The sequence below is a fragment of the Chinchilla lanigera genome, unplaced genomic scaffold (assembly GCF_000276665.1).
Source record: "Chinchilla lanigera isolate Chin_1 unplaced genomic scaffold, ChiLan1.0 scaffold00005, whole genome shotgun sequence".
Classification (NCBI taxonomy): Eukaryota; Metazoa; Chordata; class Mammalia; order Rodentia; family Chinchillidae; genus Chinchilla; species Chinchilla lanigera.
Genome location: NW_004955406.1, coordinates 23,876,800 through 24,020,978, shown reverse-complemented (window position 1 = coordinate 24,020,978; position 144,179 = coordinate 23,876,800). Strand labels below are relative to the sequence as shown.

The window sequence follows — 144,179 nt, the reverse complement described above, 5'->3', positions numbered from 1 at the left end:
ATTAGCTCCTCAAGCCTGCCCACTTCTAGTGGGCCCCCTCTATCTTCAAAGCCATTAACAGTGCTTCAGGTCCTTCTCATGCCTGAAATCTCTGGCTTCCTCTGCCAGCAACTGAAGGAAGCTCTCTGCTTCTCAAGGATCTTATGGAACTACACTGGGCCCACCTAGACAATCTCCCTTTTTCAAGGTAAACTGTGTCTCTGTAACATAAGCATGGGAACAATGTTTCATCAAACTCACAGGTTAAGGTGTTTAATAATAAATGTAATAATGCTAGCTAATATCCATTAAGTACTTCTCTGTGATTACATTAGTTTCTATTGCTGCATAAATAATTACTCTAACCTAGTGGCTTCAAGCAACACTCATTTATTAGCACACAGTGCTATAGTTCAAAAGTCCAGGCAGAGCTGACTGGGTTCTCTGTCCAGGGACTCCCAAGGCTGAAGTCAAGTTGTTCCATTTGAGAAAGCCTGCCTGTGGGGCAGACACTGTCCCAAGGGTTTTACATTTTATAATTCATCAATCTGTACTACAACCTTATAAACCTACCTATAAGGTAGGCTTTATTATCTTTTTCATCTTATAGATGAAGCATGGAGAAATTAAGTTATTTGTAAAGGCCTCCCAGCTAATAATTTAGGTAACCTGATTTCAGAGCCTTACCTCTCATCCACTATTCTACATTGCTATTCAGTTAGCTACTTCTGAGAGTTAATGAATCCATGACTAATTGTATTTCGTGTGGGACTGGGAGACAATGTCTAGGATAAGTAATTCCTCAATTCAGAGGGAATTTTTGGGTAGAGGTTCCTATGCTGATTAATCTTCCAGGTGGGCCCACAGAAACTCAAAAACATAGACCTTAATGAACTGTGTATATGTGAGTCTTCTGTGACAAAATTCCCTCCCTTTCCAGACTTCAGTTGTTAGTGAGCAACAGCACTAACACACGGAACTGTGCGCATTTGAGGCCAATGTGAAAATGGCGCAACTCTTTTGACAGTGAAGCAACGTTACAGAGAGTCCCTGCCCTCAATCACTCTCCTCCAGGGCCAGCACAGCAGTGCCCCGGGACAAATTATTGGCAACCATGTGGGATACACCATTATGCTAATTTGACTTTAGAAAAACACATGTGAAAAATCAAATGATGTAAAAATTAGCATGTAATAAAGCAAGATAGAAGATTGCCCCAAACCAGAAGTCATTCCTCATATCTGAAATTTACTTTACTTGTGACTGGCTCTTTAGGTGTATCTGGTTATCCTCTCATTACTCCACTAGGGTGAGATAGAAATAGCCCTGAATTTGAAGTCAGAACTGACATGATTTTGTCAGTGTCCTGGCTTTGTTTCTTATAAAACCTTAAACAAATCAATTGATTTCCTGAGTCTTACTCTTTCTACCTATAAAACAGAATAATATCCACTTTCCTGAATTTTAGAAATAATTAAATAAGAGACCAAAGGAACTATATTCCCTTTATGAATTGTAAAATGCACTGTGAAATTTTTTATTTTTTTATTTTTAAAGAGAATAAAATAATTTTTAAAAAACATTAGAGATGATACAGAATTTCACTAAACAAGATGATAGGAATTCAACAATGGTTGTTATTGCATATTGCTGTCTTCAAATTAGTAGTTCATATTATCAGATATAAGCATGCAAAATTGGTAACAAAAAAAACTTAAAAAGAAACAAATTTAAGCATTAACTCTTCCTTTCAATAAACCAGTAGAAATCAGTAGTACAATTACCACAGCTATCCTTGTATACACATACATGTTTTCCCTTCCTTTCTTTCTTTCTTTCCTCCTTTCCCTCATTCCAGTTTGCACTGTGACTTTTGCATGCTGTTATTGTACTAGGCAATGGGTAGCTGCAAGAAGAAATCCAGCATATAAACAGGTTTCTTCTCCCAGCGTGAAGTTCTACAATGGGATTGGCTGACGAAGAGAAATCAAAGGGCTGTATATCATTCCTTAGGTCTCTACTGAACAAGCATCTTGCAAAATAAAATCAACTGAAGAAATAAAAAGTAGTATCAATGCCATCTTTAGAGGGAGAAATAGAGGCAAAGAAAACTAGTCTGCACAAAATTTAATTTGAATATTCCTACTCTCAATCCAGTGTATGCAGCCAAACTAAAACATACCCACACTATGCATAAACGCCAGGCAAGAGCTGGTTAACCACTTAAGAGGAGGAATTAGCTGCAGTAAGTCCCAAGACTTAGCTGCATCTAATTAGGTGGAATGTTAGCAGCATCATATTCATTGCTCCTTGAAATGTTGAGGCCAAATATTTCAATGAGCATACTTCACACATTTAACTCTTTTACCTAATATTTTATACAACCAAATATTTGTGGCTATAGTTTAAATCAGTTTTTTTAAAAAGCTAAATTGCCGGGCATGGTGGTGCATGCCTGTAATCCCAGCACTAGGGAGGCTGAGACAGGAGGACCGCTGCGAGTTTGAGACCAGCCTGGGCTACAAAGTAAGCTCAAGGCCAGCCTGAACTGCACAGCAAGTCCTTGTCTCAAAAAAACAAAAACAATTCCCTTGAAAAAAAAAAAATTTAAAAAAGCTAAATCAGAGAAATTTTGAAAGGTGGGGGAGATGACTACCAACAGAAAAGACTCTGATTTGAATAACATGAAGCTATTTCTTTCAGCCTATCATTACCTTAGGAGAGAATCCACCTCCCTCACTCTGTGCCCCACCCCCTGCAACACAGATAAGGAATTTTACCCTTCAAGTGAGCAGAATAGTACATCCATATTATTTTTCATTAGAGGAGAAGGTACTTCTCTGTATATAAAAGTGCTAGAATAGCAATAAAAGATGGTTTAAAACCTGAGTTGGACCATTTACTAGCTGAGTAACCTTGGACAAGGTCTCTAACTTCTTTGTGTCTGTTACTCTCTGTACACAAAACTATGTGCAACAGAGACTGAAGTACACGCCCAGAGAATATTCAGCACGGGAGTAGAAAATGCATGACTCCTGCTACAGCTTCCTGATTGGTCTCCTGACCCGACAGACGTCCACCCAAAATCGTCCTCCCTCCTGCCGCCAGTCATACTTCTAAAAAACAGATCTCATTCTCTGCCTCTTCTGCCAAAACCCTACAAGTATTTGCCATTGCCTATTGCAAATGAATTAGAATCTTAGCATGGACCATAATGCCCTTCACAGCAACCCTCTTGTGGAAGCTCATACTACCTTCCCAGGGACTGGTCTTCCATTGTGTTCTGGAAGGAATGCCTACTGCATCAGCAAAAATCTTTGAGTTGTACATCAGTGTGTCTCTGAACAAGGCTCCTTGTTTTAATCCAGAAAGACTTGTACAGGAACTCAAAATACTCAAATCGGGGTTCACCAGATAGGAAAAGGGTAGAAGGCATGTATTAAATCATACAATGCACATTTGTGAACAGTTGCAAGATTTCCCAAGTCAGTACCTATAAATTCTCTTGTAAGCATTTATTGTCAATTAAGGAACATATCTTTTCATGCATAACTATTTTACTCCTATTTTCAAGTTCAGGCCTTTTCAGAGTTCACCTCAATAAGGTACCCAGTAGACAGGACTGCTTGTAGTTACAGTAGTCCCCACTTGTCCACAGGGAATATTGTTAGGTTTTTTGGCGCAAGTAAAAACAGAACAAAGTTTTTAAAAATGCCTTTATTGTGGGCACAGAGAAGACCACAAGAAAGAGGGGAGATGTGGAGCTTCGGAGGGCCTGACCTTCTGAGGTCCTGGTGGGAGAACAATTGCTATATAGGACCAGGCTAGCGGTGGGATTCAGAGGGCAGTCGGCATGATGAAGCAGATAGTGCTGGGCAGGGGGCGGGAAAAGGAAACAGGATGTTGTAAGAAGGAAGTAGGAAGTTGTAATTCAATGGGGAGGAGGAAGGCAGGGCTTGCCACATGGCCTCCAGTGGCCCGTGCCATATTGGCCCACCACCATGATTACTTAGCAGAATTTCTATTTAGGAAGAAACCCATCAAATATGTTCTAAAGTCTCCCCTGCCACCCCGGTAAATGTCTGAAACTGCATATGTGTGTAGTACCAAACCCTATATATATGTTATTTTTCTCTATACATATATAACTGTGATGAAGTTTAATTTATAAATTAGGCACAGTGAAAAATTAACAAACCTAATTCACCATAGATCTTAGCAATGTCAATATACAAATTTTTTTCTTTCCTCCTTAAGTCAAGAAGACTTCCATCTTTTCACCTAAAGGAAGCACTATGCTGTATCTGAATTGCCAGCATCACTATTCTAGCCCTTTGGGGCCACTATTAAGTAAAATATCAGTTATTTGACCACAAACCCTGTGATCTTACAACAATCCATCTAATAACTAAGTATGCTACTAAGAGACTCACAGACAGGTAGAGTATACATGGATGCACGGTGATTACGTCCTGGTAGGACAGAGGGGGTTGGTGTGAGATTTTTATCATGCCACTCAGAACAGCACACAATTGTTTGTTTTCTGGAATTTTCCATTTAGTACCTCCAGGCCACAGCTGAACGTGGATAACTGAAACCACAGAAAGCGAAACTTCGTATTTGGAGATACTAAAGTATTTTATTTAGAAAAGGCTGCCTTTTCCCTGATTCAACAAATAAAAGGAAACATTCTCATTGAAAATGTACTTTTTAAACAATGTACAGATTGTTGATGAGACCAAAGAGGACTAAGCTGCTACTGAGCTTCTTCTTTGTTAATAATGAAAAATTGGGTCCAAGACATTTAGCGTCGTGTCAAGTAGGGCTTAGCGTGGAAATTGAACAGCCCATTCTGAGAATTAACCTTGATGCTTGATGTATAAAAACTATTCACTGAAACTGATATGTGTATCATTTAACAGAAATTTCACTAGGCAAAAAGAATCACAGCCGGTTGTAAGTTGTTCTAAGTTGCAAACTGCCAGAAAACTCAGAGGATGCCAATTCATTTTTCAGAATATTGACCAGCATAAAACTTGTCAGAACTGTATTTAATACAGCAGTGAGACCACACTAACACTCCACTAACACTCATGAATTTCCTTGAGCTTCTCAGCCTTGGCACACCGAGTGCTACAGGAGGGAGAAGGACCTCTCAGTCCACCTGAAGAATTTATCAAGCAGTTTTATCACAAACCTCAGAAGGGACACCTTGCTCCCTCTCCCATGTGGCGTAGAGCCTCTTCACACCTGCTGGACAAAATAATGTGCCTATAAATAACATATTTCAAGGAAAACTTAGAAACCAACTCCAAAGCAACCGTATGTAGCATCCATCTACCACAATTACTACACCCCCAAATGACTCACAAGCTCAAGCACAGAAAGATAGCAAAAGTAAAATTAAAATGGCAAAATGGGTCAGAATAATGATCTGTCTCTCTCTCCTCTCTCTCTCTCTCTCTCTCTCTCTCTGTGTGTGTGTGTGTGTCTCTCTGTCTCATTCTTATAATCATCTTGCTGGGGAATTTCATTTTTAATTAATACTTTCAGAGTTTTTAAGTCAGAGGGAAAAAATAATACACTTCACTAAATAATCAGCTATATTCACATTTCATTCATTTATTCATTATAAGTTCCACAAAGTAGGAATTTTAGCTGCTTTGCTCACTGCCATATTCACAGCTCCTAAAGCACAACCTGACACAAGACAAGGGCTCTATAAATACTTGTTGACTAGTTCATTTATCAGACACATTGAGTGCTTACCATGGACTAGGCTGTGTGATAGGGTCTGTCATATAGAGTGCTTCACTGAGGATAATTTTCTCACTCCCCAATTTCATATATCTGAGTGCATTCTTGAAATATCTAATAGACCTCTAAAATTTGATATGATCACTTTACTGAATATCTAGCACTGTTTTGTTTTGTTTGTTTTGTTTTGTTTTGTTTTCCTGTAGCTGCTGCCCTTGCACCAAATTATTCTTCCTCTTGCTAGGAGGAAAAGAACTGTCCCAAAACTTCAGATCACTTGATACAAATAAATTCCAATTTATTTAAGAATTGACCTAAGACTTTACTATTATATACACTCCGACACAATTCTAACTGATATATCATTCAAAAGAAGAATAGAAGAGAAAAAGAAGGAAACAAAGAGTGTTATCAAATGTAAGAAGAAAACCGGGGAAACATATGAAGTGAGAAGTTCAACTTGGGATCACCATCAAGTAGACAAGCAGGATGGGAACATCAGAGAGGGTTTTACTTGGTGATTAGATGGTCAGTTCCAAAAGGAGCAAAAAGAAGAAAACTAGATCAACACGCACACTTTATTATATTTAAAGAGGTGTATTAGGCTTTACTGACTATGAAACCTATACATATTCATAAAACATCTTTGTTTAACATAATTTAAATACTCAGGGAATTGTGAGCTAAACAATTCCAATTGTCCTGGAAAAGAAGACCAGCGGGCTTTACCTCAACAAAGAATGGGCAAAATTAGTTGTCATGACTGCTCTCAGCAGTGTTCTCCTAACCACAGTCAGACTACTACATTCTCAACAAAGATGAGCGATTTCTATAAAGAGGAGAAGGAACAGAGGAGGAGGGAGCAAGGGCAGAAGAAGGCCAGATGGAACAATCCAGGGCCATTAATCTCAAAATAGACATGAGCATAAAGAGCAGCGAGCATACATATAAGAGAATCAGGGAGGACTTCTTAGCAAAAGTTATTCAGAAACTGAGAGCTCTGCACAGCAGAATGAGCCAGAAGAGAATTTGAGGGAGCCTTCCAGAGCTACATCAGGAAGAACCACAGGGAAGGGTGGCTTCATTATCTGAAATGTCCCTCTGGAGATTCCATCAGTATGCTCATCATTAGCAGGTAACTCGTTATTTTGAATTGTGTCACTCTGATTTGATTGGTAGTTTGAAACCCTAGCCATCATACAACAGTCACAAACTACATTTTGCCAGTAGGTATCTAGTCCCAGGTAATATCTCAGTTCCCAGAGCAAAGGCCGTTACAATTGTAACCTTTAGTATCATTTACTGAGACCTATCAGTGAACACAGAAAGGAAAAACCTCTGAAATCATCCGAATCACTTCTTTGAGTATGGACAAAGAAAAAACTCTGAAATCATCCGAATCACATTCTTTGAGCCCCGTATACATCACCAGCTGAGACGACAACGGGCTTTTGTGACAGAGTTGAATCATTTAATCCCTATTTATCATCGTCAATCACTGTGTGTCACTTAATGCCATGGGAAGCATCTGAAGCGGCCCAGATTTAAGAATAAAAGTCTTTGCTTGTGTTTGTCTAATACAGACCTGAAAAATCATGAAAGCAAGGAAAAGATCCTTTTGCCTTAACTCTTCCGGTTCAAAATTGTTAGAGATTAATGCACTGTGAAGGCAATCTTTTGTACTTTGAGTTCTCAGCCAGTTACTCCCTGGTAATAGCTCAAGGAGGTGGAGGTGGGAAAGAATGGGATCAAGATAAAAACGAAAGCACCCGGTAACTTAATACAGAAAACTTGAAAGGGCCTTGCTGAAATGACGATTACTAAAGTATGCACAGCAGCTAGCTCGTCCACCTAAATCTTTACACCTGCGAAATAAGCCTGAGGGATGAAATCAATTGCTTGGGCTTAAATTGCAGAGAGAAATTTTAAGCTTTTAAATTTGGAATATTGTGTTTCACAGGCTGTATCCAGTTACTAAAGGTTTTCTCATTTGTTTGTTTGGTTGGTTGGTTGGTTGATTGGGTTTTTTGGTTTTGGGGGAGGGATTGTTTTTGTTTTTGAGATAGGGTCTCATTATGTAGTCCAGGCTGGCCTCACACTCACTATGTGGGCCACGCTGGCCTCAAACCCACAGCAGTCCTCCTGCCTCACCCTCCTGAGTGCTAGAATTACAGGCATGCACCACCACACTGGTCCAGTTACTGAAGTTTTTATGAGCCTTGCACAGTGTTTGTCCTCAAATATTTGTTAAATGAGTTAAGCAGTGAATGGGAAAGAAAAGGAAAATAATTTAAATGCAAGAATATGCAAGCTACTATTGAGAACTAGACATTAAATACAATTTAAGTTACTATTGCTATTCAAGTAACTCACAGTAGATGCCTGCTAGAAAATGAACTATCATCTCAGTGAAACTGTTCAGAAACCAAGTGACTGGAAACCAGGTTGTGACACAATTTTCTTTTTTCTTTCACATGCTCATGCTCTAGGCCTCCACTCCTCTCTTTTTCTGTTGCCCAAATCCCACATTTTCCCACTCTCTAGCCTCAAAAGTATTTTCCAGCATTCCAGAGAGGTAAAACAATCTTCATTTCCCTTGTGCTGGCAAGACTCACACCTGAAATCAACCGCCCATTCACTGCCTAAGGGCCTCAAGAGCAAGCTACTGAGCTTCAACGGGGCGAGCACCAGGCTTGGCTAGTGCCCAAAACAATCAAGAATATACACCAGCTGCTGCCCCAGGCTCTTTGAGTCTTTGGGGGGATATGGATGAACAGACATCATTACAGTGCAAATGCAGACACATATTTGGAGCTCTGAGACACAAGGTCTAGCATTAGAACTTACAATCTAGTTGAGAAGAAAAGAAATCTCAAGGAATGAATGTTTAATGGTCCATGAGAAACACTCGATGTAAGTCGTTAGAGGAATACCAGTAAAAGGTGAAGCCAGAGATAGAATTTAAAGATAAGAAAATGTTAGCCAGATGCAAAGGTAAGGGGAAGGGTCAAGCGAAAGGTGAAGGTATACCTCTGGGCCTCCACATCTCAAAACACACATGTAAGACTAGGAGGTAATGGGTTAATATTCTAGTGATATCTGTCTGGATAAAAGCTTTATTTTAGCAGGGCGTGGTGGTGCACACTTGTAATCCCAGCACTCAGGAGGCTGAGGCAGAAGGGTCACTGCAAGTTCGAGACCAGCCTGGGCTACAAAGTGAGCTCAAGGCCAGCCTGAACTGCATAGCAAGACCCTGCCTCAAAAATACAAAAAAAAAAAAAAAAACCAAAAAAAAAAACCTTTATTTTACATAAAACAAAGCAAGCTGACAACCTTTCTAAGCATGAAAACATCCTTCCCTTCTTCTACTTCTACCCTTCAGGGCACGACTTGGCAATTCATCATGTTGTATCTTAAAATGTTACACTCCTGCTGAGCTTTTTCGGTTTTCCAACTGTTTTCACGTATGTGGTTTGTCAGTGCTTGAGCTATCTGTACCATTCCAGGTGTCCCTTCTCACTCGGACTGTAAGGAGTTTCTTAAGAACAAGGTTATCTGAGCATGATGGTTCCTGGCACAGCACTTTGCCAGAGAAAATGCTTGCTATTTGTTGTTTAATCCTATCACATTTACAATGCAACCCCACCAACACACAAGCGGTGCTTAAGTGATAGGCCAGATTAGGTAAACCAAAAAAAAAAAAAAAAAATTACCACCCTAAATGGTGTACTAATTAAGGTTCTTAATTATTCTTAAGGAAAAATGGAGACAACTAAATATTTCTTGGTGTCACTTCCAGTGGATCCATGTAGAGATCCACTGTGATGAGAACACCTAGGCTGTTCTGACTTATAAACACCATGAATTTGGACTATTTTGATGCGAATGGTGAGGTCATAGTGACACTAAAGCCATGTTTACTTCAAGAATAACTCAAGGTGGGGGTTGAATGTTTATTCTTTTTGAGGGGATGCTGCAGACATACCTCTAGAGTGAAGGAATATTTTCTTCAATTACTATCTGAAAAAAGAAGCATATTTGGAGCAGGAGGCAGTAAATTTCCAAAAGACTGCTGCCCAGAAATTGCAAACAAAATTTCTAGTCACAATAAAAGGATTCATGTAGCTGACTCCCTCAGATAACATTTGTGAGACAAAAATAATTAAGAGTGAACTTGGAGAAAGATTATTTTCCTAGCGGCAGTATCAGAGGGCTTTGCACATTTATTCAGTTCAATGATTTACAAAGCGGTGGATGCACATAATTCAGAACAAGTTCTAGCTTTCTGTAGAAGATGGCCAGTGGCAAAACCACTCATTCCATGCTCTTGGGTGTCCTTTCACTAAGAGGAAAATTCCAGTAAAAGTAAAAGCAATGCAACCCCACCAACACACAAGCGGTGCTTAAGTGATAGGCCTCAAAGGCACCTTCATGTTTGGGGATGAGTTAGCAACATCAGCTTGCTGCAAGTGACAGCTGGCACTCGTATAAGGATGTCAGTTATGTATTTTGCCATCTAGGGCTTAGCAAACTTAGTTACAAAGGCAGGCTTGGGCTCCCCTCCCGATTAACTATTCCTAATAGCCTATTTCTCAGAGGTTTGTAAAAAATTTTTATTAGCTTGACTAGCATTTATAAAGCACCTACTATGTTCCAAGCACTGAGCTGAAGCAGAAGTAATTAGCCTTGTCCTCTAGGAACAAACATTCTAGTGATAGAGAAAAACATCTAGAACAAATAATTTCAATAAACTGCAATAGGTGTGGTAATAGAAGCAGAAGAGCATAGCGGGTCAAGGGAAGCAAACAAATATAATATTAATAGTCCTGGTGAATGCTAAGCTCCTGGAAGGAACTAACCATCTGCAGTGTTAACACTGGAGTAACTGATGTTACTGCAATAATCTTTCAATTGTTTCCTTGAAGAAAATATTTTAAAACCACTTGGTTTGCTATTAGAAACTTTACTTTGTGACCGATTAATTCCTTGATCATAAGACCTGAAAAGATTTTTCAAAATGTAAAAAATGAAGAGTAACACAAACGTGTGTATACAATTTTAAGTGTAAGGCAACTCCAGTTTGACTCAGAAGAATCAAGCTCATGCAAAATAGTCCAAAGAGGCGGAAACGACCTCTGTCGCTTTTGGTCAGATAAGCAAGTGAAGACCAAGTTAATTCCAAAAGCAACCCACAACGCAGCTGGAGTTCTCCATCCTGGTAAGGCCCCCAGATTTACCCTCTTACCTTCCTTCCAGGCCATAGTTACCTAAACAATCTCAGCGAGTGCCTCCCACCAGGAAGTCCACATTCACCAAAATGCTCTAATGTTGGATCACACCGCTTTAATACACGGCATCTTTCATATGCCAAGAGCTCCCATTTATACAATGAATGGGTGGATCCAATTCATACTTTATTCATCTTCTCAGGCTTTTCTCTGTCAGTTGCTGTTTCTATGTCTCCTCCTCCTCCCACAAATCCCTTCCCCTGTTGCAGTATTTCCATCTAAAAGTAATAGTGGAGGGGCGATGAGGTAGTAGAAATAACAAGGATTTGGCAATTAGACATCCCTGATTCAAACTCTGCCAGTACAGTATTAGCTGATCAAGTCACCTAACGTACACGCCTCCCAGTTTCTCAATCTGTAAAATGCAAATGATGTCCTTTAATATATAGCATTACTACATATTAGTAATTACTACGAAGGAAAGCTGAGTGTATCTAAAGTAAAGTACCTGAAGTTTCCGGTATGCTTTCATATCAGAAGGCAGTAAATGCAAATTTCATTCATTTTCTTAGGGCCCAATTTAAGTCTCTGCTTTTCTGAGAAGGCTTTCAGATTACTCATTTAGGACTCATCTTTACTGTGGTACGACAGCATTTCCCCAGACTCTGAATGATCCACTTGAACAAAATCTGCAGTTAAGAAACTTTAGACACTGTGAAGAAAACAGGATTAAGCAACTGAGGGCATATTAAGCCTGAACTGTCTTAACTTCAGTAAATTGACACTAGAACCCAACTCACTCAGTAAAAACGATATCAATGATATCTGAGCCTCGTAAGTCAGAAATTACGCTTACTGTAGTATTATTTTCCATTTACCACTCCCTACTCCTTAGGAAACTTCTAAACAGTTCCCTGGTCTGTAATTTATAAAGCTTCTTATAAATTCATTTGGCTGTGAAGCAGGTAATCCACATCCTGCCAGGAAGGGTGTTCTACCTACAAGCAAGTGTTTGATGCCTGTCCGATTTTATCACTCTCACTGCAGACACATCAAATTCCAACATGCGCTCCAGCACAAGGAAGCACGAAGAGGATGGAGCGGGCCGAAATGTTAAATGGGTTCTAATACGACACTGTGCATGGGCATTTTTCAGTCTCACTGGATACTCCAGAGGACATGGCTTTTATGGGTCCACAACAACCTCATTCTCCAAGGCTTCTTAGCCTTGAGCCATCTGGGGCTGCGCTTCCACAGTCTCAAACCTGACTCAGGCTCCCAAGACAAAATCTCTCGTCCTGTTCCGCTCTCCCCTTAAGTCTCATACATCTTCTATAGCATCCTACACTTGCTTCCTTTACCTCCAGTTCCAGTACCCTGTGCTACTTCTTAAAAAACACATTTATGTTTCCTCACATTTATGCACTAGACTTCATTCCACTCTAAGCCTTTCATATGCATTAACTCATTTAAAATTCCAACAAAAGTAGGCGGTAGCTGCTGTGTTAATCCCCATTTTACAGTTGAGGGTACTGAAGCTCAGAAAGGCTTTCAGAGGTAGAGTTAGGATTCAAATGCTGGCAGTGGGTTTCCAGTAGCCTACACTTCCTAAATTTCCTGGATTCCTGAAACGTCCTATCACACATAGCGCATGTTTGGGTTTTGTAAAAAGAATGCTTTCAGGTGAAATAAGCCTTTGTGAAATCAGGCCTCATTTGGTTTTTGTTCTTTTCTTCTTGCCACTGTCTCATGTCAGGTAAATGTGGCGGCTCAAAGCCCTTCCCTCAGGTGGCACCACCATCAGGTGGATTCAGACAAAAGTGTCCCTGTGACCCCAAGCCTCCACCCGTCTCATCTCATCTTCGGTCCTCTCTCAGAGGCCAGTACAGATACAACGTAGAGAATAAGAAAAAGACATTCTGGATCAGAATATAAACTATTTTGTATAGTATTCTGCTTTCTGATAGAAAACAACAAAGACCAATTTTTAAAAAGACATGTACCATTGCACACCGTAAGTTTTACTGCTTTTTTCCCCCCTTTAGTACTAGGGACCAAAATAGGACCTTTGTATTGAGCTACATGCCAAGCCCTTTTTAAAAATTTTGAGGCCAGATTGCTAAGTTGCCCAGGCTGGACTCAAACTTGCAGTTATGCCTCAGCCTTCCAGAGTGCTGGGATCACAGGCATGCACCACCATGCCTGGCCCCTTACTGCCCATAATAAGCTCTGATGGAGCCAGCATTCACCAATATTTTATATTATTACTATCAGATGGTTAATACTATCAAGGTTGAAATTTCTGTAGTATTTTCTATACTTTTTTTCTTCTAATGAACATGAAAACTAACTCCTACTGCCAAGATGTGTCCTTCACTTTTGACATGATTCATGACTCAATGAAAATGCCATTTTTGATTCATTCAATCATTCAACAAACATTTTTTGAGTTCTGGGATATCACAGTGAGCATGACAGATGGTCTTTTTCTCATGGTACTTAACTGTCATTGCTGGACATAGACAATGAACAAATAAGCATATAACTGCAAATAATGACAAATATTGTAAAGACAATCTCACATGTTCCAGAGACAGGAAGTAGTGAATGCAAATCTTCAGAGTCCTTCAAGACCCATGAATACCTGTCCTTTATAACCTTTAGGCACAAATCTTGTCAACCTTAATCTTTGTGGACTAAAGAATGCAAATCACATCTGATAGTGAGCTTCTATCCATCTTTATCAACCTAGTTGTCAATTTCTCAGGACCATTTTATCTCGGTTCTTTCTGGAGTTCTCCTATTAGACAAGCTACAGTCATCCAGTAATACCTGTTGATGATTAACACCAGCAGACCATGGAAAACAGATTTTGCAAGTCAGTCATCCATAAAACTCCTACCCAGTAAGGCTGCAGGAGATTTAAAAAATTCTTGGAAGCTGGGCCATTCATTCCTACATAACACCCATCTCACCTTGTCCCTAGGGACTTTATAGCTGTGTTGAATAATAACTGTTCTCTATCTGTTGAAGCCATTCTCCAACAACTCAAGATGGTAGTTTACACTGATTTATGTTGCAATATTTTACTTAGGCTGATATATACAGCACAAGATAAGTCATTCAGCAAAAGTTCTAAATATTAACCTGATAAAGAGATCATTTACAAAAGGGGTAAGCTTTGTTGGACATTCCTGATGAGAAACACCTTGAGCTTGACACCATAATGTCAGAAATACAGAAGGGAAGGGAAAAAAGTTTTTTAAAAAAGAATTATGATACCCCTTATGATGAATATAATCATTATGTACTAATAAACATGCAAACATGTACTAATAAAAATAAATTTTTTTAAAAAAGTAAATTTAGAAATACTCCATGCTCCATTGAAGTGATACCTGTATCTTCACAGTGAGTATGGATATACTTTCTTTCCATTCAGTTCACTAAAGAATAAAGACCCAGTCAGACCTACAAAAGCTGAAATAATTTATCATCAACAAAACTATAAGAAATAATTAGGGAAATTCTTTAGGCAGAAGAAAAACAGTATCAACTGAATATTTAGATCTCTCCAGGAAAGAAGAGTACCCAAAATGGTAAATGTGCGGATTTAGGGAGAAATCTCACCACGGTTTCCTTCCCCCTCTCACCACTCAGCCCCTATCCTACTCAGAAATATAACAGAGATTAAACTTAACTCCAGATGTACCATTGATAGATCTATCACGGATGATAAATTATATTTCTTGAAACAGGCACTTAGCGCATATTCATTGAGACTGTACTACGTACCAGACACTGGAACAAAGTAATCAAAACAGAAAGGTCTCCTTGGCAAACCTGTTGAGCTCATATTTGAGCCCTTGATCCTTGCATTTACAGGTCTGAGAACACAGCACTGTAGTCACGCTGCAGTTGGCTGGACTTGCTCTATTTGTATATTGTAATAATTTCCTTTATAGTACAAAGCCTGAAATGTGACTACTTCTATTGTATTTGTGATTCTGTAATTCAGTATTATAATCCAATTAATAAAAGGCCCCAGTTAGTTACAGAGTCCATGACTATAGTGAACTTCAAACAAAACAACTTCACTATGTCTTGTTACCTCAAGTTTCTAAACAGCCTCCTAGAACTGTGGAAAGAAGAAAGTGGAAAGGGATTTTGACCTCATTTGAAGCTATTAAGACAGAAATAATATTCTGAGTTTTTGTTTTGTTGCAATCTATGCTTTGATGAAAGGATGTGAAGGAGTTCATATGTACAATAATACAGTAAAAATGAAAATGAGAAAGCAAAAACCATATTTGAAATATCAGGCAAATATACTAGCCTGAAATGTTAATTTAGTTACTATAATCCTTAGTAAACATGTCTTGGAGCTTCCTTGTAGCCATAGCAAAAAAGGGAAACACAATTTTCAAAAAAGTGCTTGTTTTAGAAAAATTATTAATACACAAATAAACACTCCTTGCCTCCCTCTTTCTTCCCCCTATATATCTTTAATATGACTTCTCCAGACAGGCTTTTGATAGACACTAGAGTGAAGTAGGGTGGGGATCAAGAATGTTTACTGTGAAGAACCTCAGATATACTCTATCATTAGCTGAAGGAGGAATTACATATTTTGATACCAAACAACTATTATGAATGTTTTCCTCACTCAGGAAGTAGATTATCCTTTTGAAAGCATGTGTAAATTATTATTCCATTATTTTACACAGGCTAAATGCTTTATTTACCTTTGCCAAGGAGCAAATAAGCAAGTGCTATTCTGCAAAACTACCACAAATGATGGAGAGACACAGTGGGGAAAGGGTGAAGTCATCATGGACAAATTAGCAAAGGCCGTTCTTATGCCTGGTGTTAGTTTTAGGAGAAAGGAAAAAAATGATATTCTAATCTAATTCCTAGGGATGGCTGTAATCAGCAGATGACTGAGATAACAAAACTCAAGTTAGTAAATTTCCTCTCTGTTCAAGAATCTATTCAGGGGCTGGGGATTTAGCTCAGTGGCAAAGCGCCTGCCTGGCAAGCGCAAGGTCATGAGTTCGGTTCCCGGTACCGGAGAAAAACCAAAAAAAAAAAGAATCTATTCAATGGCAATGACAACAAAAAAGATACTGGCAGGGGCTGGGGATTTAGCTCAGCGGCAAAAGCGCTTGCCTGGCAAGCGCAAGGTCGTGAGTTTGGTTCGGTACCAGAGAAAAACCAAAAAAAAAAAAAAAAAAAAAAACGATACTGGCAAATTTTTTACTTGTGGGTTTGTTTAAACGACGTAAAGATTTTCATTGTTTCACGTCTTATGGAAACTGTTCCTTATAAATAGTCATATCACTTCCCTGCCTTCATAATTGCTACATAGCAAGTAGTTAAATCAAATTAATTTTTGATGATTGAAGATTTGCATTATTTTAAATCCTAATTTCAACCAGTAATTCATATCAGACACTTGAATATCAATGTAAACAATACATGATCAAAGTTTATACTGAGTCACAAGACACACTAAAGATACGTCATTATTTTTGAATATCTTACACATTTAGGCTCTTTTATTATCACAAATTTTTCTCCTAAGATAGATGGCAAATGAACTGTGGTCAATAAAATTATGGCTGCTCAAGATTTTTTTCAGTGACCTCAGCTTTGAGGACCTCAACGCATAGCATTCGACAACTCTACAGCCGATTATGACTCACATCGTATAATTTTTGAAATTCACCATGTTGCTTCTGAAATAAACATACTTCTAAACTCAACTATGTTATTCCAAGTACAGATCAAAACACCCCTTTTGGTGATAAATCTATACACTTTATAGCCTTTCCTGCTATTCTTTCTTAAGCAACATTTTTCTTGACTGGCAGGACTGTTAACTAGATTTTCAAACCAAGCATTATTTACATCCTCCTATGCATGTCAGTGAAATTATTTTGCGCTATCCTCTTTCTTCATTGGTTCCTAATAACTCTTTCTGACAGTTTAAACAGAAATGTCATCAAGTCCAGCCAGATTGGAGCACTGCTGAGTCACTACTGCTAAGTGTTCTGCCTAGACCTTCCTTGGTAAAATTTTAAAAACTAGAAATATAGACAAGAATTTTTTGGGTTGCCCCCCCCCCCACGTACTGGGAATCGAACTCACAACTTTGCGCTTGCCAAGCAGGCGCTGTGCCACTAAGCTAAATCCCCAGCCCCTTAAGGCAAGAATTTTAATATATCTAAGACAAAACAAAATATGCAAAACTTCACAGCATATATATAAGAACAGAATTCTAAAAGGTGCATACATGGTTATAGTACTGGTTAGTTTTCCCATCACCAAGACAAAATGATACACAGCATGAATGTCCAGTATAGAAAGGATTAGAATCCATGAAAAGGTACCAACTGGATACTTAGGAGATGAAAAACTGTACTGAATGTATGGAGAGCAGAAGCTAACAATGTGAGGACAGAGAATCAGAACTAGAATGCAGGGCTGGCGTTGGCCACAAATTATTGAGAGATATCTTAAAAACAGCAAGAGAACATAAAAAAAAACAACAAGAGAACAAAAAAAAAACATAAAAAATTTAACACATAGATAAGTGATGTGTGTAGAACACCAAGGCACCATCAGAGCCAACCCTAACCCTTTCCATGACACATCAGAGTCAAAGCCCCAGAAGTCGAATGCAAGAACAGAATCTTAAAAGCTATTAGAGAAAAGTAATGAATTACTGAGAAATTAGAATCACAGCACGCTTCTCAACACAAACCTTAAAATCCAGGAGAGCTTGGAATGAAGTGTTTCAAGCACTAAAAGAAAGCAATTTCCAACCCAGACTGGTATATCCTGCACAACTAATTTTCAAAACTAATGGAGAAATAAAGTATTTCCACCTAAGAAAAAATTTATGACCAACAAACCAAGACTCCAAAAAATTCTGAGTAATACCCTATAAACAGACAGTAAAGTTAACAATGCCAAAAGGTCCAATAGAAAGAATATGCCAGGAAGGGTGAAAAGCTGAGTATAAGGGTAAGAAAGGGAATCAGCAATAGGAAAATAATGCAAGGACAGGAATAAGTCAACACCTTTAATCTCAGTGTGAATGGTCTCAGTTCCCCAATTAAAAGACACAGATTGGCAGAATGGATCAAGAAACAAAATTCAACAGTACGCTGTATACAAGAATAATCCCCAAAGAAAGTCAAAGACTAAAATCAAAAGATGGAAAACAATACTCCATACAATGGGAACCTGAAAACCACCAAGAGCAGCAATTATATTTTCAAAGTTAACTTCAAGCCAAAAGTGATAAGAAGAGGCAAAGACATCAGTACCTATAGTATTAGTTCAAAGAAGAACTCAACAGGAAAAAATAACAATTATTAACATATGTCCACCAAACACCAGCATACTCAGCTTCAGAAAACAAACACTACTGAACATAAAAGGTCAAATAAACATAGACACAATTATAGTAGAGGACCTCAATACATCATTATCACAAACAGGCAGATCAACTGGACAAAAAAAATCAACAAAGAAATAATGGAGTTAAACCAACCTTCAAACAAATTAACCTAATAGTTCTCTCCAGAGTGTTCCACCCAACAACAACAGAATATGCACTCTTCACAGCAGCACATGGGAGTCACTCCAAAATAGACCACATATTAGCCAATAAGCGTGTGTAAGTAAAGGCGAAAGAATCAAAATTATACCATGAATATCATCAGATTATAACACAATGAAACTAACAACCAGTGACAAAAAAAAACACAGAAATTAAACAATACACTATTGAATAATCGATGGGTCACAGAAGAAACTAAGGAAGAAATAAGACAATTTTTAGAACTAAACAATAATGCCAGTACAACACACCAGAACTTATGGAACACAATGAAAGCCGTCATAAGAGGGACATTTACAACCATGAGTTCCCACATCAAAAAAAAAACAGGGGTGGGGACCAAATAAATAGCCTCAAAGTCCTAAAAAAAAAAAAAAAGAACAATCCAAACCCAAAACTGTTACAAGGAACGAAATTATAAATTCCACAGCAGAAAGCAATGAAATGGAGACAAAAATAAATATAAAGAATGAATCGGGGAACTGGTTCTTTGAAAGAGTAATCCAAATATCAAACCCTTAGCTGGTCTAAATAAAAAATAGAAAGAAAAAACCCACATTAATACAATTAGAAATGAAAATGGTGAGATCACAGTGGACAATGAAGAAATCCAAAAGATTGTTAGTAACTACTTTGAGAACCCGTACACCAATACATTGGACAATTCAGAAGAACTGAGTGGATGCCTAAATACATATGAATTACAAAACCTGAAACAGGGTGTAAGAGCCCTGAATAATTCAATAAGAGATAATAAAGTTGAAGCAATAATTTTTTTAAAAAACTATTAAGAAAAAAGCCTGATGGGTTCACTGCTGAATTTCACAAAAATATCAGGGAAATTCTAACACGAATACACCTCCAGCTTTTTAACAGGCCAGAAAGGGAAGGCCTGTACCCAAAGTCATTCCTGGAAACTACTATTAAATCCCGCTAGACGTCACAGTCACGAACCAGTGTGAGGAGATATGGAGGGTAAAGAAGCTATGTCCATCACCAATTGCACTAAGGTTTGAACACTGAATAAATGTCAGCAAGTGGGATTTTAAAGTTAGGCATCAGTCAGCTTGGATGAGATGATAAAAACAAACAAAACCGTAGATAGGGTTGCATGAATAAAAGTAAAATGTAGATGGAATCAAATGACTAGACCACGACGAAACTTGGTTTAAAGCAGGCAGAAAAGAAAACAAGCAAACTGGTGCAAGAAGCTTTCCCGGTGCTGTCTGTGGGGGCACACACCTGTGATACCTCCTATTCAAGTAGGCAGGGGCAGAAGGTTGCAAGTTTGAGGCCAACCTGAGCAATTTAGTGACATTATTTCTCAAAATAAAAAGAGCTGGAGAGTAGCTTCTAGCATATGGGAACCCCTGATTCAATCCCCAGCCCTGGAAAAAAAACAAAACAAAACAAAACAAAAACAAACAAAAACTTGCTTGCCACACTCAACCTCAAATTATTCACAGCTGCCTCACTCTAGACTTAGCTACAATCACCTATCACTCTGTGCTTCAGGTTGTATCTCCCTAAGTCTATTGTCACTTCTATCTGGGAAGGAAACAATTTCAGTTTCTTCTGTATACTCCCTGCGGTAGTCAACTTGTAACACCCAGCTGAACTGAATCAGCGTGGTCCTGGGTGGGGAAAGCCCTCCTGAATAAACCGTTGCCAACAGCGTACAAAGGAGAACAGGAGGAGACCGCATGCTGTTGATTCCGGAGACGCTTGTCACGGTGGTTTTCCTGACATGAACTCAGCCATTCTCATCATCAGAGGAGCTCAGGTCTTCGCTGTTCCTGAGGAGCATTGCTTCCTGGCTCCAGTGCTTCCTGGATCCCACAGCCTGCTGGCCCTGATCCTTCATCCTGCTGGCACAGACTTTCTGCCTTCCACCGCTGACCTTTGGGCCCTCCCAGTGAAGGTCCTTGATACAGACTTGCAGGAGACATTGTTGTGGACCCTAGGTGGCCAACTGGACTTGTGGAAGGCACTGCCATAGGCTCTAGGTCTCCAGCTGAACTTGTACAGGACATTGCCCTGGGATCCAGGCCCTCAGCTGGATTCTTTGGGTCTCTAGTGTGTGGACCTATCTCCTGCACTCTCTTGCATTTGCCTCTTTGGGGGAATATTATAAAATAACCCTATAAATTATGTGTCTTATATTCAAACTTTTCCCTTGTAAACCCTGACTACAACACTCCCTTTGAATGGAAGCACAAACAATAAGAAGGAATGCTTAGTCACTTTCCTAGTCCCTGGGGCAAAATACTTGATGCTGCAATTTAAAGGAGGGGAGGTTTATTTTGATTCACAGTTCAGAAGTTTCAGCCCAGGTTCAGCAGGTTTAAACACAAAAACAGGGGCTGGCTGGGGATTTAGCTCAGCAGCAAAGCGCCTGCCTGGCAAGTGCAAGGTCGTGAGTTTGGTTCCCGGTACCGGAAAAAAAAACAAAACAAACAAACAAAAAAATGGCTACAAAAACAGGGGCTGGGGATTTAGCTCAGCGGCACAGCACCTGCCTGGCAAGCACGAGGTTGTGAGTTCGATTCCTGGTACCGGAAGAAAAACAGAAAACAAACTAAATAAATAAATAAACACAAAAATGGCATGGCAGAGGGGCGTGGGCACAAGAAAGCTGCTCATGGCAGGATGCGCAAGAAGCAGAGACAGAAAGAGGGAACCAGGAAGAGAAATAAACCCTGCCAGGTCCCATGCCCTGCAACTCACCTCTTCTGACCAGATTCCACTTCCTAACAGCACATTCAGCTCGAGCCCCCCATGATCCAACTACCTTTTATAAAGCCCACCTCTGAGCCCATGGGGCTTTGGGGGACATTCTCAATCTAAACTATAACAGGGAGGGGAAAGGAGACCAGAAGGAAATAAGAAAGAGGGAGGAAACGAGAAGAGAGAAATAAAAGCCGTCTGCGAAAAGAAAGGTTGAACTGTGTAGTGCAGTATCCTGTGCAACTGTCTGCACACTGCTCCTGACTGTTTTGCTGAACTTGATGTCTATCATTTTGTAACTAAGTGTTTGTCAGAGGATTCAGCATAAGGAATCACCTGCCACACTTGACATGAATCATCAACAGTAAAGCGGGGAACCCATTTATAGCCTGCATTTGTCATCGTGACTAATCAAACATGGAAAACAAATGTGATCCTTTCCAGGATAGCTACTGTAGATAGGGACAAGGCAGCATCAACAACTGCCCGCCACTTTTTTTTATTAAGAGCTCTGTCTTTGAATCCAAATCCAGATGTTTTCTGCTGATAATACCTAAAACAAACCGGCGGAAGAACTTAAGAATGTGCAGTATTCAAGCCCCTGAGATCGTACAACACTGTGATGGGAGAAGGAATTGTTACGCCTGCCCAAATATGCTTCCTTCTAGAAGTAACTCCTTCTGCTTCTCGGCATTTTTTAAAATTACACCACTTTCCAGGCTCTTATTGTGTACTGTGTTGGATTATAACTCTTTGAGTTCTTTTCTTTTTATTACCGCCACTTGTAATTATTAAGGCAATGACTGCCACATTCAATTTTGAACATTACATGAGACCAAGCTGAGTGCTTTTTACTGTTTACAGTAAATATTTTTTGCATACATTTTTAAAATTGTCACTGTCTTTCAGTCTAAATGATTCTCTTCTGTATTTCTTCACTAGGACTTGAAGCACAAAACTCAATAACCATCTACAGATTTTGTTAAACAAATACCAGGTAGTATGATATGATAACACAAACACTGAAAGTAAGCTCAGGAGATAAGGGTCTAATTGTGGTGGGCTTTTTTTTTTTCTAATGTAAAAGTGAACTTTGGTAAGTCATATGACTTTTCTATGCCCTGATTTCTTCCTCTATTAAAAAAAAAGGGGGGCGGTGAAATGTCTACCTGGCAAAAAAGCAAGGGAAGGAAATAGAGGCACCATGTGTAGGATGCCTCTAGATATATGCTTAACAATGGTTAGCTGCACACACATGAATCACCTCACGTGATTCCCATAACTCTGTCCCAGTTTCACAGCTTTCCGTAAGAGGAAAGTGAGATTCATGGGAAATAACTGGCAGGAAAATAATGCAGCTAGTAACTGGCAAAGTGAAGGCAGGTTTAAAACGCCCAACTTCAAAGCACGTCAGGTCAAAGCAGTCAACTGTTAGTGAGAGCCACCCAATTGGCACGGGGATGGTTTTGAAGACACAGTGATGAATGCAACAGAAAGCTTACTGTCTAGGAGAGGATGAAAACACAAATAAACATTTATACTGAAGTGTATGTATAGGATGCTTCCTCCTGACCCTGCTGCTTTAATGAGACTGTGAAAGATAAAGTACGTAAAAACATACCACAGAGTCAAGGGGTGTATTTTAAATTAGTCGAACCTACTACTGTAGTAATTACACTAGGAAATATGCTATAAAAAATAGAAGAAGACTCTTGGTCCCTGTCCTCAAGGAACTAGAATATTATTGAAAATGTGAGTGCTCAAATCAATGAATATCACTCACCTAGAAAATTCATTCACATGGAAAAATATACTCCACTAAAATAAAGGGCAAAGTTGATATTATTAATTTTGCTTTGGAAACTGCTTGGCAACTATTACAATGAAACCAAAACAGTGTCTTTGCCTACAATGAACCCAGTGTAGTTCCACATCAGAGGCTGAGGCTTCCTAAATGTTATGTCAACTAATTACAATTAATCTCCCTCCAGGCTCCCATAGATTTATGCAGGGAAATATTCTACCACCCATATTCTGGGGTTTGGTTTTTGTTTTTTTTTTTCGTTTATTTGTTCATTTGTTTGTATTTTTTTAAATACTAGGAATTGAAACCCGGGCTGCTCTACCTTTGAGCTACATACCTAGTCCTTTATTTTGAGATACAGTCTTGCTACGTTGTCGGGCTGGCTTCCAAATTGCCATCCTTCTGACTCAGCTTCTCAAGAACCTGTGATTGTATTCAGCTTTGACTACTTATTTATCTATAATTAAATCTACATTTCTTGGTTAAGGACTATTTTCAAAATTTAATCATGATTCTTCTTAACTGAAATAGTAATAACTACTTTTATGCATAAAATCTTCCTTCTTTTTCATATACCCAAGGATCAGGAATTCAGTACTACACATGAAATTAAGACATCAAAATACATAAAGGAAATTTCAAGAGAAATTCAAACAAAAAATTATCGTATGACTAACTAATAATTGCAAATCAAATGAATTGCAGAAAGATATATTATCGTTCCTTCAATATTTCACTATCATGTTATTACAGAGTTTTCTTGATTCTCTTATCTTACTGTTAATGTTTAAAGCATCTATGTATAACCCATAGTTTAAATTCAGCGACTTGGGCTGAGGATTTAGCTCAGGCGCAAGGTTGTGAGTTCAAATCCTGGTACCAGGAAAAAATAAAAAATAAAATAAATTCAGTAACTTATTTTTATCATGTATTTGTCATGTTAAAAGTAATATAAAGTTTCAGAATGTTTCCTCCTATGCCATGCTGTTGGGAATGAATTCTTGTTTTCCAGTATGAAATAAGAACTGATTGTTTCTTTGTGCAGTAAATATTTGGAGGGGAAAATCTCAAAAATCAATCGCTGAAAACACACATATCACAACTTCATAAAAAAATGATTGAAACTTCTATAAGTTGTCTCTGGCTTATGGCAGTTTGAGTTACAATATTTTGAATGAGATCTTTTCCTGAGACAGCAATGTGCAGAACATACTCTGTCAGGACGCTGGGCAATGGCAAGCTGCAGCTTCCAGTCGGTCACATGATCACGCGGGTAACCGATGGATTTGCTAGGACGTGCTGTGCTGCTAAGCTATGATGTGCAATAGGTTAGTTGCATTAAAGGCACTTTTTTTTTTTTTTACTTACAGTACTTTCAACATAGATGATTTTATTGGATATAACCCCATCATAAGTTGAGGAACATCTGTACACCCCTCTCTTCTGAACAGAGAATTCTACTTGCTAGCTCTTACAGTTTGGATCTGAAGCACTCCACCCCTCCCTAACAAAGCTCATCTGTTGAAGACTTGGTGCCCTGTGCAGCAATGTTTAGAGACCCGGCCTTTAGAAGGTGATTGGATCATGAAGGCTCTAACTTCATCAGTGGGTTAATCCATTGAGGGTTCCTAATTCGATGATATTTTTAGGAAGTGATGGAAACATGGCAGGTGGGACCTAGCTGAAGGGAGTAGATCAGGGAGTCTGTCCTTGGGTGACTATATCTGGACCCCAGACTCCTCTCCTCTCCTTCCTTCTCCCACCCCACCCCTCATTCCACTCCTGTCCCTCCTCCCACCTCTTTACCCTGGCTGCCACAGGTGAGCACCTTTCCTCTCCCACATCCTTCTTCTAGGATGTTTCTGCCTCACCACAGGCCTAACAGCAATGGACTGAAACTTCTGAAACTGAGCCAGAATAACCATTTCCTTCTTTGAGTCGATTCTCTCAGGTGTTTTGTTACAGCAACGGAAAACTAACACACTACTAGTATTTACTAATTCATGATTGTCTGTAAAACAAATATTCCCCATAGGCCTGGCCTTGAAATCACTTAGATATCAATAAAACTTCACTAAGCAAAGAAGAATTTTTCTATGAGGTCAGTACCCTCATAGTTTGGTGGTTGTTTAGGAAAAATAATTGCTTATTGGAAGGACCACAAAAGAATGCAAAAAGGATTTTCAGAGACCAATTTAATAAAGCCCAGGTGTTAGAGAATACTCTCTACCCTTCCACAAGACAGCTACTAGCATGTGGGCCTTAGATGCTACTAGGTAGGGTCAGGTGCTATCCTTCCTCCCACTCGCCCATTTTACCCCAAACTTTTTAGGGATGAAAAGTCTTACGGGAGTCAAAAAGCCTGAGACCCAGATTCTGTCCAGTGAGAGTCATGGGATTGACGCAAAGTGATGACATCAGTGTGAAGACAGAAAAACCTTGTGACTGAGGGTGAGGGCACGCATTAAGCCAGGGTCAGCCAGCGAACAGTGCTAGCATGGGCACAGTACGCTCCTGACGCCAGACTTGTCTCATGCCAGCCTATGTGACGGCCTCGAAGAAGAGGCCTGTATGCATAAACTGAAAGCCCTGTCCTAGTAAAGTGCTTATGGAGAGCTCCGTCACTTAGGAACTCTTCTGTCTGAGCATGACATCGATCTTTTTCTTACACAGACACGTAGGAAAAGTCAGAAGCGTTCAAGAGAACCCAAGAGGCAAAGGAAGCCTCATGACCTTCAGGTGAGACAGTTCGCTGGAAAACATGCACTAACTCTCTGCTCCGAAGGTGCTAGGTAGGACACATCAGAGAATACTAATTCATGGCCACAGTGTGCATCAAAGGAAAACACACAGATTCTTAGAGCAGATGAAACACTGATTGAATAATGTAGGTTGGAACCACTATAGTTTTTATAATACACTTATTGGGGTCAATGCCTGGACTGCCTATTATTTAGGCCTATTTAGCTGTCATCACACAACTATATAACATTCACATAAATATAAACCTGAAAAAGTCCATCATCATGAACAGTTTTAGTCTGGAGGTCATCAGCATGATCAGATGCTTTAAATTTTGCATTCCGGAAGGCCTGTACACTTGGGAAACACAAATGTATTTAATGTGCCATGAGGTTAACAGTAATCAGCATCACAGCTATATAGAAGTGTTTACATATATTTATTAGTTTTTTAAGGCAATATTTAGATTTTTAGCAGATTTGCATGGTTTAACTGTACTGACAAGAATGGAAGGACATCTTTTTTGTTTTTGTTTTGTTTTGTTTTTATTTTATTTTATTTTATTCTGGTACCGGGAATTGAACTCACGACCTTGCGCTTGCAGGGCAGGCACTGTGCCGCTGAGCTAAATCCCCAGCCCCTGGTAGGACATCTTTAGAGTTGTTATAAGTTTAGGAAACAGTGTTTCCTAATTTAGATTATCTAAAATACGCGTATACCTCATTTATACAATAACAAAATGTGTGTTTAATCAAAGCCAATAAATGTAAACCAAGTTTTAAATAACAAGAGCAAACTTTAAACTATGCCAAATATTTTGGTCATTTCATATGTCTACATTCTAGATATAATGTATATTATGTAAAAAAGTTTCATTACTTACTGTGTATGTATTCCACTTTAAAGTTTAGTTTTATAGCATATTTGTCTTCAGGTGGATATGCATCTCCAATTTCAGATATACATGAGGTGCGTTATTGTATTTTTAATACTCTTTCACTTCTTCCTTCCTCTGCTATTTTCCACTTAACATGACAATTGCTTCCAGGCTCTTTGTGTGGAGCGATCAAGTTTCTACTGATAGCTTTATAATATCTGTAACTGCTCCAAGCTTGCAGCAGGACCTATGTAAACAATGATTAGACCTGATAATATCAGTCACCTAAATGTCCCACACAACTTTGAATTATTTTGACAAGGTATTTTTCCCTTTTCTAAGAGTCTCCGTCACATCATTTCTACTTTGTCTTCCAGAAGAATACCTTACTGATTCATTTGAAGATCACTTACCATAATCTCCTATAAACCAAAAAAATGAGTCACATTTCCTATTCTCATGGGGTTTTTACCAAGGAGGACAGATGAATTGTGATGCGTGGAGGACGACAAGTATCAGTGGAGTGGCTTGCACAAAGGCTTTCAGTACTCCTGAGAAGAAAAAACTCACATCTGGTTGGGATGGGGGATTGAACTGAGAAAGACCAAAGACACAGATAGCTTCTGAGGTGATTCTTAAAGAATGTCCAACATTTCAAAAGGCAGCCAAGGAAGGGTAACATGTCAGAGAGTGAAACAGCACGTGGACACTCACGGTGATTCACCTAATAAGTGAGGGCACATGACAGTCAGACAAGTATCTGACTAAGAACATGCAGCTAGCTAGCAACAATAAGAACCCTGAGAGAGGCCAGAAACACAAGGGAGCTGACATACAGCCATCTGCCCAAAGCCGAACAGCTCCTTCCAATCACATGGGACAGATTGATGCTGCGGGGCTGCACATTCAGAGGCCATCAAAGCTAACTCTCAGGCATCGTATTCCCTTCCAACCCAACCACTCTCAGAAACCTAACGGCCTGTCTTTCATCACCCCATCTCCCTCCAGCCTTGCTCCCCTATTCCTATGCCCTCCCCTCCGTCCTCCTCTACCCTCCTTTACTGGTTTATCTGGAGCTCCCAGTTCATCTTCACATTTTCTGAACTGAAATCTTGTCATCCTGTTACCTTAACTGACATCGTGTTATTTCAAGGACTCAAGCAAAGCCTGCCTTTTACTTTATAGCTCATGAACTTCATTTCCAGTACTATTTTCAAAGTCTTCCTTTGCCCTTCCTTCCTCAAAATATTCAGTGCATTAGGAGCTCACACCATCAGACTATAATTCACTCATTTCCCCATCTGTGCAGACCGCATATGTCAACTTCCTGATCACTTCTCGCTCACCGGTGACATTTTACCGCTCCTTCAGCTCAGTCCTTCCCTGTCCTCTGTGTCCAGAAAGCCACTCACACGCAAACTCTTAATTCCATTCATTAATTTCCTCCCCTCTCTCTCCTTCCTGCCTCCTTGGAAAACCTCCAAACCTGATTAAATTTAATTCTGGTCACAGACCTATAACTGAATTTAGCCATTGAAAACTACTGAATACTGCTAGCTAGTTCTGCCTGATACTGACTAACTACCCTAGTCACCCTTCTCCAAGGTGTTTGCTTCCAGCTGTGTTAGATAATTCTCTCATTCTTGGTCCTCTCCTCAACCACTCCTGTGTCATCTCCGCCCTTGATCTCACTTCATTTTTCCTGAGCAACAAGAGGCCATTTAATTGGCTCATCATCCCACCACCAAACCTATGTACCTATTGTTTTCTGTGTCTGTGCTTTCCACCTTCTCACCTACACCTACTGAAGTAGTTATGTCCTGTCTTCTAAAAAGCCCAGGGCTCCACTTGGCTCTGGGAATTTGTGTCCTCACATTACCTTGCAATTATGCCCTCCTACATCACCTGTTTCTCCCACGCTTCAGAATTGGTCTTATCCGATGATCTAGCTTCTTTGATCATAAAAATCACCCACATTGACCCAAGTCGCCCTTTGTCATTACCCTTTATTTCCTTCTCTTTACAGAAAATGCCTCAAAAGAATAACGATGCCTCCTGTCTCTACTTCCTTACCCCCAGTCACATCTTGACCACTCCAATCAAGCTTCTGACTTCTCACTGTTCTCATCAAGGTCACTGATGACCTCCATATTGCCCAATAGAATGAATACATCTGTCCCTTCACCATACTGAGCATCTTAGCAATATTTAGTGTTACTGATTGTTCCCTACTTTCTGAAACACTTTTCTTTTACCGTGGGAATATCACCGTGCTCTCCCGACTTCCTTCAAACCTCACTGGCCTTTCTTTTCACTCTTAGGCTCCTCTGTTTTGGCCCAACCTCTGAAGATTAAAGTGGTCCTGAGTCTTTTTTTCACTACCTGCATTTATTTCCCAGGCATCTCACCTGAGTCTCTGATTCCAATCACTTCCACAGCAAAATACAGATCTCTGACTTAGCCCTGAAGTCTTTAAAGTGCCAAATAAGGAGGATTCTAGGCAGAAATTAAACTGCATGAAGCCACATATACTTCCCAGCCAAAGGGGACAGGTTCCTGAGGTCATACCCCCAGGTTCACTCACACACTCACTCACCTGCTTAGGGGTCTTTTTACAACACAGGGGATCATATTGACTTATGTAGACTCATCTGCTTTGTTCAACCTTCACAATCCACTTGAAAAAACTTGAAATCTCTTTGTTCCTCTCCCAAGTCTACTTCCGGTCACGAAATGAGTGACCTCCTCTCACAACCACCCCTCATTTGCACAGACCTCCTGGTTCTTTGTCCAGGATTTTTTACACTACGTCAGATCCTTACTTAATATTGTATCTTGTTGTGCTATCTTATGTATATCCTTTTCATGGGATAATATTTCTCCCTTACCTCCACCCTACCCACCCTAAAAATACCTGACCATTTACAGGTGACCCCATAAAACACTACATAGTAGGCAATGCATTGTGACACTGACACGTTAGTTTTTCAAAATAAGCAAAATGAAAAGATTAATAATAATGACACCTTATACTTGTGCATATAAAAACACCAAAAATGCTATTCAATTTGTCAAGTTTTCCCTTGCAACAATCTACTACTATGTCATATTCCAAAACAAAAATCACTATCCATATGACAGAAAACTTATAAATTCAAAAAATTGAAAGAGGATTTACATTTGCAAATCTTGACTTTGAAATCTTATGTAGTTTTTCTAATGATACTAATGTTTATTAGCACCCTAGTTTTAATCCTGAGCATGAAATTTAAATTTTATATCTATATATATATATATATATACACCTTCCTGGCAGAACTTTGCATAATTTTCTTTTGCAACACTTTCCAAATGTTAGTAATGCACTTCCTTCTCTAGCCACTTTAAAATAGATTGTATTCTCAGTTCTCAAGAAGAACTCTGTAACATCAAAACTAAAATAAAATCGGAAGAAAAGTCCCATTTTAAAGGATGCTCCACTAGCAATTAATGCACTTGGGCAATAATGACATTTATGACAAGGCCTACATTTTTGTTTGGGTTATGAATTATTTATTTCTGACCTTTAATAAGAACTAGACATTGCCTCATTACTGTCTCATACATGAAGTATGCCTTGCAATAAATTGTAATGAAAATTTTCTTCCATTAGGGTGCTATGTGTGTTAAAAATTAGGAGTGATATTACATGATGTGTTCAGGTCAAGTCTAGCACTATAAATCTTTGGCCAGTAGATGTCAATTCATCTTTATCAGAAATTCTAAGACTTTATAAGAAAAAAATACTAGAACAGTTAGATTCCTGAGTCTTACTACCCATCATTAAGTTAGACATGTATAGCTGTGATCCAACTTTAGGTGCCTTAGAAGCTCAGGGAAGGTAGAAATCTGCTATTCAATAGCATAGCCTTTTGTTACTTGACTTGCAAATAAGGTATATTCTTGAGCCAATAAATCGTTCAGGAATAACAAAGGCAGGAATGATGTTGGAAGCCAGGCAGACTTTTGTTTCCACCTCAGTTCCAACATGAATGTAGTCAAATTGATTAATCCCTTAGCTTCAGTTTCTCCTAAAAATCAGGGTATTAATAGGCAACCCTGACAGATTTGCAGTCTGGATTTAATCAGGTAAATGTACACATAATGCTCAGTTTTCTAATAAACGTTGGTTCCCTTTCCTTGAACAAATTTACATTGGAATCAGTGATCTCTTCTACCTTATCACAACTACTTATTCACTTGTGTATTCATTAGACTATTCCCCCATATGTTGTCTCCTTAGAGGTGAAAAGATTTCCAAGACTTTGGAGCTAAATAAGCAGGCAATCTATCCAATGACCCATAGAACTCACATCTTACCAATGATTTTAAGGTAAAAATTTCTTTAAAAACACATTAAAGCTTCTATATTGAAAAGTAATGCAGGTGGGCTTAGTTAGATTTTTAAAATTACATTTAGATTTATAACATTTCTTGAATTTACTAAAGAGTATGCCCGGGGTAAAAGGAAGGAAGTGGTTAGCTCCGCTGAAAACAGCAGTGATGATGAGAATGCAGACGAGAATAGATCACATCAGAGAAAACACATATTCTACAGCAGAATTCCTCTGCCTTCACTGGTAACCACATGCTCAATGACCTACGAGTAAAAACAATGGCATTTTCAACTCAGTGGGAAGTGCCCTGGGAACTGTCACGTGCCCAACTGGAAGTGCCCAACTGCCCTGGGAAGTGTCTAACATGATGCTGATATTGACCTAAGTGTGAAAGAATCAGGATAGAAATCAATAAAATGAGATGCAGACTTGAATAATGCACAAAAATGAACTGTAGGAGGTTCAAATGTTTCACTGTACAAAACTATTGCAAAATAATTGAGGTGAGTATTCTTATAATTTTGTAGCTGGCCTGACACCAAAGAAAACAATGTCACTTTTAATGACATAGCTATCTTTGGCTGTATATAATTTTTTATTGTATGCATATTGAAAAATTTCAAAATTAAAAATAAATGATAAACTGAAAAAATATTCATAACATCTATGACAATGAGTCATTAAAATATAGGGCTTTTGCAAGTGGGGAGAGGGAAGAGTGGGGAGGGAGCATAGAGGGGTGGAGGGGGAGAAAGTATTAAGCTGAGTTATGCACAGGTACAAATCCCCCACAACACATGTAACCATTATGTACAGCAAATGTGTATAAGTAAAAACAAAAATATAAAGCATTCATAAATAAGTTAAGATATGATTACAATAAAAGAAAAATAGACAAAGAAAATAAACTAAAAATTCACAGACAAGAAAATAAAAAGCCAAAACATACTTTCTAAACGTTAAACTTCTTTTCTACTCAACTAAGTACAAATTAAAGCAATTAAGTAACACTGTAAATATCAGATTTGCTAAGATGGTTTTTCTAAACATCAATTCACAAAACATACAAGGCTAAGTGTATAGGTGAAAATAATATTTGTGGGAGATGGAGTTTGGCAAATTTAATAGGCTAAAAACATACATATTTTAGACCTAACAAACAATATAATCTGATAAATCACCACGATTATGTGCAAAATTTTAGCTGTAAAAAATTTAAATGTAATATTTGTGACAGTAATAAATATATAATAAAAAACAGAAAACAAATTCCAAAAATAGGGAATTACTAATTAACTTATGTTGTATCCATGTAATAGTCATATGCAACCATCAAAACAATGTTATGTGGTAATATTTAATAGCATAGAAGTTAGGTTAATAATTGATTGTCAAATGAAAACAAGTTATAAAACAGTATGCGTAGCATTTTCCTATAAAAGAAGGAAAGAGATTTTTTTTTTTTTTTTTTTTTTTTTTTTTTTTTTTGGTTACTGGGAATTGAACTCAGGACCTTGCTCTTGCCAGGCAGGCTGTGTGCCACTGAGTTACATTCCCAGCCCCAGGAAAGAGAAAAGGAAGAAAAAAGTAAAGAAAGAAAGAAAGATGCGAAGGAGAGAAGGAGGGATGGAGGAAGATAGATAGGTCACCAGTATATTAATTAACAGTAGTTTATTTGGGTAGTAGAAATTTGAGTAATTTTTTCAATATTTAATTTTACTTTTTAAATTATCTGTATTGTTAACAATATATATGCATAACTACAGTAAATTTGAAGGTACTTTTTAAAAGAAAATTGTCCAAGCCAGGCGTGGTGGTGCACACCTATAATCTCAGCACTCAGGAGGCTGAGGCAGGAGAATCGTTGTGAGTTTGAGGCCAGCCTGGGCTGCATAAGTGAGTTCAAGGCCAGCCTACACTGCACAGGGAGACCCTGTCTCAAAAAGACCAAAAAAAATTGTTCAAATATGTCAGTCAATTTAAAAATCACTGCAAGAAAGAATAACTGGAGGTAAAATGATAGAACATGCCAAATGCAATGCACACCATCTTCCAAAGTATACACGCTGTTACTATACACTTAATAAATTTTATTAAAACATATTTTAAATCCTAAATTTGGAATGAGAACATATTACATGTTATTGAAGCATAAAATAGGAAGACAGATTCATATTTTTTAGAAATTTTGGATTTATTTCAGGTCCAAGAATAATATCCTAGGGGCTAAGAAAACTAATTCCAGATTTCATTACTAAGGACAAAGGAAGGAAGAGGACTGGAAAGAAAAAGAACTAGATGTGGAGAACTGCCTCCTGGGTGCCGGGTAATTTATTTATATTTACTCTTCATTAAAACTTGTGGAGGTACAGTAATTGTGGTACATGGTTCCATTTATGTCTCCAATTGCTTACTTCACTCCACATTCATTGCAACCTGACTTAACTACACGCCCACATGCCTCCTAGCTGAGAAATGGGACTTTCACTCCTTTTGCTTTGGTCTAAAGAATGCAGTTGAAGTGGTGCTGTACCAATCTTAGCCTTGGTCTCACAAGGCCTTGTAAACTTGTGCGCTTCCTCTCTTGGAACCTAGCTAACATCCATATGAACAAGCCCACACTACTCTGGGAGAACTTGAGAGGCCATTGAAAGCACCACAGCAGAAGTCATCCTGGACCAGACCAGCCGCCAACCAACATACTGACGTTAGATACATAAAAGATTCCAACCAAGATAAGCAAATCTTCCCATAGTCCTTTGGGGAAAAATATGGTTGTCTTTTTGAACCTTAGAGTTTTGTGATAGTTTGTTACACAGCCAAAGTCATATAACACAGTAATCTCTTTTTTTAAATACATGTAGAATCTGAGGCTCATAGAAGTATTTTACCGGAAACCATCTATTTTGTAAGTGTCAGAAAACAAGAAAATCTACTTCCTTTCAAAGCACAGCCTAATACTCTGCCCTACATATAATATCCAAAGTTATAATAATCATCTCCTTGTGCTCTCCCTAGATGCCACATATGACGGGCTAGAATTAAGCCTACTCAATCTAAAATGAACCTAGATGGAAATTTAAAATAATTGTGAAATCTATAAACAGAAAAACAGAGCCAAGGTTTGTTTGAGTTAAAGAAGGCAAAATTCATGGAGGATATACAGAGAGGGGGAGATTATTTTCTCTTGCTCCTGTTTCATCAGTTCCCACAGACATTCATGGAAAGATACATCAAACTTCGCATGCCTGTTACTGGATTTGGGTGATACTTCTCAGCCTCAATGTCATTTCAACCTTTGTAGACTCTCCTTGAGTTCCAAATAGCACCTCCCATGTCCACCTCTGCATCCGATCACAAATGTCTGCAACAGGATGTGTTCTTGAATTCCTTTCCAGGTAAAACACCATCCAACTAAAGTTGTCTCTTGAAATATGTCTCTTCTCTGAAAAATGACATAACAGGAATCCTCCACAAACACAGAAACATTTTCTTATCTAGCCTTTTCCTGGAGATCAATGGCTAAAATTGAAAGTATTTCATAAGATTTTAGTGTCGAAGAAGAAATGTCCAACAGTTAGATTTGTTTTCAACATAATGAAGACCCAGGCCCAGAAAGCTGGTATGTAAAATAAGGGAATTCTCATAATGTAACAACTTGAATAAAACAAGCTAATGAAACAAAAATACCAGAAGTTTAGTGGTTTAAAACAGTGGCTGGGGATATAGCTCAGTGGCATAAGCACCTACCTGGCAAGTGCAAGGTCCTGAGTTCAATCCCTGGTACCAAAAAAAGAAGATACTATTATGTGTCATTACTGCATCAACCCAGTGAAACTGTTTCTAATTGACTGAACGTGGTATTCCAGGGATCTGGGTTCCTTCTATCTAGGGCTCCACCATCCTATGAAACCTCAGTGCTCGGGTTTTTTTTAATGAATGTAGAGAAGAAGATTTTTAAAAATCAAAAAGATGTTGTTTTTAACTACTTCATCAAACAAGTTCTGTGTGCCAAAAAGTATACGTAGCTAGGCATTTTACCCAACCTAGGAATGGAGAAATGGGAAATGTAGTCATCAATTAGAAAGCCACTGCCCAGCAATTATTTCTATGGAAGGAGAGTATAATTCTTTGATAAACAACCACCATTACACTACCACTGGAAAATAAAGCACATGGGCTTTAAATTATGTTTTAACTCCAATGATCATGACCTTCCACTTTCATAATGGCTGAAAAAAATACTGAATATCTACTTGCATTTAACTGTAAACTCTTCATATTTCAAGTCAAAGTCATTGACCATAAGTTCCCCCTCTATACCCTAAGGGCTTTGAGAAAAGAATCAACTCCTTTGAGTTTTGTATGCGGAACCTCCCATGCACAGTAACTGCCTGTGAATATTTGCTGAGGAAATGAACTGGGCATTGTGTTCTCCAAGATCCCTTATGCAACATGAATCTGAACTCATCCTTGAACTCAGTGTCAGGCATGCTGCTTCTCAGGATAAATTTCTTCCATGCCTGTCTGCTCCTCCCACATGAATCTATGTACAGCTCTGCAAGCATGTAACACTGCAGCCCTTCATTCACTTCCTGTCTTCTCTGCCTGGATTGCTCCGTACCCACATTCTCCTGCCACAAGTGTGGGCTTGAACACGACCATCTCACCTCCATGCAGTTTTCCCAGCATACTTGTACCAAAAACAAAAGAAAAATGCCAGTGTTTTGAAAACATTGATTTGATACGATTACCTCTTTCACTCTCTCCCATATAGCAATCCAACTTATTTCAACAAACCAAATAATCCTCAGCACCTTATTTAAGGTGGAGAGCATCTGGTCCCACTCACATTAGGATACCTACATCTTCAAATTTAGTAATATATTTTCTATTGCATTGTATCATGTGGAATCTCAGCTAGATAATGACCCTTGTTTGTCTATGGGATAATCACTTAAGTAGTATTTTTATTTGTGGTGAAATATTTATAAGTCTGAAAAGCTTACTGGAATTCAAACTGAAATCTTTAATTTTTCAAATATTTAAAATGTGACAGGAAATAAGAAACTAACATTAATTCAGCACCTATACTGTATTAGTACTTTACAGACTTTACTCATCAAAATCTTACATGAACCCAGTGAGAGATAAACATTATCACCATGTAGAGATGAGAAATCTAAAGCTTAGAAAGGGTAAAACATTGTTAAAGCTAGGATTCAAATGCAGTTGCATCTGACTGTGTGATAGACTTACAGTCCCACAAGATGTTCATGTCCCAATAAGGTGACTTGTGAATGTTCTCTTATATGGCAAAAGCAATTTTGTAGATGTGATCAAAGATTTTGAGATGAGGAGGTTGCCCTGGATTATTTGGGTGGTACTTAAATGTAATCACACAATTTAGTTGGCGAGAGGCAGAGAGAATCTGACTCTAATAGAGAAGGTAGTGTGATCATGAAACCAGAGACTGGAGTGATGTGACCAGGAGCCAAGATGTGGCTAGATGTTTCTAGATGCGGAAGAGGCAGGAAACAGATTCCGTCTTGTATACTGTGGAAGGAACGAGCCCTACCTAAGCTCTGAATTAGGCCTCTTAAGATTCATTTTTTACTGCTAGCTCCAGAAGTGTAAGAAAACTAATTTGCACTAAGTTTATGGAATCTGTGGTGGCAGCAACAGGAAATTTACAGGCTCCAAACTTGAAGGAAAAGTTTAATTAAATCAATTCACAGTGACAAACAAGACAAGTACTTAAACGCCTCCCCGTCAGAAAAAGCAACAGCTGGAGCCATGTCAGACCACATAGGGAGATCCCAAATACAAACAGCCTCCAAGAACACTTGAGCCATAATCAAGACTATTTCAAAGGAATATCTGGAAACCTTTAGCCAAATGTTCCAGCAGATTGTCCCAGCTGGGAGGAAGGACCTGTGGGAGGGCCAGCCCCACAGGTAGCCAAGCCTTAAGCCTTGCAAAATTAAACCCAAAGTTAACCAACCCACAAGGTTGAGGTGGCCAACACAAACGTCAGGAGAACAAGTTGTACTTCCAGTAGCAAGAACACTTTTAAACAAGAGTCATGTTAGGTTTGCAAACCTTGGAGGAAAGCCTTGCATATGACCTACAGTAGCCCAAGACTGGAATTTACCAATGGATGAGTATCTCAGAAATAAGTTTGCAAACTATGGGTCTAGCCCAGATGGAAAGATGAGCTACTGGCTTTGATGCAGGATAAACTCCAGTCCTGATACCAGCAATAGCCTCCTCCAGGATTACATTTGGCACAAGAAGGGGAATTATAGTAATTTGAACTACACATACTTTCCGATGCAAAATAAGAACTATCATGAACTGAAAGAAAATTTGTTTACATCTCCTGTTGTTCATTGAGACAATTCTTGCTGCCTCTTTATCTGCTTTCCAGTGTTATTCACTCAGGGGAAGTGACTCAATCAGGAAGCAATCACCAAAGCCAGGAGAAAACAGAATCTTCTGAATGAAATTAACTTTTGTTTTCCTGCCTCCTTTTGACCTTGATGGTTATTTATACTGAAAATTTTTTAAGTGTTAGCCTTATGAAATAATTGAAAAGATACAGGCAGAGGTATAAACAATAAGGTTGTCTGTGTAGTTTGGAACGTCCCTGGGAGAGAGGGACTGACTACAGTCTGACTGAGAACAAAACATAAACACAGTGGGAAAGCTGACAGAGTTTAAAGGGATGTTAACAGTTATTGGGTTAACAACATCCCTTAGTTATTGCAGGATGATCAGGTCTGCAACCTCCCAAGCCAGTGTACAGCGAAGGCTAAATAAAGGAGGTAAATGGAATGATTTCAGGGTACAGCGAAGGCTAAATAAAGGAGGTAAATGGAATGATTTCAGGACTCCAGGAGGACCAAAGCCCTCTCACAGAATTAGAGATTTTCTCAGGGCTAAGACCAAGACCTTCTCTGGGTGGCTCGCATTTATTTGGTTATCAGAAGAAGAGACAGGAGAACTAAGGAAGGGCAGAATTATTAAAGGACTTCTCCAAGTAAGGTATTAAATCAATCTTTAATAAGGATTAAATTAATCCACCCAAGAGTGAGATGCCTGAGGCTATAGTCTTTATCTACTTGAGATCAGATCTAGGTGTCCTTGGCTGTGATCTTGATTTATCCTTTGAGGTATTCTGGTTTCATCCACCATTACAGGTTTTAGTAGGGATTAGGGACTCACAGAGGTTCACTTACTATGCGTCTGCTGCCCATTTCCAGACAAGAAGGCCTAGGCCTTGGACAGATTCACAAGTGAACATGAAAAGTCAATTGATTAATTTAAGTCCTGCTTAGGGCTGCTTCATAGTGGTCTCCATCAAGCAGTACAGATTTAAAGTAATTTTAAAAAAATTACTAAAAGCCTTAATGACATAGCTTTGCTAAAAATTAAAAATTCCATATAATTGGATAGGCAAATTGCTGCTGCAGGAGTTTAACCAAGTAGGAGACTGGAGAGCTCCATTGTGGTGTCAGGCCGAAGCACAGTGGGTCACTACTGCACTGGGAAATGTCAAACCCCAGCTCTGCCACTGTTCAAGCATCAGACCTGGCAATTACATAAACATTCTGAGCCTAGTTGTTGCCTTCCTCTGTAAAATGGGAACCAAACCTACCTCCTCAGTAGGTTAAAGTGGAAAATGTATATAAAATGAGGTTAAAATGAGAAATGTATATAAAATTCTCAACAGATAATAGATGCCCAAGAACTATTAGTTTCTTTAATCCCTATGGGGATTTGGTCTCCAAGAAAATTATTTTCTGAGATTGTCACAATACCTTCTTATTCCCCACAAACTCCAACATAGACTTTATTTCACAGGTCTTCTGAAGTATTAGTTGCCAGTGAATATTCTGCTAATTATTTCCTGGTGACTGTTAGGTTCCCCAAAATGTGGAGAGCCCTGTGTAATTTCATTGGTACATTCTTCAGTTGAAAGCAAAGTCAAGGGCTTCTCCTAGATAAACAGTTAAAGTCTTCTCAGATGTCTATACACTTTTTTTAAAACCTTTTTTACCGGGTGTGGTGGTACATGCCTGTAATCCTAGCACTCAGGAGGCTGAGGCAGGAGGATCAGTGAGAGTTGGAGACCAGCCTGGGCTACAAAATGAGCTCAAGGCCAGCCTCAACTGCATACCAAGACCCTGTCTCAAAAAAGACAAAAAAAAAAAAAAAATCCTGGCAAGCGCAAGGTCGTGAGTTCGGTTCCCGGTACCGGAGAAAAACCAAAAAAAAAAAAATCGCTTTTTATATTTGAGACTTTTACAAGCTTAATTCTGTTCTTAAAGGCATTAGTCTTGCCACATGTTTGCTCTGACACATTTAATCAACTTCTGAGGCACTAGCATGATCATAGAGCTGTTAACAAGCCCATGGCACCCTCTCAGGCCTTGCATTGGTTCAGGAGTTTTGCTAGTTTCTATTGCCCTACAGGGTATAGATAAAGTTAACTGTCTGACTTAGAATTTCTTCCTCATAGTTACAAGAGAGACTTGGTAGAATAATATAGACATAAGTCACACAAATCTATCACCAATAGCATTTTGGGTGGAACTCCCTTCTTGATAATAGCTGCACTACCACTCAGACTGAGAACCAGTTAGGAAGAAGGAGGAAATAGTTCTCTATAAACCAAAATGTAAACCAAAGTGAAAATCCTCATGTGCTTGTGGGTTCAGCCTACGTATTGTCTTTCTCATTGTAACCGATCCAGACAACAGAAGTGGCCGTCCATTCTTAACTCTTGCCACCGTTCTCAAGCTGACATCTTGGAATTTCTCGCCCCCTTGGTCCCAGCATTCCCTTTGCTCTTCTGTTCAACATGGATTTCACTTACTAGAAAAAACTTGGGTTTCTGGTTTCAAAACATCAATACTTATTTCACACAACCTGACACCCATGGCTTAATTCTGATGCCTCTGTCTATTTATTCTGCAGTTTCTGTTGACACCGTAGGGAAAGGAAATCAGCCATATGAAGACACCATGACAGTGATATTAGAAAGTGGAACACCTAGCCTCCCTCAGCCAGAAGATGGCCGCTTGGGCTGCCCAGGGAATATCGTGGCATTCCCATGACTGCTCAGCCAAGTCTGTGTTTCCAGCATGGTCACCATGGACACCATACAAAAAGTAACTGTCCCCTTAGAAATAGAGTTTTTTAAACTCCTGCTATTGCCACAGGATACAGAGATGCTACATATGTCCTCCATTCTACAAGCATATTTTAATAGAATAGTAATAGCTTGTAGCTGACGCCCAATGAAACTTGCCAGCAATGCGCTTTTTAATGAAATCTTGCTCGCATCATGGTGGTTTGATTTACAGTTGATGGCATCTTCACATGGAGGAAACATAGTCACTGCACTGGTGAGAAGGAAGCTGTAGTGGAGAACCGACATGGGCTCAAGTTTAGAGGCAAAAGCCACAGACTTAGTGTCATAGGACTGTACATTTCACAATTAAAATGGTATATTTTATGCTGCATTTTTATCAAGATTTAGGTTTTGTTCTTTAGCCACAATAATCTATAACGCCTTGGACTAACAAATCAACATTACGTTGCAGAGATCCAGCATTAAGCAGAACTTACTGGGGAGAAGAATCCAAAGCTTTCTATAGAGACCCACTGGCTCTCTGCCTCCAAGCCTATTCCTTGAGGAAAAGCGTATGGTAGCCTAAAACATCTCTATAATTAGTTACCCATAATCTAAAGCAAATATGGTCCTTCCTACTCCTGCAGGAGCAGCCAGAGACCCGCAGGAGATGGTGAGGAGCAGCGTGTTCTCAATTCTCCTAGTCAAAGATTATCACCAGTTCACTTAGCACGAAAGAACTCAAGGATGGTGTTGGAGTGCGCCATGGTTCTTCACAATGTTCAGTGATGTCTGAATGCCCCTCTGGAACAGACTCAGTCAGGGTAACAGGTACCACCTTGCGGAGAGTCAACTCTCTTCATTCGCTGAGCTCTGCTGTTGTTTCCAGATCCTGCCAGTTCAGAATTTCACAGTTGATATTGCTGGGTCAGATGTTATGTGTTTGCTCTACTGACCCTATAAATGACTAATTTGTTTCAAAGTTCACTTCTAAGTTTGTTTCTCTAGAGAAAGTGCAATGTACTTTGTATTGATTTACTTTAAGATAATGTCTAAAACATGCTACAGAGGAAATCAGAAATGCAGTGGATGTTCCTTCACCAGAACCCACCTCAAGACAGACTGGACCATACACTCCTTGCAAGGGTGTTATCTACAATTCTGTCATTTCTGTCCAGTTCAAGTAGCATGTCCAACAAGTTGACTGCCAAAAGGTAGGACCACCTTAATGCAGTTATAAATTTCATCTTTGTCTTCTGGATCAGAGGCCAAAAAGAGAATTGTATAGAATGGTTAAAAGATTATCTTCAAAGCTGTTGTTTTTGTGTTTGTTCCACATGTTTAATTACCCATCCAAAATACGTTCAGTTTTTGGAGGAAAGTGCTAAGGCTACCCACTTTTAAAGAATTATAACATCACAAGAAATGATATGAAATTTAGTCAAAGTATTAGTTTTCCTCATAAATTTCCACGTTGTTAATAGCTATTTTTCTCTCATCCATAAGCCCACACTGAGGACAGGATGTGCATTTTTCATGCCCTTGTCTGTAATCTCTCTCCACTAGCCATAGAGTGACAGATGGTTATTCCACCTCCACATCTGGAAGGGAAAAAATGATTACCACTTAAAAAAGAAAAAGAAAAAGGAAAAGGAAGAAGGAAGAAAGAAGAAAGAAAGAAAGAAAGAAAGAAAGAAAGAAAGAAAGAAAGAAAAAAGAAAGAAAGAAGCTTTTAAATGAGATGTTATATAATTACCTAATTTCTTTCGTATAGTAAGTGACTTTCTAGGCCACCTACAGTAATGCACTGCACAATATTTTAAATTTGTCTAGGAGTCTATCTCTACTTTTTTCATCCATATGCAAACAACCTAATTCTTCTCCCTCTCTGCATGCACCATTACATTTACAGGCAGCACTCCCATCAGTGATAGATTTAACCTACTGGAAACTTTGGGAGAGCCCTCTACCTTACAATATTTGTACTTATGTTCTGAAATTAGACCCGTAGACGTTTTTTCAGTCTTCAACAGTCTCATAAAAATCCTAGAGTAAATCCTAGAAACCGCGAGCATCCTGAGAGTGTGAGGACAGGCTGCTAGGTGAGAAGCAGGTTTCCAGGGGGAAAATGGGGGAAGGGAGAGGGCAAGGGCAGAAACCTTACTGGAGGGCAAATCTAACCTGATATCCAATACGGGAAAAAGAAGCATTTCTACAACTTACTCAAAGTTTATTTTCCTGCTGTTAGTATTTTCTTTATACTCATGTTTAAGCAAATGACAAGCCAAATTTAAAAAGTTAGAAACTATAGGACACCAGAGACAAAAGTAAGGAAAAAGGAAGGAGGGGAGTTAAGTACTTGGGACAAAGGGATGGCAGAAGTCTTCCGTTTCCCTGAAGTTCAGCCAAGACGTCTGGCTTTGTGTGTTCCCCACACTTCCTTTCTCAATTGCACCACATCCCTTATCAGCAAAGCAGAAATTTCTGATCAGAAAGTTGCAAAAGCTAAAACGTCAAAAAAAATGTTCAATCATCGAGCTGTGACACAATCACCTTAACCCAGAGCCTCCAGCCTAGAAAGCTTCACATTCAGGGAAGAAGCTATCTTCCTTCACATCAGAACTCCATCTTCCTGTGAGCACAGATGGAGGCCCTTTGAGGTCGGCCCTGGGCAAAGCTGGGGAAAGAAGACCTAATGGTTTGACTTATCTCCTTTCCTCACCCTTTCCCTGGAGTTCTTCCCCTGAATCCATATCAATCTATCACTGATCAAGTACATGCTGATTTTGTCATGAGACTGGGAAAGCCAAAGAAAGGCTACAAATCCCCAAACGAATTGCTAAAAATATAATTTCAGACGGTGCCTTCAAACCTTGCAGCTCGTATCCTTCCGCTGACCTCCCACAAACCTGAAACCTTAAACGACCTGGCAGGATGGGAGCTCTTCTGATTCAGGTTTCTCCAGGAGTGCGCTGCACATGGTATCTGCTGCTCTGGATGACCTGAGGACTGTCCTACCTGCTTTATTAGTCATCTAGGGCTTCCAGAACACAGTGTCACAGACTGGGTGGCTTAAACATAAAAGTTGATTTTCTCACAGTTCTGGAGCTGGAAGTCCTAGATCAAAAGTGTCAGCAGGTTTGAAATTTTGTGAGGTCACTTTCCTTGGCTTGCAGGTAGTTCCTTCCCACTGTGTCTTACATGGTCTTCCCACCACCATCCATGTCTTAATCGCCCCTTGTTATAAGGGTATCAGTCACATTGGATTAAGGCTGAATTTTACTTTAATGTCTCTTCAAAAGGCCATTCTAAAGGTTAGGGATTCAATTATGAGTTCAATATATGAAAACTGGGAATTCAACATATGAATTGGGAACTCAGTATATGAATTTGGAGGGGTAAGAGGGACAATTCAGCTCATAATACTCTCTTCCCATCTTTGGGAAGGATTTTCAAAGGCCACAGGAGATAAAGCTGTTGTTCTCTTATTTAGCCTGGGGTACTAAGTGCAGGCTTTGCAGAGAAAAGGTCCACCACAGAGAAGACTCTTGCCGTATACCTTCTGGGGCGAGCTTAAGGAGGGTGCACATGACCAAGGAGAGAAACCTTCATGACCATGAACCTGGCATGCCACTACCCAGAGACAGTGAGGGTCCCCTACACCAGCACCTGATGGTGCAGGATGGGCTGCACCATGCAGTCAGATGCATAGGGACTCTGAACAGCTGGCCATGAGTGAGACAAGCTGAGATCACCCAGGCCTGACAGAGTGAGTAATCTGCTGGTCTCCAGACCCAGGAAGGGCATATGGCATTATTTTAGGGCTCTTTCTCACCTAAAGCAACGGGCCATTCTTTTGTCTATTAACTTTCAGTAATAACAACTGTACGGCACATTGAACTCTCCTACTTACTCCTCATGCTGTCACTATGTAACAGAAGAAACTGAAGCATAGAGAGGTTAGATTAATTATCCAAGGTCACACAGCTAGCATGAGGAAGAGCGGGTATCTGGGCCAAGAACTCTGACAACAGAACAGTTAGCTACTTCTCTCCATCAATCTACCTGCAAGAATAAAACCATTTGGCTACAATGGTGGAGTGAGAAGAACATAAATTTTTAACCTCATAAACCCTAGTGCTCAAATCCTCTGCCTATGCCCCAAGACAAATTAATCCCTTTGTGCATGCATGGTTGCCTCCTACTCAAAACAGGGATAATTTATAAAAGGTCTAATTAAAGTAACTCATATAGGGGCTGGGGATTTAGCTCAGCGGCAAAAGCGCCTGCCTGGCAAGCGCAAGGTCGTGAGTTCAGTTCCTGGTACCGGAGAAAAACCAAAAAAAAAAAAAAAAAAATAAAGTAACTCATATAGTATCTCTATCATTATTACTATTATTTTTCTCTCCCAGCTCTGTAACTAAATGTAGACCAACAAAACTGCATTAAAATATAAAGTAACATCTTGCGTTGCACATGTACATTAATTAGTACTGCTAACTTAAAGTTACCCTTATAACTCATTCTTCAGCAAAAGTGAAATTTAGATGCGCCCTCTTTTTCAGTTTCTTTTTAAAATCGCTACTGATTGCTTATTCATGGCCCCTACAGCAGCTCAATCCCTTAGGAAAACTCAGTGAATAATTTAAAATTCATGTTTAATTTATTATACATGCTTATAGCAACTATTTTCATAGACCGATCCTTGTTAAAGTTCTCAGAGGCCTTGAGGCACAGGTGGCTCCATTAAAAATGTATTTCTCCGTTTTCTTGGGGATTCTTTTTTTAAAGTGCTAGGATAGGCATGTTCATAGTTAGCTGAGAGTCGATTACATGCTACTTTATTCACATTTGAAAAAACATTGCTTTTTTTGTCTTAAAATTAGTTACATGCTAATACTTTCCATTTCCGGCTTTGGGATTATAATTAGAGCATATCACATAAGACCGCATGACTGCTTCAGCCATTTCCTAGGAATTGTTCAAGGGAAAATTCAGGAGAGCATTGGAGTGGGATGTGGAGGCGAAGGGCAAGAAATGCGTACTTCTGAGTATGGCCTTTGAAAGTTTAGCAATAGGATTGTTCCTGTGCATTCTCCAGATTCTCCGAATGGACAAAAAGCATGCAGATGGTTGTGACTATCACTCTTGAGCCAAGATGCATCCTTGACCAGCTATCGGCCCCTTGTCTGAACAGAACAGAAGCTGGAACATCACATGCTGTTCTGCTGAATCTGGTTCCATGCTTTCTCAAATAGCAAACGTTTTATTTACGTTTGTCTTAAGTGTGCAGTCTCGTACACTTAATCTGAGTTGATAGGTTTTTTCATTTATAGAGAAGTTAAAAAACATGAACGCCACCAAGGATAAGTTAGTTCCAGTTACACAGTATAGGTGAAGTTGATTCTACCTGGATTAGTGTAAACTAACATTACCTTTTAGAATGTACCTGTGGTGAAACGTCTCCCTTATTTCTTGTTGTGCTGCCTAGACTATGAATTGTGCAGTCAGCCCTGAGGGAAATATTCGCCTGGAAAGACTCAGGGAAGTCCTACACTACTAGTCAGTGTGATTGTATCTAATCTTCAGGACAATCCTGAAAAGTAGACACAATTTTAGTCCCACATTATACTGGAAGGAACTGACACCCAAAGAGGTTAAGTGACTCATTCAAAGTGACAGGGCTTCCAGATAGTGAAGATGGGATTTGAACTAAAATCATCCTGGCTCGTAGAGCTCAGGTGTAGAGCCACAGTCTTCTATTGCTTCTGGGCTCTCCTGACTTGTAAAAGACCATAAAGATTTTGGTGAAGTCTATTGCTGGGCACGGAATTTAATGAAACAGAGTTTTCCAGGATTTTAAAGCAAGTTTTTCTTTAAAATACAATAACAACAACAACAGCAGCGAGAATGAATAGAAAGGAGCTCTCTGAGGCAGTAGACTGCTTACCTGCACTGGGGTTTGCCGACCCTTACATCAAAGTCGAAGTTTATATTGTTTAGGCTTTTCAAGTTGCCCACTGGGTTTCACTGCAAGCTTCTCACCAACAGACCTTCTCTATTTAAATCAGACCAGACTGCTTAATTATTTTGGCCTTCTTTTTGTTTGTTTGGTTGGTTGTTGTTCTTCCTGTTGTTATTTTTTGAGACAGGCTCTCACTATGTAGTTCAGATTGGCCTTGAACTCACTATGTAGCCCAGGATGGCCTCAAACATTCAGTGATACTCCTGTCTCAGCCTCCGATGTGCTGGGATAACAGACATGTATCACCATGCCAGGCTTGACTGCTTACAATTTTTAAAACACATTTTCTTATCTCCACTCCCTTCTGAAGTTGTTCTCTCCTTTGGAAATACTGTAAGGTAAGATAAACATGGCCATAAATTCTTTACAGCTCCTCCCATCAAAAAGTGGGACCCAGCTCCACATCTGCTTGGATATGAGCTGACTTTGTGAGTGCTTTGGGCAATAGGATATGGCCAAGTGACACCCCATGACTCCTAGGCCTTGGTTCCCTGTGTCTTCACTATTGAGCTCCCTGTCAGCACTGCTGCCCGCCAGTGAGGAGGAGAGAGGCCACGCGGAGATGGACGGCAGCCATCCAGCCAAGACAGAAGCAAGGCTGTCAGACTGCCTGACCCACCAGTGACTGCAGTTGCATCAGACAGATGCAACTTCGAGATGAGGCATCTTCACTCAGCTGAGCTCTGGCCAAATTACCAAGGCAAAGAATAGTGACAGATAAATGGTTGTTGTTTTAAGACTCTAAATTTGGGGGTGGTTTATAATGCAGCAGATTCCTAACACATGACTTTTTATCCCTTTCTTCCAAATAAATCCACTGCCTACTTGTAAACAGAGGTCCAAAGCTCCTCCTACAAAAAACTTTCCCTGGTAGAAACTTCCCGCCCGAAGCTGGCCTCACTCAGGGCTGAGGATATAGCCCAGCATAATATGATTCCTCTGCTACGTACCTTCCCACGTCCAATGGCTGATGCCTGGAATCTCACCATTAAAGTTTAACTACTTACATAAAAGCATATACACCTATTAAACATTAAGAGTTCCTGGAAGGGATAGAAAGTTTGTGCTTTTGATTTTGCTCTTATTATAAAAGTATATAGGAATAGAATATGACCCTTACATAAGGTCACACCCTCACAAAGAGAAAAAAGAATTTTTTTTCATAATTTGAGCTTGAGAATAAGCCTTCAAGGAAGCAGACTGAATAATTACACATCTCATTTTAATGTTTGTTCATTCAATTACACATACATATTTAAAATCACGATATATAAATAATCTTTCAATTTAGAAATCGCCCTTTTTTCTCCTCTTCCATCCCTTGAAACTGTTTGATTCAAAGCTGCCATATATTTCTTTAGTAGCAAGTGTCCCCCATTTCACTAGCAAGGACATTGGACGGTTTAGTCATTGGTCTGTTTTCCAGACATCACCTTCCCTCCACCTAATTTGTATTCTTTTTTACTTTCTTTTTTTTTTTCTTTTTTTTTGGTTTTTCTCCGGTACCGGGAACCGAACTCACAACCTTGCACTTGCCAGGCAGGCGCTTTGCCACTGAGCTAAATCCCCAGCCCCTGTATTCTTTTTTAAACCATGATGCCTCTGCCACTGGAATTTTTATCCTAAGACACAAATTCCCTTTCAGAAGATCCAGCCAGTTTTGTTCCTACTCATCCTAGAAGAGTCTATTCGTGACCATCACAGGGCTGCCCTTTAAAGTATTGCTCTATAAAAGGACCTCTAGAGAGGGTCCAGAGACCTGATCTATAATAACATTCGCAGTTTGCAGTTTGGGGGATTTTTTTCTAAGAAAAAGTTAATTAAATTCATTACAAATTTATTTGCTCCTTTTTTAAAAGCAGACAACCATATTTATCTATAAGCTTATGATTTCTTAAGGTCACTTCAGGCTAATGTGTCTTACCCAAATAATATTTCTGTAGAAAAAGGAAAGAAAGAAAAAAAGAGAGAGAGAAAGAAATAAAGAAAGAGAAAGGAACAAATTGAGAGAGAGATTATCACATAATGAAAAGGGCTGTGGGAAGAATTCAAGTGGAAAGCAACTCCTTCTTTTCTGAGAGAAAGTATTCTGAGGAGAAACCAAATTTCCTTATCTGATTTGTATAATTAGTATACATGTTCATTCTAAAAACTTTAAATGTCAGGCATAATCCCAGCACTCTGGAGGCTGAGGCAGGAGGATTGTTGCAAGTCTGAAACCAGCCTGGGCTACAAAGTGAACTCAAGGCCAGCCTGAACTGCGTACCAAGACCCTGTCTCAAAAAGACAAAAAAAAATATAAAATAAAATTTTTAAAAAAGCTTTAAACAATGCAGAAAACTAGGTAAAAACAAAAATCACCCACTGTGCTACTAATTAGAGGTTAAATTATTGGTTTTAGCTGTTTGGCTCATGTCCTTCTAGTCTAGACCTTGTTCTTATGCACTATTATATATCACACTACTCTCAATCCCAGTTTCTTTTACTGAATACTATGACATGACCACTTCCCTTATTAGAAATGCTTTGTAAAGAAATATGCATCACTCCCTCAACCTCCCTCCTATTGCTATGGACTTAGATTATGTGGGGAAGCAACAATATCTCTAGTACATATCTGTCCCTTGTATCTTAGTGTGAATGGTTTTAGATTCCTTTTTCCTTTTTTGAGTATCTACTTGTGGTAGACTGACAGCTGGTGGTCAATTTGTAATACCCAGCTGAACTGAACCAGTGTGGTGCTGGGTGTGGGAGGCCCACCTGAGGATTGTTGCCAGCAGCACAAGAGGCAGAACTGGAGAGGAAGAAGTTCAGAGACTGTTGGAAGCTGGTAGAAGCTGTGGGGAGCTGGTAGAAAGTGTTGGGTGCTGTTAGAAGCTGTAAGGAGCTGTTGATTCTCTTGGAGAAGTTTGTCAGGCCGGCTTTCCTGATGAACTCGGCTGTTCTCATCATCCAAGGAGTTGAGGATGTTGTTGTCACTGAGAATGGCTTCGGTTCACTTAGGGGGAGCTCTGGCCCTCACTTTGAGCATCGCCTCCCGGCTCTGGAGGGAAGATAGCATACTACTCAGTCTCCTGGAGACTTGTCACGTTGACTTTCCTGATGGGAATTCGGCTTTCTTCATTATCAAAGGAGCTCAGGACCTCACTGTTGTTGAGGATGGCTGTGGTACTTTTCAGGGGAGCTCTGGTTCTTACTTTGAGCATTGCTTCCTGGCTCCAGTGCAGATCCCTCAGCCTGCTGGCACAGATCCTTCACCCCACTGGCACAGAATTTCTAGTTTCCACCACTGACTTTTGGGCCTTCCCAGAGCAAATCCATGAAATGGGCCCACATGAGACATTGTCATGGGCTCTTGGCCTCCAGTTGGACTTGGGGGAGGCATTGTTATGGGCTCTAGGTCTTCAGCTGGACCCATGCAGGACATTACCATGATATCCAGGCCCTCAGCTGGATTCTTCGGTCTTTAGTGTGTGGACAGATTTCTTGCACTCCCTTTGTATATGATTTTTTAGGTGACTATTATAAATAATCTTATAAAATATGTGTCCTGTATTAAATTCTTCCCCTTGCAAAAACTCCAAACCACAACACTACCCAAGTAAAATATATCAAGAGTAAATAAAGAGAAGTCAGTGTCCAAAACAGAGCTATAAACTCACATGGAATATAACAAGGGTTTGAATAAAGCTGAATGCTATGACAAGAAGAGAGAAAGTTGACGGCTCAGGAAAGTGGCCAGAGGAAGTTTTATGAACATTTGAAGATTTAGGAACTTTTTAATGGTTTCTTAATTGCTTATTTCTAGCCTATTACGACTTAATTTTTTTTTTTTTTTTTTTTTTTGTCTTTTTGAGATAGGGTCTCGCTGTGTGGTTCAGGCTGGCCTTGAGCTTACTTTGTAGCCCAGGCTGGCCTCGAACTCACAACGATCCTCCTGCCTCAGCCTCCCGAGTACTGGGATTACAGGCATGCACCACCACACCTGGCTAGACTTAATTTTTTTAAAAATTTGGAAATGGGCCAGGGTTATTATATTTTCTCTCAGAAAAGAGTGGCACAGCCCCTGCCTAATAAGTACAAGGTATTAATTCCTGGTACCAAAAATTAAAAAAAAAATTTTTTAAATATTTGGAAACAGGAAGAAATTTTCAGAAAACTTTCCCTACCTGGATTGCTGGAATAGAGGACCTCTGCTTTGTTATGTAACCGCTGCAGGTTTCCTGGACAAGGCACCATCTCCTGAGAGCAGGCTTGAATGCGGAGAGAACACAGGGACTCCAGGCTTGAAGAGATGGGACTAGAGAGAAGGCAGACAAGTATGGACATGTGTAATGGTTGATACATTAATATATCAACATGAAGTCTAGATGCTTAGCTAAGTAACTCAGCAGTTCTACATCCTGGGGTGCAGAGGACCTGCCCTTATCGCTCTAGGATGTTGTTCATTGTGTCAACTTGAGGAGTTTAGAAGTTTAACTAAGTGATTAAGCAGGGGGCCAGGGTCCTGACTTTGTAAACATCCTGAGTTTGTGGAAGAGGAGACAGCGGAGCCAGTGCGGGCAGATAACCTGCGTACAACATAAGGGAGGAAAACGGGCTTGCTTTACCTGCTCTTTGCTCTTGCTGTTTTTCCTGTCCTCTGCCGCTTTGAACTGTTGCCCCTGCGCCCTGCCATCCTGCTGTGGAGCCAGCCGATTATAGACTGAAACCCCCACAAACTGTAAGCTAAATAAACCTTTCCTCCCTTAATTTTGGGTATTGCCTATTTTGTCTCGGCAATGAGAAAAAAATAACCAAGACAACATGCAAAGCTAGAATAAGCCTGGGGCGTCTTCATCTCACTGGGACCAGCCCTGCCACCCCCACACCTTTCAGCATCTCTCTGTGCCTTTCTGTACCCACATGCACCACAAGGACGCCCACCGCCGGTGCCCCCTGGTCCTTGAAAACGTGCACGTCTCCTCTCCCTCCAGTAAGTGCCTGAAGCTTAGTGAAGGCAGCAACGATGTTGCTGCACTCAGCTGTGGCCGAGGCTTGAGGCCAAACTCCAAACCCCACATGCAGCGAGGAATCTACGCGACCCTGGGCCTTCCTCGGCCTCCTCTGTGCTCTCGTCTCCACCCAAGCAGCATGACCAGCCCTGTCTCTCCATCTGTAAATATGGCCACAGACAGGAGACAGATGTGCCTCCTCTGGCCACGCTGCCCCTACAGACTCCACCACAGATCTGTTTCTCGCTTTTACATGACACCTTGTAATTGACATTTTCTGACCGTGCAACGACCACCACACCCAGAACTCCAAGACATGAGTAGCTGGTCAGTCCTCGGCAGCGTCCACACTGGAGCAGCCAGGCCTGTTCAGGTTGTGGACAGCAGGCTGGGCCAGCTAGGGCTGCACATGTAGCTTTATAGTGCTTAGTAAAAAGGATCACCAGTGAGGTCAAGCGCTAAGTCAAGAGTCCCCTCCTCAGGCAGTATGTGCTAACTATTCCACCTAAGGTGCCGCCACCCCTTACTCTACCAGGCATAATTCACTCTGCGCATAACATGTGACACTTCCTGAAATTATCTTGTTTAATTGTGTGTTGTCTTTCTCTCTATTAAAATACACCATGAGAGCCAGGTGTGGTGGTGCACGCCTGTAATCCCAGCACTCGGGAGGCTGAGACAGGAGGATCGTTGTGAGTTCGAGACCAGCCTGTGCTACAAAGTGAGCTCAAGGCCAGCCTGAACTGCATAGTGAGACCCTGTCTCAAAAAGACAAAATAAATAAATAAATAAATAAGTAAAATATACCATGAGAGCAAAAATCTAGTCTCAGTACCTAACGCAGTGAATGACACTAATGAAGCTGTGGTGTAAATGAATAAATCGGGTGGGGGGGAGCAGAGTAAATATGACTCAAATGATAAATAAGCAATACAGGGCACTAGGCACTGAATATGGAGATTTAAAAATATATCCCTGACCTCCAAGAGCTCTTGGTCTGATAAAGACATAAGACAAAATAATGCAATACCATATATAGGTACAGTGATAGTACAGAGGGAGGGGTCTACAGATTTTCTAAAGGAAATTTGAATTTTGTTTTAAATTAATGAGAAAGGGGCTGAGGATTTAGCTCAGCGGCAAAGCGCCTGCCTGGCAAGCACAAGGTCGTGAGTTCGGTTCCTGGTACCAGAGAAAAAACCAAAAAAAAAAAAAAAAAAGAAAAAGAAAAATTTCCAGGAAAGTCTTTTAACAGAGTCCCTTGGATCTGTATTCTGACCTAAACAGTGGCCTCATTTCCTCTCCCCATGGAAATCTGGGGTTAAAAGGACCCTTTGAGATGATCTAGTCCAGGCACTCTTAAAGAGAGCTGCTGTGCTTTCGGGATGTGTCCACACTTTCTCTAATACTTACCCCTTCAAAGAAAACAGATTCCACTCTTTTGCATGTGGCCACTCCTAATAAAACATGTGGCAAAATGATAACTAAAAGATGAAGGTGACTTCCAAGGCTAGAGCATAAAAGACACTGTCTGTCCGTCTGTCTGTCTTTCTATATCTCTCTCCTTCTCTCTCTCCCCCTGATCACTCAGTATGGGTTGCTTTGTGATGAGGACACACAGGCAAGCAACCAAAGCCTCTTGCCAATCCCGTGTGAGTGAGATGTGCTTCTGGAAGCACTCTGCTGCCCTAGTGAAGCCATTCCACGGCAGCAGATGCGATCAAGGTCTTGTCTGCAACCTCATGAGACCCAGGATCTTCCAGCTGAGCTGCTGCTGAATTCCCAACCCTATGAGATTATAAACCTTTGTTGTTTTCAACCACTAAGATGTGGAGTAATCTGTTACACAGCAATAGGTAACAAGGACCTCAGACAATTTGTGTGTGTGAGTTGTGATTGTTTATGTCTACCACATGAGAAATTACAACTCAGGTTTTAAAAGATTTACATGTTAATTCACTGCAAGCAAGAGTAATAAATTATTACATGTTACGGTAAATAACATTTTTACGAAAATTAACTCTTTTGTAAAACAAAAAGTATTTAATTGGAAAGTGGCATCATTTTACATTTGTGCATATTTCTTTAAAGTCCAGTTTAATAGAAGATAGTTGGGTTCTTAGATATAGTATATATCATTCCACATTTAGACTCTTTTTTTGTCTTATTTCTTCTTATCAGACCGAGAACTCTTAGAGGTAAGGATTTTTTTTTTTTTTGGTCTTTTTGTGACAAAGTCTCACTATGCAGTTCAGGCTGGTCTTGAGCTCACTTTGTAGCCCAGGCTGGTCTTGAACTTACAAAGATCCTCCTGCCTCAGCCTCCTGAGTGCTGGGATTACAGGCATGCACCACTACATCCAGCAGGATATTTTAATTTTAATCTCCATATTCATGTGACTTCTGGAAAACTCCACCACACACTTATAAGACAGTGAGAATGAAAAAGGGACAGTGACTAGTCAAAGTTCCCTGAACCACCTATGACATGAAGATACACAAGTCACTCTCGAGCAAGCCCAAGGACTGTAAACTCATTAGCACCCAAGAGAGACTTTCGCCCCTTCAAAACCTCCCAGATGAAAGTTGCTCCTTCTGTCATGCTAGCTGTGCTTTCTAACAGTTACGCAGTCTCCTAAAGTCCATGCAGAATAAATTGTGAGGGTTTTTCCTTTGTTTTCGTTTGTTAGCCTTTCGTTTTGTGATGCTGGGAACCAAACCCCTAGCCTCACACAAGCTAAGCAAGCGCTCTATCACTGAGCTACCTAAGCCAGACCCACCCTTAACCCAAGTCAGAGTAGTTTGACCACTGCTTTCATGCTTTTTTAGGGCTAGGTATATATTCAGTTTATTGTAAGAATTATTCCTAACTTCAGCATAAACTGAAGTTTATGGGGTACTTTTGCCCATGTTCTCTTTTTTTAAAAAGCAACTTTAAAATGATCAAATAGCATTTCCAAGAATTTACCATGAGTTATTCCCTCCCACCAATTAGTGTCAAGGACCCCTATGACTTTCGATGGAACACACATAGCTGGTTATTTGCACACAACTATTTGCACATGTTAGACAGAACTGACAGATGTAAAACATCTGAGAAGGTAAAAGTTTTTAAAATATTGAAAACAATTAATGCAATTTAGAACAGATTTTCCTTTTTTACTTAAAGCACAGGCTTCTAACGTATTATTGCCATGTCCTGTGTACAAGGTTCTTCCTACAACATAATGACAGCTTCAAGCACATCACCACATGCTTCTCAAAAATAACCGGATCTTAGCCAGTCATCAAAATTATCCACCAGATGCCTTTTTTAGAGGTGGCTTGGAGGTGACCTGTGCTTGTTTTTAAGGGCAGCAAGATAATGTACATGGCTAGTTCTGAAACAAAGAAACAGATTCTGGGATGCATCTCCATCCAGAAAATATGATCCAGAGTAAAGAATTAAGTTTCTCTTCATGTTTAAATTCTGGGACAAAGATTTTAAAATTTAAGCCAGAATTAAAAATTCAGTTTGACATCCTCTTGTCTGCACTTAAAAATCCCTGACCTGAAAGAAAAAGTTAAATCTATCTAAAAGTCACTTGCTGATATTCCCAAGCTCCTAATTCAGAGACAGCCGTTCAAAATAGCTTCTCCCCATGATATTACAAGATTTACAAAAAAAGTTACCCTAGAGAAAAAAATCCAAATTTCACACAATTGAGAAAATTCATTCAACCACTTCTTGCCTTCTCTCTCAGTATAACAGATAATTTAAGATTAGTATTTTAATAGTAACAGTCACAAATTATTGAGCATTTACTATGTGAAGGATTTTAGTAGGTGTTTTTCAGCTTTAGTTCCTTTAATCTCAATAACACTACCCAGTTTCTCCAAAAATAAGAATCAGGTAGGTCTTATTTTCAGGGAAGTGCAGTAAGTATAATTGCTATTCCTATTTTATAGTTGAAAAAACTGAATAGTCAAAAGTTGGGCATGGTGATGTGCTCCTGTAATCCCACCTACTCAGGTAGCGGAGGCAGGAGGATTACAAATTTGATGCCAGTCTAGATAATTTAGTGAATCATTGTCAAATAATAACATTAATAATAAATAAATATTCAGTTATATAGAAAAATTTAGCTATATGGCCAAGATCAGGTAGAAAAGTATCAAAAGAGAATACAAATGTTTAGGCTGGGCATATAGCTCAGTGGCATAGGGCCTGCCTGGCAAGCACAAGGTCCTGAGTTCAATTCCCGGTACAAAGAAAAAAAACCTTAGCCAGAATACAAATGTTGCTTAAGAGTAAAATGTAAAAATCCAGCTTCCGAATCATTAAACCAGAAAAATATGGTACCGTGAAAAACCTTGAATACATTTGGACTGGTGTGATAATTATATACAGCCTGACCTTGGAAACAATGGTCTAGCAATTGCCTGGCAACACTTAGGACCTCCTGAATGTAAAGTTCCTTGGTGTTGCTGTTCATACCCTCTGGGAGGCCAAAAACGATTTCCAGGCAGGCAGGGAAAGTGTACATTTTAACAGTCATCACAGATACTCTAAAACTAACAAAATGAGAAACAAGACAGTAAAATATATTGATCTGATTCCTTAGGAGTAATACTAGAGTTGTTTATGTGTTCCATGAACATTTATTGTGCAACAAGTCAGACCGCACTGGTTTTGTGTACTTGTTCTAGATGAGTTCATTTCATAGCACCAATGTTTCCTCCTGGACCTCTGACACTGCTTTGGAGATGTCAGACTTACTTCTCCTGTGCTTAGGCAACACTCCCATCCTGTCACACAGAGATGCTCTGTCTACACAGCACTAAACTGATGTCCTCACATGAGCAGCCGAGACATCTGAACCAGGAAACACAGTAATTGAAAGGCATATTCTATGAGATTTCAAAAGGTTGAACCAGGACAACCAGGAAATGTAGTGCCAGGGCTTGCCATTGGCCTCGGGCATTTGGCAGCAAGCATGTGTAAACAGAAGATAATGATAATACCAGAAACCTCTGAGAAATGTGTAGGAACAAGTTAAATCTTCAGTAATCTTTAGAAAACTCCAATGCCCAATACTTGCTTTCTTAAAGGTGAGGAGTAGGTAAGTCAGGGAGTCAGTTTAGAAGAAAGATTGAGCCAGAGAGCAATTAGGCTGAGCGTCTGAGCTACGGAGAAAGGATGCTTCAGTGTGCTGGAGGGCAGAGAATCAAAAGCTGTCATTTGCCTTAAGAAGAGTATTTATTTATGTATGGAGGACCTCCGATAGCAGATGATTACTGCTAATGGACTAACTCCTAGCGGGTAACAAACAAGCCAACGGTTCTCCATTCAGTTCTCACATTTACCTCTTGTTTCACATTATTTGTTCCCAACAAACTGTGGGAAAGACTAGGGCCTGGCCTGCTTCTTAGAACAGCACAGGCTGGCCACTGCCCATCAGGAGAGCACCGCTCAAACTCTATTTAATTCTGCAGAGACTGTGCTGAAAAATTCATCTTTGCAACTGAAACTCCCTGTGGAGGAGGAAAAATGAGTGAGTTGTGAAATCTCATGCGGTAACCCAAAAAGCAACCAAAGGAAGATTAGTAGTGAAAGTACTGAATGGCCTGAGGTATCAAATAAATTGTGGCAAGTGATGAAACGTAAAAGAAAAGCCAAATATAGATGTAAAGCATAGATGAAAGAGGCAATACAGTATCTGAAAACAAAGAAGAAAATGTCCCACTTTCTAGCATGTGCTGAGGACATAATAGTAACAGTCGTGGAGACGCATGGCCTTAAAACTGATCGTTAAAGTATAAATAGAAATAGTCCCTTAAAATCTGGAAGAAAGCTCTTAAAAAGGGAGGAGTAAGGATTAAAGTGAAAGACAATGTTAAGGAAGTCTTAGAAGCTTACTTCAAAAGTGAAAAGATGCAGAATTAAATGAGGAACAGAAAGTAAGGCAGTCACGAATACAGCTATTTCCTGTGCCCCTTCTTTGTGTGTGTGTGTGTGTGTGTGTGTGTGTGTTTTGGTTTTTTGTTTTGTTTTTCTCCGGTACCGGGAATCGAACTCACGACCTTGTGCTTGCCAGGCAGGTGCTGTGCCGCTGAGCTAAATCCCCAGTCCCTTCCTATGCCCCTTCTGTTCCCTCTTTTTCCACTGGCTCACCTCGCCCATGGGCTCCCTCCCTCACAACCCATCCCGTTCTGCTCCATCACCAAATCCCATGCACAGGCTCTAGGTATACAGGAGTTTCCAAAGCTAATGAGGATAGGACCCATGTCTAGGTTTTCTTCCTTACCAGTACTGCCATTCTCAGCACATGGATGGTACTCAATGAAACCTTTGAAGTAGATAGATAAGTGAACATCTCCCCCATCCACTAGCCCACACCCCACTCCCCATTGACTGCCTCAGGTGACCCACAGGTGGTCAGGTGCAGCCTCCACAGAAGAGAAATCCACTTTTAAGTACAGTGCCACTGGAAGGACTATTCCCACAGGAAACATAGCGTCCAGGTCTCTCAGCTGGTCCCTGCATGGTCTCTCTGCAAGGGTCCCTCCCACAGCTCCAGGAGCAGAAAGAAATCACCATGATTCAAAAGGAACCCACTCTACAAACTGTCATCTTACCAGAGACGTCTTCCAGCCAGTTAAGTCCTTCTAGTTCTTCCTGCTGACTTCCTTTCCACATGGATCCTGCCTCAAAGGCCGGTAGATCAGATCTCCAACCGCTCCTTGATGTCAAATCCTCTTCAAAGCTGTGACTTGTGATGTCTTCGTCACCAGATAAAATACAGCAGCGATATATTCAAGTGGATGTTTACGCGTTCCTGTGGTTTGTTGATTAGCCAATAAATGTTTCACCTAACCAAATGACCCACATAAATTGACAGTTTGGAACTTCTTATGTGAGATGTACTAAAACAAATACTGTTTTTCCAACTAATGTAGCAACTAAAATGAATTATGTTCCAGACACCAACCTACCCAAATACAAGTATTTGATCCCTTTTAGACCTTCAACTCGCTTAGGTCACCCTCAAGACCACACTGGAAATCACCAATACAATAAAAAGAAAACCCACAAATTGGGGGAAAAAATTTTAACCAACTGCCCCTCAAACAAAGGACTTCTATCTAGAACATACAAAGAATTTTAAAAAATCAGGCCCCCTAAATTCAAAGACCCAATCCAAAAATGGACATCTGAAATAAATACACACTTCTCAGATAAAGAAATACTAATGGTGAATAAATACATGGAAAAATGTTCAACATCATTAATCATTCAAGAAATTCAAATTAAAACAACACTGAGATTCCATCTCACCCCAGTAAGAATGGCTATCATCAAGAAATCAACCAATAACAAATGCTGGAGAGGATGTGGGGAGAAGAGAACCCTTCTCCACTGCTGGTGGGAGTGTAGATTGGTGAGACCACTGTGGAAAGCAGTTTGGAGATTCCTCACAAAACTAGGATTGGAAGTCCCACTTAACCCAGCTATTCCCCTTCTGGGTATTTTCCCAGAAGAATTAAAGACATCATACCAAAGTGATTTACGTGCACCCATGTTTATAGCAGCATAATTTGTTATAGCTAAATCTTGGAAACACCCCAAATGCCCATCCACTGAGGAATGGATAAAAAGATGTGGTATTTTTATACAATGGAGTATTACTCAGCTATCAAAAAAGATAAACTTAAGGCTTTGGGAGGTAAATGGATTTAACTAGAGACCATACTCATAAGTGAAAGAAATTGGACCCACATCATATTGTCTGCCTGGTGTAGGAATCTGAAAGAGTAAATGTACTCAAAATGCACAATAGATGATACATGAGAGAAAGAAATTGCTCAAAGGAAGGAACAACTGGGATGAGGGAAAGAAGAAGAAAGAAAGAAGGCAAAAATATGTATATATATAGAGAGAGAGATGTATATAGAAGAATAGCTGGGATAACTGTACTGCTGATGTCTGATGGTATATTGAAAGGAACAGTTAGGGGCTGGGGATTCAGCTCATCGGCACAGCACCTACCTGGCAAGCGCAAGGTCGTGAGTTCGGTTCCCAGTACTGGAAAAAAAAAACCCAAAAAAAAAGAAAAGAAAAGAACGGTTAAAGCTTAAAATTTTTTGTATTCTGACCAATTTTGCATGCTTGTGTCTTGTAATCTGAGCAACTGATTTGAAGACAACAATATGCAATGGAACAACCATTGGTGAATTCCTACTGTCTTGTCTAGTGAAACTGTATTATCTCTAATGTTTTATCTAATAATTATTTTTTATTCTCTTTAATGGTTTGAACAATCTTCCATTCTTACATCTGGTAATCGGAGCAATGTAGTTGAAGATAACAACATGTAATATAACAACAACTGTTAATTCCTATCATTTGGTTTTGAAACACTATATCACTTTTAATGCGCTTGGTTTGTTTTGTTTATGTTTGTGATGTTGGTATGTTGCTATTGTTCTTTTTTTTCTTCTACTACTCTCTCTAAAATAAAAAAAAAAGACCACACTGATTCACATTACCTAATAGAAGATACAGGAAGTTGCCATGAATTTGCTACATATTTTGCCGCCTAGGATACATTTGCTCCCTCATTTTTTAAATTATGTGTTTCAATATTCTTAATTCATTTTTAATTTTCACTACTTGGGCTTCAAATTTTTACATAATTCCTCAGCATGAAGCAAAGAGGAACAATTAACATACACACTTGCTGACAAGTTATTCTTCGGATCCTGAGAACCGTATTTCCTTCTCTTTAATCCAGCCTTACTAAACACACCTCCAAGAAGTGACTTAATTTATTTTGCAATACACTAAACCCTTTTAAGTGAAGGCTGCTATGAAGCAATGACTCAAACCCTGTGCTGCTTTGCTTAACGCTACTAGAGCCTTTATATTAAAAGATAGACATCTACTAGTAGCAGTTACTCTAACAATTTCTAAGGTCACAGAGCATAAGTTACATGTCTTAGGCCGCTCTATAAAAGTTTCAAAAAGCCATTGCCACAGGATGTGCTACACTTGTTCAATGCCTTCATAAACTGTTGCAATCCTTGCTTCTCTGCTTAGGAAGACAGCCACAACCACCACTGGGTGTGCGCCAGAGTAAACAGACACACAGGTGACTCCATTCTCTCCTACAGAGCTCATCTTAGCAAAATACTTCCACACAAGGTCATCCTTTCCCCTTTCTCTTTGCTTTTTCCTCCAATATTCATCAGTTGTTTTAGTCAGAAAGAATTCTATGTAGCAAAACTTAAGTTATTTGCTAGCTCCAAAACAAACCAGCAGAATAAGGATGTTAACGTTACAAACATATTCCACAAATGCAAGTAATACAATTTTAATTTCTCCCATCAGCTTTGAGCTGGGAAACACATAAAAAAGGACAAACAAAAAGCAGGAGAATTATACTGAACTGTTTGCCAGGACTCTATGGTCTCTGGTTTTACTTCCCTATCACTGGCCATTCCTTCTCAAACATCCTCTGCTAGCTATCCTCAACTCTTTGAATCCTTTTTTATACTTTTTAAAAATAGCTGAGCCTAGGGGCTGGGGATTTAGCTCAGCGGCAAAAGCGCTTGCCTGACAAGCGCAAGGTCGTGAGTTCGGTTCCTGGTACCGGAGAAAACCCAAAAAAAAAAAAAAAAAATAGCTGAGCCTATTAAACTGAGGTATAATTTACATACAATAAACACTACTTGTTTTAATTTATAAATCAATGACTTTTAGTGTATTTACAGTCACACAACTATACCACTATCTATCTTAGAACATTCCAAAAATGTTCTCTGTGTGTGTGTGTGTGTGTGTCTTTTTGAGACAGGGCCTTACTATGCAGCTCAAACTGGCCTTGCGCTCACTTTGTAGCCCAGGCTGGTCTCAAACTCACAAGGTATTTTCATGCCTCAGCCTCCCAAGTGCTGGGATTACAGGTGTGCGCCACCATGCCCGGCTTCCAAAATGGCTCTTTGTGCATACTTCGACTTAGTCTTTGGACACTTTTCTTTATATTCACTCACTAGATGAATGTGTCTGATTACACATTACATACCAAATATATACGGATTATTCTCAAAATTACATCCCCATCCTCAACGTTCCCTCCACCCGATTCCAGACTCACTTCCTCCTAGCTGTGTAATAGACATCTCAAACTTAATATGCCCCAAACCATGAGTTCATGTTTATCTGGAACAGCTCCTCCCACAGTCTTCCCAAAACCAGTGACTAGCACCTCTTTATCCTAGTTGCTAATGTCAAAATCCTTGGAGTTACCCTTGACTCCTCTTGTTTTTAACACCTAACAACAAATGCATGAGAAAATCTGTTGACTTTACCTATAAAATATATCCAGAATGCAGCCATTTTTTATATGGTACTGTTACTATATTTGTTTACCATATCCTTCACCTGGATTACTGCACTAGCCCCATTATTATACCTCCATCCCCTACTGCCTTCCTAGCCTCATTTCTCAGTGTGTAAGAATGATTCTTTTTAAACTTAAATCAAATCATATTACGACACTATTCAAAACCCTGCAATGACACAACAAAAGTCAACATCCCCACAATGGCTTACTGTGAGCATTCTGAGCTCAATCTTGGGACTTCCCCTTGTTCATTCTGTTTGTCCCACTTGAGTCCTTTCTCTTCCTCAAACACATTTGCCTCAGAGTCTTGGCACTACCTGTTCTTTCTGCCTGGAAGTCTTTTCTCCTGAGCTCTGGCAAATTTGTTTACCTCCTACAAGTCCTTGCTCAAATCTTACTTCTCTATGACCCCTACCACCACCGCACTCCTTAATACTATAGCTTGCCTCTTGCACCCTCGATCTCCCTTGCCTTGCCCTACCGTTTCTTTTTCATGGGATTTTTCTACCCTTTAACCTGAAAAGCTGTTCCTAAATCTAATGGAAGAGGGCAAAGGGCTGAGAAGAACTAACACAATCTAATGGAGACTAAGAAAGAATATTTTCGCTACCAAAAAGGAAACATTTGTAAAGCTGTGCTCAGATGTGATCAAAAACTAAAGAGAATGTTTAAATTTTATTACAGTAAAAGACATGCTACCATTAATCCCCCTTAAAATTCTCCTGCTCACTTTCAACACGCTTATTCCATCATGCTTGTCACTTTCTGAAGCAATTCTGGAAGTCCTCTTTGGTGAGTATCTTTGGTTGCATTGTCCTGACCGCCTCAATGTCCTGAATTCATTCAAAATGTTTGCCTGTTATGGTCATTTTGACTTTGGGGAAATCCCAGAAATTACACAGTGCTGGACCCAGTGAATAAAGTGGGGAGGACACACCATAATGTTTTTACGAGCGTGCCTTTCTGTTGGGTGGCACTCAGCAGCAGCATTTACCATATTTTTCACAACTACTTGTAAAGATACTCATGAAAGAGTATCTTTACCAGAACTGCTGCAGAAAGTGGCAAGAACAATGGGATAAAGCGTCTTCAAAGCAAAGGGGAGGCCAGGTGTGATGGCGCACGCCTGTAATCCCAGCACTTGGGAGGCTGAAGCATGAGAATCCTTGTGAGTTTGAGACTAGCCTAGGCTACAAAGTGAGTTCAAGACCAGCCTGAACTGCAGAGTGAGACCCTGTCTCAAAAACACACACACAAAAAAAGCAAAGGGGAGTAATTCGAGGGGGACCATGGGAGTGGGTCTTTTACTTCAATACTTTTTTAAATTAAATATTCACTATATATTTTCATCACTTTTTGTAGCAATGGCATACAGATGAAAAAAGGACCTATTGAATAGAATTAAAAGGCCAGAAACAAACACCTGTACAAATGGAACTTGGGATATGACATGCTGACATGACAAATCCTTGAAAAAAGAATGTTTAAAAACTTGTGCTAGGACCAGGTGTGGTGTGGCACCTGGCTATAATCCCAGCACTCACGAGGCTGAGGCAGGAGAACACTGTGAATTCGAGGCTAGCCTGGGTTACAAAGATAGTCTAAAGCCAGCCTGAACCACATACTGAAACCCTGTCTCAAAAAAAAAGAAAAGAAAAGCTTGTGCAAGGACAACTGACTTTCTATTTAAACATTATTTTACATCATATGCACAGTAGATTCCAAAAAGAGTAAGGAAATACACATAAAAAGAAAAACTTACAAATATTTGAGGAAAATAACTTTATGACATCCTGATACAAAATTTTTTCACAAACAAGACAAAAATACACAAACCATAAAGAAAAATAATGACATATTTGCCATGTTGATATTAAAAAGCATGTGTACAAAGAAAAGAAAATAAAGTTTGCCTAAGAGATGATACATATAGTTGAAAAAAGACTGGTTTCCAATATTTATATATTTTTCAAACCACTACCAATCAAAAAGAAAAGATAATTCAGTGGAAATGTGTAATTTTCTAAAAATTTGAATATACAAACAGATAATTCATAGAAAAAAGAAACTTATCTGGCTAATACACATATTAAAATAAGCTCAACCTTACTAAATTTATATGCAATTAAAATGATGACACTCCGGGCTGGAGGCGTAGCTCAGTGGTAGAAGACTTGCCTACCCTGCATGAGCCCCTGGGTCCCTTCCCCAGCACAGAAGAAAAAAGTCTCCAATTGGCTCCACACGAAAAAGGAAGTTTGACAATACAAATTGTAATTTGTAAAGACGTAGGGGAAATGAAGCTGTTATACACCCTAGCTGAGTGTTTAAACTTGTCTACCTATTTAGGAGAGCAATTTGGCAATACTTTGTAAAGTTAAAAGTGTGTGTATTTAGGGGCTAAGGATTTAGCTCAGTGGTGTAATACTTGCCTAACAAACAGGAGACCTTGGGTTTGATTCTCAGCACCAAAACCTTTAAAAAAGAAAAAAAGAAAAGAAGAAAAGACAAAGGTATATGTATTTAAATGTCAATCAACAAAAGAATGTGTGAATGAATTGTGATATTATTTAAGTTCCTCAAGTGTCAAAAATATGATTGTGAATTTAAAGAAAACAATCTTCAAAAGCATACATTGAATAAGATATTAATTATGCTGGCAATAATAATATAAAACATTATTTATAAATATAAACTCCTCTACTAAATATGTAAAATATATGCATGGAAAAAGTATACATTCTGTGTCAATAAATCACAAATTGATCACAAATTTCCACTTATTGAAACCCATTCCCCTTACATACTTAACTATTCCTTCAACCGAAGAATGAAATCCATTTTCCCATTCCTTGAATTTGATGTCTTTCTGACTCATTTTTACCCCGCAAGATGCAGAGAGAGAAAGGTTTTGCCAGAAGTCTTGTACTCTTCCATTCTGCTCTCCCTCTTAGACCCCTGACGCTACCTTGTAAATAAGCTTGGGTTAGTCTGGCAAATGATGAGCAACACATGGCCCAGACAGCCCCACGGCCCCACCCAACAATCAGCCAACCGCCAGACATGTGATTAAGGCCGTGCTAAGACAAGCCAGCACCCAGCTGACCGGCTAGTTGACCATACACACACGAGCAAGCCCGAGAAAGGTAAGTCTTGCCAGTTCATATTAGCAGAACCATCCAGCTGACCTGAGGCCTTGTGAGCAATAAGGGTTGTTTGGCCTTGTCTCTCAGTGATGGGGATAAAACCCAGGCTCCCAGGGATGCTAAGCAAGTGCTCCACAATTGATCTGCACTCCCAGCTCTGTGGTGGTTATTTTAAGTCACTTCGTTTGGGGGTGATATTTTTTCACCCAGCAATACATAACGTATGCTCACACCATCTTCAGGACAGTCACCTCTGAGGGAAAAGAGAAGAGTATCACAGAGAAAGACTACCTCTACCTTTTACAATTGCATTTTTTAGGATTTAAAAGTCCTCAAATACTGTACTATACTGGGTAATAGTAACCGGGAGGATGTTGTATTTACTATTAGAAGTAATGTAAATACTTGAAATACTGCCTAATTTGTTTAAAGGGGTATATCCTCATTTTTTTCTATTTTGTCATGTCTATGGAGACATAGTAGACATGACTAATAGATCTGGCTCATCATTTGGTTCTCATGTAGACTGGCTACACAGAAAACCGGGAATATTAGACCTCTACCTATGTAACCGACCTCATGAGCCGCAGTGACTCAGACTGACCAAATATTTTGGTCAAATCCCATAGTGTTGTAGCATATAAACAAGGGCTAAGGGAAAAATATCAAACCTTCAATTAATCAGAGCTGAAGAAACAAATTATCTACCATGAAAAAACATCTATTTTAGGAGAAAATAAACTGGTGTCAAAGGAATTCTTTTTCATATTAGGTCCTGGGCCAATGCTGATTCAAGCTAATTTTTTCATCTTTCACATTAAGGTGAGAAAGTGGATGAAAACTACCGAGAAATATTTTTGTCAGAGACAGATAAAATGAGTTTTCTTTCTTATCTCCATTTTAAAAAAATTTTCTCTAATTGTCCATCCCATTTAGCAATGCAGATTTTATTGAAATAAAATTACTTCAATTTTCCTATATAATATCAAGATTTTAAAAGCACTCCTTCTATAAGAGACTATGGAGATAGGAAGTCTAAATATCCATAAAAAATGAGGTCTCTCCATAAATTCCAAGTCCATAGTGCAACTTCTTGAAAAAAATTCCATTAATCTTTGCAAAACAAGAGATTTTTAGGGAGTCAATATTCCTGATTGTGACCGGATCTTTTCATCCTAAACCCACAAATAAAATGAAAGACAAGTCCGTACCTAAAACTCTGTGTGAACGCATAAGCAAGCACTAACAAATCTCCGTGCTAGCTAGAGCCAGGAGAGCAGAGGTTCCCTCCACATGCACAGAAAATAGGGAGGTCTGGAACCAACATCATTTCCAGGCACTAATGGATTTTTTAAAAGAAAGGCATTTGTGACTAAAAGACAAGATCAGGAAAGAGACTCAGAAAACCTGAGGAGAGAGAAGCAAAATGCAGTAGAAAGTACCTACTCTAAAGGAGTCAAGTTACATACCAACAAGGCAACAGAGTATATCAAGGTTACACCCAGCTGAACTTAGTTAATGTCGTTTATCGTTTATAAACAAAAGTACAAGGCAACCCTTTCCAATCTACTTGCCTATGAAACATGTTAATGGCCCTTTTTCTTTTCTGCTGTTTCTACCATCTATAAATAATTAAGATACAGCCTGTTAATCAACTTTTTAGATTTAATGTTCAATAAAAATGACTATAGAGCTTCAAAAATATTGTAGCAGTGTGAACCAAGTAACAAAATCACATATTCCAATGTTTCAGAAAACAAAACTGTATAACAGTAAAAGTGTAAATAAATAGTGCTAAGTATATAACAGGCACTGTTCTAAGGACTCCATACATTTTTAACTCATCTAGTAATATATCTTTATGCAAGACAGTGTTACTGTTATCTCCATTTTATGACTGTGGAAATGGCAGCACAAATCACAGCTAGTAACTGGTAGGTCTCAGATTTGCTTCCTCCATGGCAGTCATGCCACGTTTGTGTCTCTGCCTACCCTACCATACTGCTCTCAAATGGACAAAACATACAAATTAGCCATGTGCAAAGCAATGGTAAGAAAAAGAATTCCACAGTGACCAAACAAAGAAAGTGTCTAAGTTTATGACAAAAACAAACAAAAAAAGTAATGAAAAGTTGAGGGCATGTACTAGTCCTTATCACCTACCAAAAGCCATAGCACATTAACGTTTTGAGTCTAAAAAAATCACAAAATTCTCACTAATATATTTCCTTTACCTTAATAAAAAAAAAAAAAAATAGAAAAAAGTGAAACAATAGAGTGAATACTCAATGCCAGAAGGAGTTAAACATTCCAGGCTTTGCCATTTTTGGGAGCTCCATAAAGAATTGGGAAAATGAACTAAAGCCTGTGAGAACTTGTCCAAGAAGGAAATACACCTTCAACTAGTTTGATTGCTTTTTGACACAGAGTGTTTAACTCTCACATGAAACCATGAGCCCAGGTCTTCCAACAGAGACTGCGTGTAGCTCCAATCTCAATATGCACCCGGCAAACCATCCTCCAAATAAAATCTCCCATAAGATGCACTGTGTCCAGAAGGAGGCAGCTACATCAGAGCAAATCAAATGAGTCCACACAAAAGGAGTAAGATAGAGGGTAATGACATAGCCGGACGTGGTGGCGCACGCCTGTAGTCCCAGCACTTGGGAGGCGGAGGCAGGAAGATCCTTGCAAGTTCGAGACCAGCCTGGGCTACAAAGTGAGCTCAAAGCCAGCCAGAACTGCATACCGAGACCTTGTCTCAAGAAAACAAAAACAAAAACAAAAAAGTAATGACATAACACAGCTCCCAAAGAGAAGAAGAAGCATGACATACAAACAAAGCAAGTGAAGAGGCTTGTCTAGAGGAAATAGTCACCCAAGGAATTCTCTGTGCGTGTTTTCACAGCAAAGCATTACAGAAAATAAACTCAAGAAAATGCAAACTTCAAAAGTAAAATGAGAGGATAAGGCAATACAATAAGAGAAAAATACAATTTGTAAACTTGAGAAAACTAGCTGAGCACCAAAACCAAACCACTGGAGTAGGAGTCTTCAAACTGTGACCCCTGGCACAAATTCAGACCACCATTTATTTTTATGAAATTTTATCAAACATAGCCATTTTCTGCATCATCTCTGGACACTTTTGCATCGCAGCAGATGAGCTGAATAGCAGCAACAGAAACTGCACAGCCCATGGAGCCCAAAATACTGACCGAGTGACCTTTCACAGAAAACTTTCGCCGCTGTGGGCCTCTTTCCCTCAGTCCTTCTGCCCTGCGCTGCGCTATTGTTGTCTGACTGTACCCTGAAATTGAATATTCACTGGTGTAAATACGGTGTGAGCTGTGAGTCACATTTTGAGCCTCTGGAAATTCAAACCAGACCTTTAAAAAAATATCACATTGTTACATGCCTTGAAAAATGTAAACTTCTCATCTTAGCCAAGTATCTTTAATAATACACAGTTCTAACCCCTAGCACTTACTTAGCATTCCAAGCTAGATAATCCTTTATTTTTCTAGGAATAGAGAAAAAATGGTAAAGACAGCATATAAAGAAACAAACTTAAGGCAATATTACCTTAGTGGAAAATACTGCTCTGTTGTATAGTAGACTAAAAATAAGACAATGAGGAAGGACAAAAATTAGGCTCAAAGTTTATGCCACTTTAGTCTATTTCTATAAATGTTCTATTGAAAGCATCTCTGTAGTAAACATGTTAGGGATTATTTGTTGATTTTCAGGAAAATACTGGGCTGTAACCCCGATTATTAAAGATTTTAATTTTATAAAAGTTTACAAAGCCCAGTGTAAATTACATGTTACTACTTTAACCTTGGCTAGGAATAAATAGAAAGCACATTTCATTCTCACTGGTCACGGGATAAGAATTTACGTCAAGGCAAACTATCTCGCTGGACTGGCCTGCTACCAATTCCTCAAACCTGTAGTGCAAGCTTCCACAGCCCTCTGAAGTGTTTCTTATTATTGAACAGAGTATAGGTTTACGATTTAAGTATCATTATGAAACACTGTCTACTTGTCTTAGTTACTTTTCTCTTGTTGCTGAGACAAAACATCCAACATCCCAAGTTAAGGAAGGGAAGGTTTATTAAACTCATGGTCTGTGGAGATTTCAATCCATAACCATCTGGCTCCAACGCAGGGTAGCATGGCACCAGGGCAACACTTCAAGGTGGCAGAGGCCCGCAGAAACAGCAAGAGCAAAAGGGAGGAGGGCAATCCTCTTTTCCTCCCTTATGCTGCATGCAGGCTCTCCGCCCCCACCATCTCAGTGCCCTCTCCTTGCACAGGCTCAAGATGCTTACAAAGTGAGGACCCCGGCCCCCTGCTGAAGTACTCAGTTAAGCTTCTAGACATCATGTTGATATGATGTATTAACCATAACACTACAGAATCATTTTTTGTTCAGAAATAACATTTTCTCAAGATATAAAGACCTCCTTGGAAGGTCACTATTTTATATATTCTCTGTAACCACATTTCAATCCTAATTGCATTCAGTTCTTAAGATATGTCAAATCGTATTTAGATATTATTAGCTAATGTAACATTTTAGCATTTATTTTTCAAATATTTACACAATCCAAACCATGTTCTCCAAGTATTATGCAAGTATTATACAGGTACTAATAAATGAGCACCAGGATTTCTGGCATTTAGAGTCATGATTCCAGATGGAACAGAAAAAATTTCTTCTCATGTAGAAGCTGTGACTATTTTTGATGGCTACCTAAAGCATTTTTGGAAATTCTAGGAATAGAATTAGGATTTGGAGAAAATCGATTAGTAGTGCCGGCCATGAGCATGTGTGATTTGATCCATATTATATGATCTTAACTTTTTGTAGTGCTAAATGAAAAATGACCAAGCATAAAACATTGAGCATTATTATTTAAGGTGTGGGTAAAGGAAGAGGAAGAGCAATAGAAAGTTGTTTAATGGCAACATTACAGAAGCGAAAAAAGAATTTCCAGAAAGAAGTGATCAATAATGTCAAATGTCACATTCCTGGTAGAAGAAATTTGGTACACTGACGTTCGCTGATCTCCCCGCTGAAAGTTTCAGTTGAGAGCTGGAGTAAAAACTTAAGTACAGAGACTAAGGAAGGAAATGGATACATCTACATCGTTCTGTAGAAATTTAAGATTCTTTGCACTTCATACCATCTCAATGCACAGTATGGCATGCCTGCTTTGGGGCTTATTTCTTTAGGTTTTATTCTTTTGGTATGTCCAAATTCCTTTTGCATCATTTTTCTCTATAGCCACAGATAATCTTGGAAGCCTGTCTTCTGATACTACACTTATACACCTTTGACTATTTTTATAAATCATTAACTTTTATTTTTGCTAAAATGTATCCTTTATCTCAATAGCATGAAATATGCTATTATTATGCAATATTTACAATTCCAAAAGCATCAGTTTCGCTTTTACAGTGGCTCTTTCATTAAGTTTGATGAGTTTTTACTTCATCAAAATTCTAATTTGTTAATCAATATTTTAGGTCTTTTAAAACATAATATATAAAAATTATGAATTTTGTTCCAATACTTTAGTACATTCTGATGTAAATTATTTACCAAGGATCACTTAATCTAAGTCACAACGTGGTAGAAAAGGAATAAAACTACGTGCCCTAAACGTGAATTTTCTCACTGTGAACACTCATTAAAATTACAAGCAATTTTATACACAATCTGTAAGAGTCACAATGATAATAAGGTCAGTACAGCCTGACCCAATAACACAGCCATAGCCCGATTTGCTACACCTTGATTACGAGAACCTGGAAATCCCAGTTTCCATGCATACATTAAGGCTTGTTCTAGGGAAAGGATCGCATACAGTGTTTCAGATTCATCTGATTTTGCCACACTGATTATACCTCTGACCAATAAAACAATTTAAATCAAATCAGAGAAACTGAAAGAAGCTGCACTGCAAGAAATAGATCATGAGAAGAGACAAGAATCACATTTGTTCTCCATTCTGGTGCTGATGAAAGTAACTAATCAGTTGGCTTAGCTGGGTACTGAAGTTGTCTCTAATTCTTTTCTGTCCTAATACCCTATGTAGGTATGACTGTACAATGATAGGACAGCAGTACTAAAACACCAAGAGAAGTCAGAACAAAATCAGCTCCAGGCAGGCCTAATGGCATACGCTGATAATCCCAGCGCTCTGGAAGGCTGAGGCTGGAGGATCATACCTTTGAATCCCACCTGGGCAGTTTAGCAAGATCCTGTCTCAAAATAAAAAATAAAAAGGGCTGGGAATATACCTCAATGGTAGAGAAATCACAATCGATCAACTGATCAATAAATCAATCCATCAGACCAGTTTGAAACTCAGGCAATGGAAAGAGAGCCCATGTGTTAAAGATTAGGTTTGTGCTCGGACATGCAAAGGAAACTGGCATGTAAATTCACCCACAGACAAATACTGGTCAGTCTTTGGGTCATTTTTAACAATGCAGGCCTCTTATGAATGTAAATTATGATCAGCTAAAATGCGCCTTTGTAGTCAAATCATCCTTGCACAACTCAGGGTGAACGAAATACCAATGACATCATGAGTCAGGAAGTGAGTGATTTAACTTATGTCAGTAGCTTCAGTGACAAGAATAAATTCACTCATTAAATACTAGTGTAAGATGTACGCCATAAAATTTCAAAGTTAGGATCAAAGCTTCACTGTTGTGCATATAAACTACCAGTTCATAACTTCATGATCACATTAGCAATATTTTTTTCATTTTTTAATGTCTAGCAAAATTTAGTCTTAATTTGGGAGGCAGTTCTTAAATCTAGACCAATCTAAAATATAGCCAAAAGTTTCACTCTGTCAAGCAAATCATTATTCGTTCTCTAATGAACTTTTTTTTGAGACAATGCCTCACTATATAGTTCAGGCTGGCCTTGAACTCACTATGTAGCCCAGCTGGCCTCAAACTCATGGCAATCCTCCTGCCTCAGCCTCCCAAGTGCTGGAATTACTGGTGTGTGCCACCACACACAACCAGCCCTGATGATTTTTTTAATCTTTAAATTTCATTCTCTCTGATCAGTATTAGGAAGCTAATCATATCAAAGATGCAAGGTCAAATAACTTGATTCTTTAGAATCAACATGTGAAGTACAGTTCTAAACAGTTTTACAAGTTGGAGTTTGCCTTTGCTAAAATGTTAAAAAAGAACTAAAACCTCACTTTATTTGCCATTTAAGTTGAGTAAGAGTAATTTATTCATTTTATTATTTAAACAATACCAAGCATTTTATGTAAATTATCTCTTTTAATGCTCACAAAAATTTTAGGGGTTAACTTTACCATCTTTAGTTGATAGACAAGGGAATGAAGGTTTAAGGAAATTAAATGCCAAAGAAGGCAAAAGCAGGCTGAAATCCCATCACTTAGCTTCTGTGGGAGTGGAAGAGCAAAAGATAGAAGGTGGGCAGTTGTTAAATCCAAGGGAATAAAAACTTATGCTCCAGAGAAATCAGAAAAAATGAAACTCCACTCGCCTGGTGATGATTTGGACTGTCCATCATGCGCTCGAGAATTGATTAAACATGAAATTCAGAGAGATCATTATCAAAGATGAGTGCTTGATTATGATAGCAAAAGATATTATTGTCCTTAATCTGATAGTGCAAACAGCAGCTCAATGGCTGTAAACATATACAGATAGTCACTCGGCCAATAAGGAATGAAGACACACATACAAATCCTCCCAAACCAAACCCAGTGTTCTTTTCCTTCCTTCCCTTGTGTTACATGAGCTTCCTAAGATGGTGCTCTGTTTAACTCAGTCAGGGCCACTTACCCTTTTTATTTAGATTCGTAGTGACTTAACAATAAAACCTTAGGCTTTTTTTTCAAATCTAAATATTCTAAGTTACCTGTTTGCCCTTGAACAGCACCTTGAACTAGAGGCAGCATTATTCCCACTGCCTGGAAGGGACGATCTGAACCTTCCACCCATACAACCTGGGAATAACAAAGGGCTTACACACAATAGAACGGTGATGTTATTAGCACTTCAAAGTCATAGAAGGAGATGATCACTCACAGTGAGCCTTGGCACCTAGAACAAGCTGGCGCTGGAAACAACTTTATAAACGTTTGCTTAGCAAGTGGCTGAACAAGCACAAGGATAATTACCTAGTGACCACCTCTGGTATAGACCAGTAGCCTTCACTGTACAGAGCATGAATTCCAAGCAGTACACTGGATCATCCACTGGGATGTGGGAAGAAAATATCAGAATTTCTATGCTAAAATCTTACCTCTTTCTAGGATTCTGTTTTGTTTTTAAAGTGTACCTGATTCATTAGCATGATGGTATTTGTAAATAATTTATGAATAAGTGTATAAACAACTGTCAAGATTAAGTATATAGCTGTTAAGATTACATTATACAAAAAATTTGTTGATGGGATATAGGGTTTCTAAATTTTAGAAACTTCTAGATAAGATCAATTCATCTGCCTTGCCTTCATGAGGGTCCAAAAGATCTTATATAATGGTTCTCAAGCTTTAGTGAGGACAAGAATCATTTGGGTAGCTTGCTAAAATGCAGATTACAGGGTCCTATCCCCTCTATACTAACTCACACATCTGTAAGAGGATGCAAGATTCTGCATTTTTTAAAACAAATGAACAGATCAATCTGACACAAGTGTTCTCACTACCTCACAAGGATACGATGGCCTGGAGACCCCCTGCTAGGACCACCATCACCCTTCAGATAACCCAAAGTAGTTTTGAAAGTCAAGAGGAAGAAATCCTCTTATATAAGAATAACTTTACATTGGCTATGAATTTAATGTCTCAAAGAAAAAATGATAATTATGATGATGATAAAATCAGTCACCACTTATTGAGCACCCTCTTAGGATAGTTTATTTTTGATCATTATTATAATCCTACATGATTGCTATGGTCAGGTTCATTATACAGGGCAAATGAGTCTCAGCAAGATTAGCAAGTTACCCAAGATTTTCAATGACTTTTATAAAAGCTTTGAGGCTCCGATGAAGAGACTTGCTTCCAACAACACATTATCCCCCTAATGTGTGCAAGAATTATGTTTATGATCTTGATTTTTTTTCTGTACTCAGATTCACTCAAAGATTGCCAAGAGTTTCCTTATTGCCAGCCTACTGTCTTGTCTTTGCGTACAGTGAACTTGGAAAATTCATAGGTTATCCTCTACTGTAGTAATCTACCCACAAAGAGAATTTAATTAAAGATGATGACTCTTTTAAGTACAAATATTTCAAAGCCTTTCCACAGAATTTCATTTCTCATGTTCCCAACTGCTGTCTGTAAAATGGACAGCTCGGGCTAAATACTTGTTAAATCCTCTATCCCAAAATTTAAACAATTACTGTTTACCTCGATATCTGACAGTGTATAAACATCATTTACTTAAGAGGCTTCTGCTGGTTTTGGCGCCAGAGCCATTACCGACTTTCCACATCTTCCAATGCAGACTTGTTTGCTTCTCGTGTAAAAGCAAATAGGTTGCCCCTGGGAAGGGCATGCCGTCTTCAACAAGAGTGAGTGTTAGGGGCATGAAACATGAAGCAACTTAGTGGTATAAGATTCTGTAAATCTCAAAAACACAACTCAGAAAGCCAGGTTTATTACAGTTCTCCCTTTTTTCTTGGATTTATTACTTGGAGGGAGCTAGTCATCTTGTCCTAAAGACAGTAAGCAGTTCACAGACAGGCCCAGGTTAAGATGGAAGGGACTGAGGTCTTCAGCCCAGAAGCCGTGTGAATGAGTCACCTTGAGCCAATGATGCGACACCTTGGAAGTAGGTCCTAGAGTCCCAGTCAAGTATTCAGAATACCGAGCCCTGGCTGACACTTTGAAACCTCGTGAGAGACCACAAGTCAAAACCACCTAGCTGAACAATGCCCTGATTCTTCACCCTCAAAATTTATAAGATAACAAATATCTTTTGTTTTATTCTGACACACAACAACAACAACGCCACTACTAGAACTAACCTCTGAGACAGACGGCCCAGACTACCCCTCAGAAATGTGTCCTAGCCGAAAGTCTGGCCTGAAATCTAAAACAAGGTTTTATTATTTTGTTCTATGGACTCCTACATCAGCAATCTCAGAAATGAGTATCAAGCAGTTACATGCTCCTTCCCACCCACAGCCTTTCTGGTTCCAATTGGTAGGACATACTAAGTACAGCTGTGGATCTAGTCTTTAACTATAAATTAATTGCTAAATGCTGCCACATAGATCAGATCATCCTGACTCTGAGCTATTCACCACGCTCACTTTTAAGTGGCCTATTTAAGTTGCCTACTGCCATCTACCCCGAATCTTTATGGTAGCTGTCTTAACAATTACTCTAGATCCTCCGTCTCTAGGAGCATCTTAGAGTCTGGGAGGAAACGAGGTTGGCCTGTGTGATCCGTGAGTGAGACCTTCACGCGTTAGCACCAACGCCTCCATCTTACTTTGTTCAGAGTCCTAGGAATTCACACAAACAGGTACCAAAGATGAACTACCTGTTTCATTCTGGCTCCAAAGAGAGCAAGATGTGGAAAGTAGATTCAATTATTCAAACAAGGAAACTTGTTTGGACCTTAATGATATCTCCCTGTTGCTGTAAATATGACCAGCCAGTTCTCCAGCTGGTACAGCATGTCAATGTAACCAGATAAAAATCAACCTTTTACTTGCTTTATATGGGCCTAGGGGCAGATCCTCACCGCACAGTTCATTGTCTAACTTCAAAGAAAATTCTGCTGCGAAGCAGTGATGCTTTCAGAGCTGATAAATAGATCTAAATAGATAGCAATATATAACAGTGGTTGTAAAGATTATTGTTAATTTTCTTTTCTATACTTTGCAAGTTGTAGTATTTTTTAATGTGTGCTCAAAGGAAACGGCTCACATACAATCTGTACAATCTAGTAGGCTTTTTGATAAAGGATTCTCTTTTCTTCCGCTTCAGTGCCCTTTGTTGCATGACTTGGCATTGATTTTCAACAATGTGAACATTTAGTGGTTTAATTTCATAAGCAAAGGCAGAACGCTGAAATAACCTCTGCTGTTTTAGACTTTAACGGTTGCTTTTCTTTCTATGTACAACTCTCTTTGTCAGGCCGGAAATTACATCTTGGAGGACCTGTGTCTTCTCCCATCTCCCTCTGTGAGTACCCCCCTCACCTCCACCTAAACAAGGTCAGGCTGCACCTTTCGGCCACTCACAGGTTTTGGGCACTGGGCCTCCACTTTCCCAGCTTTGTATTGGAAGATTTGGACTCCAAGGTGGTGAACATCCCTTTCTATATTCATATTTTAGGAATACAAAATCTGTGTCTCTGGGGGTTTTTTCTTAAGCAAAACTTGAACAGAAATTAACTCTTGCAGCTACAAAACATCGGTAGACTAAAAATAGTCCTGCTCAAGACAATTCCAGATAAACTTTCAACATTTCCTGCAATTGTCTGCAGACTTTCAGAGAACTCAGGCCTCCTCTTTGCAGTCTCTGCTTCTTTCTACCTCCCACTCTCTGAGGTAGGCTCTCCACTTAATGTGTTTCTTGGCTGAACAAAGTTGAGTGTGGGCAGCTGAAAACCAACATTACAGCCCTGGAACCTCTGGATCACAGCTGTTGGTAACCAGGTTACCGCCGTCAGGCATGGCTGTGGGCAGAGCAGATGTGAACACATTACTTTGGTTCATAGATATATAGTCTTTTTCTCTTTTAATTAAATATCTTCTCCCTCTTTTGAAAATATAGCTTATGGACCCTATTCTACTTTGCTGTCCTAGTCAGCAGAGGTCCAGACTGACTACACACAGACTTTATTTGGTCTACAGAGGTTTTCTTTTTCCTTCACTTTGTAGGAAGACCAACAACCCCAGTTTCTCTTGATCTTTCCTTATTTTACCCCCGAAAGATCCACGTCCCAGGAAACCCCTCAGTGCCCAGGTGAACCACGATGGCTGGTCATGCTCTTAACAATGTTGTCTCAAGAGTTCTGTGGTATTTTTAAATGGGTTGCCTTTTTTTTACATTAGATCTTATTGGTACATTTTAGATCTACAGAACAATCACATTCATCATAGAGAATTTGTACCTGTCCACGGTATAACTTGGTTTTTCCCCCATTTCCCTACCTTTTCTTCAACATCTCCTTCCCTCCCCATTTACGAAGTTTTGTTTCCGTGTTTTTCTTTTCTCATTTTTTTTTACTTTCCCCTTCTTTCTTTCCCCCTCCCCTGTCTCTTCTTCCCAAATGGGTTGCCATTTAAAATCAGATCATTTCACAGAAGAATTCAGAATTTCAGCTTCTATTTAAAACTTGAGATGTTTGACCCTAGAGGACCTTCTTTTGCGGCAACCATATGCAGGAGCGAGTAACAACTACCCCACTAGAAGAGTCATGTTATTCTGGGTCCCACAGGACCTGACACTCCACAGCCCCTCCTCTGAGAGAGGTGGGACACTGGTCATTCATTATTGCTCTTTGGCTATTATTGTTCTTATGGTAAAGTTGGAAGTAAAATGTTCCCTATTTATGTGTCTCTATCATCGTAAGTGAGGAAACAAAAGGCCTATCAATGGGAGAAAATACAGCTCATGTTATGGATAGGAGTGAGGAATATCCCTAACCCATTCATAGACCTGGCCCCTGGGTATGGGTGAGTGGCACTGCGGCCCCTAGGCATGGATACCTTTCCATTTGCAGCTCAGGGCTGATGAAACCAACGCATTTACTGAGAAATTCGGCAGTGTTGACTAGGATGCCTGGGCTGCTAGCACCCTGGGAATATTATTAAACTATGTATTAAATACTTCGTCCTTCCAACATGAACTACTCGATTTTTTATCATTCCTTCTACCCCCATGTAAAAATCAGATAAACCTTATCTTCCCCACCAGGGATTTCTTCAGTTCCAGCCTCTCTAATTAATTTCCGTCCTTCATTAATCTTGAAGTCACTAAGGACTCTAAGCAAACACATATAACCTATGCCTAGTAATCAATTTTAATATTCTCTTACATGTAAATATTTATAAAATGCTCATCTCTTGCATAAAAAATTTTTGTCAATCTTTACATTCCTATCTGTGCTTGCAGGGAGTTATTCCTCATCTGTAAATCCTGAAAAAGTACCAAATCTGGAGGGAATAGAGTTTCTCAGTTTTGTGCAAATGGGGATGCTGCCTTTTCTTCTCACCTGTCTTTCTTTTTCTTTCATTCCTTCCTTCCTTTCTTTCAATATCAGTTGTCTTCACTTTCTCTTCTAAAGTGTGCCACTGCATAAAATACAGTGAGTGCCCTGGCTCGTCCTCTAAATCTCAGCAAACAGCACGTGCCTGGCCCATAGGAAGTACTCAAGTAGCATTGAGTGAGTGAACACTTGAGAAAATAAACAAATACAGCAGATGGTATAGGCTTTGAAGTTGGGGAGACATGAATTCAAATCCTAGTTTTGCATCCCAGCTATGCCTTTTCCTAGCCAGGTGTATTTGAACAAGCAATTTTTCTGAGCTTCAGCATAATACTCCATGCCTCATAGAGAAGGTATGAGAATTAAATAAGAATGTTCAAGACCTACTACACAGTAGGTATGCAATAAAGAGTCCTTCATAAGAGAAACTGCAGAGGAAAAAAATGGAAGAAATCTTTAAGCTATTTCTAAGTATAACATACTTAAAAGAGAGAATTTTAAAGTTTAAGAGTTCTGTTTCCTAAATCTGACAAAATCACATTCTTGAAATATTTTAAAACTTTAAGTTTTAAAAAAACTCTATATTTTTAGATGAGCAGAGGCTCCCCAAATATCATTTCATATTGATTATATTTAAAGTAGGGTTTTGAATTTGTAAAACAGATAAACTAACATCTAGAATTGCAGTGAGCTTTTTAATGTTGAAAAACATGCAGAGCCTGCCTGGCAAGCGCAAGGTCGTGAGTTCGGTTCCCGGTACCGGAGAAAAACCAAAAAAAAAAAAAAGAAAAAGAAAAACATGCAGATACAAGACTCAAAATTTGTGGGTTATATATCCATATTTTATGACCCAGTAGATAGCATATTTTAGTTTAAAATACTGCATAGCTTCATAAAATAAACATTTATTGATTTTATACAATAAAAATGAAATTAGGTGACAGACTTCTTTCTTTGCCAATACAAAAATTCCCAATGTAAGATTCTGTAAAATTTAAGTCTTCCTTCACTTTATAACGCACAGCCCTATGATAAAAATAAACACGCATGAGCAGCAGTAGACAACATCACCAAGGCTCACCAGCCTCACACTTTTCTAGTAGAACTACAAGGTGTGAACAGTTGGACTTTCCAAGAGCTTTCAAATCATGGTTTATTGAATTCAACTGGTCTGAGACTGATGTTTTAGAAATGGTCACGTTATTCCTGGCCACTAATTTTAGCTATCCTTTTTGTTTTTTTTTTTGGTTTTGTTTTGTTTTTTTGTCTTTTTTTTTTTTTTTTTGGTTTTTCTCTGGTACCAGGAAGCGAACTCACGACCTTGCGCTTGCCAGGCAGGCGCTTTTGCCCCTGAGCTAAATCCCCAGCCCTTAATTTTAGCTATCCTATCTTTGAGGAAAAGTAATTATTCCTGAAATTGTGTGTATGCTCCTGTCAATGTCAGGTAAAAGAGACACTTGACTATTTGGTCTGTTTTGACTATAACTTATTGCCTAGCAGATATGAGCTTGAAGATTCATTTACTTTTTTGTAATGGCTTGCCCCTCCATCCTGACTTAGTGCCACGTCTGTATGGTGCACTGTCCCCCCAAATCCTTTCTAGCCTCCTTCCAATGTGTTTCTGGCTGCTGAGACTGGAAGGCTAGAGCCCCATCTCCTAGATTTCCGGCAGCCATGGTGTCAAGTGTTAGTCTGCCTGACACACAGGTGCAACTGGCATGAGAGACAGCTGGAAGATTAAACAAGCAGAAGGAGAAGCCTCAGCCCCTAATGTTTTTTCTGGGGCCTGCACCCGAAGGGCAGCACCTGGTTTCTCTGAGGCAGGTCCCGATAGTGCTGACCTCCTTCTCGTGCTGGCTTTCTGGGCTGGCAGCAGCAACTGGCCCCAGAGCCAGGAGCTGATATCTTAGCATCGCAATTCAATGATAGGTCTTCAGGCAGAAGCATGGCTCGGTAGTGTGGGATTTTGTGATTGTTCCTGAGAGTGCCCAAGGCCTTTGCTGCAATCTCCTCGGGGATTCTGAGGGCCACATTCTCTGCTTAATCCCTTTCAGTCACATAGCGAGAGTGCACTCTCTGCTTTGCTACTGAACCTTGACAGACACAATCTTTAACCCCTGACCAGTGAGAATCTCTTGTGCCTTAAATTCAGCTAGGAGATAGGCTTTTTCATTCAAGCATTCCACAGAATAAGGGCCTGGAACCATCTTAGCCCATGGACATGCTGTGACAGGCAAAGCAGTTAGCATTCATTTATAGGGAAAAATGAAAACGAGCCATGTAAACAAGATAATTCTGAAGCTAAATGTACTGCAGCAGCTACCACAGAGAAACAAGATAGTGAGGAGTGACGCAGGCGAGCGGGGCTGGTGATGTAAGATAGGCTGAGCTGGGGGCCTCTCTGAGCAAGTGACACTTGAGCAGAGACCAAAGTAACAAGTAAACAAAGACCCACAAACCCAGCTCTCTGGGCGCAGGATCTGAAAGAAAAAGGCTAAGCCTGGAGAAAGAGCTCAGGATGTGTGAGAGATAGAGGCCCACGTGCCAGAGTTAATGAGCACAAAGGGCCAAGGCAGGAGCCCTTTTCATCAACTCACTCACAACATACTTGTTGAGCACCTACTATGTACAGGGTACCTTTCAGGGTGCTTTCTTACATCAATGGAAAATTGAGATAAAATGTTCAGTGTTCATGAAGATTATACTCTAGTGGTGGAGGAGAGGAAAAACACTAAGTAAGGAAAAATACATACTGTGTTAGATCAGTGCTTCTCAATCAGTTTTGCCCTACAGGAGCCATTTGTCAATATCTAGAGGCAGTTTTGGCTGCCGCAACTTAGGGAAGCACATTCAGTGGGTAGAGGGAAGAGATGCTGCTAAATGTCTTTAATGCACAAGACACTCCTCCACGACAAAGAATTACCCGCAAACTGTCAGTACTGCCAGACCTAAGTGTCTGGAGCTTCAGCTTGTGCTCTATGATTAGGAAACAATTAGGGAACTTTGAGCAGAGAAGTGACATGATTTCTGGCTCTGCTTCTAAAAGGATCACTCTGGCTGCTTTTGAGGAAATGATTCATAGGAGAGCAAGGGCAGAGAGGCCAATTAGGTGCCATTACGATTCAAATGTAAGAGACAGAGGAGGAGAGGGTAACAGCCAAATTTCTGGTTCGAGCAAGTGCAAGATCTGAGATGCTATGCACCAAGGTGGGGGAACTTTGGGAAAAGATTTAGAAGGAGACCAGGCATTGTATGTGAGGCATGCGGAGTTTGAGATACCTACTAGAAATCTAAATGGAGATGTCACAGACTGCATAATCTAGACCTAAAATGTAAGAGAAGAATCTGGACCAGATACACAAATCTCTTTGAAATCACTGGACAGATGGTTTGTAAAGTCTCCAGGTCCATCAAATCATCAAGATAATGGGTGTGAACAAAAGGCTGAGGTCTGGGAAATCAAGCCAGGCCCAGGCTGCACAGAATATTATCAAAACAGTAAGGTTAGCCAATCAAATAGGTTGAAAATATACACTATGATGATAGATCAGAATTTCTGTAAAATGAGGGACTTATGTTTAACTTTCATATATTCATCTTTCAAAGTAGTTCTCAAAAGTGAAGAGTTACTAGTATAATTTAAGAAAATACAGAGACCAAGATATAGCAAAGCAATAGTTTTATAGATCACTGCAATTGCCTAAAGACTGTCATAAGTAGGCCATGAAAGTCCTCTAATAGGAATCTAAAATATTAGAGATGAGGACCCTATATATTCATGTCATAGATGGTAAGAGTTCAGACTTCCATCTGCCCGGGGTCTCACACACTCATTTGCCCAGCACAATCAACACAGGAAATTTAATCTCCTATTTCTTATTTTAATAATTTTTTGTTGTACAAAGGAAACCTAATCAAAAAAGAAATTCTTCTGAAAATAATTAGGAGATAAATTTGTTTCTGGACATCTGGTATTCATAAAATGTGCCTTATGCATCTCTGTGTCTACAGGTGAATAATAATGATGCTATGCACTGAACTCAAGAGTGAAATGCCATTTTGGGGAGATGAAAAAAAGGCCTTTGACAACTATCTAGCAGCTAGGAAGAAGGGAGTAAAGTGAAGCAACACGAGGATGCGAGTTGGTTAGCCCTAAATTGAGAACATTTCTGTTTATCCCTGATAGAGTCTCTCGTGGGTATTGTTGGTGCTAACAACAGTGGAAGGAAGAATGATTCTGTGCTTTGTTAAATAGGATGGGAACTAATCTCGTTCTCATCTTCATTCCAAAGTGTACTCACAAATGCACACATGTATTTCCATGGAGTTAAGGAAGGTGATGAGAATTAATGACAGTCTGCCATAAACAAAGGAAAAGATGCATCAGAAGAGGAAGTGAGCTGGCCCAGTCATCCTGTGAGTCAGTGGTGGAAGAGTCAGCACTTTACCTATGGTTTAGAAAGTGGCTACATATCTTCCGTCTCTGTCCAGTAAGCAACCAGGGAGACGGAGCCGACTCTAGAACAGACTAGCCGGAGGTAGAGGGAAGTGAACTAGACAGTCTACATTAACACAGTAACCCCTGTGGCACATCCAGGGAATGTGAATTAAAACACCTCAAACTTCAAACTCCTGTCATTTAACTATACCAAGTTTCTTTCTCTTAAATGGCATTTATATACTACAGGACAATGTGAAGATTGCTCCTGTTTTTCTTTATTTTTTTCTTAAATTTCTGAAAAAAAAAAATTACCTTTTAAAAACATTTTCATTGAGAACATTACAAAAGAGGGGCTGGGGATTTAGCTCAGCGGCAAAGCACCTGCCTGGCAAGCACAAGGTCGTGAGTTCGGTTCCCGGTACCGGAGAAAAACCAAAAAAAAAAAAAAAAGAGAATATTACAAAAGATACCTCTGAAATTCAAAGGATAATCAGAGCATATTTTGAAAAGTTATATGCTAGTAAGTTATAAAATCTAGAAAAAAAATGGACAAATTTTTGACCTATAAAAATTGAGCCAAAAGAATATAAAGAACCTAAATAGATAAGTAACAAGGCGGGTTGGGGATTTAGCTCAGCGGCACAGTGCCTGCCTGGCAAGGGCAACGTCGTGAGTTTGATTCCTGGTACCAGAAGAAAAACAAAAACAAAAACAAGATAAGTAACAAGGAATGAGATTGAAGCTGTAATAAAAAGTCTCACAACAAAGCTCAGAGCTGGATATCCTGCATTCACTGCTGAATTTTACCAGACTTTTAAAAAGAACCAAGGCTCCTCAAACTATTCCATAAAATAGAAAGGGAAGGAAACCTTCCAAACTTAATTCTGTGGAGCCAGTATTGCCCTGCTACCAAATCTGATAAGGACACAACAAAAAAATAAAACTATAACCCACCATCCCTAATAAACATAGATGTAAAAATCCTTGATAAAATACTTGCAAGCTGAATTCAAAGTATATTCTAAAAATTATACTATAATCAAGTTGTTTCATTTCAGGGATGCAAGAATGGCTCAACATAGTAAATCAATAAATGCAATACAGCACAAAAATAGAATCAAGAATAAAACTGCAGAACTAACCTTTAATAAAACTCAGCAGGTGTTAATGTAAAAAGCCATGAGTAAATTAGACATAGGAAGATTATACCTCAATATAATGAATGTTATATATGACAAGTCCATAGTCAACATCATTCTACTTGGAGAAAACTGGAAGCATTTCCTCTAAAATCAAGAGCAAGACATGGCTGCTCACTCTCACCACTCTTACTTAAGAGAGTACTAGAAGTTTTAACCAGAGTGATTAGGCAAGAAAAGAAATATAAAATATTTCTATAGCAATAAGTGCTATAGAAATAAGAAAGGATGAAGTCAAATTATCCCATTTACTAATATGATTCTATCTAGAGAAAATCCTAAAGACCCCACCAAAAGATTTTTCTGACAAACTCAGGAAAAGAAAAACACAAAATGTTCATATAAAAATCATAACTTTTCTGTACACCAATAATGAACTCAGAAAGAAATCAGAAAACTAATCACATTCACAGTAGAGACACACACACATATTTTTGAGTGTCTATTGATATCACTTTCCCATTTTTGATTGTATTACTTTTTATTCTTAAATTTTTTTAGTCATTTATATATTCTGGATATTAATCTTATGTTAGATGAGTTGCTGACACAGATTTTTCTTTCATTCTGTAGGTTACACTTCACTCTGTCATGGTTGATACATTGTGTCAACTTGAGATGTTTGGAAGCTTAACTAAGTGACTCAGCAGGGGACCAGGGTCCTAACTTTGCAAACATACTGAGCTTGTGGAAGAGGAGCACTTGGAGATGGTGTGAGTGGATAGCTGGTATACAGTAGAAGTGTGGAAAAGAGGCTTGCTTTCCTCCTTTTTGCTCTTGTTGCTTTTGCTGTCTCCTGCCTGGGTAAAGTGTTGCCCTCTGCCATGCCATCCTGCCTTGAAACCAGCTGCTTATGGACTGAAACCTCCACAAACTATGAGCTTAATAAACCTTCCCTTCCTTAACTTTGGGTGCTGTACTTTGTCTCAGCAATGAGAGAAAAGTAACCAGGACTTTTTAAAATTATTTTCTTTGCCAGGCAGAAGTATTTTAAAAATGTGATGTAATCCTATTTGTCAATTCTTGCTTTTGTTCTCTGAGCTTTGGAATCCTATCTAGAAAATTATTGCCTGTACCAATATCTTAAATGTTTTCTTCTAATAATTTCAAAGTTTCAGGTCTTACACTAAGGCCTTTATTCACTTTGAGTTCATTTTTCTACAGGGTGGGAATTGAGATTTTTAGTTTCAATTACCTCCATCTGGATTTCCAGTTTTCACTGTTCCATTTGTTGAATAGGTGTCCTTTTTCCAATGTATGTTTTTGGTATTACTGTTAAGAATCAGTAGACTGAAGATGTGTAGAATTATATCTGGGTTCTGTCTCACTGGTCTATGTTTCTATTTGTATGTCAATGCCATGCTGCCTTTTTTTAGTATGGCTTTCTATTATGTCTTGAAATCAAATATTGTAATGCCTTCAGCATTGCTTTTTTTTCAAGATTGCTTTGGCTACTTGTGGTCTTTTGTGCTTTCATATGAATTTTAAGATTGTTTATTCTAATTCTGTGAAGAATACATCAATATTTTGTTGTGGATTGCATTGAATCTGTAGATTGCTTTGGGTAGTATGGCTATTTTAGCAATACTAATTCTCCCAACCCATGAATATGGGACATCTTTTTATTGTCTGGTGCTTTTCTTCAATTTTTCATCCATAATTTTCATTCTAGTGGTCTTTCACCTTCCTCATTAGATTGATTCCTACAGCTTATGTGTGTGTGTAGACAAGAGGAAATAAAGAGATAGATCCTTTGCAAATGGGAAGGGGGACCAAGAGAAGGAGGGAGGGAGAAGGGAGGAGAGGGGAAGTAGATTTTTAAAAAAAGAATGAAGATGTGTTAGTGCATGTACCAACTTCCCATGAGGAATGTGATCGTCATGTACTACAAGCATGTACTAATAAAAAATAAAGATTGAGAATAAAGGAAATCATGGTGTATACACACCATGGAGTATTATCCAGTCATGAAGAAGAATGAAATAATGCTATTTTTAGGAAAATGAATGGAATTGAAAGATATCATTTTAAGCAAAATAAGCCAGACACAGAAATACAAGTACCACATTTTCTCTCATACATGGAAATTAAAAAGAAAAGAAAAGAAAAAGATGACCTTCAAGTAGGTGAGGAACTTTACTATTAGGAAGTAGGAAGAAGAAAGAATAAGGGAAGAAAGTAGAAGGTGTGACATGGTAAGAAAGAGGACATAATCAATGCACAAAATGTGCATGTATGGAAATGACACAGTTCAATCCATCAATTTTTTTATAGTTAGTATAAGTTAATATTTTTAAAGAAGCAAAAAACATCTCTTCCAAAGTGGGAAAGATGTAAAGTTGCTTTCTAGAATTCTACTTACATGTCTTCTTTCATTTAGGATAAATTAATCAGGAGTATGGTTTAGTGAGAACATACTGTTTAAAAAAAGAACTACTAACAGCACCTCCCCAAAATCAAAGGTACAATAGGCTACATTCCCAAGTCATCTGCCACTGGGACAGATTTGCTTTGGCTCACAGTGTCAGAGGTTTCAGTCCATGGTGGGCTGGTTCCTGTGGTGGGGCAGAACATAATGGGTGTGTGTGACAGCAAATCCACTCACTTCACGACAGCAGGGAGAGGGGGAACTAGCCTGTGCTGACAGGTTTCCTCTGGGTTTTTTTTGTTCTACCTAGGCCCGCAGCCTATTGGATGGTGCCACTCATGTTCAGGGTGCGTCTCTCTGTTGTCTCTGTCATGGATACAGACACACCCAGAAGTGTGCTTTGCACATTCCCTAGGTGTTTCTCAATCCAGTCAAGTTGACAGTCAAGATTATCATACATATCAAATCCTTAAATGATAAGCTTCCCACTGTTGCCTCTTTGAAAATAGCATGCATAAGCCAGTAACATGGATCCTGTTGAATTATTTTCGCAAGTGGTAGAACTTTTCCTATTTTCTAGGCCACTCATTATTCAACCCCATGCTGATCCTATAGTATATACATAATACTTTTGTATAAAAATAGAAAAATCTCATATAATGATACTTAGAAAGAAAAGGTTAATTGGTTACCAGGCTTAATGGGCTATTCATGGATTATGAATATGTGTGGGGCATATATAAGTATACCTAGAAAGGCTAGTACCCAATAGAATATTTATCAACAAAATGGATAACCTTTCATGTGATGTAGTAGAGGGTTTCATACAAGAACTGGGAAGATTAGCCAAAGGACTGCCATGCCTTTTGCAACTCTAAATTTCAAAATATCTGTCATAGTCTGTTTTCTGCTGCTATATTAAAGTGCTACATCATTTACTATCTTATAAACAATACAACAGGCTGGGGAGATAGCCCAGTGGCACAGTACCTGCCTGGCAAGTGCAAGGTCCTGAGTTCGATTCCTGGTACCCAAAAATTAAAAAATTAATAAAATAAAATAAACAACAGAACATTTTTGGCTCAGTTTTACAGGCTGGAAAGTCCAAAAGCATGGCACCAGTAAAAGACCTACATGCTATATCATAATATAGTGGAAGGGCAAGCAAGCACACAAGCAACAGAGAGGAAACTGGCTGAACTAACCCTTCTTATCAAGAACTCAGTCTCCCGAGATAACAGCATGAATTCATTCATGAGGATGAAGCCCTTTATGACCTCATCATTTCTTAAAGATTCCACCTCCTAATACTATTACAATGGTAATTTAATTTCAACATGAGTTTTGGATGAGACAGTGAAGCCATGGTAATCCAGCTAAGGAGGTTTGCCTTAGCTGGATAATCCTGTTTTGCTACTGTTGCTATAGACACTGCCATTCTCACAGGTAGCTCTAGAAGCTTTTTTCAAACTATGTGATTGAAACACACCCAACTTACAGCTTCTAACGAATGCATCACAGGACCTTCAAACTTTGATGTTATTATACCTCTACTTTACATGATCATCACAAACTCCCATGGACTAGGAAGGCCACGAAGTGTTTGGAAACTGAGCTGTGCAACATTGATATCCATATTCAGAAAGTTTACGTGTCAATTTTGCATCCACTTACTCTGCGCTCTGGGTGCTCCTCAACGTAAACCAGATCCAGTAGAATCTGAGGATGGTTTTCCTAGCAGCTGGCATTGTCTGTCTGTCCATTTAACTTCCAGTCCCAGCGCACACCACAGTAATGCTAGTCCCTCTGTGTTGTGTATGCAGGTTTATATAGAGCAAACTCTGAAAGGATGACAAGTAATCAGCTCTGCAATAGCAACATGTCATAATATGCTTCTTTATTTTAATTGTTTTACTCCTAGTAAAGAAAAACTGAAAAAGCAAAAAATACAATCACAGATTTATTTTCACTAATCTTCATAACATAAGAATTTTGAGTGGATACTAATGCAATTTTCTCCAGCTAGACAGTGTTTCAATTTACCCTACATATTAAATCTTAATTATCAAAAATTATTTAAAGTAATCCAAGCTAATCAAAAACCAAGTTTCTTATGTTAAAATCATTTATGCTATTCTCAAAAGGGTCTTTGTCCTCAATGGAGAAATGTGACTTCCTTAGTTATCTGTGGAAGCAACTACAAGATCATCAAGTCTCCTCCTGCAGTAAATAACAAATGGGAGAAAAATCAGATATTACTTTTTAAAAGGCTTCTCCCATGATATCACCAGCAGTCTCAAGAAGACACTGTATTATTTCTTGCTCATATGAATACACTAAAAATGTATATCCTAATAGGGTTGCAGCGAATCCTGCAAAATGTGAATCCCACCTCCTTTTATAAGGACTAAATATTGTGAAACTTCCTCATTTCCTTGAAAGTATCAAATTTAGGCTTCTGCAGCCTCGCACATGCTGGCTTATTTATTAAACATGTGTTATATTAAATTAATTAAAATATCCCCCAACTTTGGTTGATCAAACACTGTGAATTCATCTGTCATCTGACAAAAAAAAAAAATGAAGAATTAAGGTGTTAGGTTCATTTGCTATAAATTTGGCACACTGATACCAAGGCAAGTCACCAAATTAGGCAGGTTATGGGACCCTCTTCAACCCACTGGGAATCTATAAAAGGAGAAGTACATTTTTAACTTTCCTGCTGAAAAATCACTAGCCAGGGCATGGAAAAATCCCTAACCTGGTGCCTCTGCTTTCTTTAACCAGCCCCACTGGCGTCCTGGCAGACCAATTTGGAAACCATGATTAATCCCTTGGTAAACAGAAAATAAGCTCTGAAGCCAAGAGAAGCCAAACCTGAGTCACTCTCTGGAGGATGTACATTCAGCCGGTCTAGCTCCTCCTCCTTGTCCAGGAACTGCTGATTTTCAGCAAACAGAAAGGCCTTGCTGTGGTGACAGAGGAACCCACTGAAGCAAAGACCAAAACATTGTGAGTGGTTGACTGTAACCTAGTGCCCACTTCTGTGCAGGGATCACCATGTCCTATGCAGTTCAAATGAAATTGGCTATAGTCCCATCCTACATAAAATAAAAAACTTGGGGCTGGGGATATAGCTTGTGATACAGTGCTTGCCTTGCATGTGTGAGGCCCTAGGTTCGACCTCCAGCCTGCAAAATCAAAAAGGGAGGGAAGAAAGAAAAAGAGGGAAGGGAAACTCCATATCCTCCAGTCACTGAGGAGAAAGAGCTGTCTTTGTCACCAAGACCTTCAACTTAGTCTGATCAGTGGGTCGTCTTAGGTTGCATGAGTGTTAAACTTTTGCATGAGTGTTCAATTGCTACCACTGCCCATGTGAACATGGCCTGGACCCCCTCACTTTGTGAACCTCTCCGAAACAATATTGATTCAGAGTTCTGGGTAACTAACTGGTATGGAAGATTCAAGGCATGAAAAAGATTTGCATGGAAGCATCAAAAACAATTTAAAAGTAAAATAAGGAAATATTTTTAAGTCAGGTATGGTGGTGCATGCCTGTAATCCCAGCACTCGGGAGGCTGAGGCAGGAGGATCATTGCAAGTTTGAGGCCAGCCTGGGCTACAAAGTGAGCTCAAGGCCAGCCTGAACTGCATAGCGAGACCCTGTCTCAAAAAGATCAAAAAGCAAACAAACAAACAAAAGAAATATTTTATTCTTACAAGCCCTTCAACCACCATGGCCCCAGATATTACTGACTTTTTCCCTTTCCTTCAGGCTCTGGCCTCCTGCTCTGCCTCTTCTTTCCCTTCTTTCACTTGTCCCTTCCCTCTTTCTCCAGCTAACCACCTCTCCCAAATTCAAGTCACTTTATCATGCAAATGTAACTTTGATTTTTCTGGTCTCTGCAGACTGGATCCTCATGGTGAACTCTTAAAAACATTTTTCTAAATGAAGACATCCTTTCCTATAAGGAACTTTATGGATAGGTGTTCAAGTACCTTTGCACACACACACACACACACACACACACACACACACACACACACCCGCTGGCCCTCAGCAAACACAGGAGCAGTTTTACGCTCCCAGAAAGTAAGCCCAAAGGACTAGAATGGGAGAACTGGGCAGAATGAGAGGTTTTAAAAGTGTGCTTTGATTTCTACATATGAGTACTGCTTTTCTTGTACTTTTCTAGCGTGCAGTGTGTTAACTAAAATACTAAAGAGTCTCAGTTGCTACCTAGCTGCGGCCAGGTGAGCACAAGAAAGCCTAGCGCCTCTTCCTCACTGGCACAAATCCGGTTCTGGGAGCCCGCGTTATTGCTTTCTGCTGGTCACACATTATCTCAAACTCAACTTCTGCTCTTGATCTTTCACCCCTGCTACCCTCCTTTTGCCTCCTGAGACGCTTTTCCAACTCCCACCTCTTGAATCAGATGCATTCTTCAAGGTTTCCTGCGTAGACTCACAGATAGTGGTATTTTGTTTTATTCTTTCCCTTATTTACGCAGGGACTTCTTCCCTAGTAGTGGTATGTCTGGCACTTTCTTACTGTTTCCCCAGGTTAACAAGCATAGTTCTACACATCCAGTGAGTGATCACTAAGTGTCTGTTGAATTGAATAAAACAGATCCTAGAGTCTCTGAGCCACAGTCCTCCCTTATTCAGTTACTCTTTCCCTGGCTTCAATTACCTGCAGCCCACAGCAGGCTAAAAATCTTAAATGGACAATTCCAGAAATAAACAACTTATAGATTTTTAGTGGTGTGCCATTCTGAGAAGCATGCTGAAATCTCAGGTGTGCCTTTCTGTCCCGCCTGGGGTGGAAATCACTTCTTTGTCCAATATACCCACCCTGCATATCGCATACACCTGTTCGTCTTTTACTAGCCGGAGAGGTTATGAGACTGACTGTCATGGCATCAGTGCTGCCATCATGTAGCCTTTATTTTACTTCATAATGGCCCCAGAGAATAAGACTAGTGATACTAGCAATCAGATATGCAAAGAGAAATTGTAAAGTGCTTCCTCTCAGTGAAAAGGTGAAAACTGGCAATAAAGAAAAAAAAAATTCAGCTAAAGTTACTATAATCTATCATGAGAACATATCTATCTGTCCATAAAACTGTGAAGAATAAAAAGTTGTACTAGTTTTGCCGTCACACTGCAAAGTGCACAAGTTACGACCCCAGTGCCTGAGTGATAAGCTAAAACAGAAAAGCCCACTGTATTCTAGGGCTTAGTACTGTCTACAGTTTCAGGAACCCACTAGGGGTCTTGGAATGTACCTCCCTATGGATAAGGGGAGACTATGGTAGATACAAACATCAACCCTGCAAACCTCAGTGAGGTCAGTCAGGGACTCCTGGATCCTTGAAAATGACATTGTGCCAGAGATATGGGCAGTTTCTAATCTGCAGTGTCATGTCTATCTTTTTGTAACCTTGATCCATTCATTCTCTGAGCACTGCTTTTTCATCTATGATATAAAAAGTACTTGACCTGCTCAGCTCATGTAATAGTTGTACAGATTAAATGGGAGTATGTATATACATTTCTATATCTATATTTATATATAATGGTAAATAATACTCAATATTTTCATTAAATTTTTCATATAATATATGACAGTGATTTGAGAAGCATTATACATAACTCAAATAATAAGTATTAGGGTATTCCAGATAGCTTAAAAAGATCACAAATATTGATCCGGTAGCATTAATGATACAGTCTTTTCACCATGAAGAATTTTCTCAAAAATAAATACCATTGTTATTTCTCAGGAACATTTACTTATCTATAAAAGCTTTATTTCGGTCTTCTAACCTATGCAAATCTTACCCATAAGCAAAATGCCTCCTTTTTTTTCTTTCTCCTGTCAAGAGGATTTGTGTCCTTTCCTGTGGGGTTAGTTATACAAAACCCAACGTGTATAAAGGCCGTCTTTGATGCTAACCTTATGAAAATTATTCCATTTAACATTTGATGGCAAAGTGTATTAGGAAAAATGTTTTGGATGTGGCAAATTTCACCTAACATAAAGGAATCACCATAGTAAAAGTTTTTAAAATCATAGCAAGTATAAGAACTTAGTAAATTTTCAGGCACTGTAGCCTACATTGTTTTTCTTCTTCTTCTTCTTCTTTTTCTCCTCCTCCTCCCCCTCCCCCTCCCCTCTCCCTCTCCCCTTCCTCCTCCTCCTTCTTCTTCTTATTTGGTATGTATTAGTTTCTGTAGCTGCTGTGACAAATTACCACAAATTTGATGGCATAAAATAACACAAAGCCATTTTCTCATTGTTCTAGAGACCCAGAAGTTTGAAGTCAGTTCCTCTGCACTGAAACAGAAGTGTCAGCAAAGGCATTTCTCCTCGTGCTCTAGAGAGAATCTATTCCTTTCCTTTTCCACTTGTGGCGGCCGGGGGCATCTTTGGGCTGCATCTGTATCAATGCGGGATGTGCCAGTGTGGGCACAATGCCTTCTCTTCTGTGCGTCATCCTCCTCTGTCTCTTCTCAGGACACTTGTCATGACACTCAGGACATAATCCAGAAATCTCTTGTCTCCAGATCTTTAAGCACATTTGCAAAGACCCTTTTTTCTTTTTTCTTTTTTTTTTTTTTTGGTTTTTCTCCGGTACCGGGAACCGAACTCACGACCATGAGCTTGCCAGGCAGGCTCTTTTGCCACTGAGCTAAATCCCCAGCCCCTCAAAGACCCTTTTTTCTAACAAGGTAATATTCATAGGTCCCTGGGATCAAAATGTGGGTTTGTGGGGAGATACCATTTTCAGCCTACCACACGGTGCTTCTCAAGCTTTAGCATTCATTAGAACCATCTGGATCCTAATTTCTTTTAAAAAATTGCTAGGCTCTACTCCCAGTGTCTCAGGAAATCCAGGGTGATGCTCAAGATTCGGAGTTATTAACAAATTCTTGAGTGAAGCTGATGCTCCTGGTCCCCTTTGAGCATCACTAGCGTAATTTACCAATCCTTTAAAAATGCTCTTCCTGTTTAGTTTTACCCCTTAATCTATACGTTGCCGGCTTTTTCTGCCAGTCTTTTGTATATATTCTCACGTCAGAGCTGATGACAGAAACAGTACAGAGGTACTCATTTTTTCTTTCAGATACTGCTGGCCTCCCCTTCTTTAGAACTCTGCAGTTAGACATGTCTGGATGATTCCTTTTCTGAAGGCTCATTTGCTGTTCCTGTTGGCGTCTATGAGAGGAAGGATAGGGTAATTAGGACACTTCCCTTAACCTGGCATCCAAGGACCTCCAAAATATAACCCGAATCTGTGCCTTTAACTTGCAGGTAGCTTCTTTGCAGCTCCCTCCACTCACCTCTCCAAATACAAGACTTCTTCATGGGGTTTCAGCTAGACAGTGTGCCTTCTTGTCATCTATCCAGAGCTCCATCTCTGCCTGTCAGAATCCTAATGTTCCGTAAGGTCCACACCATCTGCCTAGCCTTTCCTGTTCAGATCAGTATGGTTCCTCCCTCTGCACTGAACTCGATAGAGCACTTTTGTGACGACTGATAGACTCTCCTTCGAACTGTAATTATCTATGCACCTTATAACTGGTCCATGGATTATCAACTTCTTAGTTTATAAAGATTAAGGAGTTTGTAAAGATTATTCTTGTGTATTTTCATTTCATGTGTGACACCGATAGAGGTTTGCAAATTAGACAACAGAATTCTGTCTGGTGTTAGCATTTCATATCTGCTCTAATCTCTGCAGTTGAAGGTCACACCACTGCTGCACTTGTCTCTGCTTTGGTGGCTCAGCTACACAGTTCTTTGGGGAAGCTGCTCCCCGCCCACCTCATCTGTGTAGTTCTGATGCTGGCTGTCAAAGCACCTCCACGCGAAACCCATCTTCCGCCCTCCCACTCCCACAGATGTCAGCCCCTTTCCTACGATTTTTAAAATTAGCTGGTAGAGAAAATGAGCCCCTTCCCCTCGGGCAGAGAAGCTGGGGATTTGTTGTCATGGGGGGAAAACAGGATCAAGAGACTGAAGTTAACATGCAAAGAGACATAATGAGAGGGAAAACATGAGTCCTTCTGTCAGCAGATTGCCAGGTTCTGTCGTCCCTGCCTTTTCGGTGGTTTCATAATATGAGCTAATAAGGTTGCTATTTTGCTTCCTATGGCTCATTTGATTCTGTCACTGGCAGTCAAAAGTTCTACCTACTAATCCATGGGAAGGTTAGAGGGACTCATTACCCTTTAATAACCCTTGTAGAAAAGTGATGCCTCCTTTGTCCTGGTGAGTGAGGTTAAACACCATGTTAGGGACTTTCTAATCCCTCAGTATCCTGGACCATGCAGTGTCCTTGAAGATACCAGGTATAAAGGAAAGTTACAAGTCACTGACTGTAGTGAGCCTAAGACAGTAGAAAAATAGAAGAGTTCAGAGAAAATTTCACAAGAAACTTAATGAGGAAGGGCAATGTGATTAATTTGACTTTTGATAGTATAAAAAGCCCAGGGATGTTAAATAGCTTTTAAAACATGATTCAGTGCAAAGGGGACAAAAAGAACCATTCCTCTCAAATGAATAGTAATAAAGAGTGAGGGTCAGTAAGCGGAGAAAAAAATTGAAAAGGCAAGAAAATCTACTGGAAGAAATTAAACTAGATGAAGAGCAACTCTCCCAAAGCCTTCATTTTTCCAGAAGCTAGTTTGTCTTTGGTCAGACCCTGGTAATGTGACTTTTTAATAACATTTCCTCAGGTTGTGTTTCTTCAAATTGCACACAGTGACCATGGATCTGGCCTTGGGTTTTCTGCAAGCCTACACTGCCCTAACCCACATGTTTGATTGAAGAGTAACCTCAGAACATCTTCAAGGAATGAATAGTTATAACAAACACAGCTTTCTTACCTTCTCTAGAATCTACTTGGATTTAAAGAAACAGATTTGATCTTTGGCTGACAAGTCTCTCTACAAAGAACACTTACAAGACCAATAGATTCATTTACCAACCCAGTAACCTAGGTGCAGTGTCTTATATTACCTAAGAGTCAAACATATTTCTTACCAATTTTCATACACTGTGAGTTCCCACACATAGTTATTGGATAAGACACTGAAATAAAAGAGCCAATTTCAATGGTGATGCTAACACTCAAATCCAGGGCACTGTTATTAACGCTAAAACCCAGCCTACCACACTGCCATTTTCTCTATTCGTAACATAATTGTCAAGACCCTAGTCCTGACCTCAGTCATTGTAGTTGAGGTTAGGCCCTTTGCCAAAACCTCCTCATGCTCAGAACTCACCTGGCTTAGCTGGGCATGGTGGCACATGCCTGTAATCCCAGCACTCAGGAGGCTGAGGCAGGAGGATCATTGAAAGTTCAAGGCTATCCTGGGTTACAAAGTGAGCTGCATAGTGAGACCCTGTCTCAAAAAGACAAAAAAAAAAATTCATCTGACTCCTCACTCCCTTTTTTTCTTCAGTATTGTCTCAAAGAAAGGAACTATACATTTTTCTGATTAAGTATAAGCTCTTGATCCCAACCCACCCTCTTCCATTCACCATCACTGTATCTCTTCTGTTTTTCCTGTTGATTCCTTCCTAACTGCCTGACAACTGCTTCAATTTTCCCTAAAAATAATGAGAATTTTACTTACTGTTTTCTAATATTAGTTAATTTGGTTTGGAGTTTATTTCATTCTATTGGCACTTGTGTTGCTATTGTTATTTTTTAGTAAGTAGATATGTTCTGTTGAAGCACAGTAGGATAGTAATAAATGTGGTATAAAATGGTATGTCTAAACCTTCACTCTAACTATATATAACAACTGAGAGCTATATTTTCCCCTTCTCTTGAAGCTACATACGGCCATGGGGACTCAGCTCTGGGGTGACATCTGAAAGCTGAAAGGACATGTGCCCATCCCTTTGCTCTGCTTCACTTCTCTCTGGTGAGAACATAAAGTGGTGGCAGCTGCAGGAGCAGCCACATTAGATCACAAGATGGAAACTTCATGCTAGGGATGGTAGAGCAACCGGATAGAAAAGGCCTGATCTCTGATACATGAAACTGCCCGGTCAGCCCCAGTCTACTTAAGCTTGACTGTTTTGTGAGAAAGAAACTTTTATCTTGTCTAAGACTGTTCTTTCAGCTTTTGTCTCAGAATCTGACCAGTTCCTTCCTGGTGTCCCACCTCCCCCTAGCACAGATCTGGCAAATGAGGAATCAGCCAAGTAATGTTCTTCCTGGACTTCTGAAACATGAGACACAAGAAACATGAATGACTCTGCCACAGGAAGACTGCAACGCCCAAGCCTAGCTCCGTACCATCAATTCTGAGCACACCACCAGCAGCACCATATAGTTTACTCCAATAATTTTTTTTTTTTTTTTTTGCCTTTTGGAGACAGGGTCTTGCTATGCAGTTCAGGCTGGCCTTGAGCTCACTTTGTAGCCCAGGCTGGCCTCGAACTCACAAGGATCCTCCTGCCTCAGCCTCCCAAGTGCTAGGATTACAGGTGTGCGCCACCACACCCAGCTCCAATAAATATTCTTTAGTTTTAGATAGTCAGTCAATTTTTATTAGCAATAGCCAAAAAAAGCTCATCATTGCATAATTTCTCAAAACCATAATGACTTAACCTCTATCTTCTTAACAAGTAATCTTGGTTAAAAGCTAAATAAATAAAGAAATTACACAAAAAGTCATGTTGGAAGGTTTTATATAAAGTATAGCCAGGCATAATGCCATGTACCTGTAGTCCCAGCTACTTGAGAGGCTGATGGCAGGAGGATCACATGAGTCCAGGAGCTCGTGACCAGTCTGGACAACATAGCAAGAATCCTGTCTCAAAACATAAAAATAAATGTCATTTTTACATAAAAATAATAAATTTTATAAGGTGTTAGTTTTTTGTGATTGGATACAGCGCAAGAATTTAGTATATGTATTTTAGTCTTTCTTCCCTTTTGTTTTAATTTGTTAATATTTTCTATTCAAAACTTTAACCATATACTTCAAAACTTAGATAATTCCTAAAATCCTAAAGTATCCTTTTTCTACTCTCATTTATTTATGGATATGTGTCCTTATGAATTCGCCTGTGTCCTTATGAATCAATCTGTGTTCTTTAAAGTTAATTATTAATTAATCTGTGTTCTTTAAAAGTAATAAATATCATGATATGACCTCACAGTTTAGCTTTTCCACATTCGGAGCCCTACACCAGCTTGGGAGACACCTGGCTGTTAAAGCAAGTAACTCAGATCTCCTAATGGACAGAATTATTTGCCTCTGATTTGCACAGTTTTCCATTTTACACATCAGCTGAGCAGAAATGACTGGTTGCTAAGCAACAGCTCTTCTCTCACTGGCCAGAAATAGAATACATAGAAGGTCAATTTTTAAAACATAATATATAATATATGAAGTTAAAGAAAGACCCAACCCCATAGTGTGGCTATTTGCCCAGAACTGTCATTGAATATTGAATTCAAGATAACAGTCTGTGAATTCTGAATATATTTGATCTATGAATTCTTGGGTAACTATATCACCTTGTTCTCGCTGTATCTTCCTTGCTACGGAAAAGCCATGAAGTAATAAACATTTCCTTTTGAAGCAAATTGCTTTTGAAATACTATTTGTAAGCTGTACAGTTAGGTTCTATTGAACCAAGTCACTCCTAAGGCAGCATTAACCTTCCTGTTGGGCTACTGCTGTCCTGATTAAACTACATATTCCATGTTCTGGAAGGATATATGCCAAGCAGATAGTAGTGAATAACCCGAAAAGTAACCATTCACTTTTGGCTCTGTGTGTTCTTTACAAAGAAAATAATTATTAGTAGTCATCGGACATTTATGAAGTGCTAGGCACTGTTCTGCGTTCAATGTGTGTATTAATTCACATTACAGTTCCCCATTTGGCAAGTGAAGGGGAGAGACTCAAAGAGGTTATTTAAGTTGTGGAGCTCACACATCTACAGGGCTGAAAAGGCACATCTGAACTCAGGCAGTGAGGCTACAGGAGTTTACCATTTCATTATTTCTACATTTTTAGAAGGTGGCTCATTTATCACCCAACTAGCCTTTAAAAAAAAAATATTGCCTCAGGATACACAGAATTATATTTGGGTGTTTAATTCACTAGTGGCTTTTCGTCATAGTTTTAGTCAATTTCACACAGGCAGGAATAAAGAGTGTAACACCAATTTAAGAAATGATGAGGATCAACATGTGGGCTGATTTTACTTAGTAGAAAATGAAAATTGTGTCAGTTCAACTAAACTAGTGGCTACATGCTATGACTGCTCAAAATAGATCACTCTGTCACAGAAGTTTCTAAGGAATCTCCTTAAATAAAAACAACTTCTGGGAATTGGTTTCATTCTGAAAGTTACAATCAGTGATTTTAAAAAACTTGATTTAGTATACCAAGAAAAAAATTAAAAACAAATCTCATTTTCCTTAGAAATCTAAGAAAAGATCAACGTTAAAGAGAGGCCATCCTTTGTCGAGAAAGTGCTCTAGTCTGCTTAGCGTCTGGACTGTGAAAGATCTGCAGACCTGCAGTCTGCTACATGCACAGCCATGCCAGAGCAGTAGGCATTAGCTAAGGGTAGAAGAAGACTCGAAGACAAGGAGACAAGTTACTTTCAGGAGAGATGTCCAGGGGACATTCAGAGAGGAAATGTACTGTGTGATTTGGAACTCGTCAAATTTCCCATATAAAATCATCAATAAGCTACATATCTCACTAAATAAATAAATAAGTAAATGACAAATCAATTTCACTTAGAGTATTCGATCACATCCTCTCAAAATAATTTTACCCTCTCTTTGAGCTGTCATTTAAATTTCTAAAATGGGCCTGCACTGTAGTTCAGTAGTATATCATGCGCTTCATGTGCATTTGGCCCTGGGTTCAATTCCAGGCACCAAACAAAAATAACTAAGTTTATTTTTATAAATGGCCCTTCAGAGCTGTAGAGATGGCCCTATCTAAGAGATACCTTTTGTTCTGCCATTTTGACAACTAGGGCTGCCCCAAACACCTTGCAACTGGCCGCAGCTAGACTGTATATTCCATAGTGCTCTGGGAGATTTCTGTCTTGGCTACAGCAAACTTTGGTCATGGCCCTATCCAAGCAAACCTCTCTCTGGATGACTCGATCCATCTGCAGCAAGACATCCCCATCACAGTCTAGATGAGCCCTTTTCCCCAGGAGTAGGCAGAAAGTCTGCAATTAGCCAGCGGGACACTGATCCTGCCTTTTTTGTTTATATATGTAGCCTTTCCCATACCCTTACCGGGTCAGTTTATACCAGGGATGACAAACCTAGACACCAAGTGTCACACTGCAACCCAAAACTCACTTATGTATCACAAAGTATCAACACTGCAATTAACTGAGGTTTTAGTTCAGAAAAAAACAACTCATACATTAACATCTTTTGTCTTTTTTTGGATTTCTCTCTAAATTGAGCAAGAGAACCCCAAGCAATTGGTAATAACCATATACAGAAGTGTGCTGAAGCAGCAGAAGAAGTATCTACCCTCAGCTGGGCAAAAGCAAAGTATGGTGGGACTCAGTGAAACCAATGAAATAGCCAATGCCAACTCCCATCAGCAGATCTCAAAGCTGATCAAAGAGGAGCTGACCATCTATAGGCCTTTGATAATCCATTTCTGGTTTGATGCCGGAAAAATACCTTGGACTATCAGAAGGACAGGCATACATGCATAGGCATGTAAGAGAAAGGGCATAGTGAATGCTCAAATGCCTAAATAGATAACCTGTATAAGAAAAATGTAGATTCCATGCAAGCTGGTAAAAAGATACCCTGAATCTAAGATAAAGGAGAACGTGTTCAAAGACAACAGATTCTCACAGACCATATCCCCAGGTAAAGAGAGACAAAGAACACAAGCAACTCCTAGCTGACCACGCTGAGGCCTAAATGTCTAAGACCAAGAAAAGTTCCAAAGAGCCATGAAAAGCAACTCCAGGCTAAGAAGGAGGATATCAAGACCTTAGCCAAGAAGAAAGAGATCAAGAAACAAACTTTCCCATCCCATGTCTGTACATAGTGACCTTGCTGATTACACAGATCAGTCATTGAAATAATTCATTTTTTTTGTACCAGGAATTGCACTCAGGACCTTGAGCTTGCTAGGCAGGTGCTTGTGCCACTAAGCTATATCCCTGGCCCAGTCATTGAAATAAAATGAACTATTTTATCTAATAAGTAATTTTAAAATTACAAATTCTAAAAATGGCATATATTTATTAAAGGCTATTTTCTGGTACATGTGTCTCTTTTCTTTACTCATTTTTGGACTAAGTGTACAGAGATGAATGTTTACCAGCAGTACAAGCAGAAATAATTCTTTTCTTCTAAAGTTATTTCCCCAAGGAGGGAGACATGGTTTTCAAAATAAAAAAAATATAAACCAGACTAGGAAACAATCACTGAAGGGTTTGCTGCATAAAATCAATTTAGAAAAGAAAGAAAACCCCAAATGCACGGGTTAGTCTCTTTGTTAAAATTTTTTCTGATTTGTTCATTCATTCATTCTCTATGAGGACACTACCTCAGAGACACAGGAATGAAATGCACACTCCTAAGGTTCACACAGAGGGAGCAGATGCATAATCCTGGAGTTGCTTTTCAATGTGAAAGCACCCTAATGCACACAGGAAGAGGAGACCCATGACAAGGACTGACCATCCAGGAAAACGGGAAGCAGGAATGCTTCTATAAAAGGCTACATTTAAACAGAGTCTTGAAGCCTGAGTACAAATTTCCCAGAAAAAAAAAAAAGAAGTTTCCACTCTAGAGTTACAATTAACAATATAGGCAAAGTCCCAAAAAGATAAAAGGTCAGGTTGCTATGAGGCCAGTGAGACCTCCTTGTACCGCAGTGCAGGCCAGGGAGATAGGATGGGGCCAGGTGATTAAGAATTGTTTTCTACACTAGAGAATTTCAACTTTATCCTAAAGGCAACCAGGAACTGACAGAGATGCTAGAAGACAATTAAGAGTGTTAGATATGTGAATGTTATAAATCATGGTCACATTAAAAAATAAAGAACACACATCTTTATTCCCAGCTCTTATACAGGCTACGGTGAGAGGATCAAAGTTCAAGTCCCACCTGGGCAACGTAGAGAAACCCTGTCTCAAAATAAAAATACAAAAAGGACTTGGAATGTAGATCCCCAGTACAACCAACCAAGCAATTAAGAAATCAATAAAAGAAAGATTGAAAGAAAGTGGTACAATGGATACATGTGCCAATTTACCCAATTTTCGTAGCAAGAAGTCAACAGGTACATCTACAAATCAGTCAAAAATAGAAGTCATCTACATTATCCAAACACATAAAAAGCAATAACTAGAAGAAATAAATGCACTAGAGCTAGCAAATATCAGGAGGCAAAAAGCAGCAGCTTAGGTAGAAAGTTTCATTAGAATGCTTCCCACCCTTAACATCAAGGAGTTGGTATATATTGCGCAGTTAAGTCAGTAAATAGAAAACGTCAGAAGATCTTAAAACAGTTGTCTTTGGAAAAGGGGGCTTGTGTAAAAAGGGTTTGTGGGAAGGAAGCCATTTATTTTCATTGACTATGTTTTCATACTGTTTGAATGTCTGCATTTTCTTGTACTCTTTTTCAAACTTATTTATGCATGAGAGAGGAACATGATTAAGAAACAAAGCAGAGAGAGATAAAGGAGGTGGAGTGGCAGGGATACCACTTGGTAAAATGCTACTTTTACCTATCTTGATCAGACAAGATAGATAACTTGACTCCTAACCAACCTCCTTCCAAGAGCAGTCCCACCACACATGTATACAGACCTTTCATGTCAAGTAATTACATATGGTTTAATCAGATCTTTGAATAAAAGCACATGGGAATTATCCTAACAGGAAATACAAGTAGAATGTGATCTACAATTTAAGGTGACACCAAGCATACCAAAGTTATATTGTAGTTCCTGGCTTCACAAATACAATTCACATTAAAATTCATATCACATAAAATATATATTCATATCACATGAAATATATATTTATATCATAAAATTCATATCACATAAAATATATATCACATATTTCACAACCAATCTCAGATTTTCACAACCAACACTTTTTTTCAGGCCTGTGGGTGTACGTATCATGGAAAATATCTTTAAAAAGTACAATGGTAAAAAATAATGAATTACTGAATAAATCACCTCTATTGAAAAGAATACATTATGTACAAAAGACCAGCACCAGATACGCTACATGCGAAACGCTTTCTGTTTGGTACCTGGAATTCCCTGTATTTGGTACAAATGGCAAAAGAAGCACTGATGTTCTTTCTTTCTCTTTCGTCACTTTTTCCAACAGGATATTTATTGCTGCATGATCTTTGAGAGGCCACCTCTCACTGTTCTCTAAGGAGTAAGTCTCCAAAGGGATGTTTATTCCTCTTCTGGGTTCAGTCAGTTTTCACTGATATAATGAGAAAAATAGCCTTTAAGTCACATGAATCAGTATAAACTCCTCAAGACTTCAAGGGGTTTAAAATAATTAATACTTGTGTTACTTCTTTATTGTGGCTACAGAGACCCTAAGGAACAAGTAATGTAAAGATTTTAATCATCATACATTAATTCAGAAAAAAATGATTGACCATACTGTAGGTGTTAAAAGAACAATTTCACTGTTTCTTATTTCTTCATTGTTTTTCACATATATTAAGAAAAGGTACAAACTTTATTAAATCTGTCTAGAATGATCTAGATAATGATAATGATCTAGAATAAAAAAATGTCATGGGGCCTTCAATGTCCCTTGAAACAATATCTTTGCTTTGTGACAAATTCAAGTTAAAATTTTTTTTAAATCACCTAAAAGAAATCGAGGGTTGGATGTAGCTCAGTGGTAGAGCACTTGCCCAGCATGTGCAAGGCCCTGGGCTCAATTCTTAGTACTGCCAAAAAAAAAGAGTCAACAACTTGCTAGAAGATCAAGTAAAGGTTCATGCCATCATTCCTCAGACAAAAAGAATGATATCATCAACTACACTAAATGCAAAACAAGTTTTAAATACTTCTCGAAGTAAAATCAGCAATACAAAACATCATGGTAGGATTAAAATCTCCCTCTCCTTATGCAAAACAAAATTGTATATTCATGATGCTATATTCTATAACAGTAAAAAGTATGAGGCATACTGACAGACTGGGGTTGAAAGATCAGCTCTGACACTAACTGGGGGAATTAGTGCAGTTATTAAATTTGTCTTAGCGTCCTGTCAGTATCTACATCACAGGATCATGGGAAAGAGTACATGGAAAATGGATGTAAAATGCTTAGCACAGAATATTAGCCTTTGTTCTAAGTTATATTTCTTAACAAAATATTTTCTTTTTTAAAAAGCACCTTTCAGTACAAATATCCCATGTTGGCAGCTAACTTTTAATATGAGAACAATCAGAATTTTGCTTAGCTGAGTGCTATGGATCCCACAAAGAACATCTAGCCTGTAGCAGTACAGAATCTATGAGGGACATTATGATCTTACCCAGCCCTTCTCTGGGGTGGAAGGTACCTTCAAGAACCATTTCTTCCTAGTGTGAACCTACTCCAAGGAATCTTTTCATTGAGAAACTGTTTTCTCACCACAAGAAATGATTTAATTGCCATCAGTGAGGAGAGTGCTCATATGAACAAGGATAACACCTACAAATAAATGCAAATGCCCACAAGATTTTCCTTTGACATTTCTGTCTTAACATGTTGACAAGTCTAGGAGGACACAATCTTCTCTGGACACGGTATGAAGGCTGTAGGGATGGAAGAGGTATTACACATAAACACAGAGAATGGATATGGCCCATAAATTCTAAAATATGTACTATTTGGTCCTTCACAGAAAAAACTTGTTAAATCATTGCTATCCAATGTAAACATTAAACTTCGAGATCCTCTGATTTAAGGTTTCACACTCTATAATCAACCAAATCGAAACCTTGTCAGCCCACAGTAACTACCAATGTGGCCAAGTTCTTCTGGTCATGGGTCTAGTATGTTAAATACGAAAAGATATTTTTCTCCTTTGTTCTGTTGCTGAATTCTTTTTTTATAATTTTTATTCAAAATTATACGTAATGATTTCATTCAATGTGGGGAGTTGGCACACGTACATGACATATCTTAACTCTTTTTTAATCCCTTCCCTCCCCCTGCTTGAATTCTCATAGGTGAAACTACTGGTTTTGTGGCACAGACTTGACATTGGGTCAGAATCCTGCATTGTTTGTCCTTTCAGTGGGGTTAGAGCTGATAGCACCAACAGGAACTTTGCTAATACCAACCAACAGTCCTTTGGTTTATCTGGCACAGAGATTTGTCATCAAAAATGAACCCTCAGCAAAAGAAAAAGAAGAGAGATCAAAACCTTTGTAACTGGTAGATTTTTCCATGCTTTTGCACCAAAACTTATTTTTGTGGAAAAGCCTGAATACAACTGACATAGCTGTTTGTCGGCTTGGCCAGGCAGTGTATCTATTCCCGCTTTCCTCTGCAGAAGCATTGACACAGGGCTCTGCCTGTGGTCTACTGAGAGTGGAATGAGTGAGTGTTCACACATTACTTCTAACCCCAAAGAACAGAGATCTGAATTCTGACCACAGCTGGCCCCAAAGGCTTTCAGTAAGAAGCCTGCATTGATTAGGATTACAGCAAAAGGCAGACTGCACAGGTTCCCACTGCTTTGAAAGCAACAATTTTTTTTTCCTAGAACACTCTCAGATAAAACTCCACATCCATTTCTTAGTGTTTGCAAACAATACAAACCTAATGCTTGTTCCAGTAAACCGGTAAATACATCTTAACAATATGTTTCTCTTTTAAGAAAGCTTGCATACAGTTGTAACGTCAAGGTTACAAACACTATGATCATAAACATGTATTCTCAAAGCAATATACACATACCCCTCTCTGTTATTATCACTTTCAATTTAAATGAAGCTAATTCCAAAAATCATTGAGATCCTACTATGTGCTAGGTACTATGGTAAATTGATTGGTCAACAAATTAGGCATCTCCTTCTCTAAGAAAACAATGTTTTTAAGATAAATACAAGTTGAATGCAATAGCACATACCTGTAGATCCAGTACTCTGGATACTGCGGCATAAGGACGGCTTGGTCCTTAGCAGAAAAAGTCGGTCAAATCCTTGCTATAAAATATAATACAGGAGTTCAGAACATGTACAATAGAACAAGACTCTATCTTTTTTTAAAAATAAAAGTGAATACACAAGGAATATTCATTTACTTGATTCTTTTGGGGGATAGAGAGTTGGGTTTTTTGAGTCAGGGTCTCACTATGTAGCCCAGGCTAGCCTCAAGCTCACTGTGATCCTCCTGCCCCTGCCTCCTGAGTGCTGGGATTACAAGTGTGTGCCACCACACCAGGCAACTCATTCATTTATTCTGAAAACAATAGTGTCGAGTGCCTTCTACAAACCAAGTACTATTCTGGGTGAATAAAGCAGAGGAAAAACACTAGCATTAAAAAGCTTACAATCTAGTGGAAGGAAACACGTAATAAGTAGCATAAATTAATAAATAAATAAATAAATAAAAAACAAAAGAAAATAGGAACTGCAAGACTAGGGGGCGGAGGTAGTTTTAATCAGAGCAATTAGAGATGGCACTACTGGCAAGATGATATCCAAGAAAACTAATAGAAATGAAAGAACTATGCAAGCATTAGGGAGGAGGGTTCGGGGCAAGGTAACAGCAGGTACAAAAGTCCTGCAGTAGGAGGGTGCCTCTCATCCTGGAGGAATAGCAAGTAGGTCAATGTGCCTGGAACAGAGTAAATTAGTAAGCGGAAGACAAAGTCCAAAGAAGCGGGCAGGGTCACATAGAACCACATGGACTCGGTAAAGACTGGACTTCGCTGGAATGAAAAGCCTTTGAAGGATTTTGAGCAGTTGAGTGACTAAGCCTTTAAAAGTCTCTTTCTACTATTAAAGTCCTGAGTGTGGCAGAATACCCAGTAAAGGAATTTTCCCAGACTCAGGTCGGTGAAGGCCTCCTGGAAGAGGTGCACCTTAGGTCTGAAGCACTTGGTAACACTGCGGGGAGCTACTGTAAAGAATAGGGAAGAGCCTCTCCAGATAAGAGCACTCGCTGATAGCAGGGGGAGCAGATAAGCTGAAGGCCCCCAAAGCCACAATAGTCACTGTGTACTTTATCTACCAAGGGCAGTGAGTCCAATGTTATTAAAAGATTTTCAGCAACGGAGTGACGTGAGCTGCCCAACGTTTTATAAAGTGTTCTTGTTATTATTATTTGTTTGTCTTTTGAGATAGGGGTCTCACTGTGTTGCCCAGGCTGGTCTCTCACTCATGGGAGCAAGTGATTCTTCCAACTCAGGCTCCCAAGCAGCTGGGAGGACAGGCACAGACCACCACATCTGGCCCTTTCTTTGTAAAACTGAGCAGGAAATGTTCTTAAATCACAGATCATGACTTGTTGATTCCAGGGTTCTCCAACTAGCATTTTTTTTCAGTGATAGGAAATAGGAGAACGTCCACAGGTTAAGTATTGTCGCAGGAAACAGTCGGTTTGGAAGTCAGTTTATTAGAAGGATTAACATAAAAGGAGAGAGCAGTGGGGAGGCTGTGACCCTATTACAGGTACTGTAATCGGGTGCTGCGAATAGAAGAGAGAGAGAAATAAGAGCCCAGAGGTTCAGAGACCCACAGAATGGAATGGTAAAGGCAGTTTCAGAAACCGATGGACAGGAGCAATGGCACTGAAATTGCAGAGATGGGGAGGGAAGGGTGAGTATTCAAGCTGTTGTCTGTGAGATCTCAGAGTGGAGATTTTCAGTTTAGAATACGTGATAAGGCTGGATACCAAGACCTGGAAGGAGCCCCTCACCTCCCCACATTCAAAAGCATTTTTGAAAGGTTTCATGACCAGCCCCTACCTACTATGTTATGGTTACCTCAGGTAGTATTTTGACACAAACTTACACTTTGAAAAACATTGCTTTCCTAGCACTCACATTTAAAAGTCACCCAGTCTTTTACCCAGCAATTTTAACTAGAGTTCAAATCCCCTGCAAACAGAGGCAGGTACACCAGTTAGGACACAGAGACAATAACCCCAGCAAGAGAGAAGGATGTCCTTAAACTAGTGCTTTCAAGGGGATTCTTTGCTTGACTGATACAAATATAAAATCTCAAATGTAAATTAGGACCATTGGCCTTGAATTAATTAGAAGCATAATGATATCCGATAGAATAGTTTTCCCTCAGAATCAGAGCAGTGAGCCGGTGACTTGGAGTGTGTGGCTGACTGGGCCATGTGGCTGCAAATCTGCCCAGGGCTGCAGTATCCACAGAACATGTCCCCCCGAGAGGGAGCTGAGAGTGAACACCCAGCTGGGCTGGCCTAAAGGAACTTGTCTGTGGGAAGAGCGTTCTCTGTATGCTTTTACTTCAACAGTACTGGCTTATACTATTGAGCTGGACATGAAAACAAAAATAGAATGGTCCTACTGTTAGTATAGCTTTCTTTCAGAAAAATGTGCAAACCACACACATTTTCAACATGGAGACCCATGATCTGAATAATTCGGCTTTTAAAAAAAGAGCCACTGAAAAACAAAACAAATGTAACATATCAAAACTATTTTAGCCAGGTGTGGTGGCGCACACCTGTAATCCCAGCACCTGGGAGGCTGAGGCAGGAGGATGGTTGAGAGTTCGAGACCAGCCTGGGCTACAAAGTGAGCTCAAGGCCAGCCTGAACTGCACAGCGAGACCCTGTCTCAAAAAGACAAAAAACAAAACAAAAAAAACAACAAAAAAACTATTTCAAGATGGGTAATATTTTCTTCCTTCAGAGAAGCTGTGTTCCCACTGTCCCAGTTTCACATGATATGCAATAGAAACAGAATTCCATGGCCTTGATCTTTCAGCAGACACTGAAACATTGTCCCTGGGCTATGATTCCTGAGGGCTCCTGGAAAAGAAAAGGGCAAACTGTACCTACACACGTGTACACATCCTCGAAGTGGATGTGCGGGTTCCACAATGACAACTTTTTCAATTTCTGCAGGCCTAAGTTCCACAAGCAGAAACATCTATAAGGGCCAAGAAACTCTAAACACTTGTGAAGAAATGTGTGCTAGAAACATGAGTGGCATCTGCCACTGAATTCCATGACATCACTGACACTCAGATTCACGTAAGCCAACAAAGTCAGTCCAGCTATTTCTCCAAGCAGTTTCCAAACAGGTGGCAGGATGGAGTCCAAGGCAGCTGGTCAGCATGTTGCAGAGAATGCTGAAAGTCTCAAGGCTTTTGATTTTGAAGCTTGTCAAGAGCAACTCAGTGACCGAAGGCAGTCAGTTCAATTCTTTCTTTCTTTTCTTTTCTGTTTTTTTGAGACAGGGTCTCACTATGTAGTCGTGGGTAGTGCGGAACTCACTATGTAGCCCAAGCTAGCCTCAATTTCATGGTAATCCTCCTGCCTCAGCCTCCAGAGTGCTATGATTTACAGATGTGTATCAGCATGCCCAGCAGTCATTTCAATTTTTTTATTCAATAAATAACTCTGAACCAATAAAGTAATAGGCACTGCACAGGCCTCTGTGACTCAAGAATAGAAAGGTCATTAATATATAAACTAGAAGAATTATACTGTAAACATCCTCTCTTTAAAAGGTAATACAGTGATAGGGCTGGGGGTGTAGTTCAGTGTACAAAAGCTTGCATAAAGCCCTGCTCAATCCCAAGCACCAAAAATAAGGGAATGAAAAAAAAATGGGCCAGAGGGAATGGCACATACCTGTAATCCCAGAATTTAGGAGGCTGAGGCAAGAGGATGGCCAGTTCAAGGCCCTCCTGAGTTACATAGCAAGGTCAAGGCCAGACTGGTCTACGTAGCATGACACTGTAATAAAAAAAAAAAAAAAATCAAACCATGAAAAGCACCTGTGACTGCTGTTAAACAAGACGGACAGGGCCATTGTTTGGGACTGAGCTCCTGCACTATGGCCCAACAGAGGAAAACAAAGTGGAGTCACAAAGCTAAAGTTCACCAGATCAAAACTCAGTTGTTTATCTGACCTCATTATGTTGCCCAGGCTGGTCCCAAACTTGTGAGCTCAAGTGATCTTCTCACTTCACCCTCCCAAGTACTATTTCCGTTTTGTTTTTCTTCTGGTACCAGGAATCAAACTCATGACCTTGCGCTTGCCAGGCAGGCACTTTGCCACTGAGCTAAATGCCCAGGCCCCCAAGTACTATTTTTTTTTTTTGAGTCAAAAGACTAAAGGCAGTAAAAGTAATAATTTTAATTAATAAAAATACTAGAAATTCCCAAATTAGCCAAAGGCACTAACAAAAAAAAATTCTTAAAGACAGACAATGAGTGCCTTAATATCAAAATCAAAACTTATTTGCTACTCTCCAGGAATAAAAACAAAATGAATGACACCAAGAGAACAGAAAAAAGCCAGGCATGGTGGCAAAGACCTCTAATCCCAGCACTCGGGAGGCTGAGAGGGGGATCTTTGTAAGTTCCAGAGCAGCCTGGGCTCCATAGTGAATTCAAGACCAGCCTAGACTACATGGCAAGACTCTGTCTCAAAAAAAAAATGAAAGAAAAAAAAAAAGAGAGGGAAAACAGAAAAAGCCACGCATGGTGGCATACACCTGTAATCCCAGCACTCTGGAGGCTGAAGCAGGAGGATAGCCACAAACCTGAGGCCAGTCTGGGCTATGTAGTGAGTTCAAGGCCAAACTAGACTACATCGTGAGACCCTGTCTCAAAAAAAGAAAGGAAGAAAGAGAGAGAGAGAGAGAGGGAGAAAGTCAGAGAGAGGAAGACAGAGGAGGGGACAGACAAGCATAAAGGAAGGAGATTCTTTAAAATGGGAAGTGTTTTGGATGTTTGACCACATATTTTAAAGGGAAATACTTTTTCAAATGCCTAAAAGTAATTTGAAGGGAAAAAATTTTAAATAAAACTTACTTTCTCATTACCAAGACACAAAATCAGACACAACTTAAAGAAGGAAAGGTTTATTTTGGCTAAATTCATAGAGGTTTTCACTCCATCGCCAACTGGCGATGAGCAGGACTGCGTGGTAGAGGAGCACCGCTCCGCCAGGGCAGGCAGGAGGCAGAGGGCTGAAGGGAGGAGCAGGGAAGACAGGAACCCTTCAGGCCCACCCCCAGGGACCATCTCCTCCAATCAGGCTTCACCTCCAAACACCACATCTGGTCATGCCACTGGTGAGGGTCCCGCTCCCCTGACCTCATCACCTCCCAGGAGTTCCACCTATGAGCACACGAGGCTTCGGGACAACATCCAGATATAAATCATAACAGAAACCTATTTTAAAATCTGCTAATAAATTTCAAAAACCTGCCCTAGAAAACTGTTGTATGAATTATCAGTCATTATTTCCAAATTATCACATCTAAATAATACAATAGCTGGGTGTGGTGGTACACACCTGTAATTCCAGCACTCAGGAGGCTGAGGCAGAAAGATTACCACGAATTTGAGGCCAGCCTGGGCTGCATAGCAAGACCCTGTCTCAAAATAATAATAATAATTATTATTATTATTTTAACTATCTCTAAGTAAATCGAAGTGTTCCACAGGTTATCTAAAGCCCTGCTTGAATGTAAAAGAAAAAAAAATTATTCATGACACTTTTTTTGTTGTTTTTTCAGGGGTTTGTTGCTTTTTGTTTTTCATTTTTCATTGTTTGTCTTTTAAGACAGGGTCTCGCTATGTAGTTCAGGCTGGCCTTGAACTCACTATAGGCTGGCTTCGAACTCATGATGATCCTCCTGCCTCAGCCTCTCGAGTGCTGAGATTACAGGCATGCACCATCCTGCCCAGCTCCTGACATTTGTTAGTGATGGTAAGGAAGACTTTATTCGAGAAGGGGTTTGTTGTAGGCGAGGAAGGATCAGGACGAACTCCATGCACAGTAAGGGAAAATGGGCATGGATAGCCAAGGGGCAGGGTAGACGTGGATGGGTAGAGAATCACTAGGAGGGCCAAGAGGGAAGAGAGTGTTCTGGCTAAGCCACTCTCACCAGGCTTCTTGCTGACGGCGAGTTCAGGGTGATTAGATATCACCTCGAGGATGGGGACTTTGATCAGATTCCTGAGGATGATTAGATCTGAGGTGGTGAGTTCTGGCTACAGTGAGTCAGCACCATTCTTGCTAATGTTGGACTCCTGGAAGATGTGCCCAAGAATGAACGTAGATGAGCTCAAAGGAACTTGACTAAAGCTGGTCAAGGAAAAGCTCTCAGCAGCACCAATTTGGTCTACAAAAGGCACTGGAAACTGGAAACCACAAGGAGGAAATGGAGTTTCCTCTAAAATCTTGCACGTGCTCAGCTGACAATGTCTTATGCAACCGAGAAAGCCTTTTTGTTGAGGGGGGATGATTTGGGTACTGTGAGAATTCTAATCTGGCTCTTGAATCCTCTGCTACATGACTGGATGACACAGTTAATTATCTATAAGGAAGATTTTCAGGAAGATAAATTTATACAGTATACCTACGTTGCCGGGTGCACTGTAAACATACAATAAACTCATAGGCCTGAGCTAAGGAGAACAACCAGCTCTTCCTGGCTATGTCCCAGAGTCAATAGGGCTAAGTGGGAGGGTATAAGGCAGTGGGGTGCCCATAACCCAAGAGTCCCCAGCAGTTCACAGGCCTGGGCAGCTGAAGAGAGCGGTGTTCAAGTGCTCCACTCCCACGTCCCCTCATAGCACTGCTTCCCAGAAGAGAACTCTGCCTGTGGCCTGCGGTTCCCTTTCCCACATCCCCTTTCTCAGCTAAAGGCCCTGAAGCTACCTTACAAAAGAAAGCAAAGGCACGAAGACTCCTTCCTGGGTGCTTGTGCCAGGGGCAAACACCTCTGGGCCACCTAGCCCAGGGGACTGGGGATGATGCAGATTTCCGGAGATTTCAGGAAGGAAAGCAAAGCACAGAAAGCCAGAGCCAAAGCTCTACGCTTTTTCTTTCTCTCTCTGACTCCCGCATTCAGAAGTGAGGTTTCACAGACGTGAATGTAACCACATTTATTCACAGTAAAAAATAAAAAAATAAAGTCAGCCTTTTCTTGACAGAAAAAGTCAGTCTAGTTTGGCCACATATTTTGTTTACTTTCCTTATGTCCAATGTCTGACCTGAACGAGGCAAACCCACAGCCCTGTGGTTTGTAGGGGAAATTATTTAAATTATGAAGGTGATATAAAATAGGTTCTTTGTGCACCGTGTTCAAATGTTGACTTGAAAATGTGCAAACAGATAAAAGTTTTACAAAAGTCTTTAAAGCTTTTGATAGCAAACAATATGACCGTTTCATTGAAAACATGAACAGGCCCTTACCAAGGAAAAGGACATTCTGAGTACAACTGGATTATTCCTAGCCTGATTCTCAGGATCTTTTGTCCATTTTGGGGGAAAAAGACCTAAAATTATGCGATAAGATAGATCCATATCACCCAGATATTTGTGGTGTCAAAGCGACATTTTAAAGACTCTAATTGGCATTTGTAAAAACTGTAGCATCAAGCAACACTTCACACCATAAAATAGAGGAAGTATTCCAAGCCATAAGCCAAGCAGAAGAGGTTAGTTTTATAAACAGAGAGAGCTTGGAAAAGGCAGAAATAAAAAACAGAAGCAAAGTGATCATTTCAAGGTTACTTTCCTTGAAAGGGAGAGACACGGAGACACAACAATAGGAAAATAACTGATTAGTTAAGGTCAGGTTATTCTCAGGCTTGTTTTTCTTTTGTTTTTTGCGTGTAAGGATTAATGAAGGAATTTCATTTTTATGCTCACTGAAACTGGCTTGTTCTTCTCTCTCTAATCCTGTTTTCTCCAGCGTCAGGTAAACAGATGAGGTTCAATTTGGTGATATGGAATTTGAGGGACTCTATTTTTATTTTTAACTTGGTCTTTTGGGGCCCAGTGCAGGAGCTTGATCCAAAACAATGGCCTCCTATAACCTTTATTTAACTGTACAAAGCAGCTCAAACCAGCAGTTTTAAGGCAGACTGGAAGAAATGAAGTGAGCTACTACCACCTTCATTATGGTATTGATCTCAAGAACCACGGAACAAAAGAACGGTCTGAAATCGAAAAATAGCCAGAAAGACCATAGAAACTCCAAGTCACTATGTGGACACCCTTAAGAACTACCGGTAGTCATTAGGAGGAGCTGAGAGGGCCTCCCGCTCACTCTACTTATCCAGCCTGTAGGATCCGCATCTCTTGCTATTCTTGTGAACTCAGTGGGCATTGTCTGGGGACATATAGGTAACTGTTCAGTTGAGATGTCTAGAAGTCATTGGGTGTGCACATCTATAATCCCAGTGTTGGGGAGGCAGAGACAGGAGGATTGCCAAAAGTTTGAGGCCAGCCTGGGTTACATAATGAGTTCAACGCCAGCCTGAACTACATAGCAAGACACTGTCTCAAACAAACAAACAAACAAGACGTCTGGAACTCATGAAATAGGAAATCCCCTTCTTGCTCCTCTCCATTTCCAGGTTCTTTCTCGTCTCAGTCAAATATATGAGGAAACTGAGGCCCAGCAAAGCTGAATAGCCAGAGGTTTTGAGGCAGTGCCTGGTGAAACTGAGACTGGAACACAGACCTTTCCATTTCAGTGTCTGCTCCACTCTCCTAACAGAAGGCCAGAATTTGAGCCACAGACTAGACACTCCAGCAAGTGGACTGCCTCAGAAGGACATTTATATTTTTCTCAAGTTGTTTTCGATGTCGCTTGGCTGACAGAATCGGCTCAGATTTGAGCAGCAGCTGAATGTGAAGTCACTGTTCCTGACTCACAGGCACACGGCTCCCCTTGGGCAGCTCGTCTACTGCCGGGACCAGTCCAGTGAGGCGAGAGCGGGCAGGTCTGTCTGAATGCGTGTGGTGAAGAAGGACACAATGTTACTATTTTTCCTACTTTGCTTCCAGGGAAGTAGCTTTCCTTTTGGAAATGCTGCCCGTTTCAGGGACTTGGGGGGATTCCAGTGGGCAACAAAAGGCACCCATGGGTAAAGAAAATTCTGAACTGTTTATATTAAAAATTGAACTAGTGATTTACAGTCCTGCTTGCCACAGTACTGATATTAAAATGAATTAAAAAAATAAAATAAAATAAAATAAAATGAATTCAATGTACTCACAGGAAAAGTGAATTATAGTCTCCAGCACAACTTATCACACAGAAACTACAAAATTTGAAGACTTATACTTTTATGCTCAAAGACAGTTGTAGACTAGTCAAGAACTCTTTTCTAGGGGTGCAATGTTTCAGGTTTCTGCAGAGTTCACATTTCTAAGCTCATCCACACACCATCGCTCCCCTGTACACATTTTTTTCTAGATCTATAAGCTTATGTAAGTGATTTGACCACACCTAATGAATTATTTTTGTAATAATCTATATTTCTCAAACTATTATTTGCTCCTGGCTCCATCCAGCTCCCCAGCACCCTTTGTGACTTCATACATCTCCGAGTATAACTCAGAAAGGGCATCACAGTTACAAGGATGGGGAACCTCACCATCACTTCCCCACCGAAGGCAGATGCAGCTTAGCAATTGTCACATTTATTGCACCAAATTGAGGCTTAGTCGCCACTCTTTTCAATACAATACCCTAAGCAACACTGCTAACTCATCAGAATCAATGTCTACAGTGAAATCTATTCGTAACTTTAATATTAGATAAAATCACTAGAAAATCCAGTTTTTGAGAAGTTGTTTGAGCATCTTAAATCTTATTCCTGACCAGTTAATATCACATTTCCAGTGGTAACATTCTTTAGATTACTCCAAAATTCCATCTCCCTTTGTTCATACTACACATTAGTATTCTAACCCCTTTTATGAGTTTTGACTTGTATCTGAAAATATCTTTCGAGTGGGGGAGGGTAAGGGAAAGTTTATATTCTTTCTATTTTCTTTTTATTCTCTGAAATGAATAGAACATGGTTTCCCAAATATTTTTCAAGTTGGCCCTTAGGATTTTAGTTTGCTTTGAGTTTAAGGAAGGCCTTACATTTTGCTCATATTTTATCTGATATATTTTATCCTTAAGAACTCTGAAAAGTAATCATTTCCTAGTTATTATTAAATATTGACAGAGTAAATTCTAAGATTATTCATTTGTAATGGATAAGTACCTTGAAAAGTAATTATCTTAAATCTTAAATATTTGAGCAGATTTCAGAACCTAAGAAAGAATCTTAGAATTCATGAAAATCTAGTGAATATGATTCAGCATTTTACATAAGTTGCTTTTGCATCAGAGATCCTGTGATCACTTGTTTGAAATCTTGAATCCCATGTCCCATTCATATATTCCCAGGGTACACTGCCATGTCAAACGTTAGATAGGTCTGCGGTAAACAGACTAGTCAGTGTGTTCTAAGGCCACAGTTCAGAGAGCTCTGGAACAATGTTTTTATATATTAATAAATATAACAACTATTCTAAAAATAGTTCAGGAAATCTTGACCTTTCTAACATCATGCCTCAACCAAGAAGATAATTAAAATGTGAGAGAAGATTATCATTCTTTATAAAACAATTTCTGTGCTGAAGATTCTACCCATTCCCTACACAGCCTTTGTCTAATCACCCACAGGGTCAAGTTCTTCATTTAATCCCCTTCTTATAATTATTCAATCCTTATCGCAATTTTTCCCTCTTCTTATCTCTCTATTGGACACAGGAAATCCATCAACTTTCTCCTTACAACTATCCACAAAAGCTTTCTTTTTAGCACAAAGGCTTTTTAAAAGTAATAAACAGCAGCACAATTCACAATAGCTAAATCTTGAAAGTGGCCAATATATCCATCAGTAGATGAATAGATAAAGAAAATGTGACTTTTACACACACTGGCGCACTACCCTGCCATAAAGAAAGAAAGAGTTGAGTCATTTGTAGGAAAATGGAAGCACTTTGAGACCATGCTAAGTGAAATAAATTAGACACACAAGATGAACATCAAATGGTTTCTCTTGCCTAGGAAATCCCTTGCTACTATAATCTACTTGGGAATCCTTAGACACATTGTTTTTATTCTGCATATACTGCTTTTATTTTATGATTTCTAAACCTTCCTTCCATACCTCCAGGAAAACTCATACCCATCTTCAACCCCATGTGTTAGTTACTTTTACCCCATGTTCTGTTACTGTCACAAAATACTTTTTTGTGACAGCTTTTAAAGGAGAAATACTTCTTTTGGCTTACAGTTTTGAAGGTTTCGGTCCATGGTTGGTTGGTTGTTGCTTTGGGGCCTGATAGGAGGCATGGCCAAAGTACCTGGCAAAAGAAGCTGCTCACTTGGTGGTGGTGGGGAAACAGAGAGAGGAGGGGAGAGAGAAGGAGGCAGAGTCCCAACATCCCTTCATGGGTACACACCCACCTGATCATAAGACTTCACACAGGTACTGCTTAAATGTTCTACCACTTCCCCATAGTAGTATGGGCTAGAAACTAACCTACATTGGTAAGCATTTCTATGTCAATTTCTGTATATGAAAATGAGGTGGATAAATGTAGGCTCCCGTATATGACAATATATGCCCCTGAGGATGTGAAATTATGAATGTAAGACTAGAGAAAAAAATGCATCTATTCTAGAATTTCTTAAATCCTTTAGCTAGGGGGAGTAAAAAGCACGTTATCAACCAAGATTGATCAGTTCACCTAATCATAGATTATCAAAGTTGTAGTGTCCCCTTTAGTTTTAGGGAATGGTCTTTGTAAGTATTGCACGCAGGAAAACTGAGTTCCAAATAAGCTCATTCAGGTTTGGAAAAGCTATGCTATTTAATCCAGTTTAATCTATGTTATTTAAAAGCTATGTTATTTAAGCCAGGCTGCTTTCAAATTTTACAACATAAAATACTCTGAGTTCTACTATAAGTGTATTGCTAGTGAAATAGATTTTTTAGTTATTTCAATGCTCATTTTTCCCAAATAAGTACTTCACTTTCAGCAATAACAGAAAGGTATTCAGGGAGACATACATGAGGCGGGAAAGACTTGGGTCATTTTGAGCTCCTAGAACGTGCTTTTTATAACAAGATTCAACGAGAAAATCTTGAAGCAAAAAGTATCAAGCACAATTCCCCTAAAACATATATGTCAGCATAGTGGCACAAAACGGGGTCAACGGGGTGTATAATAAAACAGGCTGACTGAACTGTATTGTTCAGGATTCCTGATTTTGAATAGAAAAACATCAGAAGGCACTGCTCTTACAGCTTTAGAAAGTTCTTATTTGATTTGTTCACTGAACAGTTACATACACAGAAAATCATCACTGCTCAATAGAAACTTTGAATAATTTATTATTTTGGTCTAGTTTCTTGAAAGGCCCCAGAGAAAAAAAAGAGTAGCATTTCTTGTTTTGGATTTTCTCTACGAGCTCAAACTACTGCCTGCTTTGGTAAAAAAACAAGTAGTCATATCCATTTCATTCTTTAGACAGTGGTAGAGACTACAGAATATGAAAAAGAAAAGCAGTGAAATTCAGATTCACTTTGGTCTACCTTTTAGCTTAAAGTTATACCTGATCCATGCTTTATGTTATGTACATGATTAAAATATTATTAAAAGTTCTCATGGTTTGAGTATTTTAATTATCATCATTTATTAATGTCGAGTTGAGTATTTTCCAAATTAAAATAAAAAAAACTATCGATGCTTACTATTTTCATGTGATTCACTACTTGTTATTTTCTTGGGAGTATCACAAAAAGATCATAATTATGCCCACTTTAGACTGTGTATGTAGAGGTCACAGTCTATCCTGTGCATTTAAATGTGCATGGGATATCTGTTTCTGTTTGTGAAAAGTAATTTACTATAAAGGAAGAGAGAAACCCAGTATTGCTGCCCATGAGCCTTCAACTGATCCTTAAAGTAATTCTCATCTGAGCAACTACTTTGAAGATAATAATAAGCAATGTACTAATTATTGTTACTCTCCTACTATCTTGTTTTGAAATTTTGTACCATTGTTTTTACTCTTTAAAATAAAAAAATAAAGTAAGTCTCTTACCTACTCTCTCCATTACATGTGTCTGTTCATATGGCTACTTTTGATACGTATATTTTTACATTATGTAAGTTTTTTTATCTGCCTGCCTTGTTAAATTGTATGTCATGACGTCTGAAATTCTTATAACTACTGTGTGATCCATAAGATTCCTACAAAAAAAATCCTATAATTAATAATTCCTTAAAAAGCACAAATATTACTCTAAAAGGTGACCTACATCTCCTTAGGAAGGGTAATCACTTTATTTGTAGGATCTTTAAAACAAGTACATTTTTTCATGAACTAAGGTGAATAATGGCACAGTTCAAAACTGTCCAAAAAATAAAGTTAGAACTTTGGTACATGTATTAAAATTAGAATATTAGCTGGGCACAATGGCTTATCCCTGTAAACCCAGCTACTCAGGAGGCCAATGCAGGAGGACTGCAAAGTCAAGGCCAGCCTGGGCAACTTAGGGAGATTTTGTCACAAATAAAAAATTTAAAAGGACTGGAAATGTAGCTCAGCGCAAAGGCCCTGGGTTCAAAGCCCAGAGCCTTGATAAATAAGATTATTCAGTGATAATCTGTGATTTCTCCCAGAAAATTAATCCTCTCAGCTAGTAGTAGCACCACTCTTTATTCTTCTATAAGTCTCTTTATTACAGAAATGATTCAGGCATGAGGGAGACCACCTCTATTTGAATGTCAAAAGATTTTAGGTTCATAAAAATAAAATACTTTAAGTACCTCTGGAGTTAGGTACATAAGTCATTATTTAAGTATAAGATTAATAACAAACATATTCATATATCTTTCTAAAACTTAATGAATGTGATTTAAAAGAATACTAACCTAGTACTAAAGATTATGGCAAATTAATAATAAAATTTCTTCAGCCACCCATGAGCTATGCAATTCAGAATCACAAACACAACCACTGCTATGGTTCAAAAAGCCTTACCAAAACTCACATTGACATTTAATCCCCACTGAGAGGGTGAAAACTTAATTTGAATACAGCATTTAGAGTTGAGGTCTTTGGGAGAAACAAAGGCCTTGATCCAATGAGGCTGCGGCTTTGTAAAAAACCTGAGCTAGGGCATTCTGTCTTGCCAGGTGGTGCCCTGTACCCCTCACGACCCTGAAGAGTCTCTGGCAGCAAGAAGGAACTTACTAGATGTGGCAACTCCATCTTGAGATCTTCCTGCCTTCAAGACTACGAGCCAAATAAATGTTTACTCCTTATAAATTACTCAGGCTGTGGTAGAGCAACAGAAAATGTTTGCTTCTGGTTTGCTTTTTTTTTTTTTGGTTTTTTTCCAGTACCTGGAATCGAACTCACGACTTTGCACATGGCAGGCAGGTGCTGTGCCGCTGAGCTAAATCCCCAGCCCCAATGTTTGTGTTTTTTTGTTTGTTTTTTTGGGGGGGGTTGATACTGGGAACTGAACTCAGGACCTTGTGCTTGCCAGGCAGGCGCTTGTACCGCTAAGCTATATCCCCGACCCAGAAATAATTACATTAATATTTCTTATGCTGCGCCCAGAGACCAGAAGAATCCCAGGGACATTACGTCCTTTCAATTATAAGCACTCCCAGGGAAGAAAGATCCATCTCAAGAAAATATGCCAGGAGTGTATCAGCTTTGAGGACAGCGCACTGGCAACAGTTTAAACTGACAAGAGGCACAGTAACAACGAGCACTGTTGGGTCGCAAGTGATAAAAAGGCAATCTGCCTGACTTAGGAGATGAGAAATGTAATAGCTTCATGTAAGCAAAAGTCCAGGCATCGATTCCAGTCATGACTTTCAGTCCTGGCTGTGTCCAGAGGCAATGTCACTGCATGGTGGCCTCTTCCTATCTCTCCACCCCTTTCCTCTGCGCTGGCTTTATGCTGCTCCAGGCAACAGCCCCTGCAGCGCTGGGCAGATAGCTCGCATGTATCTTCTTGTTTGGTCAGTGTCCAAGGATTCATTCTAACTGGACTGGTTTTGGTCACATATCCATTAGCATTATAACTAAAAGGTGCCAGGCTAGGGAGGAAAACTGAATGCAGGACGGCTAGAAACAATAAATTTCTACCACAGTCACTGCAACACCAATTTTACACTGCTTTTGAGCTAAAAAAAAAAAAAAAAACAAACAAAAAAAACCGAGGTCCCTATTTCTTAAAAATTGTCCACCCCGAACTCATGGAGCCATCGGGTCATATATAATTCAAATTCAAGTATTCTCCATGACAATTAAAGCATGCTAGATTGTGAGGACGTTACCATAGCTGTAAACCCAGCTACTCAGGAGGCCCATGCAGGACTGCAGCAGTGTTACTCAACAGTGTGTTGAGTGAAGTTTTACTTGCTCTTTGCAAATTTTAACTGAAGTCCCAAAGCAAAGAATAATAAGAAACAATTACCTGCACATTCTAAACAGCAGTACCTGAGACAGCTGGGTGTGGTGGCACACACCTGTAATCCCAGTACTCAGGAGGCCGAGGCAGGAGGATCACTGTGAGTTCGAGGCCAGCCTCGGCTACAAAGTGAGTTCAAGGCCAGCCTGAACTGCACAACGAGACCGTATCTTAAAAAGACAAAAAAATATATAAAATAAAAGAAGTACCTGAGTCATCTGTGCCAGACTTCGTTTTAAAATAACAAGAAAAAAAGTCAGACTGAAACTTTGAAACTATCACTTCCAGCTTCCATATGACTAGACAAAAGGTGACTGAAGGAAGCCAACAAGAACAGAAATTGAAAGCAGTAGAGTGCTCTGCTTTTTCTTGCTCATCCCTGTAGGGGAGAGAAATGGATTACTTTCCACACTCTCTCATCAAGGGTTTCTTCATGAAGGTGAGACAGACAACTCTCTCTCCAGGGCAAGTATAATTTATTAAACGAAGAGATGAGAAAAAAATTTTAAAAATCAGAGTGAGGAAGTGATGGGTGTGGGCATGTGCAACAGGAGACTGGTCATCAGCAAGGCCCTCCTGGGGACAACTGAGCTGACAGATGGACACGAGGGAGCAGTGCATGCTGGCTGTTGGGGAGGGAACAGGGATTGGGCTTTGGTTTTGCTGTCAATGGTGGGGTTGAATCTACGGCCTCCCGTAAGAACAGTCAACCCAGAGATCCCTGGTGAGATAAGTATAATATATCCTGGGATGGAAGAGAGGTCCTTCTTCCACTCTTGGAAAGAAGTGAGGAAAAGTGGCAAGTATTAAGGGGAGATGCTGTGTGTGGTGGCACATGCCTGTAATCCCTGCACTCAGGAGGATGAGGCAGGAGGATCATTGTATGTTCAAGGTCAGCCTGGGCTACATAGCAAGACCTTGTCTCACAAAACAAAGAAAAACAAAAGAAAACAAAGCAAAGCAAAGCAAAACAAATGAAGAGGAGAGAATGGAGCGGTAGGAGTGAGAGAGAAAAGTCATACCGCCACACCTACTGTGGGGCCCTGAGCCTTGGTTTATTCCTGAGCTGGGAAGTAGGGGAGGCAGAGAGAGACTCTGATTTAGATGTGAAACTAAAGTTTTGGGTCAGACTGAATCGTACTTCTCTTAATACAAGCAAAAGTGATCCTAATATTCCAAAGGACCACAAAGCTTTAGGATTTCTCTAAGAAGCTATCTATAAGGAAGGAATGAGGGAGTTAACAGTACATACTGGAAAGTTAGAGAAAAAAATTTCCTATTCTACCCACATATTTTAACTCATTAAATAATCTAATTACTTTCTAAGAGAACCAAAGACTTTATAACTCATCTGTAAACATTTAAATTAGCAAACTGAGGGCCAGGGATTTAGCTCAGTGGCACAAGCGCCTGCCTGGCAAGTGCAAGGTCCTGAGTTCGATTCCTGGCACCAAAATTAATTAATTAATTAATTAAATTAGCAAACTGCTTTATCTGTAATACACACTAGGTATTTGGTATTAGCCATCAAGTAGGTTAACAGGCCACTTGAGAGAATAAAAGGGGTGTGGCACCGGATCGATGGTCAGACAGAGAGAGTTGAGATAGGATTTAACTTTCTAGGGTCAGGGATATAGCTCAGCGGCATAAGTGCTTGCCTGGCAAGCCTGAGGTCATAAGTTTGATTCCTGGTACCAAAAAAAAAAAAAAACAACAAAAAACTTTCTAAATTGTATAATTCAAAATCTAATGTTGCAGACTTTACACAGACTTACCTACAAACAACTTACTGTGAACTTGTTAAACAGAATCAATAACTAGTTTATAGCATAGAAATTTTTACTGGCTGTTAGTTTTAAACGTGGAGTGTGCATTCCAGGAAATATAAATAGTTGCTGTATTACAAAATAAAATAAATGGAACAGAAACACAGTAATGCACAGAAGAAATACTTCTTTTAAAAAAAGTCACTAAATTGGACATTCTGATCCATTTTTTGCTTCCACAAGATGAAAGTTTATTCCTTTCTTCGTAGAGGAAGTTCTAGAACATGGCAATCCAAAGGAAGTATAGCAGTTCAAAAGTCATTGAGAGACAGACTTTTCCTATGGCACTGCTCTGATCAATGCTGGTGGATACAAAATAATGATGTGAATTTGACCCAACACATCTATATCCTAGCCAGTAGGAAAAAAAAAAAAAAAAAACTTATTCTGAAAGACACTTCTATTAAGTGCTTAACAAACGCTTCAGTCTCTCTCTCTCTCTCTGTCCCTCCTGCCCTTTCCCCTCCTCTTTCTGGCAGGGAGTGTCCAGACCAGCCTTAAACTCATGATTACTGTCATGCACCCCACATTCAGCTAAGTCTTTTCTTTCTACAGGGGAAAAGGAGAATGAATGGAAGACACAAGCAACTGGCCTTTTGGGCCTGACCTTCTTTTCTGCTGGAGACAGGGTGATGCTGTTTGGCAAGAAGAGTCACTCCATTTCTTATTTCTGCATACTGAGCTGGTGTGTTTACAGTTCTTTACCAGCTGTGCCATGCTTCTGGTTATCCCTAATACCTAATTCCACTAGCTCTGAACATAAACTTTTGGTTATATAACCTACCGATATCCTTCCCTTTCACCCCTCCACCCTGGAGATTGTACCGTGCTGATTCATTTGCCTCCTATGGAAAACTATTAATAAACTGATTCAGTAAACATGTACTAAAAGGAATGCACTGTGGTGATAGAACAGAGGATAAGCTTCTGTTCAGAGTCACCTGATAAAAATATAATAAATACCTCTTGAGGGACTTCAGAGGGTAAATATGATAACATGAGGCTCTGCCATCTGCCTGTATGATAAAATCACTGTTCCATAATTTCTTCTTTTCCCGAAGTACCTGTTATGTGCCAAGCATCATACTGGGCATTGTAGTAGTGAAAAGATTATTAAATCGGGCATGGTGGTACATGCCTGTAATCCCAGCACTCAGGAGGCTAAGCCAGGGGGATCACTGCGTTCAAGGCCAGCCTGGTTTACAAAGTGAGTTCAAGACCAGCCTGAACTGGCTGAAACCCCGTTTCAAAAAGAAAAAAAAAAAAGATTATTAAGACAAGAAAGAAGCATGTGATACAACGGAGGAGTTAAGAAAAATGGGCCCTACAAAGTTGGAATATTTTTCTATTATATGTAACCTGAGAATAATGATGCCTCCCTCCTCTGACATCAAAACTGTAGAAACATCATTGTTACAGTTTGTGTCCTGATGTCCCCCCAATGCCTCATGCAGTCGTGGGGCAAGCTTCTAGAGTTTTTGTTTGATCCAAGGTCCAGTGCTGGGATTATGGGTGTGCTACACCCACCCTGGGCAGGTAGCCTGCATACAGTATAAGGGAGGGGAAGAGGCTTGCTCCTCCCTCCAACCTTTTTGCTCTGGTTGCTTTTGCTGTTTGCTGCCACCATGAACTGTTGCCTTCTGCCCTGTGCCACTCTGCCTTGGAGCCATCCGAGTATGTACTGAAACCTCCACAGACTGTGAGCTAAATAAACCCTTCCTTCCCTAATTTTGGATGTCAGATATTTTGTCCCAGCAACAAGAGAAAAGTAACCAAGAGAGTCATCTTCTGGAAATTGAAATGACTCAGTCTGTTAAGAATTCTTGCGTCTGTTGCTATCTTTCTGTGATAAATATTGACATGTGGGCTGCCATGTGATGGATAAGTAGGGGCAAGTGAAAGGTTTGCAGGGTCCCCACTGAAAGAGGTTTCTGTCAAGTGTCAGAGAAGTACCCATGTGGTATGTTTCAACTGAGTTGTGAATATATATTAACCCAGAATCTGAAAGCTAAAACAAATTGATAACCACACTATAAAACTTCAAGCAAAAGTAGTACACATGCAACTTCAGAGTGTAAAGCAACAATTATAGCGTAGGATTCATTCCCTATTTCATTCAGAATAAAGGTGGGTGTTGAGGATCTTGATATACCTGACCCAGAGTAAGCACTGGAGCTATGAAGAACAGGATGGTATCTGTCTTTCCAAAGTGTAGTATACAGCAAGGACAAAGAAAAGTGGACAGATACTCTCATTATTGTATCACTGATGCTATGAAAAATGGAGATGTCCCAGGATGCTATGTGAGTTTATGGGAGACACAGCAGCTCCAGGCTTGGTGGGTCAAGGAAAGTTATGTGGAGGAAACGAGTTCTACATTGATGATTGGAGGAAGAAAAATTAATAAGAGATACTTCAGTAGGTGTAAATGATACGTCCAAAGGTCGTGGTATATTAAGGAACAGAAGGGATTCAAAGTGCCTGAAGAGGAACATGAAGGATGAGGCTTGCTAGGGCAAGGCACTACTCCAGCGTACAGACACACACAGGACAGGAACTTGTTCCCCACTGTCACTCAGGCTATAGGTTTCTCCTGATTTTCTAGAATTCATTTTGTTAGAGATTAACTTTGTCAGGGAAATACATTTATATAAAAATCTGAGAAACTGAGTCAGGCATGATGGTCCATGCCTGTGATTCCAGCACTCTGGGTATCCACGGCAGCAGGAGGATCACAAGTTCAAGCCCCATCCGGGCAATTTAATGTCTTAGCATGTTAGTCCTTTTCCTCACTGCTGGGACACAATACCATAAATCCACAATTTAAAGGAAGAAAAGTTTATTTTGGCTCATAGTTTTCATCCATACCTGGCCAGCTGTGAGGCAGGAAGGCACAGTAGAAGGGTCTGGCAGAAGAAAGGTGTTCACTACATGGCATCCGGGAAGGAGAGAAAGCAGGGAGGAGCTGTGGGAAGGAGACACTCTTTCAGGTCACACCCCCAGTAAGTCAACTGTTCCAACCAAGCCCCACTTAAGGGCAAGTCAGCTATATTACCCTCATCATTTAGTCAAGGAGCAAAACCCTGCATGTGAGCTCATGAGGCTATTGGGGGACATCTAGATATAAACCATAAGATGTAGTGAGACTCCATCTCAAAAATTAAAAAATTTAAAGGATGTAGCTTAGTGCAAAGCCCATGGGTTCAGTTTCTAGTAACACACACACACACACACACACACACACACACACACTGCTACCTAATGACTATATTAGTCAGCTTTCAATTATTGTAACAAAATATCTGAGACAACTTAAAAAGAGAAAAGGTTTACTCTGGCTCACAGTTTTGGAGATTTTAGTCCACAGTCCATTTTCCTCATTATGGGGCCTATGGTGAGGCAGAGCATCACAGGAAGAACAAGCAGTGGAAGAAGCAGTTCATCTCCTAACAGATGGAAAGCTCCACAACAAAAAAATGGACAGGAAGGAACTGGTTTCCTACTACCCCTTTCAAGGGCATACTCCTAATAATCTAAGGTCTCCCATTCAGCCCCACTTTTTTACTTACTTATTTACTTATTTTGGGGGTTTTTGAGACAGGGTCTTATTTTATAGTGTAGGCTGACCTCGAACTCACTATGTAGCCCAGACTGGCCTCAAACTCACAGTGATCCTCCTTCCTCAGCCTCCTGAGTACCTGGATTACAGGTATGTGCCACCACACCCAGCTAGGCTCCACCTTTTAAAAGATGCATCACTTCCTAAAAGCACCACACTGAAGATGAAGCCTTTAATATATGGGCCTTTACAGAACTTTCTAGATCCAAACTATAGCAGCGAAACTTTTCTAAACCCATCAGCTCATTCGGAAAAAACTTAGGAAGCACTGTACTCTTTCATTTTTACACAGAGATTCTAAAAGCACAATTCATTATAGTACCCTAACTTTTTAATAACTTGGGTTTCATTCTTTGTGCCATTTAGAATATAATATGGTAAAGAAATCACCTTGCTCCTTTGAGGATCTTCTTAACTTTTATTGAACTAACTTTTTTTTTTTTATATAGACCCTCAAAGCAATCCAGGTTAGCTATAGGTCTATATAATTATCCCTCTCACCGATGGCTCAACATATTTTAAACCTAGTGAGACCAGTGAGAACTGATGTAACACTAAGAGATTACCTAGAAATTCTGTACAGTGACAATGTGGTCAATTAATGAATTAGGTCTACTAATGATGTCCTAATTTCTCAGCTGGCTATTTAGTAACTTTAAAAAGTATATATAAATTAAAATAATTTTCTCTTTCATTTATATTTAACATGCAAAGTGGACAGCGATAAAATTTTTTCAGATGGGGTAAAAATAATAAATGTTTTATGATTCAGATCTTCAATCATTTGGAATACTATGTTAGCTGGGCGTGGTGGCACACACCTGTAATCCCAGCATTTGGGAGGCTGAGGCAGCAGGATCACTGTGAGTTCGAGGCCCACCTGGGCTACAAAGTGAGTTCCAGGCCTGCCTGAGCTACAAAGTGAAACCCTGTCTCCAAAAGGAAAAAAAAAAAAAATTAAGATACCATGCTATCAAAGAAAGCATTTTAAAATTTGACAAGATCGCTTTAATAACAAAGAAAATGTTAGCACTTTGCAGAAAAGAAAATTCTCCTCGTGTTCTTATTTAGGTGACATAAAGAAAACCACTTCCAAAAGTTCAATTAGTCAGTATTTTAGAGGACAACAACCATGCCCATAAAAATTAGACTAGGAGCCAAGATCACAAGCAAAATGAATTCTAGTCTTTCTCCCCATAGAGTTCAGCACGAAACAGACTAGTCACCCTTTCTGTATGGGTTTTTGTGTTCTTACCACTCACTAAAGGAACAGAACACTTGTTCCATATGGACAGCCTTGACAATAGATGAAAGCAGAATTAAGCTGAGGTTCCTATACCTCCTTTCAGCATATTCCAGACCTCTTTGAGAAAGAGGTAGGAAATTGGCCAAGACAATCAAACTTCTTCTGAGTTAGCTTTATTTCTCCTGGCATATGACTTGCCTGAATATTAGTGTCCTTTTTCATTTTTGTATTCTTCTATCACTCCAGCCTTCTCTATTGCTTATCCTCACTATTCAAAAACATCAATTTGAACGTGTAATTGTAACATTCATTCATTCACTCTAAATGTCTGAGGGCAGAGGAACAACACCCTTAAGAGCCTAGATTGCTGTTATGTACTCAAAGATTCAGATCATTCAGGTTTTCTGTAAGTATAAAAGTACCCATGGTGGATTCAGTATCCAGTGAGTTTTAGAAGTAGTATGTCAGTATTCAGAAAGATGGAAGAAAAGTCATATATACTGGAGTAACTGGGAGAGGCTTTACATAAACACATACTCATCTCCCACTATGTGCCAAGTATTTAATTCTGTGATGTAAGCATTATTGTTTCCATTTGAAAGATCAGAAAGCAGTGTCACAGAGAATAAAAGTTATTTGCCTTGGAGGAATAACAGAGCCAGGTTTTGGAACTAGGCCTTCAAGTCTACTATTCTTTCCACTATACTTCCTGCTTTTTGGAAGTGGCAAGGTCCTAACTGGATCCTAAGAGACACACATATGCAAGATATTGAGAAAAGTACTGAAGTGGGAGAAGGGTATCTATAAGACCTGTTCATAGGGAATGTTCCAAAATAATTTTTCTTTTACATTTCTGTCTCTTGTAAAAGCCATCAGAGATGATGGGAAAAAAAAAACATTTCTTTTGACAATTTTGTCCCTAAGGGCACTGACTTTGGAGATGCACAGAGAGGCATGACTCCAAGAAACAGAGACCTTTAGATAACAACTTTGTAACTTTCCATCTTTGGTTGTTAGAATGCTAAGTTTACTATAATCTTGTAAAATTTCACCATATCTCATATTTCACTCTGGTTGTTTTCAGAAACACACAAGGGAGAACTAATGCTATAACCCAATTCCTTTCTGTTCTTTCTGATTTATTCTTTGGGGCAGTCTCTTGACTTCACTAGAAACTTGGCTAGCTAGCGATCAATTTACACTAGCAACAGTTGGCTAGCTGGTCCAGTTGAACTATATCATGTAACTTTCACTTTTCAGGTATCATGTTTTAGATGTGATCACAACAAAAGATCTATTTCTGGATTAAACTGTATATATAATACTAGTATATTACCACACTTCTGTCTCTATCCTTGATTTTGATGATTACATTAAGACTAGGCTATTATGAAGGCTGTTTATTCCATCCTTTACTTATTCTCAGCTATCAGGTTTATTTAAAAAGGTTCTGTTTGTTTGTTTTTTGGACAAAGGCATCCAAAAAACCCCAGCTGCACATTAAAGATGAAGACTTGAATGGATAACAGTTGTAGCCACATGTCAAATATACAACTGGCTTGAAGGTTATCGATGTCACAGGAAGAATATCTGAATGACATGAGCACTATTAAAGAATCTTCACTGCTCGAAGAGGAAGCTTGAGTTGGTCTCAAAACCTTTAGCAGTTATGATTTTAGAAAACAGATGAAAGATAATCATTAATCTCCTTAAACAATGAAATAGACAACAAAGATAATTCAGGACTGAAGTATTTTGAGGTATGTATTTGAACAATTTTATAATCTTTAGATTTAAAAAAAATAAAGTATAGCCAAGTGTGGTGGCACACGCCTGTAACCCCAGTACTTGGGAGGCTGAGGGAAGAAGACTGCCATGAGCTCAACGTCAGCCTGGGCTATAGAGTGAGTTCAAGGTCAGCCTGCCATACATAGTGAGACTCTGTCTTTAAAAACATAAATAAATAAAAACCAAACTAAACTGAACAGTTTGCATTATTTGGATTAAAAGTTTATTGAAGTCCTACCAGGAAGATGGAAGACTTTTGTCAGGGTTTAACACAAGAATAGATTTAATACAGGACACATACTTTACAGAATTATTTTATAATATTCACCCAAAGAGTCAAATGCAGAAGAGTACAGATGAAAGATCCATACACTAGAGACCCAAAGAATCCAGTTGAGGGCCTGGATTTCACGGCAATATCCTGCACGCGTCCAGCTGAAGACCTACAGTCCATGCCAACACCCTCAAATCCAACTGGCCTACAGCCCATGACAATGTCTCATGCAAGTCTATATCAAGGATCTGCACTGGAAAGGCCCAAAGGTCAGGGGTGGAAACTAGAAAGTCTGTACCAGCGGGATGAAGTATCTGTGCCAGCAGGCTGAGGGATCTGCGCTGGAACCAGGAAGCAGCACTCCAAGTAAGGACCAGACCTCCCCTGGAAAGAAGGGCAGCCATCCTCAGGGGCAGTGAGGACCCAAGCTCCTCTGACAATGAGAATTAGCTAAGTTCCCATCAGGAAAACCAGCGTGGCAAGCTTCTCCAGGAGGACAGCAGCACACCACCCTCCCCTCCAGTTCTCCTTTCATGATGTTGGCAACAATCAGGAGGTGGGTCTTCCACATCCAGCACCAGGGTGCTTCAGTCTAGCTGGGTGTTACAAATTGACCATTAGTTAATCCACCACAATTTTCTTCAATGGGGAATATTTACTTAAAAGATCACAATTTTTCTAGAGAGATATCAAGTTCTCAATTTATTATGCATCAAAATACATAACAATTTCTAGTGATCTACTTTAGTGAGTCTGGAAACTTTCAAGACTTTTTTCCGTAGGTATCTTGTACCTTTTATGACACCGCCATCTTCTAGCTTCTACTCTTAAGACTATTAATGTACCATAAAGATGCTTTCAAGTGCCAAAAGACAGAAAGACACTGAGTTGAATTGTATATCCCAGAGTCATATGTTGACACCCATAATTCCTACTGCCTCAGCATTAACTGCAAGGAATGAAAGAAATATGTGAAACAGACAAGGCTGTCACTCAGTGTTGGAGAAACAGGCAGCATTAGAGGAGACAAGGGATGGCAACAGTTTTCATTAGACCAAGCACATGCAGAAAATGTAGACAACTGACCAAAAATACTGTAAAGTGGCACAGACGTTTCAAAATGTAAACAAGATTCCAACTTAATATTAATGTTAAGACTATGACATAAAGTTCCTAAATTGCTAAGTAGTCATATTTAATTAAATCCATTAATTATCATTAGCACAGCTAGTAAATAAGACAGGTGACTAATATCTGGGGAGAAATGGAACATGTCCCTCTGTCCAGAGCTTTTATATCTGATTTCTCAAACTTAAGTGCAGGTGCAAGTCGCTAGCGTCCTTGTCAAAATGTAGATTTCTAGCCTCCTTTCCAGGAGATTCTGACCTAGCCTAAGGGCATGTTTGGCACTGCTGATATTTTACATGGGATCATTTTTCATTGTAAGACACTCCTGTACATCGAAGTGTGCAGCACGTTTAGAAGCACTTCGGGCCCACTAGATAGGCATAGCACCTCTCCCCTAGCTGTTTCCAGGCACTGACAAACATTCCTTTGGGGAAAATAACTTCCTTTCTTTGAAAATTACTTGTCTAGAGTCTAACACAAATATCCAGGTGATTCTGACAAATGTAGTCAGTAACCATATTTGACAGATACACGTGTTATGGGTTAAATTGTACATCATAGACTCACATGTTGAACCCATTAATTCCCAGTGCCACAAAATGTGACCTCATTTGGAAAAAAGAATAGCTGGAGATTTAGTTAAAATGAAGTCATAGTGGAGAAGAGTGGGTCCCTGCTCCAGTATGACTGATGGGAAAAAAGGGAAAATATCAAACAGACAAGCACTCAGGGAAAACACCACATAGATTGGAATCATGCTGCCATGAGCCAAGGAAGTCCCCAATGTAGGAGAAATGCCTGAATAGGCCTTCCTTTGTGCTGCAGGGAGAGCATGGCCCTGAGAGACATTTTGATCTCAGACTTTTGGCCTCCACAACTGTGAGATAACAAATTGCTGTAGTTTAAGACAGTTAGTTTGTGATACTTCGAAACAGCAGCCCTAGGAAATAAATACTGGAGCATAAACAAAACCAGAGTCAGTGTGTATTGGGAAAATACATGAAGCAGGGTCAGTGAGAATAATGAAACAATCTCAGATGGGAGCCAATTCCTAATTTCTCTTTCCTAGGGACTGCTACAAAATAGGTACTCAAGAAAGTAATATTTTTCATTTTTATTAAGCACTCTCCAAAGATATCCTAATTTAAGTATTTAAAGCAAAATCTTTTTCTTTTGGGGGCCTGGGGTAAGCAACAACTCTACCACTGAACTATAACCCTAATCCCAGTGTAATGCCTTATACTTTGTTACTTCCCAAGACTGAAATTATTCCTTGTGTTCCATTTTCAAGTTTAGTAGATATTACACAGTAAGTGGGTAGACTGAGTTGCCTCAAAGATAAAAACAGTGCATCCACTATGCCATCATTCATACAGAAGGAAACATGCAAAGGCAAAAAAATTCTTTGAGTCTGATTATACTGTAGCTTTAAGAAAAGTGTTGACTGTTTCAGGTCACAAAGGCACTATTTAGAGTACAGCAAGTGGGATCATGTGTCCAACAGGCCACACAGTCATGTGTCCACCCCAAGTGGGCAGTTCATATCCTCTCAGTGCAAGGATGAAGTCTAAAGTATTAAAAAAGCATAAAACTCAATAGTTTTATTTGCAATAAAAGTGAACACCGATGTCTATTACTAAGAACAAGACAAAAGCCTAATGATTAAGGTCGGTCTTTTCTCCTTAAGAAAGATACAAAAATCATACTGACATTTTAGTTCCTGTTTCATCTTTTAACTGAAAACAACAAAAAAAGGAAGTCTCCTTGCTCCAAGGTTTTATAATAAAAAGTTGTAAAGTTCTATTGCAGCTGAAGGCGCCATAAATTATTTTTTCCTACCCTCATAAGCATAATTAGGTAGCTAGTAATCAAGAATGGTAGGAACCACTGGCAAAACTAGAAATGTCTACAAATTAAGCTGACTGATCAGATACAAACAAGATTAGGTCCAGACTGCCTTCCACAAGTCTCCAGAAATTAACAGGCCATTAATCTCAGAGACCACCAAATTCGAATTTGGATGTAACTTCTATGTATTGGATAGAATCTCACCAAATCCCCTCACCTTCAACGAAGGAAACTTTCCGAACTGCCTTTCAGAGTCACTAGCAATTGCTGCCAGAGCCCAGTTTAAACCACGTTTGACCTCAACAGATGTGCTCCTGGGGACAAGGTGGTGGAGTGTAGATTTAAGATTGGTTCCTTGTCTAAAAGGCCTCAGGGTGTTAGGCCAGAAACTATAAATTCTCACAGCGACTTTGTTTTTTCTCTGAAAGAGAACTGAACCAGTAAAGAACCGCCCCAGCGTTTTTGGAAGGAAAAATCCTGAGGACATAAAGTAGAAATAAATTGGCTTTTATGGCAACGTGGGTCTGATGATGCTTCTCCAATTGTTTCTTCCAAGTTACTGAATCTGCTCACCTACACCAGGCCAAACGAGGGGTTTGCTCAACACCTCTCCAAGTGCCTCTGCTTCCTCACTGGCTCCACTCCCCTCCACCCCAAAGGTAAGGGCTGCAGCCACGACTACTCAGGTTCACTGCGGGCAGCTCCGGTCCAGGGCGGTTGTCTAGAAGTCAGCCTGACGCCGAGAAATCTAATCGCCCAAGTCTGACCTCCTGGACTATAGCGCCCGGAAAGAAACACCGAACAGGTGACGGCTGCAGGAGGTAACCAGTTCCCGGCAAGTCTGAAAGGGCGAAGTGAGGGTGCGGGGCGAGGAAGGGACAGAAGGAACGACCGCGCGACAGATACGAGGAGGCGCGCGCAGCCGCAGCGACGCCTCCCTCCCGGGATCACCTTGCGCTGACCTAGTTGAGCTGTGAAGGAAGGAGCTCCAGCCCGCGAACGAGAAGGGCGGGCGGGCGGGCGCGGGGCCTGCGGGGGCGGGGCCTCGCGCTGGATCTTTCTGGAGCTCGCCCGTGATTCGCGGAGGGATCAGGGCCGGAAGCGGCCGGGAGGCGTTGGCGGCGGCGCCGCACGTGGTGACGTGCGCGGCGGTGCGGGAGCGCGGGAGGCGGCAGTGTCTCCGGGACGCGCGCGGAGGTCGGTCGGTCGGCGGGTGGCGGGCGCCTTTATCGGCCGGCTGCTTCGGCGCGCCTGTGCGATCGAGGGAGAGCTCGCGCCAGTGCTCGGCGGCGCCGCAGCCTCCGCGGACGGGCCGCTCGTCCTCCCTGCTGCGTCGCTGCCCCCCTCCGCCGCCTCGAGGCGCTTTTCTTTGGGCTGATTCCCGCCCGCTTCCTGCTGCTCCCCATCGAAGCTCTAGAGATGAGGTTTTCCATCTCTTCAGAGATGAACCAGGTAATGGACGGCGGAGGGCGAGACCGCGGCTGGGACCCGAGCCGAGGGGATGGCGCGGGCGGGCGGCCGGGAAGATGGTAGGAGGTGGGAGCGCTGACGCTGGCGCGCCGGGCGCTGCCATGGTTGCCGGGTCGCGATGGCAGCCGAGGGCCGGCGTGGAGGCCCGAGACCCTGATCTGAGCCGGGGCGGCGTGGCGGGCGGGAGGAGCGCGCCTTCGCTCGCGGGCTCCGTGGGCCCTGGGGCAGGGCGCGCGGCGGGTGGACCGACCGGAAGGGGGGCGCGGGCAGCGCCGTCCTCCTGTCAGGCGCGGACGCCTGGCGTGGGGTCTGAGCGCTCCGCGGCGGAGCCCCCTGAGGCCCTGCTCGTGTGGACGCCGAGCCCGGCCCGCGGCGCCTCGGTCACGCCGGCGCGGAGGGGGCTGGCACCGAGTCCCCCACCGCCATGGGCCGCGGGGTCCTTTGTTCCCGCTCCACGTTGCCCGCTCTTCTTGCCAAGCGCGGGGAGAAGGGGGCGGGCGGAGCTTGGGAGTGGCTGCCCTGACGTATCGGCGCTGAGTGACTGCGGGCCCGGCCAATCCCGGGCGGGGGTGTGCGGCGCCGGGCTCGCGGCCGCGCGGCGCGGGGAGGAAGGCCTGGGGGTCAGCCTGGCACTCCGGGGCGCTGACCACTCTCTGTTTTACGAAAGAAATAGGTGGAAAGGTTTGCTCTTTTATATTTTTTGTCCTTTCACGCTTTTTGCAAAAGGTCTGTGGACCTAAGCTCTTGCTAGGACGATATCAGGCAGCATCAGACCGAAGGTTGAACTTAGGGAAGTTTGAACCCGAATGCTTTAGAAGTACAATTGTTCTTTCCCAGAGACGTACTAGAGAAGTGGTTTTAGACAGGTGACATTTCGGATGTCCTAAAGGTGGCGTTTTTGTTGCCTGATGTCTGTTGTCAGCGATGGAGGTCAGAATACTCCGGCATCAACTTGTTCTTTGAGTTCTTGGGCAGATGGTCTCCTGTTTAATAGTAAATGTTAACCCTGGAAGCCTAGTATTACGCCTAACATTTAAACAAGTGTAGCATGGACTGTCGCAGCGGTTTTTTGAAATAATAGCACCAATGGTTGATTTAAGAAAGCTACTGAATGGTTTTAGCCTGAGTCCTACTGAAACTTCTGCCTTAAGGATGCTGAGGGAGTTTGTAAAACCTGGACGTGGTGTAAACGCGGGCTTTAGAATTGGATTCAGAGTAGTGTTACTTATTTCCGCCTAGCAAGTTGCTTGTCACAGGCTTTATACTTTGGTAGCTAAGGGTGAACTGGATTTGACTGACCAGAGAGACCTGGAATGGTTTTTATCTGTAGTTTCTTAATTGGTGAAAGTGTTTTCATAGATATTAATTTCTTTAACTTTTGTCTTAATTTGTAGTTCTTTTTATTCTCATCCCCCAAGAAAGCATTTTAGGTTTTAGTCTTAGTTTTAAATTAGTGTCTTTTTAGCTACTTTTTGAAAGTGGAGTTGGGTTTTTTTTGCTTGGGTACTTTAGATGGCAATTCAGTGTGGTTTTGTGGTAAGTCTTTAAATTTAAAATTTTCCTATTATGGGCTGGGGATTTAGCTCAGCGGCAAAGCGCCTGCCTGGCAAGCGCAAGGTCGTGAGTTCGGTTCCCGGTACCGGAGAAAAACAAAACAAAACAAAAATTTCCTATTAGAGAAATATTTTAATCATTGATATTCAGGTGAGGTAACTCTGAAAAGTCATGAGCTTGTTAGCAGTATTGAGTGTACTGTTAAATCCGCCATATAGGAAATCTTCAAGGTTGGGGATCCACCTTATGTTGTGCTAGAGGATGTAAAGTCATGTATTATGAGTGAGAAACGATTTCTGGGATTTGTTAGAACCACAGAAAATGTGTAGTTGTACACGCCAGTTACCGCTTGTAAATGTTTTTAAATCTATACTGAGGTCAGTATTTTCAAACTGAGTGTGCAAAAGGTACCTCAGCATCAAACTCTCCAAACCAGTTCTTTTCCTCTTTCATTCCTGGATTTCTTTGGGGTTTTTTTTAAAGTTGATTTTGGTAATGATACTGCAGTATCCTAACTAAACTATCTTAGGTCCCCACTGCCTAAGTTATTAAGGACTAATCCTGGGCATACAGGATCTTTAAAGAATTAACCTGTGTCCGTGTTTTTACTCATTCCCCTGGACCAACTCCCCCCTCCAACCGTTTTCTGCTGCAGTATGCTCTTCCCAGCTTAAATCCTTTACCTGGTCTCATACATAGCACTGTTTAAATATTAGGCTTAATTTCTTGCTTCTGCTTTCACTATTATGTACCTCCTGTAGTCTACAATTTATCGAAATAGCTACAGTTTCTGAAATATATGCACTGTCATACCTTCTTTTGTCTTTTGTGTGAGCCATTTTCACTGTACAGTTTCTCTCACCTTGTCTGGTGTGTGAAGTGTTCAAGGCTGGGAAATTGACTTAACTCCATTGTTATAAGCATTCCGTCCCAGTTGTGCCTGCCATATGTTTGGTGCCACAAATGTTCATGTTGTAATGAAAAAATCACAAAACTATGAGATTAAAAGTGGAACAAGTGAGTTCGGGTGAGTTTTGATTTGGATTGATGATTGATAGTGGTTTGTAAAGGTGACGTTGGCGAGTCGTAACTTCGGATTCTAAAAAGTGAACTTGGAGCATTCTCAGCATGCATAAGGCCCTGGATCTCATCCTCAGTGCACTGCAAAGGAAAAAGATCAGTCCATTTACTTTGTCTGTGGTTACTCTCAAAAAATCACCAAGTTTAAATATTTTTAATTTGTCTTGAGTTTTAAGAATGCTTTGAATTTTTATTTACTTATTTTTGTTGTTGCTTGGATCAAACATAGGGCCTTTCGTGTACTAAATTGAAATTCTCTGCCACTGAGAACTACACCCCCAGCCTTGAGTATTTGATGTTTTTTCTTACTGTTAAGGCCAGCGAAGAATTTGGGGAATGGGACATAGGATGTGTACCTTTTCACAACTCTTTTAAGACTTGTTGAATTGCATTTTTCACTTACAGTAATCTCTGTGGGCTATGGTAAGTTGTAAATTTCAGAATATTACTAACGTACTTTAATTACTTACAAAATTGTCTTTTTCTTACATTGACGTGCTAGAGAATTGAAATATTTATCATATATCATATTTCACCTCAGTTTTAATTTTAAGTAGATTAACTGAAAGTATACTTTACCAAACAAGTTTCATACTCTTACATGACTCTGGGATGCTTGGGCATCTGGCTTGGCTTTTCAAAGAAAAACACTTCTCCCTGTTTTTAATTCCTCTAATAATCTTGCTTGAGCTTCATAGACTAAGTAAGATTTGTGAATTTTGGGAGTGGTTTAAAGCTCTTGATTTGCCTAACCTTGCAATAATGAAAATTAGTATGAACTTCCAAAAACAAGTTTGCATTAACTTAAATGTCATCCACCTGTGGACTAGCTTTTAAAACCAACTAAGGCTGTACTGATCAGTAGATATTAAAGAGATAAGGTTTGTGTTAAGAGTGATATGCAGAAAGTCAAGTACTAAATATAACAAGACTATTGTAGAACTCATAACAGTATTGTACACCTTCATATCCCAAGAGTTACTTCCCCCTAAAAAAAAATTTTTTTTTTTTTTTTTTTTTGTCTTTTGGAGACAAGGTTTCTCCATGCAATTCAGGCTGGCCATGAACTCACTTTGTAGCCCAGGCTGGTCTTGAACTGCCTCACCCTCTCCAGTGCTGGGATTACAGATGTGCACCACCACACTCAGCTCCAAAAATTCTTCATAAGATATAAGTTACTACAGTAATTTTAAATAATGTTTTCTTTTCAAAATAAATTTAAGGTAGAACATCTACTTGTCAAATAATAAATAGGTGGTATTTTATTCTTGGTTAGATCAAGACAGATTTGCGATAAATACTGAATAAAATTGGTCAACTTTTAAAATATTTGTAAACTTTCACATTATAGTGTTTTACTTTTTTAGATAATGCATTTTTAAAATTTATTTATTTGTTGGTAGCAAAATTTTATTAATGATAAGAAATGAAGCAGGCTCTTCAGAGCAAGTTTGGGCCAAGTAAAAATAGGAAAAGACATACACCCTACAGCATGAGGGTGGGCCACCATGCAAGAGAGAACATAGTGGCCCAGATGATGCATTTTAATCATATAAAAGTAGTTTGCATGGGGGTTCCCCTCACCCATGCTTTAAGTATATTTTATAAAACTGAAGAAGAGTTGCCCAGTAGTACGCCTGTGGGTTGGCCAGTCCAGTGCGTATGATACATAAAAGACTTTCTTAGTTTGAGCCAGGTCTTGCCTGAAAATGTTTATAGGTTTCTGTAGAATAGTATACTGTGTATATAGTATGTATTTGGTTAAGGGGGATGTGTGTGCTGGAAATCGAACTCAGGACCTTGTACTTGCCAGGTAGGTGCAGTGCTGCTGAGCTGTGTTCCTGGCCCATGTATTTGGAAAGTATTTGTTTGTTAAAGCTAGTTTCTTAAGAAAAAGCAGGATTGATCAACCTCAATGAAAGTATAAAGCAGAGGAAATGAAAATTACATGATAGCATCATAAAGAATCCTGAGTTGGAATACTGGAGTTTCCTTGAAATGAAGCCTCAGTTATGGAGAAACCAGTTAGGGCATATGGGATACAGCTGCCTTACAGATTGTACACATGTTAAACCTTCACTGTACTTTGTTGAGTGAGAATTGGACTGGCCTTCAGTGGAGTCTTGGGGCAAGTGATTAATCGCCTTGGCATAATTGATAGACTTGTAGGTTTGATAGTTATATAAAGCAATCAAGGTTATTTTAAGATGTCCATACCTATGCATGTATTTCACATAATTTATTAGTTCTAATTCCCCAAATTAGACAGTGATTTAGTATCAGTTCAGGTGATTTTTTTTTTAAAGTGCCATGTAAATTTGACAGTAATAATTGATATATATGCAAATGGGGGGATAGAGAGAGGGACTGTGTTCCTTGGAGATTTATTTTGAACTAGAATTATTTCATTGATATTTTGCATATGCAAAAAAAGATCATGCAGATCATAAGCATGATTACCTTTCTCATTTGTTTAGTTAAACAAATTACTAATCTCTGTATTCAAGTTTTAAGCTAGTTGTGTTGGGAAAGATGGGATGAAGAATATAAAATATGAACAAGAGAATCTTTGTCTTCATGGACTTAGAGTTCAGGAGGGGGAGCAGGTAAACAGAAGTAAACAGCACATAGAATAGACAAGCAAGAAAATTATACCTACCTTTTAGAGACAGTTTCTGTATATGAGAAATGGTGTAAAATTACTTTCAGATGTAGGGACGTTGCATGCTACGGCTGTAAGGTTTCATCTGGTAGAGGTTGGATTAAGGCTGTTTTAGGTAGAGCAACTTACATAAAAGTACGGAGGCTGCAACACACAGCAAATTTTGGGAAATAGTGTATACATGTTTGAGAATCATGCCCAAAGGTGTTTGCTGTGCCTAAAAACAGGCGTGTCATGTTTTTATATTACTTGGGATCTAAGAGAATATTAGAGTCAATTGGTATTTATATTCTTTAATTCTTTAATAAGTAATTAGCTATTGCCCGGTGGGGATTTTTAGGGTCATCTAAGTAGTTGGTAGTTCAGTGAAAAGTGTGTATGTATAATTATATTTTTGTTAATTTTTTATGTAATGTGAATATTTTTGCTATTTATTTCAGAATCTCTTTAAAGATCAGGACTCTTTTTGCTTGATCTGCTCTACTTAAGGCCAGTGACAAACTGTGATCATTCTAAATCTAACCTAAATTTTTGATCATTGCAGATTATAGTGCATCATTATCACAGAAGAAATTCATGTCTATAGCTTTTAAGGACTTGATTACATCATTTTCAAGCCTGAGTTTTGGTACCAACATTAGAGCTTAAGATACATCTACCTTCACTTCAGCCAGCTGTCTTCATACCTTGACCAAGCGCTTCATTTCAACACTCCTTTGTTTTTGGATTATTTGAATCCCCAGTAATACATTTCTCACCAGTTATAGTAAGGTAAGTGAATATTCAGGTCCCTGTCCACCGTTGAGACATTGTTTTTCTGAAGACTGCTGGAAACAGTAGCAGTCTTTCCGGTTTAAAAAAGGCGGGAAAGTCAGTAACCATTTGAAAAGTATTTAACTGGTATCTCCTGTTGCTGTAGTTTGGTTTGGTTTTGTTCCGTTCCCCCTACCCCTTTCTGGGCCTTGAACCCAGGGCCTTCACACTGAGCTATATCCCTAGCTCTTTATTTTGAGACAGGGTCTTCCTAAGTTGCCCAGGCTGGCTTTGAACTTGAAATGCATCTGTCTTGGTCTCCCAAGTAGCTGAATTTACAGGCATACTCCACCGCACCCAGCTAATTTCATCTTTAAATCTTGCCTTATCTACTTAAAAATATTTGTAAAAGTCATTGGATAGATACAGTGCCAAGACTTAGATTTCTAAGTGTGTGCTTTAGGCAAGGGAGGAAGAATTTAAATAATTTTCCATGTTTAAATTTTGATTTTACTTGAGGAATAGAGTCAGATGAAGGGCCCTTTAAGGAAACTTAAAGAAGTACACATTTAGAATATCTTACAGTTTTCTCACCTGTGAGTTAAAGGAATGACACTAGCCCAAATCTAAGGAAATAAATGTATGCATGATGGCTGCCTCATTCCTTGTAGGTTTTTTAGGTTGCTCATTACATGGGTCTGGGCAGGATGGAGTTTTATTTCCTTCCCTTCAGAGTGAGTGTGTAATAGGCATGGAAACATGGTTCCTGGTTTTTTATAGGTTGAAATCTAATAAGGAGCTAGTGAGAGATGTTATTGAAGGACCCACCATTATATGAATCCTTAGAGACTTCAGAGACGTGGGCATGGAGCACCTTCCACCAAGTTTTTATTTGATAAAATTTTTGTGTTACTGATAGGATAAAATGTGAAAATATGTTACCGCTTGTAATTGTAAAAACCACTATTTACAAGTAAAATAAACTCAGCTCTCTTTCTGCTGTTTAGCCAGATTTATAAGGAAAAATGATTCCCAATGGATATTTGATGTTTGAAGATGAAAATTTTATTGAGTCTTCTGTTGCCAAATTAAATGCCCTGAGGAAAAGTGGCCAGTTCTGTGATGTTCGACTTCAGGTATTTAGATTTTAATTGGAAATTTACAGAATTTGATCTTTCATTACTAAGAAAATCAGTTACTAAAAGTTACAAGTTCTTGGATTCCCTTTCCTACCACCACCACCACAGCCATTAAATGAAATGGCTTTTTTTTCCCTGGTGGTTTGGTTTGGTTTGGTTTGGTTTGGTTTGGTTTGGTTTGGTTTGAGACAGGGTCTCACTCTGCAGTTCAGACTGGCCTTAAACTCACTTTGTAGCCCAGGCTTGTCTTGAACTCAAAACATTCTTTCTGCCTCAGCATCGCGAGTGCTGGAATTATAGATGTGCCTCACTGCGCCCATTTTGAAATGGCTTTTTAAGAGAATCCTTTATCTAGAAATCTAAAGTAAAAAAGGCTGTTGTGGTCCAGAACTACATAGCCAACAATACTTCTGATTTTATTTTTGTATAATTTCAGGTCTGTGGCCATGAGATGTTAGCACACAGAGCAGTGCTGGCTTGCTGCAGTCCCTATTTATTTGAAATCTTTAATAGTGATAGTGATCCTCATGGAGTTTCTCATGTTAAATTTGATGATCTCAATCCAGAAGCTGTTGAAGTCTTGCTGAATTATGCCTATACTGCTCAGTAAGTACTGTAAAGTAAATCATATAGTTAGGGAATATCATGAAGTTGCAGATCTCCCTTACATTTAGGTATCTGTATTTTAAGGTCTTGGTATAAAAATAAAAACTTTTTTTATAGGTTGAAAGCTGATAAGGAATTAGTGAAAGATGTTTATTCTGCAGCCAAAAAGCTGAAGATGGACCGAGTCAAGCAGGTATGGTATCAAAAATAATATAAAAGGGCTTTTGTTTCTGAGGAAATTTAAAGAATGCAGAAATTCTCCCAAAGTATTTTTTAGTCCTAAGGACTTAAAAATGTTCCCCTCTTCCCTGCCAGAGAACTGCATGTGTTGTTTTAAATGTTTGGCTATAATAAGTAAAATCATACTTCTTGTCAGATAATAATGTCTTGCTTTTTTGAAAGACTTCTGTAGCATGGTGCCTGTTCTGATAGTGTGAATTAAAATATTCAGCTTCTCAGGTGTCTCTTCTCCTATACATCTTGGTTCTTATTTCAGAGTATTCTGTCTAGAATTTAATGCCAGTGAGAAGTGCTTAATAATTCATATGAGAAAAGGCATTTAATTTTTCTAATGCAAGAAGTCAGTCAGTACAGGCCATAGGCCAGTTGCCTGTTTAATAAAGTTTTATTGAAATACAGCCATATGCATTCATTTATATACAATCTGTGGCTGCTTTCCAGCTGCAGTGACAGAATAGTTGTGACAGTCTGGCGCTTCACTAGTTTTACCTTTTGCGCAGCCAAACTGGATTGGCAACATTCTTCTTCCTTCTGGTCTGTACTCAACATCAGTGTCATCTTTTCCATAGAGCCCAGTTTAGGTACTACCTTTCATGAAACTTAACCTAATATTCTAGTTGAAAATACTTATCCAAACATATGCAGTATGTCACTGTGTCACAGAGCTCCTGTAACAACTTATTTGGATGGCATTCTGTGATGTTTGTCATTTGTATATGTGTTGTTTCCACTGTTAAATTGGTTGTGTTAAGACAATGATTTTTTAATTAATCTTTTTGGATAAAATATATGTGATTATTGGCACTTATATGTTTCTTTCCAAGGTTTGTGGTGATTATTTACTATCTAGAATGGATGTTACCAGCTGCATCTCTTACCGAAATTTTGCAAGTTGTATGGGAGACGCCCGTTTGTTGAACAAGGTTGATGCCTATATTCAGGAACATTTGTTACAAATTTCAGAAGAGGAAGAATTTCTCAAGCTTCCACGACTAAAGGTAAGGAGTACAACATATAAATGGATTTTATACTTCCTAGTTCCAAGCACAGACTCTGTCCATGGATTAAACAAGTGAGTAAGGTTCACAAAAATAATATATTATTGTTAATAGCAGTGTGATGGGTGCCTACCAGTTTGTTTACTTTTTTGTTTTTGATTACTGGCTTTGAAAATTAAGGTAAACGTATGGAATACAATTTGGCATCTGTGACCGCTTTATTTTGAAATTGAGAATAAGCTAAGAACTTGAATTTCAGTACTGATTAATGTCTCACTGTTTTTCCTAACCCTAGTTGGAGGTAATGCTCGAAGATAATGTTTGCTTGCCCAGCAATGGCAAATTGTATACAAAGGTAATCAACTGGGTACAGCGTAGCATCTGGGAGAATGGAGACAGTCTGGAAGAGCTGATGGAAGAGGTTAGTTTTAAAGTAAATGGGACTCAACAATTCTTAAATATTATTTTGCTGTTAACATGAAGGATTCCCTTTCATTTTTATTTTATAACCATGACCCTAAAGAATTTAAATTTTGCTATAGGTACCCCTAAGCTGAGAAACAGGGGGGGTGTCCAGGTGAGCTGAATGAACTGTTCAGTTTGGTCTTCTGCTTTTCTTTTTTTTATTTCTTTGCTTATAATGTGCTGTTAACTTTCTTTAAAGTAGCATGTAATTTGCTTTAGAAATGGGAGGTGGTACTGAAATTTTCTGTAGATTCTTAATTTTTCTTCACAGGTTTTTGCTTTAAATTTGACAAGTAGGTAAAGCTTCTAATGGTTGTTCCTCCCCATTGGTTTATCTCCCCATAGGTTTATTAACAAAACTAGGATACCCAAGACTGAAGAAACAAGAAGAAACCTCAAGTGTATTGACACGTAAAGAAGCAGCAGTCCTGCCCCAGTTCTCCTAAGAAAAATCCGCTGTGGGCAGAGAACGATGATGATTTAATGGTGTTTACTCCTTACAGGATTCTTCTCTTAAAAGCTTTGTGTTTTTCAATGGTGTTGTTCATACAGTCACTCGATTAACTTGGGCTCCTTTTAGAAAATATACATGAAAAAGTATTGATGGCCAAATGGTGGGAATTAAAATCATGCAGGTGCAGCAGTGGCATAGTCTTATTACTCTATACTATGCCTTTCAGAATCCCTTAAGGCTTTCCAAGTCTGTTAGGCATATAAAAACACTGTCATCATTATGTCCTAAAAGGACTAATAGATCTTTATAACAGATCTTTATAGTCGATGATTTCCCACTTGAAAATCAGATGCATTAGCCATGTGTTTGCATCTGTGAAGGAAGATAACTCTACAGCTTGCTTGAGTTTTT

At 39.6% G+C, this 144,179-nt stretch overlaps 2 protein-coding genes and 1 long non-coding RNA gene across 6 annotated transcripts in view; 2 read left to right on the top strand and 1 right to left on the bottom strand.

Annotated features, from left to right (window-relative positions):
* Window positions 1-40,626: 40,626 nt before the first annotated feature.
* Window positions 40,627-89,619, bottom strand: LOC106150098. Its single transcript, XR_001236708.1, has 6 exons — window positions 88,942-89,619; window positions 87,739-87,905; window positions 59,307-59,342; window positions 57,896-58,129; window positions 50,454-50,584; window positions 40,627-41,151 (listed from the first exon to the last, which is right to left on the bottom strand). It is a non-coding gene; the product is annotated as an uncharacterized LOC106150098 (long non-coding RNA).
* Window positions 89,620-133,805: 44,186 nt separating this feature from the next.
* On the top strand, window positions 133,806-139,781 carry LOC102009347 (translation initiation factor IF-2-like). 2 transcript variants are annotated; one of them, XM_013521722.1, is made up of 2 exons: window positions 133,806-134,498; window positions 139,658-139,781. In XM_013521722.1, the coding sequence occupies exons 1-2, from the start codon at window positions 133,874-133,876 to the stop codon at window positions 139,759-139,761; spliced, it is 729 nt and encodes a 242-aa protein (XP_013377176.1). In that variant the 5' UTR covers window positions 133,806-133,873; the 3' UTR covers window positions 139,762-139,781. The 2 variants fall into 2 exon arrangements, with proteins under 2 accessions (XP_013377176.1, XP_005375131.1); XM_005375074.2 differs by lacking the exon at window positions 139,658-139,781 and adding an exon at window positions 136,768-137,433.
* Window positions 139,782-139,794: 13 nt separating this feature from the next.
* Window positions 139,795-144,179, top strand: part of Ivns1abp (influenza virus NS1A binding protein) — a 14,480-nt gene continuing 10,095 nt past the window's right edge. Inside the window, exons 1-6 of one of the 3 annotated variants that reach the window (XM_013521714.1) lie at window positions 139,795-139,884; window positions 140,878-141,002; window positions 141,442-141,611; window positions 141,729-141,804; window positions 142,676-142,849; window positions 143,145-143,270. In XM_013521714.1, coding sequence (XP_013377168.1) covers window positions 140,892-141,002; window positions 141,442-141,611; window positions 141,729-141,804; window positions 142,676-142,849; window positions 143,145-143,270 — 657 coding nt within the window. In that variant the 5' untranslated portion in view covers window positions 139,795-139,884; window positions 140,878-140,891. Of the gene's footprint in view, window positions 139,885-140,873; window positions 141,003-141,441; window positions 141,612-141,728; window positions 141,805-142,675; window positions 142,850-143,144; window positions 143,271-144,179 lie in introns of all 3 variants that reach the window. The other 2 variants (XM_013521717.1, XM_013521711.1) reach the window with 2 other exon arrangements.

Bases quoted from the DNA above. Each gene is read 5' to 3' on its own strand.
- LOC102009347 (XM_013521722.1), top strand. From the start codon at position 133,874: ATGGTAGGAGGTGGGAGCGCTGACGCTGGCGCGCCGGGCGCTGCCATG. The intron at 134,499-139,657 runs GTTTGCTCTTTT...TGATCATTGCAG, and splicing joins CGAAAGAAATAGGTGGAAAG to ATTATAGTGCATCATTATCA.